Source organism: Mustelus asterias, chromosome 9 (genome assembly GCF_964213995.1).
Source record: "Mustelus asterias chromosome 9, sMusAst1.hap1.1, whole genome shotgun sequence".
NCBI classification, from domain to species: Eukaryota; Metazoa; Chordata; class Chondrichthyes; order Carcharhiniformes; family Triakidae; genus Mustelus; species Mustelus asterias.
Window position 1 is genome coordinate 118,197,695 of NC_135809.1, and position 144,179 is coordinate 118,341,873.

General features: G+C 43.0%; 1 protein-coding gene across 4 annotated transcripts; it reads right to left on the reverse strand.

Moving 5' to 3' along the window:
- Positions 1 to 4,232: 4,232 nt before the first annotated feature.
- LOC144498956 (Wilms tumor protein homolog) lies at positions 4,233 to 84,239 on the reverse strand. Of its 4 annotated transcripts, none has more exons than XM_078220937.1 (8): positions 83,766 to 84,239; positions 66,551 to 66,673; positions 62,737 to 62,839; positions 40,371 to 40,473; positions 32,624 to 32,774; positions 15,632 to 15,721; positions 13,419 to 13,511; positions 4,233 to 5,886 (listed from the first exon to the last, which is right to left on the reverse strand). In XM_078220937.1, exons 1-8 carry the CDS (start codon positions 84,160 to 84,162, stop codon positions 5,765 to 5,767), a joined length of 1,182 nt encoding a protein of 393 aa, XP_078077063.1. In that variant the 5' UTR covers positions 84,163 to 84,239; the 3' UTR covers positions 4,233 to 5,764. The 4 variants fall into 4 exon arrangements, with proteins under 4 accessions (XP_078077063.1, XP_078077064.1, XP_078077066.1 ...); XM_078220938.1 differs by having other exon boundaries at positions 4,363 to 5,886; positions 13,428 to 13,511; XM_078220940.1 differs by lacking the exon at positions 4,233 to 5,886 and adding an exon at positions 12,968 to 13,202 and having other exon boundaries at positions 13,428 to 13,511.
- Positions 84,240 to 144,179: the final 59,940 nt, after the last annotated feature.

The following is a 144,179-nucleotide window of genomic DNA, read 5'->3' on the forward strand; positions in this document are numbered from 1 at the left end:
GCTCCTGGTGGAATCTGAATTCAATGAATAAATCTGAAAGATGAAGCTAACCTCAGAAATGGAGATTATGAAACTGTCTTCGATTGTTGCAAAAGTTCATTTGATTTAGGGATGGAAATCTGCCATCCAGACCACACAGCAATGTGGTGGACTACCTGAATTTCCCTCTGAAATTGCCTAACAATCCACTGAGTTCAAGGGCAATTAGTTAAAGTTAAAGTTTATTTATTAGTCACAAGGCTTATATCAACACTGCAATGAAGTTACTGTGAAATTCCCCTAGTTGCCACATTCTGGCGCCTGCTCGAGTTAATGTACCTAACCAGCACACCCTTTGGACTGTGGCAGGAAACCGGAGCACCCGGAGGAAACCCACGCAGACACGAGAAGAATATGCAAATTCCGCACAGACAGTGACCCAAGCCAGGAATCGAACCCAGGTCCCTGGCGCTCTGAAGTAGCAGTGCTAACCACTGTGCCACCTTGCCACCCCATTAGGGATGGGCAAGAAATGCTGGCCTTGCTAGCAACACCCACAGCTCATGAAAATATGTATTAATTTATTCACACCAGTTGCCGTGGTGGGATATATATATATATATATATATATATAATATATACACATATATAAACACATTCTGGTTCAGTGGCATAGAACAGACAATTAGCATTTTCTTTTGTAAGTCCCTATGATTTGCATTGTTCCTAATTGTTGCTTCTGAGATTCCCCGTGTGCCGTTAGCATGAGGTACCTCGGATTCAGAGCACCTTTCCTTGTTCCGCATTCTTTTCACATTTTCAGGAAATATCTTCTGATATAATCTGAGTGGGATGACATTACTCTGTGCTCCAGTACTAAGCTTCAGCTTCAGATTTTGGGTTTATTTCCTACCCTCTTCCTGATCTGAATGGTTGTGTGAATCTACGTTCCCTGGGGATTGTCGCAATCAAGCCACTTCACGCTGATGTATGGTTCCTATGTCTATCGTGACCTCAAACTCATCATCATCTTCCAGGTCATGGATGTTTTGGCTCTTTCTACTTCTCATTTGCACTGTTGCTTTGCCTCTGATAACTCATTTGCTATCTTCTTTCTTTGTTCTGCATTTGTTTTCCCAGTGGTTTGGCTTCCCATGAGCTCTACACTGATCCATATGCGGAACATTTCCTTCTCTCTGTGGTCGTCCACAGCTCTTGTGTATCTTTCTCTGTGTGCATTCTCTTTTTGCTGTTGCACTGCATCAATCCTGCTGCCTTTGTCTTGACTTAATTGAAAGCTAAACACTTGGGAAGTCAGCATCTCATCCGTCTACCTGTAGTTCCATGTGCTCTGACAGTGTCGACAACTGCTTGTGAGTTTGTCTTTTCCAATTAAATCATTTTTTTGTACTTTGGGGTGTACAGAGACTCGAAGGAACTGATCTAACATCCTTTCATCTGTGTCCATAAATTTACATTTTCTGGTTGCATCTTTCAATCTTAAGAAATTGTCAACAGGATCACCTGATTCCTGGCTCAGGCCTTGAAATATGTATTGCTCGATCTGATGAATTGACTTTGGCTGGAGATGTGAGCTGACTTTTTCAAAAGTTGCATCTGAGAAATTTGCTGTCATCTTCACCCAGCTACTAAACAAGTTTAACCCTTTCTCTCCTGCTCGTAAAAGAATGTAGCAGACTCTTCACTCGTGCCTTTTGTAAAGCTACTGAATGCGGTGTGTAACTTGTTTGGATTTCCCAAATGGTGGCACAGTGGTTAGCACTGCTGCCTCACAGCGCCAGGGACCCGTGTTCAATTCCGGCCTTGGGTGACTGTGTGGAGTTTGCACATTCTCCCCGTGTCTGCGTGCGTTTCCTCTGGATGCTGCGGTTTCCTCCCACAGTCCACATGGTTAGGTGGATTGGCCATGGTAAATTGCCCCTCAGGTTGAGGGGGATTAGCAGGGTAAAGACGTGGGGTTATTGGGTTAGGGTCTGGGTGAGATTGTTGGCGGTGCAGGCTCGATGGGCCGAATGGCCTCTTCCTGCACTGTAGGGATTCTATGATTCTATAAAATGCCTCTGTGACATCTGCAGCCTCCCAATTTATCATGGACTGGAGCTGTGCTCATTTTGCCATCTGCAGCAGAATGCATTCATTGGAATCACAGCTGGATATTAAAAATTCTAAAGAGGTATCAGCATCAGCCTCTAATTAACAAAACTAACTCCTGCCACCGACCTGAAGTATGGCAGGAACAGTGGCAGCACAAATCAACACAGCCTCAACAAAAAGTATCAATCAATGCTTTAACTTAAGGAGATTGTAATTTAAGCAGATTGCATTGGGACACATTGGCATTTATATCCATCTCAAAGTGCCGACTGTGGATCAGTTGGTAGCATTCCTGCCTCTGAGTTGGAAGTTTGTGCTTTCTAGTTCCACTACTGAAGAAGTGCTACACTGTCAGAGGTGCCATGCTTTGGATAAAGCACTAAACCAAGGCCCTGACTACCCCCCTCAGATGAATGTGAATGATCCAACCAATCTGCTTTGAAGATAAGCAGGGGTGACCTAACCAATATTTTCTTTCCTCAACCAGCACAACTAAAACAGATGATCTGGACATTTAACAGGATGTGGGCTGGGCCAACATTTATTGCACATCCCTAACTGCCCTCCATTTCAGTGGGTATTTGAGAGTCAACCACATTGCTATGGATATGGAATCACATGTAGGCCAGACCAGGTAAGGATGGGAGATTTCCTTCTCTAAGGAACATTATTAAACCAGTTGGGTTTTTAATGACAATCAACAAAGGTTCCATGGCCATCATTACACTTTTAATTCCAGATTTTAATTGAATTCAAATTTCACCATTTCCTGTGATGGGATTTGAACCCAGGTCCCCAGACCTTGTCCTGGATCTTTGGATATTAGTCCAGTGGCAATAGCACTAAGTCACTGCCTCCCCAATGGATCAGTGCTGTTGGTGGGATCTTGTTGTATACAAATTGATTTTCTGTTTCCTGTGTCGTACAGTGACTTCTCTGTAAAAGTCCTCACCGGCTGTCCATTGATCTGATGATGACGTTTACTTACAGTCAAGAGCTTCTACTATGCATCTTCATGTGACTGAGAAAGCTGTAAGGCACTTTGGGATGGACTGAGGTTGTGAAAGTCACTATATAAATGCAAGTGTTTCTTTTTTAAAGAATGCCTGTATCCCAATTTCAAACACTTAATTATGAGTAGCGTTTTAGAACAAGGCCTGCAGTAATATGTACAGCAGTACTGGTTCACTACTGAAAGAGTCAAATTGATTATGTAAGTTCAGTGTCACCAGCAATCCATGAACATTGTTCAAACTTCCCACCAGATAAAGGATGGAATCTTGTGCCTTCCCCCGTGGCAGGTTTGGTCATGGGGAGGCATTTAACCAGATGGGTTAGTGGTGAGTGGGGTCCTCACCATACTCCCATCTCCACCCTATTAAGCCATGGCAGGAAGGCCCATGGATCATTGCCAATTGAAACCTTTAAGTGGCAATTAATGCTTACTTAAGAGTCTCATCTCACTGCCACTGATGTTAACCCAATGGTGGGTGGGGGTCTCACCATTCATGCAGCATAACAAGTAAACACAGTTGGGGTTGCTCTTGGGCTCACGGGGGAGCTCGTCATTCAATGACACTCAGTGCTTGATCAGGAAGGAGGATGGATCCCTCTGGGAATCACACCCCCTACCCTGGCGACTGACCCCCCCGCAACAACCTTCCGCCAACACTCACTTCTGGCCTGGGATACAGCAGCAAACATTAAGGGTGTCATACTGGCAGTAGCTCTCCTCAATGGCACTCTTGGCCTCAATGGATGGGACTTTGACCCTTGAGGGCAAGGCCCCCAGGGGAAGGCCCACCGCTGGCCTGTCAAGTGCCTGAATGGAAAAAGATGCAGCGGGCCTTCCCAGGGAAAGGCAATTCGGGCTCTCACTGGCTCTCCAGTTGGCGGCCGGGACCCCATTGCCTCCACAAGGTTCCACCCAAGATCTTTCTACAGCGACACATTTTCATGCCAGTAGTATCAATTTGATTTGTGTGAAGTGAGCAGATCGCTGGTGAAACCAGGAGAGAGAGAGGGTTCCAGTATTGACCAGAGCTGGAAGTAGTTCACAAGACAGAGTGGCATTCAAACAACGAGGGACTGAAATTGGACGCTAACCATTAAAATAAAACAGCTGTGGGCTTTCTATCGCCTTCATGGTCATCTTTAATTAAGAACGCAGCGGGGGTGTGGGTAGGGTGGGGTGGGGTGGGGAGAGAGAATGCTCCTTACATTTTCAGTGTTATCATTGCACAGTAAAAGCAAACAAGTCAGATCTGTGAAGTACCTATTTCTTCTGTTTATTCTCTACTTTTAATAACCCTCCTATTTTTGGGAACAGCAATACATTATCAGATATATACATAATAATTTCCAGCTGGTAGCAGTATATAGATGAACAAAGAAACATTGGGTACAGTACAATCCATTACACTAAAAAGATTTCTTCACACATTATACTTGAAGATTTCGGAAAGTCATTAAGTTACTTATTTTTCAAGAGGAATGGTTAATGGTAGTTGTGGACCAGCCTTCTTTCTTTTAACTAAGTCTGTTAACATTACAACTAATCAGCCACATAACCAGCATGGCTTTTCGGTACATCGTGTACAATTTTGGAACAGAGTGAAGTGTTGCTGGTTAACCTCACCTATCTCTTAAAATAATCTGGTTAAAGTACACTTCAAATGGATGAACAACATCATTATCCCATCTAATCGTTCCTCTGTGAATCTACTGTAGGGTCTAAAATAAAAGTTAACCTGATAGATTAAATGCCCACCTGCCATTTTTTATTTGTTTTCACTGGCTGCATGTTACTTGGTTATACATTTGGATTTCCATTTTTGTTTTGAAATAAAAACCCAATGAAATACAGTAGTATTCAATTTCAACAGGTCCCTATATATACAATATTTACAAAGGAGTTGAGTGGCGTATTGCTGTACTGTCACACGATACAAGCATAATCGCTGGAATTTTACCGTCCCACCTGCCACGGGAATCGGAGCAGGCGAGGGGCAGACAATGGGAAGGTCTGCTGAACTTGGGCGGGATTTTACCGTTTTGGGATGATCGAGGCCCTAAATTCCCACCCAGTGACTCAGTGAGCACCACCACGACCCTATGGGCAGTGCCCTGCCACTGATTTCCATAAACAATGGCCACATGCTTTGAATCCACCTCTTCTTACACACTCAGACCAAGGTTGCCAACCCTCCAAGATTGTCCTGGTATTCTCAGGACCCTGCTCTCAGGAGCCCAGGAGTTAAGTCATACAGAGACACTACAGAAAGTGTGTGCTTTGATTACCTTCAACACTTTTCTTTCTTTTTAAGTTGGAAGAAGTATTGGAGGTGGAAGAGGGAAATAAGGAGGCTGTACGGCCGGATGGTTGATTGAGGTTTGCAATTGGAAGGTGAGAGGCGACGAGACCTCCGGGAATGCATCCCAGCAGAGTTGGCAACCCTGACTTGGACAACTAGTGGGAAGAAGAGGTGTAATGCAACCGCATTGGTGGTGCATGCATCAGGTAGGCATAGAAACGTGGGCATTGACTCTGTCCCGTTAACCTGTGAGCTGCTGAACATTTAGAATAGGGGTGGATAGAAGAAAGCAGACTTCTCCAGCAGTGTGTGTGTCGTCATCTTTTCTTTGAGCTCGTTGCGGTCCTGTTCACCTTTCACAGAGTGAGCTGAAGCTTGGTCAGGTTTCTCTGGTGCATGTTATGATGACGAACCAGTTCATCGGACCTGGCAAACTTCTTCTGACAGTTTGGCCACCTACAGCTAAAGGGCTTTTCACCTGTTAAAACAGCAGCCCTAATGAACTTTTATTTTTTTGTACAATAAAGGTACCGTCGCTGATATTACTTAAACATGATTTATTAAGGATTAGATCTATTAGCATTTCGATCCACTTTTGATATATTTTTCTTCTTCGATTAGGTTGTGCAGGACTTTTTATTAGTGGTCTAATTCATGGGGGCCCCCATCACAGTTTGATTTTTTTATTCATGGACATGGACAGCTTATCTCAAAATTGCTTTTTCACTGAAGTCTCATATTTGTGTGGCCGGTGTCATTATTCATTATCTTGCAAGAAGAGGAGATAAGAGGAGGGAGGATCAATGTCATCATGAGTTGGACAAGTGTTCAGACTGGATGCATTCTCTTTTGTTGTTACTGTTATGCTATTTTCATGGAATGTCAAGATTTTTAGAAGTGAATGCTTATATAGAAAAGGAGGGAAATGAGAAAAAGACCTTTCTGGCCATCAAGCCCGTTCTTGCCCCAGTCCATTTATAATTTTCCCCCATCATGGATTACACACTATCCATTCAATCAAAGCGATGATAAAAGGTCCATGGTTTATTATATAAAACCCCATAATGTACTGAAACATTACTGCAAATTTCATAATATATTCAACAACCAGACATGATTACTGTTCAATCTGACCCTCTGCTTCCCAAAGAGGTTCTGTCCTATATCCCAACCTCAGCATCTTAAATCCTATCATGTACCACAGGTGATCTTGGTCCATATCTATCTCTGTAAATCACAGAATGGGCAGCACAGAAGGAGACCATTCGTCCCATCCTGACTGCACCAACTCACCAAAGGAGCAATTTACCTAGTGCCACTCCCTGCTTTCTCCCTGGGTAAACTCCAATTCATTCTCAACCAGATAGTTATCAAGTTCTTTTTTGATTATATTAATTAATTCAACTAGTTTCTGCTGGAGAATGGTGTTTGAGATGGGGAACTATAATTAGAAGGGATACATACTGTGACTATTTCCACGTGAGCAGGAGAAGGCTGAGTGCATGTTATTAAATGACTAAGGACTATTCCTTCTGGATAGGGAATCAGTGACACAGTTGTAGTGTGGGGGAGGCGTTCATTGATTTAAACATGTCATTGGGACAGAGTTTGGAATCTATTTCTTTTGGCAGAAAGTTATGAGAGTGTGAATGTTTTGCCATTGAGAATAGCAAAGGCCACTGCACTGTTTGAGAAAATTAGACAAAAACTTGAAGCAGAAAAAATGTACATGGCTACAGACAACATTCAGGGCAATGAATTCCTCTTGTAAAGAACCAGCAGGGATGGACCGAATGGCCTCCTTCTACAGCTCTTAGGGCCTTAAATATGAGGGCAGGTTGAATAAACGTGCATCGTATTCCCTCGAATACAGGAGATTGAGGGGTGATCTGATTGAGGTGGTTAAAATATGAAAGGGATATAAGAGAGCACAAACTAAGAAACTATTCCTTCTGACAAGGGGATCAAGCACAATGGGGCATAATCTTGAAATTAGAGCTAAAACATTCAAGAGCAAAATCAAGAAGCATTTTTTCACACAAATGCTTGTAAAAGTCTGGAACTCTCTTCTCACAAAAAATTATAGATAGTAAGAAAATTGGAGCCTTTATGATTGCGATCACTAGATTTTTGTTATGTCAGGCATCGAGGGTTATGGAGCTAAATCAAAGCAGATCAGCCAAGACCTAACTGAATGGGCTGAATGGCCACATTCATTTCTTAATGTTCCTATGTTGTAGGCTTGTTGCACATCTCCACAACTCAATGGGGAATAACTTCTTCTCATTTCTCTTCATTTTTAACCTTCTAAATTCTCTATAGTTTCACAGCCCAAGTTGTATAACCTGGTTACGCCTACACACATCACATCTCTCAGCATTTTAAGAGTCTGAATCACATCGCCCCCTCAATCTGTCTTCCAGACAAACTAAGTTCTTCACTCTGAGCTCGTTCTCATAATTCAGAACCCTAGGTCTATGAATCATTCTTCCTCTTTCTCTGAACTGCCTCCAATGCATTTTTTAAAGGTAGGCTGCCCAGATTCTACACCATCACTCTAGATTCAGCCCCACTAAGGATCTAAATAAGATTAGTAGAGTGTCATTTAATTTGTTGAAATTATGGCAAGGCCTTGGAGAGGACACAGTAGAGATTTACCAGGGTGTTACCAGGGATAATATGAACATAAGAACATAAGAACTAGGAGCAGGAGTAGGCCATCTGGCCCTTCGAGCCTGCTCTACCATTCAATAAGATCATGGCTGATTTTTTCGTGGACTCAGCTCCACTTACCTGCCTGCTCACCATAACCCTTAATTCCTTTACTGTTCAAACATTTATCTATCCTTGTCTTAAAGCCATTCAATGGGGTAGCCTCAACTGCTTCACTGGGCAGGGAATTCCACAGATTCACAACATTTTGGGTGAAGAAGTTCCTCCTCCACTCAGTCCTAAATCTGCTCCCCCTTATTTTGAGACCATGATGAGGGACTTCAGTCATATCAAGTAACGGGAGATTCTAGTTTTGCTCTCCTTAGAGCAGAGAAGTTTAGGGGTAGATTTGATAGAGAAGTTCAAATTCATAAATGGTTTTGATAGAGTAAATAATACCCACAATTGGAAAGGTTGGTAACCAGCGAACAGAGACTTAAGATGACCATCAAAAAAACCAGAGGCGAGATCATAGAATCCCTACAATGCAGAAGGAGGCCATTTGGCCCAGCAAGTCTACCCTGACTCTCTGACAGAACATCTTATCGATGTCCAACCCCCTACTCTGTCCCCCTAACCCCACGTATTTACCTTGTTAATCCCCCTAACCTATACATCCTGAGACATTAAGGGGCAATTTAGCCTGGCCAATCCACCCAGCTTGTACATCTTTGGACACTCGGAGGAAACTGGCGCACCCGGAGGAAACCCACACACACACAGGGGGAGCGTGCAAACTCCGCACAGATAGTCACCCAAGGCTGGAATTGAACCTGGGCTCCTGATGCTGTGAGGCAGCAGTGCTAACCACTGTGTCATGTGCCACCCATGAGGGCGATGAGGAAGAGATGAGGGAGATCAAATTTGTGCAACAAGTTGTTACAATCTGGAATTCACTGCTTAAAAGGGTGATGGAAGTAAATTCAGTCGTAACATTCAAAAGGGATTTGGATAAATACTTGATGGGTAAAATTTGCAGAGTTAAAAGGGAAGAGCAGGGAGGGAGACTAATTGGATAGCTCTAGCATAGAGACAACACACCACCATGGACTGCAGTTGTTCAAGGAGGCAACTCACCGCCAGCTTCTCAAGGGCAATTAGTGATGGGCAATAAAAATAAAAATAAAATACTGCAGATGCTGGAAATTTGAAATAAAAGCAGAAAATGCTGGATAAAATCAGCAGGTTTGGCAGCATCTGTAGAGAGAGAAACACAGAGTTAATATTGAGAGTCTGCATGACTCTTCTACAGAACTGGGGTGCAGCAAGTTCAGAAGGAGACAAGTTGGAATGGATAAGAGCAGCAGAGAAGTTGAGATGGCTGAGGTCGCACTACAGTTCTCACTGAAAAGTTCAAGAACAGCTAGGAGGCCAGAGGGCGAGGTCCAGGTAGAGCGAGAAGGGAGGAGACGGGTGAATGGATCCATTGAACAGGGGAAGACTTCTTCCCAAAGAAATGAGCACAGAGACGAAGACAATGGAAGCAGAGTTCAGCATCTTGCCAAGCCCAAAATTCATAGAGGTGAGGGCAGCAAGGGATGATTCTCCAGTTCTGTAGAAGGAGTCATACAAACTCAAAATGTTAACTCTGTTTCTCTCTCCATTGGTACTGCCAAGCCTGCTGAGTTTATCCAACATTTTCTGCTTTTATCATGGACAATAAAAATGCTGGCCAACTCAGTGACACTCATGTCCTGTGAAAGGTATTTTTTTAAATAGGCACGATTGGCAGAAGAGCCTCCTTCTGTGTTGTAGAATTCTTTGAATCTATATCACCGCAGTCAGACTTCGTGACCTAATGCCCCCTATGGGTGTGGCTCTCACTGAGAGCATCTTGGAAGATCATTAGTGCTCTCCTGCCCTGGGCGTCTGGTTTTCGATCCCTTAATATAAGTCTCCAGAAAGTCCTGAGATGCATGCCAACCATTCCCAGAGACTAGCCTACTGCAAACATCCTGGGATGGCAGGACCGACGTATGAGGAGAGATTGAGTCGGTTAGGATTATGTTCACTGGAGTTCAGAAGAATGAGGCAGAATCTCATAGAAGCCTATAAAATTCTAAGAGGACTAGACAGGGTAGATTCAGGAAGGATGTTCCTGATGGTGGGGGAATCCAGAACCAGGGGTCATGGTTTAAGGATAAGAGATAAACCTTTTAGGGCTGAGGTGAGGAGAAATTTCTTCACCTGGAGAGTGGTAAGCCTGTAGAATTGAAAGCAGGTGAGGCCAAAACATTGTACATTTTCAAGAAGGAGTTTGATGAAGCTCTTGGGGAAAATGGGATCAAAGGATATGGGGGAGAAGACTGGATCAGGCTATTGAGTTGGATGATCAGCCACGATCATAATGAATGGCGCAGACAAGGTTCGAAGGGTCGAATGGCCTCTCCTGCTCCTATTTTCTATGTTGCTATGTGTCATTTTTACATGGGAGTTGGGGGCTAGGAACAGCAGTTGGAGGCTAGGGGGCTAGCAGTTTGGATCAGGAATTGGCTAGCTGTAAGAATGATGTGGAGATGCCGGCGTTGGACTGGGGTAAGCACAGTAAGCTGTAGCTGTAAGAAGACAGAAGGTGGTGGTTGATGAGAAGTGTTCATCCTGGAGTTCACTTACTAGTGGTGTACCACAAGGATCTGTTTTGAGGCCACTGCTGTTTGTCATTTTTATAAATGACCTGGATGAGGGCGTAGAAGGATGGGTTAGTAAATTTGTGGATGACACTAAAGTCAGTGGAGTTGTGGACAGTGCAGAAGGTTGTTGCAGGCTACAGAGGGACATAGATAAGCTGCAGAGCTGGGCTGAGAGGTGGCAAATGGAGTTCAATGCGAAAAGGTGTGAGGTGATTCACTTTGGAAGGAGTAACAGGATTACAGGGTACTGGGCTAATGATAAGATGTTTGGTAGTGTGGATGAACAAAGAGATCTCAGTGTCCATGTGCATAGATCCCTGAAAGTTGGCACCCAGGTTGATAGGGTTGTTAAGAAGGCGTACGGAGTGTTAGCTTTTATTGGTAGAGGGATTGAGTTTCAGAGCTAGGAGGTCATGTTGCAGCTGTGCAAAACTCTGGTGCGGCCGCACTTGGAGTATTGCGTACAGTTCTGGCCGCCGTATTATAGGAAGGATGTGGAAGCATTGGAAAGGGTGCAGAGGAGATTTACCAGGATGTTGCCTGGTATGGTGGGAAGGTCTTATGAGGAAAGGCTGAGGGACTTGAGGTTGTTTTCGTTAGAGAGAAGAATGTTAAGAGGTGACTTAATAGAGGCATACAAGATGATCAGAGGATTAGATAGGGTGGATAGTGAGAGCCTTTTTCCTCGGATGGTGATAGCTAGCACGAGGGGACATAGCTTTAAATTGAGGGGTGATAGATATAGGACAGATGTCAGAGGTAGATTCTTCACTCAGAGAGTAGTAAGGGCGTGGAATGCCCTGCCTCCAGCAGTAGTGGACTCACCAACATTAAGGGCATTTAAATGGTAATTGGATAAACATATGGATGATATTGGAATAGTGCAGGTTAGATGGGCTTTAGATTGGTTTCACTGGTCGGTGCAACATCGAGGGCCGAAGGGCCTGTACTGCGTTGTAATGTTCTATGTTCTAACAGGGAGGTGGTGGGGGATTAGGTAACAATGAACATTTTTACTTTGTATGTTGGATGATAAATGTTAGTCCAAAGATGTGCGGGTTAGGTGCATTGGCCATGCTAAATTGTTCCTTAGTGTCCCAAGATGTGTAGGTTAGAGGGATTAGCTGTGTAAATATGTGGGGTTACGGGGATAAGGCCTGGGTAGGATTGTGTTCGGTGCAGACTCGATGGGCCGAATGGCCTCCTTCTGAACTGTAGGGATTCTATGGTTTCTATAGTCGAACTGCCCATGAACCACGTAACTTTTAAAGTCCTGCCATACCTTGATAGTAAGTTTTACATATTAGACAGAAGCTAAACATTATACATGTGTTAAGATTAAAATGCTGTCAAGAAAAGGGCAAGTGCAATGTTTCAAATTAAAAACATTTGATATTTCACAAATCATTGATGCAGTTAAAGATTGCAGCAGAATTTAACCCTTTGAGGACTATGTTAATTTAATATCAAGGTAGCCAAAGATACAACTTACGCAGAAAATATTTAAATTTATGAAACAAGAACAAAATTGTGAAAAATATCTTTTGGTTCCTCAGATGAATTCTTATCCCACTTGGAGGGGGGGGAGTGGGGGTGAGAGGGGGACAGCAGAAGGTAACCTAGGTCTCTTTGTAGCCAAGGTGACTTGACAATACATGGAAAGTTCATAAGCAAGTCAATTGCCTGCGGTAGACCCAAACATTCAACAACCCAAACTAGGTAGGCCCGTTGCACTCTGAAGAATTGCTAATGATTGACCAACCAATTGGCTGTCTTTATGGAATCTGAAGAAGTGGCTTTACCTTCAGGACCTGGGATTCTTGTAACTCAGATAATCCTGCAAATCGTCGCCCAAGGGAAATTGGTGAGATAGGATAGAGTGCTCCCACCAGGAGGAAACTTGTTCACTGTTAACTGGTTGAACTCCAACACTATCTAGGACATACATAAGGAGTCCTTAAGCCTTGGATCTTGTCAACCTCTCCCAAAATGCTCTGATCTTAGGCAAACAGGTCCTTGTCGAGCAAATAGAACTTCTACGTGTCTAAGTAACTTTGTCTGAAGACAGGAGGACCTGATAAATTCTACTTAATCCTAAAAATTATTATTGTGGAAAAACTGATATCTTAAGATTTTGATGATTAGAGTCGGGCTGCCGATGAATCCCGCCAGCCTCTACTGGAGGCAGTTTTGTTTTAATATTTGTTTGGTTTTCAAACAGAGTGTCAAAGTTTATGACAAGATCCTCTGCTGTGTGAAAGATAAGGGATGGGGAGGGCGGGTTGGATGTTGAAATAAACCAAAGACTGGCAAATCCCTCTCTCCCCTTGCTACAAGCACACTTCTCTGTTGGCCCTTCATGGAGTGGCATTGATGGTGGTCATGGAGAAGTCCGCAGGCCCAACCATCCTGCCCTCCCAGTTCAAGGAGGCTGCGTTTCGGCCAGCAGCTCCTGTGGGGAGAATAAAGGGAATCAATTGGTGATAAAATCCGAAAGAAACCTCACTTAAGAATTATCCTTTTTTTTAAGGTTAAGCAAAAAGTTCCAAAAAGAACAATCAGTGCTCAAAGGGTTCATGTATTACAAACAGTGGCAGTGAATATTAGCTGTTAAGATATTAAAATCCGCGTCTAAGAAAGTAAAATGTCAAAAAAAAAGTTTACGCACTTGTTTTACCTGTATGAGTTCGAGTGTGGGTCTTTAAATGGTCGGAGCGGGAGAATTTACGCTGACATGTTTTACACTGGAATGGCTTTACCCCTATAGAAGTGAAAAGAAAATTCTAATCAGATTGTCCAACCTAATTTGCACAAATGTACAGTACAAAGTAAAGGCGATAAAGGGCTGGACAGCCAAGCAAAAAAATGATCATAATGTGCCACCTTAAGCATTGACTCCCTATCCATCAATGCACAGAAACAGCAGCACCATCTACAAGATGCACTGCAGCAACTCAACAAGGCACCTTCGACAACATCTCCCAAACCTGTGACCTCAATCACCAAGAAGAACAAGGGCAGCAGGCACATGGGAACATCACCACCTGAAAGTTCCTCTTTCCGTGACATATCATCCTGACTTGAAAATATATATATCACTATTCTTTTCCTATCGCTGCGTCAAAATCCTGAGATTCCCTTGCTAATACCAATGGTGGTGTGCCTCCACCATACAGGCTACAGGCAATCAAGGCAGCGGCTCGCCACCACTTTCTCAAGAACAGAGATGGATATTAAATGTTGGCTTTACCAGCGACGCTCCAATCCCATGAGTACATTAAAAAACACCTGTTGGCAGGATAACATTCTCACAGTGGTTAGCATTCTGCATACAAGCATGCACTGGGATTGACTTGGACACTTGATGCGCTTTCAAACTTGTACTGTCTGTGCATCACGCCCCAGTGGAAATGACCATGAGCAAACAGTAGTGAGCCTCTGGAATCCATTGTCACCTGATGTGGTGAAGGTTGACTCTCTGCTCACCTGTAAGAGGGAGCTGAATCTGTTCCTGACTTGTATAGAAAATAAGTGTTTTTATAACACATGTTCCCATGTGGTCTCCTGGAGTGGCCTCAATTGCCTGAGGAGGTCAGGGAGGAATTTTACAGGGTTTTTTTCCTACTTGGTCCAGAATGCTTTCTCATGTTTTTGTCTCTCCCAGGAGGAAAGATGGGTGGGGTTGGAGATGATGGTGAGTGTTAGAGGAATTTAGTCATAATATTTCAGCCATAATGCTGTGTGGAGGAGGCCTGATAGACCAGCTGGTCTTATCGTGCCCATCATGGTAAATAATCATGCTGAGTTCAGTCAGTTCAGTAACATAAGAACAAGTTCAGCCCCTCTATCCTGCTCCACCATTTAATAAGATCATGGTTGATCTGATAATAACCTCAAATCTGCACTCTGCCTACTCCCAATAACCTATCACCCCTTGTTTACCAAGAATCTATCCGCCTCTGGACTAAAAATAATCAAAGAATCTGCTTCCACAACCTTTTCAGGAAGAATTCTCAAGACCCATGACCCTCTGACATAGAACATAGAACATAGAACATAGAACAGTACAGCACAGAACAGGCCCTTCGGCCCACGATGTTGTGCCGACCTTCATCTGAAACCAAGATCAAGCTATCCCACTCCCTACCATCCTGGTGTGCTCCATGTGCCTATCCAATAACCGCTTAAATGTTCCTAAAGTGTCTGACTCCACTATCACTGCAGGCAGTCCATTCCACACCCCAACCACTCTCTGCGTGAAGAACCTACCTCTGATATCCTTCCTGTATCTCCCACCATGAACCCTATAGTTATGCCCCCTCGTAATAGCTCCATCCACCCGAGGAAATAGTCTTTGAACGTTCACTCGATCTATCCCCTTCATCATTTTATAAACCTCTATTAAGTCTCCCCTCAATCTCCTCCGCTCCAGAGAGAACAGCCCCAGCTCCCTCAACCTTTCTGAGCGAAAACATTTCTCCTCATCTGTTTTAAATCAGTGACCCCTTATTTTTAAATAGTGATCCCCCCAATACCCATCCCCCTGCACGCACCACCCTCCCTTATCCTCTCAACACCCCCTCCCAACACCCCCCCCCACCCCCGCCTCCTCCACCCGCCTCCCACCCCCTGCCAACCAGGTCTATATTCTCCCACAAGAGGAAACATCCTCTCCACATCCACCCTGCCAGGACCCCCCCAGATCTTATATGTTTCAATCAAGTCACCTCTTACTCTTCTAAACTTCAGCAGATACAAGCCTAACCTGTCTAACCTTCCCATCATAAGACAACCCACCCATTCCACATATTAGTATGGTAAACCTTCTCTGAATATGTTTGCATCCTTGTTAAAACATTATTGATGGCAATTCATTCTTACCAGTGTGTCTTCTCTGGTGTCGCTTGAGTTGATCTGAACGGGAAAATCGACGACCACAGTCCTTAAAATCACATTGATAAGGCTTCTCACCTTATCGGATAAGAAAATAAAATGTTTGAGCATCAGGTTTGTCATTCAGATAAAATATCATAACCGAAAGCCAAGTTCTGGTGCGTAAAGTGTCACTTTAATGTTGCCTTTAATATCTTAGCATTTATAAACACCAGGAACTTACAATATAAAGTGTCTTTAACATAGGAAGTTGTAACATAGGAAGAGAGATTTGGATAGGCTAAGTGAGTGGGCGAGGATCTGGCAGATGGAGTATAACGTTGGTAAGTGTGAGGTTATCCACTTTGGAAGGAATAATAGTAAAATGGACTATTATTTAAACGGTGAAAAATTACAACATGCTACAGTGCAGAGGGACCTGGGGGTCCTTGTGCATGAATCACAAAAACTCAGTTTGCAGGTGCAGCAGGTAATCAAGAAGGCAAATGGAATGTTGGCCTTTATTGTGAGAGGGATGGAGTATAAAAGCAGGGAGGTCATGCTGCAACTGTACAGGGTACTGGTGAGGCCGCACCTAGAGTACTGTGTACAATTTTGGTCCCCTTATTTAAGAAAGGATATATTAGCTTTGGAGGGGGTACAGAGGTTTACCAGGTTGATTCCAGAGATGAGGGGGTTAGCTTATGAGGAGAGATTGAGTAGACTGGGCCTGTACTAATTGGAGTTTAGAAGGTTGAGGGGAGATTTTATAGAGACATATAAGATAATGAAGGGGCTAGATAGGGTAGAAGCAGCGAGGTTATTTCCACTTACAATGGAAACAAGAACTAGGGGGCATAGCCTCAAAATACAGGGGAGTCAATTTAGAACTGAGTTGAGGAGGAACTTCTTCTCCCAGAGGGTAGTGAATCTTTGGAATTCTCTGCCCAATGAAGCAGTAGAGGCTACCTCGTTAAATGTGTTTAAGTCACAGATAGATAGATTTTTAACCATTAAGGGAATTAAGGGTTATGGGGAGCGGGCGGGTAAGTGGAACTGAACCCACTATCAGATCAGCCATGATCTTATTGAATGGCGGAGCAGGCTTGAGGGGCTAGATGGCCTACTCCTGCTCCTATTTCTTATGTTCTTATGTTCTTATGTAATGAGATGCTTCACAGGAGTGTTATCAGAAACTGGCCTAAAACTTGGTTGTAACAATAGGCTTTAAGCAGCATCTTAAAGGAGGAGATGGATGGAGAGGAAGGAGATTTGGCAGGGGGTGTAGAATCCCAGGGAATAGGCAGCAAAGGCTGGATCACCAATGATGGGGCAAAGAAACTGGGCAATGGACAAACAGCCAGAGTTGGAAAATGTGTTCTCAGAGGGTTGTAGGTCAATGGAAGTTACAAAGATAGAGAGGGGTTATAAAATTGGCATCAGTAAAATAGCACCTCTGTTATAGAAAAGGCCCGAGTTGCATTGAGATCATTAGAAATGAAAATTGAGCAGTTTTAATAACAAACCATAATGTTTGATTTGTGGACAGTAAGTTCAAAATTTGCTTCAGGACCTTTGGGCAGATTAACCCTATGCATTACCACACCCTCTTTTAAACATCTTATCAGTACTAAGGTCAGAAAGTATAAGCAGCTTGGGATGTTAAGGGGAATCCTCACAACATTTAAGAAGCATTTAGATGAGCACTTGAAATGCCATAGCATACAAGGCTACAGGCTAAGTGGAAAGTGGGATTAGACTAGGCTTGATAGCCGGCACAAACAAAATGGGCCAAAGGGCCTCTTTTTGTGCTGTAAAACTCCATGATTCTGTGATATATGAAAACTCAGGTGGGAAAATTCATTTCAATGCTCAATCCTTTGTGGTAGATACATCCATGTGTTTATAAGATTACTAGGTAAAGATAATTGCCTAAAAAGAATCTGCTCTTGCTATTGCATTTTAGCTGGGTGACAGGTAATGCTCAGTTGGTAGGACACTTGCTTCTTAACCAGGGGTCAAAGCCCGCTGCAGATACTTGAGCACATGATCTGGGCTAACACTTCAATGCAGAACCAGGGGAGTGCTGCACTACTGAGATATATCACTTTTTGGATGAAAGACTAAACCAAGGCCCATCTCACCTGTCAAGTGGATGTAAAAGATCCCACAGAAATATTTTTGAAGAGGAGGGGCAATCTCCCTGGTGGCCTGGCCAACATTTATCCCTTAGCCAACAGGACAAAACAGATTATCTGGTAATTTATTTCTGTATTATTTATGGGACTTTGATGTGCTTCAACATTGGCTGACATGTTTCCCAGATTGCAAGAGGAACACTTAATTAGTTATAAGGCACTTTGGGATCATGTTGTGGTCACAAAAGGCTTTGTATAAATGCAAATCTTTCTCGTACAGATTCATACAGAGAATCACGTCAAGTCTAAAGCACAGAAACAGGCCGTTCAACCAAACGGTCTATTCCAATGTTCATGCACCTCCTGAGCCCCCTGCCACCCTATTTTATAGAGTCCCTACAATGCAGAAGGAGGCCATTCAGCCCATCAAGCCTGCACTGTCAGCAATCCCATTGAGGCCCTATCCCCATAACCCCACGCACTTACCCTATTTAATCTAACTCGATTGGCCTAATCCTCTATTCCTTTTCTCCATCACGTACCTACCTAGCTTCTTTTTAAAGCCATCCATGCTTTACACCTCAACCAGGAAATAAACTTTACTTTAACTAACCCTTGTGGTGGTTCCTTAAGAGTTAAGAGTTTGGCTGCATCTGTTAGATTGTAAAAACATGCAAAATGGTAGCCGCATGTTTAGGTGACTGGGGAAAATAGTTAGCAGAACTGACTACATATGAATTACCCAAGGGTTTGGGGTCATGTAACATTTCAGTGTCGATTCAGCTTAATTGATTTCATGTAGTCTGTGGCATCTGCCACTGGTACTGAAAATGGTCAATTAAACCCTGACCACAGAAGCTCCCCCAGGAGTTGCAGTTCTTTACAGGAAATAATCTCTGGGGCAAGAGTTAGTCTTTGACATATTAAAACAAATCCCCTCGCAGTAGAATGCAGCAACAAATGCAAGATTTTTGTTTGAATAGAAAACTATTGTTCAAAAATGTTTCTGCATTTAAAGCTTAATGTACCGTTAATATTCCAGCATAATGCCAGATGTTTTAGATATTAGAATGAAGCAAAGGGGTATCGGGTTGAATTAAAATTTGGAAGATAATATATGTTCTTCCTTAAAAGAATTATTTAAGTAGTCATGTTTTAAAACATCTGGCTCAGGCTGTGTCAGACGTTATGCTTGGCTATCGTGAGCTATATCTCAAGTCAACCTGACATCTGCTCACTGCGGTCTTATTCCTTGAACAACTCTCCCTTCAAGCTTCAGTCTCTTCTGATGAGCTTTTGCAGCAATGAGATGTCAATTGCAGGTCAATTTCATACAAGCGACATCAACGAGAGCATGGCTTTCCAAATCCCCGGGCAGACTCAACAGGAACATGGGGATCGGGTGTTACTTCTTAAATGTTTTAGTTGAAGAAAAAATGAACCATGAGATATTTCTTAGGTGTGCTGTATTAAGCTGGGATGGCACGGTGGCACAGTGGTTAGCACTGCTGCCTCACAGCGGCCAGGGACCCGGGTTCGATCCTGGCTTGGGTCATTGTCTGTGTGGAGTTTGCACATTCTCCCCGTGTCTGCGTGGGTTTCCTCCGGATGCTCCAGTTTCCTCCCACGGTCCAAAGATGTGTGGGTTAGGTGGATTGGCCATGCTAAATTACCCTTAGTGTAAGGGGGACTAGCTAGGGTAAGTGCATGGGGTTCTGGGGATAGGTTGGTGTAGACTTGATGGGTTGAATGGCCTCCTTTTGCACTGTAGGGATTCTATGATTCTAAGGGATAAGACGCTAAACTAGGTAAATGGACTTGCTGTTGGGATTAAGCCCGTGATTTGACTGAATGATGGAGCAGACTGGAGGGGCTGAATGGCCTACTCCTGATTCTATATTCCTATTTTCCTATAGGTACTATAAATTCTGATACTGACTCAATTCAAAATGTGTATGAAAAAGAAGGACATCAAACTTTTCGTAACCAGATGGTGTATTGGCCAAATCCAAAATAGGAAGCCAAAGCATCCAAACTAGGATAATTCCTAAATGCTGCCATCATCTTCAAACACATTAATTCATGACAGCTACTTCAAACCAAATGACTGAGGGGATCATTCCAAAATATTTACTTCTATTTTATTTGGGCTCACTGCATTTCTAAAGACATCTGAAAATCCCATGTATTTTAACCAAATCGAGGTCCCAAGACACTTCCCTCCCATCCACGTCCACAATCATACAAAGGAATGTTACTTGAAAAGACAAATTACCCGCTTAGTGACTCTGTCTGTGCCTGATTCGAAGCGTGCTTCCCTACCTGCAGCGGAGGGGCTTGGGAGGAGGGCAATTGCAGGCTGCATCTTCTGTGGGGATTGGAGTCAATGTGGAGAGGAACAGTCATGTGCAATGCCTAGATCCTTTAACACCAGGACAGGAGCAATGATGGGATTCTTTAATGCAAGGTCATGGCAAATGTTTTCTCTGAGCTGCATTGGTGCAACAGACTGCACACAGGCATCATTTCCTGTAAGGTGCACAGGCGTACAACCAGGCAGCATTCTTGAAGGGGCCACATAGCGTAACAAACAGGTTGCACAAATAGGAAAATAGTCCTCTAACAATGTTCCCTCGAGGCTACATGGGTGCACGGCTGCACAGTAATCCAAAAGATACTGCACAGTGCATAAACGATGTTCCCCTACCAACCAAGAAGACATGGAACTGTTTTAAGATTAAAGTTTTTAAGTTTATTTATTAATGTCACAAGTAACTGCAATGAAGTTACTATGAAAATCCCCCAGTCGCCACACTCCTGTTTGGGAGAATTTAGCAAGACCAATGCAGCTAAGCAGCACATCTTTCGGATTGTGAGAGGAAACCAGAGCACCTGGAAGAAACCCACACAGACATGGGGAGAATGTGCAAACTCCACACAGATAGTGACCCAGGCCGGGAATTGAACCCAGGTCGCTGTGATGCAGCACTGCTAACCACTGTGCACTCTGTGCGTAGCCTGGGATGACACTGGATGCCTTCAGACTCTTTTAACCAAAGTTGCTATATCATAGAAACCCTACAGCACAGAAAGAGGCCATTCGGCCCATTGAGTCTGCACCGACCACAATCCCACCCAGGCCCTACCCCCAAATATTTTACCCACTAATCCCTTTAACCTACGCATCTCAGGACACTAAGGGCAATTTTAGCATGGCCAATCAACCTAACCCGCACATCTTTGGACTGTGGGAGGAAACCGGAGCACCCGGAGGAAACCCACGCAGACACGAAGAGAATGTGCAAACTCCACACAGACAGTGACCCAAGCCGGGAATCGAACCCAGGTCCCTGGAGCTGTGAAGCAGCAGTGCTAACCACTGTGCTACCGTGCCGCCCTATATATAAATGTTGTTGTTGAAAGCCATTGTTGGAGCAGGGAATCTCAAGCAGACATTTGGCACCTTATTTGAATCAGGCATGGGTAAAGAACATCTCCTGTTTATGTTTACCCTATTTTTATTCTTTCGCAGGATGTGGGCATCACTAGCTAGGCTAGCATTTGTTTCCCATTCCTAATTGCCCTAGAGAAGGTAGCGGCAAACTGCCTTCTGGAACTGCACTCCTGTTTTAGTTACACCCACAGTGCTGTTAGGAAGGGATTTCCAGCATTTTGGCCCAGAGACAGTGAAGGAACGGCTATATGGTTCCAAGTCAGGATAATGTGTGGCTTTGAGGGGAATCTGCAGGTTGTGCTGTTCTTACGCATCCGCTGTCCTTGTCCTTCTAGGTGGTAGAGATCATGGATTTGGAGGCTTGACAAGTTGCTGCAGTATATCTTGTGTATGGACATTGTTGCCACTGCATATTGATAATGGAGGAAATGAATGTTCAAGGTGGTGCCAATCAAATGGGATGCATTTTCCTGGCTGATGTTGAGCTTCTTGAGTGCCATTGGAGACAAGTGGAAAATATTCCAGCTAGAAACCCTACAGTGCAGAAAGAGGCCATTTGGCCCATCGAGTCTGCACCGACCACAATCCCACCCAGGCCCTACCTCCATATCCCTACATATTTACCCGCTAACCCCTCTAACCTATGTATCTCAGGACTCTAAGGGGCAATTTTTTTTTAGTATGGCCAATCAACCTAACCCGCACATCTTTGGACTGCTCTCCTGACTTGTAGATGATGGACAGGTTTTTGGGAGTCAGGAGCTGAATTACTAACCATAGAATTCCCAGCTTCTAACCTCTTCTTTTAGCCACAGTATTTATATGGCTGGTCCAGTTCAGTTTCTGATCAATGGTAACCCCCAAGATGTTGGTAGTGGGGGATTCTGTGATGGTAATGCCACTGAATGTCATGGGGAGATAATTGGATTCCCTCTTGTTGGAGATGTAATTGACTTATACTTGTGTGGTGTGAATGTTACTTGCCACTTATTAGCCCAAGCCTAAATGCTGGCCATGTCTTATTGCATATGGACACAGACTACTTTCAGTATCTGAGGAGTCATGAATGGTGGGCAATCATCAGCGAACATCCTCGCTTCTGACCTTATGATGGAGGGAAGGTCATTGATGGAGCAGCTTTAGATGGTTGGCCAAAAACATTACGCTGAGGAAATCCTGCAGTGATGACCTGGGATTGAGATGATTGACCTCCAACAACCCCAGGTATGAATCCAACCAATAGAGAGTTTTCCTCCAATTCCCATTGACTTCAGCTTTGCGAGGGCTCCTTGATGCCACATTTGAACAAATGTTACCTTAATGTTAAGGGCAGTCACTCTCACCTCTCCTACTCTTGAGTTCAGCTCTTTTGTCCATATTTAGATCAAGGCTTTAATAAGGTCAGGAGTTGACTAGCGCTGGCGAAACCCAAACTGAGCATCAGTGAACAGCTTTTTGCTTTCCAAGTGCTACTCGATAGCAATATCATGACACCTTCATTAATTTTGCTGATGATTGAGAGAAGACTGATGGAGTGGCAACTGGCTGGGTTGGATTTGTCCTGCTTGTGTACAGGCTTTTCCACATTGCTGGGTAGACGACAGTGTTGCAGTTGTAGAAATCATAGAAATCATAGAAACCCTACAGTGCAGAAGGAGGCCATTCGGCCCATCGAGTCTGCACCGACCACAATCCCACCCAGGCCCTACCCCCACACATTTTACCCACTAATCCCTCTAACCTACACATCTCAGGACACTAAGGGACAATTTTTAACCTGGCCAATCAACCTAACCCGCACATCTTTGGACTGTGGGAGGAAACCGGAGCACCCGGAGGAAACCCACGCAGACACGAGGAGAATGTGCAAACTCCACACAGACAGTGACCCGAGCCGGGAATCGAACCCGGGACCCTGGAGCTGTGAAGCAGCAGTGCTAACCACTGTGCTACCTACCAAGAACTAGCCAAGCTGTTCCGTACTGGAACAGCTTGGCTAGTTCTTGGTTAGCAGCAAGTTTTGGAGCAAAGGTCTGCAGTATAATTTCCAGAATATTGCCAGAGCCATAGCCTTTGGAGTATTCAACACCTTCAGCCGTTTCTTGATATCACGTTGGCTGAAGACTGAAATTTATAATGCTGAGGACCTCAGGAGGAGGCCAAGATGAATCATCCACTTAACATTTCTGGCTGAAGATGATTGCAAATGATTCAGACTTATCTTTGGTACTGTCATGCTGCACCCAACCACCACTACCCCCCCCCCCCCCCCCCCCACCACCCCGATTAATGAGGATGGGACTATTTATGGAGCCTTATTCTTTGGTTAGTTGTTTAATTGTCCACCACCACCAATCACAACTGGATGTGGCAGGATCTTCCACTGTTCGGCATGCCAATAATCCTAGGTTGTGGCTTAACCAGGTAGGCTTGTTTCTGGCTGCACAGAACAGAGAGATCTGTCACTGCTTCCCCCGCTGAATATCGCTGACCTCTGTGGCCAATTGCCACCCCCTCCCCCAATAGCTGGTCTCCGCAGCTAATCCCCCCCCCCCTCTCTTGGACCGGCTAATCGCCCCACTCTATCCGAAGGAATGACCGATCCACCCCACCCCCAAATCCACCCCCTCCACCACCACCACTCACTCCCCACAGGGATCGGTGCATTGCTGATTGCAAGGCTGATCTCACCGGATATCCAGTGCCGGTAAAATCGCGAGGGAGATCTCCTCTCTCATGATTTTACCAGCTCGCCCTGCCCATCGATCTGCGGGGTGAAAAGGTAAAATTGCCCCCCAAAGTCTGTACAATGCAATCTTTACTGGAAAGTGAATGTCTTCAATCTACAAGAAGATTGTCTCAATGGATCAGATATCGTGACAATTCACGACGAGTGGTGCAGACCCAAGGCAGGGGGAGTGGGAGCGCTTATCAAGTTAGGTGTTTAAGTTGTCCCAGACCTACACACCCACATGTTTTCCTTTTCATATATTGAATGTATTTTCATTTGTGTTCAGGAATGTGGCCGGACTAGACTCAATTTATGCTTATTTCTTTCATTGTAGTCTAGGGAGAGAACGTGTGTTTGAGCAGAGGCACGGAGAACAAGACCAAGAGCTCAACGCACAAGAAGAAAACTTAATGGACAATGCAAGTGCAACTGGGTCCAGTTGGGGTGTTGATGTCACTAATATAGTGAAATGATTTTATTCCACAGTCAATGTGAAGAATACCAAATTCCCCTGGAACTGCCAAGGTGCATATTTGTCCTCGATTTGAATCATGAACTACGACCTAATAGTTAGATTTTACTGGATTTCCTGACAGCATAGGTGATATGATGGCACAATGGTTAGCATTGCTGCCTCAAAGCACCAGGGACCCAGGTTTGATGCCCGGCTTGGGTCACTGTCTGTGCAGAGTCTGAACGTTCTCCCCGTGCCTGCGTGGGTTTCCTCCGGGTGCTCCGGATTCCTCCCACAGTCTGAAAGAGGAGCTGGTTAGGTGCATTGGCCATGCTAAATTCACCCTCAGTGTACCCGAACAGGTGCTGGAGTGCAGTGACTAGGGGATATTCACATTAACTTCATTGCAGTGTTAATGTAAGCCTACTTGTGACATTAATAAGTAAATTTTAAAAAGCAAATGGTGGTATCAATGATTTTTACAGCACAGAAAGGAGGCCATCTCAGCCCATCGTGCCTATGCTAGCTCTGTGAATAAGCTTTCCACTAAGTTCCATTCTTCCCTCTTTTCCCATCTTCCTTTTTCAATTATTAATCCATTTCATTCTTAAGAGGCGTGATTGATCCTATTTCCATCCCCATTGCTGATAAAACATTTCAATTGCTAAAGGATCTTTACTTAAAAAAGTATTCCTAAACACTCCTTTATTTCGATAGTGATGATGTGAAATGAATGTCCTTTACTTACTGATCCACTGACCATTGGAAATCTATTTTTCTCAATTTACTCTATCATAGGTTTTCCATAAAGTTTTAAGGTTTAAAGTTTATTTCTTAATGTCACAAGTAGTCACATTAACACTGCAATGAAGTTACTATGAACATTCCCTGGTCACCACACTCCAGCACCTGGAGTACATCAAGAATTTAGCATGGTCAATGCACCTAACCGGCACATCTTTCAGACTGCAGGAGGGAACCGCAGCACCCAGAGGAAACCCCTGCAGACACGGGGAGAACGTGCAGACTCCACACAGACAGTGACCCAAGCCGGGAATCGATCCCGGGTCCCTGGCACTGTGAGGCAGCAGTGCTAACCACCGTGCCACCATACTGCCCACAGTATAAAGTATCAACCAAGGCATTCATTTTGCATCATCTGTGAACAAAGGCTTTTCTGTGTTATCTTTTCTAGTTTGTAGTGGTACTCATTATAGCAATTCCAATTACAATATAGTGCTGCTGAATCCAGAGTACTGGTACGGTAAAATGTGCAGATGCCTCAAAGTGGAATCTTCATAAACAGTACGGACAAGCCTGAAGCCAGCAGAATATCATGTTGCAACTGCCATTCTATTAGTAAGATCAGTTTGTAAAAGAAAAATGAAAACAACTTGTGCAAAAAGGAGGACTAATCGTCCCTTGCAGTTAAAATTAAAAATAAACATTGGCTTGAGAATGGTCAAAAGTCACAAATAACTCATTGTGGAATGTTGTTCTGACAGCTTCAAGAGGAAATGCCAGTAGCGTGTGGAAAAACATTCCCATAAACTCATCACTTTCTGGAACTGGTCAAATCCAAATCTTCCGGGTGCATGGCGAAACACTTCACTGACTACACCCACAACAGCAGATATACTAGGGAAGGACCAGGGGCACAGCAAGATCACACAGCAGCTAAATTCTAAGACTCAGTGGACTAATCACTCTCTAGATGCTGCCATTTGTTTGTTTTAATCTATACCAAAATTGTTTTCAAATTTAAAGTTTATTTATCAGTGTCACAAGTAGGCTTACATTAACACTGTAATGAATTTATTGTGAAAATCCCCTAGTCACCACACTCCAGTCAGTGCCTGTTCGGGTACACTGAGGGAGAATTTAGCATGGGCCAATGCACCTAACCAGCATGTCTTTCGGACTGTGGGAGGAAACCGGAGCACCCAGAGGAAACCCACGCAGACACAGGGAGAACGTGCAGACTCTGTAAAGACAGTGACCCAAGCCGGGAATCAACCCAGGTCCCTGGCGCTGTGAGGCAGCAGTGCTAACCACTGTGCCACCGTGCTGCCCATTTCTGGTAGAGTACTCATGTTCAAACAATCCTCTGCTTAAAAAAACGAAATCTCCTAACCCCTACCCTCTCTTTCCATTTTTTGCTGGGTGATTTTAAATTTATGCTTGCTGGTTGGCAACTCACTGACCAATGGAAATAATAATTTCTCTATTGAATTTAACAGAATGCTTCATAATGCTGACCCTCTCTATAACATTTGCTCTTAATAATCTCTATTCCAGTGAAAGAACTTCTAACTTTTCCAGCTCTTCTTCATGGCCAAATTTTCGCATCTCTGGTATCATCATAATGAGACTCTTTTGTACCCATCTATGGCCATGACATTATTGGACAGGCCCTCAGAACTAGATACAAGCACAGCCTGACTGCAGATCTGTAATTTGTTAATAATAAGGCCTTTCAAACTGTTGACCTATCTGAAGCGTGCTGCTAGGTGGAATGGGCAGGAAGCTACATTTTCAACCAATGTCAGCTTTAGGATTTGCCAGCTTTATACATACAATGGCAGCTGTCTCAACGGATGTACCACAGACGGTTAAGAATAAAGCAGGCAGCATTACCAAGAGGGAATGATCACCTGCTGTAGCATCATAATTGCAGAATAATAGCGGTTCACAATGATTTATAGGAGAGTGTAATCACATTTTAATTTGCAATAGATTGCATGCAAACTTACATTTGTATCTTTCCCATGCATGTAATATAGACAGAAAAAAATAATGTCTGCAAGTGCTTTACAAGGCTGGAATGGACTTGAGCCATTTAGATGACATCATAAATCACATGTTTAACTGTGCACTGTGCATGGTGAAATTGTAACTGCGTTTATAAATGTGTTTATGATTTCACAACACATGGTCAGTAGAAGAAACTCCCTTTATAAAAATGAGGGTTTATGAATAGAGTCACATGCCAGAATTTTACAGCCTCTCCGCCCCGGAATCAGGGCGGGCGTGGGTTGCAGAACAGAATTCTCCATTGGCCTCGAGCGGGACTTTAGAAGCCTCACCCGAGCGAGATTGTAAAATTCCAGCAATAGAGTCACAGGAGTTTACAGCATGGAAACAGGCCCTTCGGTCCAACTTGTCCATGCTGCCCAGTTTTTACCAATAAGCTAGTCCCAATTGCCTGCATTTGGCCCATATCCCTCTGTACCCATCTTACCCATGTAACTGTCTAAATGCTTTTTAAAAGACAAAATTGTACCCGCCTCTACTACTACCTCTGGCAGCTTGTTCCAGACACTCACCACCCTCTGTGTGAAAAAATTGCCCCTCTGGACACTTTTGTATCTCTCCCCTCTCACCTTAAACCTATGCCCTCTAGTTTTATACTCCCCTACCTTTGGGAAATGATGTTGACTATCTATCTTATCTATGCCCCTGATTATTTTATAGACTTCTATAAGATCACCCCTAAGCCTCTTACGCTCCAGGGAAGTCCCAGTCTATCCAGCCTCTCCTTATAACTCAAACCATCAAGTCCCAGTAGCATCCAAGTAAATCTTTTCTGCACTCTTTCTAGTTTAATAATATCCTTTCTATAATAGGTGACCAGAACTGTACACAGTATTCCAAGTGTGGCCTTGCCAATGTCTTGTACAACTTCAACAAGACATTCCAACTCCTGTATTCAATGTTCTGACCAATGAAACCAAGCATGCCTTCTTCACCTTCTGTGACTCTACTTTCAAGGAGCTATAAACCTGTACCCCTAGATCTCTTTGTTCTATACTCTCCCCAACGCCTTACCATTAACTGAGTAAGTCCTGCCTTAGTTCGATTTACCAAAATGCATCACCTCGCATTTATATAAATTAAATTCCATCTGCCATTCATCAGCCCACTGGCACAATTGATCAAGATCCTATTGCAATCCTAGATAACTTTCTTCATTGTTCACTTTGCCATCAATCTTGGTGTCATCTGCAAACTTACTAACTATGTCTCCTAAATTCTCATCCAAATCATTAATATAAATCACAAATAACAGTGGACCCAGCACCAATCCCTAGGGCACACCGCTGGTCACAGGCCTCTCTACAATCATCCTCTGTCTTCTTCATCAAGCCAATTTTGTATCCAATTGGTTATCTCATCCTGGATCCCGTGAGATTTAACCTTATGCAACAACCTACCATGCGGTACCTAGTGAACAGCCTTGCTAAAGTCCATGTAGAGAATGTCAACTGCACTGTCCTCATCTACCTTCTTGGTTACCCCTTCAAAAAACTCAATCAAATTCGTGAGACATGATTTTCCACTCACAAAGCCATGTTGACTGTCCCTAATCAGTTCTTGCCTCTCTAAATGCCTGTAGATCCTGTCTCTCAGAATACTTTCTAATAACTTACCCACTAGAGACGTTAGACTCACTGGCCTGTAGGTCCCAGGCTTTTCCCTGCAGCCCTTCTTCACCCTCACATGAATGTGGGTGACACACCCTCTCACCCCCAGATATTTTTATTTTAAATCAATAAATATAGTATTTTTAGCTTGTTTTTTTTTATTCAGTCGTGGGACATGGGCATCGCTGGCTGGCCAGCATTTATTGCCCTCCCTAGTTGCCCGAGGGCTGTTAAGAGTCAATCACTGCTGTGGCTCTGGAGTCACATGTAGGCCCGACCAGGTAGGGACGGCAGATTTCCTTCCCTACAGGACATTAGTGAACTAGATGAATTTTTCCGACAGTCAACAATGGTTTCATGGTCATCAATAGACTCTTTATTCTACATTATTTTTATTGAATTCAAATTCCACCACCTGCCATGGCGGGATTTGAACCCAGGTTCCCCAGAACATTAGCTGAGTCTCAGGATTAATAGTTTAGCGATAATACCATGAGGCCATCGCCTCCCCAAATGGAATAAACTTGTTAGCAAGGATATTCCATTTGTGTTTCCCACGTGGGTTCTTATTCCAGTTACAGACAGTGTTCTCTTAGTCTTCCCAGTGTTTATCATCATTGCAGCCAATGATTCACATCAAGAAAATGGCGCTCATTATGACAGAAAATCATGTGATTCTCCTCGGTATGATTGCGATTTTAGGTTTAAGTTAAGTTTAGATTTAAGAGAGTGCTTTACCAATCAAAAAAAGTCATTATATTTGTTTACGATCCTCCTGTATCAAGTACATAAAGGACAGCTCTTGGCCAGTCATATAATACGATAAATAAGGCTTCCTTTGGGGTTAGGAGTTTGGGATTTTATAATTGCCAGGCATTTAAACCATTAATGGCCATAAGTTTTTTTAGACACTTGGCGAAATTTCAAGAAGGAAATTTGGATTTCAAGGTAATAAGTCCCAAATCTCCCATACACTGGAAACACTCCTGGATAAATATCTCCATTCATAAGGCAATCATAACTCACTTCTACCTTTGTCACTCATGAATTACTTGTGGAGATATTTATCGTATTACCATAACATATTCTACTTAGAACACTAGGGTAGATTTACAACCCAAGTGTTGCAGCCCAGGAATATAACCTGAAGTTGTTTTTGATGTCACCTTGTCCTTGAAATGGAGTATTTATGGAAATATGATTTTTATTTTTATTGGTGATCCCCCAAACAAGTGTAATAAATTACAACAAATGTTTTTTGTGGAGTGCCAGGAATTGTTTTTTTGTGATTCCTACTGTTTCCAATTTTGAAATGACATAAACTGGTGGTAAAATTCATGGATCATTCTGGATTAGGAAGCAGCCAGGAAACTTCTAAATTGGTTGTACAATATAAGTAAATGGACTAGTGCTTATAAAGAAATGAATGAGCAGTACAAGCACTTTATAAATGTTATTGAAATAGTTAAGGGTAAAATTGAGGGGTAGCACTGCTGTCTAACAGCACCAGGGACTTGCGTTCGATTCCCTTTGGGTGATTGTCTGTGTGGAGTTTGCACATTCTCCTGTGTCTGCATGGGTTTTCTTCGGGTGCTCCGGTTTCCTCCCACAGTCCGAAAGACGTGCTGGTTAGGTGCATTGGCCATGCTAAATTCTCCCTCAGTGTACCCGAACAGGCGCCAGGGTGTGTCGATCAGGGGATTTTCACAGTAACTTTACTGCAGTGTTAATGTAAACCTACTTGTGACACTAATAAATAAACTTTAAACTTTAAACTGAATGAGATATTGGAATTTTTGAAGGGCTGATGTTTAACATCTCCAATCAATGTAGAAGAGTAATCAGCAAAACAAGTAATGTTCAAAACTGTGATAAAAGCAAAACACTGCGGATGCTGGAATCTGAAACAAAAACAGAAAATGCTGGAAAATCTCAGCAGCTCTGACAGCATCTGTGGGGAGAGAATAGAGCCAACGTTTCAAGTCTGGATAACCCTTCATCAGAGCATGCTCAAACTTTAATCAAAACAGAAAATGCTGGAAAAACTCAGCGGGTCTGACAGCATCCGTGGAGGGAGAAGAAACACAGTTAATGTTCGAACAGAGGTAACATCTGAAGAAGAGTCAGGGACTTGAAACATCTCTCCACAGATGCTGCCCAACCTGCTGAGTTTTTCTGTTTTTATTTCAGATTTCCAACACCTGCAGTATTTTGCTTTTAATTTCATGTTCAGTCTGTGCTGAGTCTTGGTCAGAACACATCTTGAGTACTAAATAAAGGCTTGCATTTATACAGTGCCTTACACAACCTCAGAATGTCCCAAAGCACTTTACAGCCATGAAGTAGTTTTGAAGTTGTATTGCAGGCATACGCTGCAGTCACTTTGATAGCTCTGGCAAAACAGAAATGTGCTAATGGCTAGATAATCTGTTTTATTTGAGTGGTGCTCATTGGCCAGGATTCTGGGGACAATTCCTTTGAGCTGGTTTAAAATAACGCCATGGGATCTTTCACATCTACTTCAGAGAACAGAGAGGGTGGGATTTTCCAGCCACGCTCGCCCCAAAACCAGAAATTCCTGCTTGAGGTCAACAGACCTTTGCATGGTCTGCCCCCCTCCCCCCCCCCCACCCCCCACCCCCCTCCCCCCCAACCACCCACTACGATTCCCTTGGCGGGTGGGACAGGAATATTCCCCCCAGGGTGTTTCCGCTTAACTTCTTATTCAACAATGTAGGATTTCCTGTGGTGTCGGCCTAGATTTTTTGGTTGCTTTCAAATAACTGGAGTTGGCCTTGAAGCCACAGCGTTCTGACTCAGAAGTTGGGGTGCCATCACTTGAGCCACGGCTGAGACTGAGCCCACTTCCAGCTCTTGAGAGGCAGAGGAGTCATCGAATTCAGGCAACCATGAGTCACCGGACAGATCACCAGCACTCAAGGACTGGATTACAGCGAAGAGATTGGAGTAAACTAGGCTGAAGCCTCTAAGGGAGGCAGTGCGATAGAATGACATTTAATGACATCAAAAGATAGATGAAAAACATTTCCTTAATCTATACCTGCAGGGGTAAAAGTTCCAAGCAAACGAAGAGAGGATTGAAGGGAGTCAATGCTGACATTTGGGTTTCCAACCCATGGACTATGCAGACAATGGCACTTACATTTCAGTGAAGAGGTGACCATGACAGTCAGGCGCTGGCCTGATTCATATATGGTCATCAAGCATTCACTAAGTCCTTTAGTGTAAAGAGCCAGTCCCACTGTCCCACTGTCCAAATGGAATGTGACCAAATTCCACCCCAAACTACCATAAGACCATAAGCCCACAAGACATAGGAGCAGAATTAAGCCACTCGGCCCATTGAGTCTGCTCCGTCATTCAATCATGGCTGATATTTTTCTCATTCCCATTCTCCTGCCTTTTCCCCATTACTCTTGGTCTCCTTATTAATCAAGAACCTATCTATCTCTGTCTCAAAGACACACAATGACCTGGCCTCCACAGCCTTCTAATGCAAAGAGTTCTACAGATTCACCACCCTCTGGCTGAAGAAATTCCTCCTCATCTCTGTTTTAAAGGGTCATCCCTTCAGCCTGACGTTGTGCCCTCTGGTTCCAGCCCCATCTTGCTCGAGATTGTCTGTTCTCTCCAGGATTCCATCCCCAATTTTGGGGGGAGAGGTTCCAATAGATTTTGGTGTATTTTCCACACATATCTATACAACTTTATTCAATATGTTTTCGATGCTGGGTAAATTTCGGAACCAGCTTATTATGCTAACATTATGCTGCCAATACCTGTGTGTTTTCTGCTATGCATCTGCAGGTGGGAGAGCTTGAAGTAGCGTTTGTTACACCCAGGGTAGGGACACATGAATGGACGCTTTTCATTGGCTTCTGTATTTGCTCTGACAATGGTGGGTGCCACCCCCGGGACCCTCCGAACATCCTGAAACAATAAGCACACACACCAAGATTAGATCAGCATTGGTGAAGCTAGCAAATTTTCACCTCGCCTTTACATTCAAAATAAAATCAATAATGGTATAATTCTACATATCACAGGATTCCAAACCACTGAGCTAACTTCTATTTCTATTTGAAGCAAAGATTCAGTCGGGGCATGACTGTCTTTTCTCATAGATTCAGAGAATATTACAGCACACAGGGAGGCCGTTCAGCCCACCATGCCTGTGCTATCTCATAGGATTATAGAATCATAGAATCTACAGCACGGAGACAGGCCCTTCAGCCCAAACTGGTCCAAGATGCCCATCTAAGCTACCCGCATTTGCCTGCATTTGGCCCACATCCCTCTAAACCTTTCCTCTCCATGTATCTGTCCAAATGCCTTTTAAATGTTGTCAATGTTCCTGCCTCAACCACTTCCTCCGTCAGCTCATTCCACATACGTATAACCCTCTGTGTAAAAAAGTTGCTCCTCAGGTTCCCATTCATTCTTTCCCTTCTTAACTTAAACCTATGCCCTCTAGTTCTCGATTCTCCAACCCTGGGAAAAAGACTGAGTGCATTCACCCTATCCATGCCATCTCCTTGAAAAAGGTATCCGATGAGTCCTGTTCCCCTTGCTCTTTCTCCGGTGATCTGCATACTTTTTCCCTTTCAAGTATTTATCAAATTCTAATTTGGATTCAGGTAAATTTATTTTCAACCCTTCATTCAGGCTGTGTGTTCCAGACACAAGTTGCTGTGTAAAAGGTTTTAGTCTTCATTTCCCCTCTTGGTGACCATAATCATGAATCTCTCTGTCCTCTGGTGATTGGACCTCCTATAAGTGGAAATAGTTTCTTGTAGTTACTCCATCAAAACCCCTCGTCATTTTGAATAGCTCTATCAAATCTCCCTTTAACCTCCTCTGCCGTGAAGATAATGATCATAACTTCACATAAGAGAAATCTATTTCTGCAGGTTTATGGATAACCACATTATACTTGAGTTCTTGAGACATCTGGTTTTAATTCTTATCATCTTCCACTAGGGGATTTAACCAAGAGGTGCAATCAATTATTTATTTTTATTCCTTCAAGGTATATGGGCATCACTGCCTAGGCCAGCATCTATTGCCCATCCCTAATTGCCCGTGAGAAGGTGGTGGTGGTGTGCTGCTTCTTGAACCGCTGCAGCCCCTGTGATGTAGGTACACCCACACTGCTGTTAGGGAGGGAATTCCAGAATTTTGACCCAGTGATAGTGAAGGAAAAGTGATATAGTTTCAAGTTAGGATGGTGTGTAGCTTGGACAAGAAGTTGCAGGTGGTAATATTCCTATGTATTTGCTTTCCCTGTCCTTCTAGTTGGTAGAAGTCGCAGATTTAGAAGGTGCGATTGAAGGAGTCTTGATGAGTTGCTTTAGTGCGTTTTGAAGATGGTACACATTGCTCCATAGTGGTGGGGGGAATGAATGTTGAAGATGGTGGATGGGGTACCAGTCAAGCTGGCTGCTTTGTCTGGGTGGTGTCAAGCTTCTTAATTTTGTTGGAGCAACGCTCATCCATCTATTCCATCAATTGTGAGTCTATAAGTTGCGCCTTGCAGATGGTGGACAGGTTTTGGAGAGTCAGGAGGTGACCTGTTCTTGTAACAACAGTGCCTACATTTATTTTATTAATTCACGGATTGAGGATGTTGCTGGCAAAGCCAGCATTTGTTGCCCATCCTTAATTGCCTTTTAACTGCATGGCTTGCTCAACTATTTTAGAGAACGTTTAAGAGTCAACTGTGGGACTGGAGCCACAAGCAGACCAGGTTAGGATGACAAATTTCCCTCCTTAATGGACAGGTAGGTCTTTATAACAATCAACATTGGTTTTGTAGTCATGCTTCGACTTTTAATTCCAGATTTTCACTGTACTCAAATTTCACCATCCCAGAGTACTGCTCAAGTCTTTGAATAACTAGTCCAGTGACAATACCACTATGCCATCACCTCCCCTACATGGCTGGTCCAGTTTAGTTTCTAGTCAATGGTAATTTCCAAGATGTCGATAGTGGGGGATTCAGCATGGTAATGCCATTGAATGCCAAGGGGAGATAGTTCTCTCTTGTTGGCGATAATCATTGCCTGGTACTTGTGTGGCCCAAATATTACTTGGTATTTGTTTTTAATGCAAGGATAGATACATTTTTGAACAGTAAAGGAATTAAGGGTTATGGTGAGCGGGCGGGTAAGTGGAGCTGAGTCCACGAAAAGATCAGCCATGATCTTATTGAATGACGGAGCAGGCTCGAAGGGCCAGATGGCCTACTCCTGCTCCTAGTTCTTATGTTCTTATGTTCTTATGCTACATATCAGCCCAAGCCTGAATATTGTCCATGTTTTGCTGCATATGGACATGGACTGGTTTGGTATCTGAGAAATTGCAAATGGTGCTGAACATTGTGCAGTCATCAGCGAACATCCCCAATTCTGACCTTATGATGGAGGGAAGGTCATTGATGAAACAGCTGAAGATGGTTGGGCTGGAGCAATGTCTTGGGACTGAGATGATTGACCTCCAACAACTACAACCATCTTCCTTTGTGCCAGGTATGACTCCATCCAGTGCAGAGATTCCCCAGATTCCCATTGACTTCAGTTTTGCTATGGTTCCTTGATGCCAGACTTGGTCAGATGCTGTCTTGGTGTCAAAGACAGTCACTCTCCCCCACCTTTTGAGTATAGCTATTTGGCCCATGTTTGGATTAAGGCTAATGAAGTCAGGAGTTGAGTGGCCTTGGTGGAACTCAAACTGAGTGCCAGTGAACGGGTTATTGCTGAATAAGTGTTGCTTGATAGCGCTGTTGACAACATATTCCATCACATTGCTGGTGATCAAGAGTAGATTGATGGGCAGTAATTGGCCAGGTTGGATTTGTCCTGCTTTTTGTAGACAGGACATACCTGGGCAATTTTATGCCCAATAGATGCCAGGATTTTAGCTGTAGTGGAATAGCTTAAGAACAAAGAACAAAGAACAGCACAGCACAGGAACAGGCCCTTCGGCTCACCATGCCTGCATCAATCACGTTATCCTATCTAGACCAACCGCCTGAATCCCCCTATACCCCATCTGTTCATGTGTCTATCCAGATAAGTCTTAAATGTCGCTAATGTGTCTGCCTCAACCACCTCACTTGCAGTGCATTCCAGGCCCCCACCACCCTCTGTGTAAAAAACTTTCCCTGCACATCTCTACTGAACCTTCCCCCCTTACCTTGAACTTGTGGCTCCTTGCAATTGTCATTTCTGCCCTAGGAAAAAGTTTCCAACTGTTCACCTTATCTATGCCCCTCATAATTATATAAACTTCTATCAAGTCGCCCCTCAGCCTCCGTCTTTCCAGGGAGGACAATCCCAGTTTATTCAATCTCTCCTCATAGCTAATACCCTCCATACCAGGCAACATCCTGGTCAATTCTTCTGTACTCCTTCCAAAGCCTCCATGTCCTTCTGGTGGTGTGGCGACCAGAATTGGACACAGTATACCAAATGTGGCCTAACTAACATTTTATATAACTGTAACACAATTTGCCAACTCCTATAGTCTGAGCTCACTGGCCTATAATTACCTGGATTATTCTTGCAACCCTTCTTAAATAACGGGGCAACATTGGCTATCCTCCAATCCTCTGGGATCCTCTCAGTTAGGGACACGGCTAGTTCTGGAGCACAGTTCTTCAGCATATTAGCATTCACATTAATTTAAAAAGTTCAACAGATTTTCCATAAATTACTTCCTTGGGGGCTTAGTGATTAAGGTTTGTGAAGTTTGTTCAAAGATGCCCCAGCTGATGAAGGCAAGCATGCCATATGCTTTCTTCATCACCTGTGCTGCCACTTTTAAGGATCTGTGGACCTGTACTCCCAGATCTCTCTGTGTGTCTCTGCTCCTGATGGTTCTGCCATTTATTTTTTAGCTCCCATCTGAATTGAATCTACCAAAATGCATCACCTCGCATTTGTCCGGATGAAATTCCATCTGCCATTTCTCCACCCAATTTTCCAGCCTATCTGTATCCTGCTGTATCCTCTGTCAATCTTCATCACTATCCGCAACTCCAGCAATCTTAGTATCATCCGCAAACTTGCTAATCAGACCAGCTACAGTTTCTTCCAAGTCATTTATATATATTACAAATAACAGAGGTCTCAGCATTGATCCCTGTGGAACACCACTAGTTACAGATCTCCATTTAGAAAACCACCCTTCCACCGCTACCCTCTGTCTTCTATGGCTAAACACAGTAAGAAGTTTAACAACACCAGGTTAAAGTCCAACAGGTTTATTTGGTAGCAAAAGCCACACAAGCTTTCGGAGCCCCAAGTCCCTTCTTCAGGTGAGTGGGAATTCTGTTCACAAACAGGGCATATAAAGACACAAACTCAATTTACATGAATAATGGTTGGAATGCGAATACTTACAGCTAATCAAGTCTTTAAGGTACAAACAATGTGAGTGGAGAGAGCATCAAGACAGGCTAAAGAGATGTGTAGTCTCCAGACCGGACAGCCAGTGAAACTCTGCACGTCCAGGCAGACAGTGGGGGTTACAGATAGTGTGACATGAACCCAATATCCCGGTTGAGGCCGTCCTCATGTGTGCGGAACTTGGCTATCAGTTTCTGCTCAGCGATTCTGCGCCGTCATGTGTCGTGAAGGCCGCCTTGGAGAACGCTTACCCGAATATCAGAGGCCGAATGCCCAAACTGCTGAAGTGCTCCCCAACAGGAAGAGAACAGTCTTGCCCAATCACCAGTCCACTGCAACTCTCACCAACTTTTACAGATGCACCATTGAAAGAATCCTTTCTGGATGTAATCACAGCTTGGAATGTCTCCTGCTCTGTCCAACACCTCAAGAAACTACAAAGGGTTGTGAACGAAGCCCAGTCCATCACGCAAACCAGCCTTCCATCCATTGACTCTTCCCACTGACTCAGAAAAGCAGTCAACATAATCAAGGACCCCAAGCACCCCGGACATACCCTCTTCCCCCTTCTTTCATCGAGAACATGATACAAAAGTCTGAGGTCACGAACCAACCAACTCAAGAACAGCATCTTCCCTGCTGCCATCAGACTTTCAAATGGACATACCTTATACTAAGTTGATCTTTCTCTACACCCTAGCTATGACTGTAACACTACATTCTGCATTCTCTCCTTTCCTTCTCTATGTACGGTATGCTTTGTCTGTATTGTGCACAAGAAACAATACTTTTCGCTGTTTACCAATAAATATGACAATAATAAATCAAATCAAAATACTTGCAATCTAATCAATGTCTGCTATTGCAATTTCTTTACTGTTGAAGAGTGATGGAAGTTCCATTTCACGAACCCAAGCCTTTTGGATGGCTGGGTAGACTTTGTACATTCCACTATAAATTAATTTGGATGTGCATTCCGAGGTAATAACATTCTTTAGTAACTTCAAGATGTGTGTGTGTGTTTGTATGTGCGTGTGTGTGTGTGTTGAGGGTGGGAGTGGAGTGGGGGAACCATGCACTGTGCAGTTGCATACTGATGGACATCAAGTATTTCTGATTCGCATGGTATTACATTTCTCGACATTGAATTTCATTCCCCTTCTTTTGTGTTGTTCTAATGTAGTAATACTTCTGTGCCAGTTGCAACAACTAGAGATAAAATCTAAAGTGCATCAGTGTTTCTGATCATTTAAATAGGTAACACCTGCCATACAGTGCCCCTGCCTCCTATCACTAACGATTGTGACATAACATGCCCAGATCTGTCTAACATTTGGGCTTGTGATAATAAACAAAAGCCACTTCTAACTGAGCAAAGCCTGAAGAAATTCACTGGTTTGTTGATCAATTGAGAGTGATAATACGAGGGCTTTACTACATATAAACTCAAATACAAGTGTGTTGGATTACCTGATGAGTGTGGGATAAAGTAGTAGGCTCAAGCCTACAGTTCTCTGCACAATGAGGTGCTAACCTTAGCCAAGGGAAGGGAAATTGGAAGACCTGTCAACTTTCTGAGACCAAAACATCTGTCTTCATCTGTGGTTGGAAAGTGGCACATTCCACGGGAGGCCATAAAGAGGGGATGAGAAATAACTAAGCTGAATGTTGATGAGGACAGAAGAAGGGGCCTTTTGCTTTTTGTTTGCAACACTATGTAAAAACAGAAGGAGACCTTTTTTATTGTTTATTAGTGTCACAAGTAGGCTTACGTTAACACTGCAATGAGTTTACTGTGAAAATTCCCTAGTTGCCATACTTCGGCGCTTGTTCGGGTACACTGAGGGAGAATTTAGCATGGCCAATGCACCTAACCAGCACGTCTTTTGGACTGTGGGAGGAAACCGGAGTACCTGGAGGAAACCCATGCAGACACGGGGAAAATGTGCAGACTCCGCACAGACAGTGACCCAGGCCGACAATCGAACCCGAGTCCGTGGCGCTGTGAGGCAGCAGTGCTAACCACTGTGCCACCATGCCACCCATAATCTCACCTTCCAGCTCTTTGAGTTGTGGCCCTGTAAGTTGCAGCACCTCAAGTGCATATCTAGGTATTTTTAAATAGGATGGGAATTTCTGCCTCTGTGACCCTTTCAGGCAATGACTTCTCTGGGTGAAAATGAAATCACTCCTCAACTCCCCTCTAATCCTTCTACCAATTACTTTAAATTTCTGCCTCGCTGGTTATGGACCTCACTGCTAATGGAAATAGATTCTTCCTATCCACTCTAACTAGGTCCCATATAATTTTATGCACCTCAATTAAATCTCCTCTTTGCCCCAAAGAAAACAGTGTCTGTCTTAAAGAAGAACATAACTTTAAAGAAACAAATGATTACCTTGCAGTACCTAACCTGGATGATTCTAATTTATGAAGTGTTGTTGAAATATTCATATTCATGGAGCTCGTCTGTGGGGCCCTATACACTATCTGTTTGGGAAAGTGTAGAAGGAAATTCTACAGTGTCAGTAGGGTCAAACTGTTTGTACTTTCAGTTTCTTTTGAAAGAAATGGTACACAGATAGTGGCAGGTTATAAAATGAGGGCATTTATCATGATCTCCCTGTGAGAGAGGAAACCATAAATAACACGTTTTATCAGTTGGTGTGATATATCAGAGAGCAAGGTTTCACTGATAAGATATTATAATGATTAATATCGAGTACTACAAATGCAGATAAAATCAAGACAGATTGAAATTATTCTGCCAATTCCTCGAAAATATGCAGCAGGCAGGGCTGAAGGCAAACCTTCTCATTGCTGCCACCTTGACTGGTTCTCAGTCTGTCTTAAGCAAATGATAGAACGAGTGTCGAATCGACATTTTTTTCAAATCTGTTGATACGAAACAGAATCTCCTTCCCTCGGCTCCCAAAGTGTTGTGAAAGTCCCAAATTAGAAACATCTGGAAACATAAGTGGCCCTTGTAATCAGGACTACTTCCAGACCGCACACAATCAGCTTTCCCAGGGTCAGGTGCAAGGGTTTTAAAAGGTTTCTTTAAAGACCGTAACAGACACACGGGCTGTTAAGAAAAGGAACATTGGCATTACTCACCTGAAGCCCTCTGAACATCCCGTGTGTATGTATTCTGTACTGCGTGCTGCAGCTGTACAACATTGGGGCATTGTGATTGTCAGTCTCATATCCTGTCGCATGGCTGTAAGGGCAATAAGAATAGAATAATTGTCAATAGTCACATTTTCCACTTGCTCGGTTTTGTGTTTCAAAGCTCATTTATTACCTTAACAACTGAATATACAAAATAAAAGAATAAAATACTTCTATTTGTACCTCAGGACACCCCAAAGTATTATTTGACCAATAATACTTTTTTTTTCAAGGCGTAGTCACTATTGTTCTGTCAGGAAATGTGACAGCCAATTGGCACACAGCACACTCCCTCAAACTGTAATGTGATAATTGACCAGATAATCTGTTTTCGAGATATTGGTTGCAGGGTAATTATTGGCTAGGACACCCAGGGAGAACTCTCTAACTCTTCGTTGAATAGTACCATGGGATCTATTGCGTCAATGCAGCACAAGATGTTATAAAAATTCCAAAAGTTATTCCAGTGCCAGTCCATAAAATATTACATTTATTAGATTTGATTTCATCACTTGCATACTGTCAGTTCTGAACTCCCAGTACTTTGGATTACTATTTCTAGTACTATATAGCCACTAAACTACCATACCCAAGTCAATACTGTTGCTTTTAATTTGGGAAATATGCAGGATTACTTGTGTTGTGCACACAACCTTACTAAATATCCTTTCAGAGGTTTCAATAACTTAGATGCCACCTATGCCTCAGTGGGTAGTAATCTGTGCGAGAGAGTTATTTCCTCAAAAGGTCTTCAACAACTTATGCACAAAATCTGGGTTGGCATTCCGATGCTGCCTTTTGAATTAGATATTGAACCAACTCCCCATTCACCATCTCAGGTGGATGTAAAATATACCATAGTACCATTTCAAGGAAGAGCAGAGTTCTTGAGAGCTAATATTTATCCCTCAACCAACACCAGTAAATAGATTACCTGGTCAATGTCATACTGCCCTTTTGTGGGACCTTGTTGTGTACAAATTGGCTGCCGCGTTTCCTGCAACACCAATTAAACATTCACCTTGTGCATCAGTGGTGGTAAAGAGTATAATGATGTCCTGAGGAACAATATAAAAGACTTTTTCACCCATCAATTTCTGGAGAGTATCTTTTTTCTTTACCATTGCGTTGTGAACCTGTCCCATTTGTGGTGGCCATATTTGCACCATTATTTAGCAGAACGAATAGGTGAAGAAGAGGAGAGGGGCTGCTGTAATATGAAAACACCTTAGTCATGCATTCTTCAACAGTTCTTTCTTGTTAGATGTGCTCTCCAAGTCCAGGAATTGGGAGGTGAAGTGGGGGAGTGGGTGTAGGACGATGGGGGAAGGTAGGTGAGGGGAGGTCTTGCAGTGAAAGTCTACCAGGTCAGGCATAGCCTGACTGGACGCAACATGAAATCCTGCCACCATAATGGGTTAGATTTCCTCTGGGTGCTTTTTGTAAAGAACAGGTTAAGAATGTTATACAAATAAGAGAGAGGAAACTCTTTGGACTGCCAGTGTTCCAAAGACGGGAAGCTCAGTACTTATACCACAATTCAGTCCTCTTTCAGCACCACAGACCTGACCATCTGTCCTATTGGCGAAGGTACATAATTCACAATGGATTAACCCGTCACACCTAACGAATCACAGCAGTGATCAAAACTGCTGAAAACAACCATTTTGCATTGCGTAGCAAATTGACAGCAAACAGTTTGAAAAGTCAGAGGAACTGAAAATGTTAATAGTAAGTAGCAATTTTTATTTTATGGAAAGGGAAAATCTGACATATGAAAACAGCTGTTCTCTAGCCAGCAATCACGGTATAGGCTCAGGCATTTCTCATTTAAGCAGTAACATTCACAGACATGCAGTTTGCATCACCCTCTAAATCTATCGCTGTCAGAATCATTCCAGGCTCTGCATCATGCATTAAAATTGAACGTGAGTTATAATCAGCTATTGATTCTAATCCCCAAGGATTTTTAAATATGAATTAAATGATGGGCTGTCACAGAGCTTCATCCGTCAATTTATGCATGTAATATAATCTGTCTGGACTAATTTTCTTTCTTTGAAAGCAGTAACCTTACCATGACATGAGTATATTACTCACTGCTTTGTCCATTTACATGTGTACAGCCAAAGTAAGGTTTTCTGGGCCTGGGTAGATTCCCAAACTAGATAATAGAATCATACAGCACAACAGGAGGCCACTTGGCCCATTGGGCCTGTGCTGACCCTTTGAAAGAGTTCTCCAATTAGTCTCCCACCCCCACTCTTTCCTTGGTAGCCCTGCAATTTTATTGCTTCAAGCACCGTAGAATGCGGCGTATGAGACAAGCTGGTATACGAGACAGTCCCATTTTTCCGGCTCCAAAAACCATGGCCAGAATCTTATCACCGTTCATGCCGGCGGGATTTTCCCATTCCGCTGTAGTGAATGGAGATTTGTCTGACCGCCAAATTCTCCAACCTCGCTTCAGCGGGAGCATGGCGTGAGCAGCCGGTAAGATCACACCCCAAGTTTTTGCATATACTTGACACATTAATTGACCCCTTTTTCAGCCATGACATGCTATACTCACATTAGTAGTCAGCCTCAAATGGAGGTTTTACATGCTAGTCCCTTATAGCTGGGTGCAAGGGGTCAAGAAGGTGATATGGTCTGTGTTGCAAAGATGCACAGGTGTTTAAGACATGCCCACAGAGGGCAAACCCCACATAATGAGCAACAAGGATGGCAACCACAGCTGGAATACTGTGTGCAGTATTGGTCCCCTTATATGAGGAAGGATATATTGGCATTGGAGGGAGTGAAGAGAAGGTTCACCAGGATGATACCGGAGATGAGGGGTTTGGATTATGAGGAGAGGCTGAGGAGATTGGGTTTGTACTCGTTGGAGTTTAGAAGGATGAGGGGGGATCTTATGGAGACTTATAAGATAATGCGGGGGCTGGATAGGGTGGAGGCGGAGAGATTCTTTCCACTTAGTAAGGAAGTTAAAACTAGAGGACACAGCCTCAAAATAAAGGGGGGTCGGTTTAAGACAGAGTTGAGGAGGAACTTCTTCTCCCAGAGGGTGGTGAATCTCTGGAATTCTCTGCCCACTGAGGTGGTGGAGGCTACCTCGCTGAATATGTTTAAAGCGCGGATGGATGGATTCCTGATCGGCAAGGGAATTAAGGGTTATGGGGATCAGGCGGGTAAGTGGTACTGATCCACGTCAGATCAGCCATGATCTTATTGAATGGCGGGGCAGGCTCGAGGGGCTAGATGGCCTACTTCTGCTCCTATTTCTTATGTTCTTATGTTCTAACAGTTCATTTTTCCACTTGGCGTATGAGTCACGCCCACATTTTTGAAGGGATATTCCAAGGTTTCAAAGGTCAATTTGTACATCAACATCCATGGCGTATCTCCAATTCAAGCTCCTCTAGTTTGCTACACAAAATAAATTCTCCTCACCCACCCTAACTTCTTTTGTCTAATATCTGAGGCCTGCATCCTCTGGTTACTGAATCAAAGCCTATCAGCTGAACCTCTATTCCTTTCTCTTTCATGTTTATCCAGCTTCCTCTTAAACGTTATTCATCTTAACTACTCCACGGGGCAGCATGGAGTAATTTCTAACCACTTTCTAGGTAAAGGGGTTCCTGCTGAATTTCTTTTGGAGTTGTAAGATACTTAATTAAAAATCTTACTTAGCATATATAATTTCTCTTCACACACCTTACTTCCTATTGTCACAAATCCTGGTTACACTTTTGCATCAATATTTACCACTGTAAATTGCAATGTCAACATTGCCCAGCCAATTTAGCCATGTCAATGGTGATGACTTAGGCTTTGGCCACAAGTTATGGTATTCCCTCTTGGGATTTTGTTGCTGCTTTGCAAGTAATAAAAAACTTGATATTCACTATGGACAATACCACATGCAATATATTAGTATTTATTATTTGTATCAGATATACAATCACTGTACTGAGAACCAATTTTGTCTGGTGTTTAATAGTATAAAATCAAATTGTTATAATGACAATACAAAACCCAATCATATACCATTTTTCAATGGTCTCATCAGCAAATCTCATAGTGGCATGCCATTACAACAAGTCTACTGTAGGCCCACTCATACTAACAGATACCGGAACTATCAATCCTTCCACCAAACATTCACCATCCAGTCGATTTCAAACACTCTCATTAAAAAGGCCTACAGTGACAAAACATTTTACAATATTAAATCTACACTTCAATTCTATGGATTCCCTTCCCACAAGATTAACACATGCCCACCAATTATTCACTCTATAATAGCTACTTCCACTAAGACAAGAAGCAGCTTCTGTATATTGGTTCCACCTCACACAGATCACAATGTATGCTCAAGTTAACAGACGCAGAAGTCCAACACACATCTAAAATACTCCACTCCAATTTTCATACCCACAAAGACAAGAAAGCATCTTACAATACACCAGGGATTTACAGCATACTATACAATTGTGGGCTTGCCGACATTGGAGAAGCAAGTCGCAGGCGAAATGCGAGATTCAAAGAACATCAAACCTACTTCAAATATAGTGAATGGAACATGTAAAGTATTGTCAAATATGCTCAACTTTATAACTACTACATCCAATACAAGCCCAACTCTAAACTGATTTCACCCATCACATATTGGCATAAAAGATATGTTCAGGGGCTTATGGAGATCTACCAATGCCACACTGTTCCTCTAAGACTGAAGGCTTCTCATTAATGGCTACTCTGTCTCAAGAAACATGTTAGCATCCATTCTACACAGTTGACCAATCAGCAGCAAGAATGTTAAAATATATACTGATCAATCAGTAGCAAGAACATTAACATGAACTGACCTATTGCACACAGGACAGTCTGCTAAATCAGCAGTACGACCCAGGGACTTATTAGGGAGAGTCAACATGGCTTTGTGCGTGGTAGGTCATGTTTGACCAATCTATTAGAGTTTTTCGAGGAGGTTACCAGGAAAGTGGATGAAGGGAAGGCGGTGGATGTTGTCTACCTGGATTTCAGCAAGGCCTTTGACAAGGTCCCTCATGGGAGGTTAGTTAGGAAGGTTCAGTCGCTAGGTATACATGGGGAGGTAGTAAATTGGATAAGACACTGGCTCAATGGAAGAAGCCAGAGAATGGTTGTGGAGGATTGCTTCTCTGAGTGGAGGCCTGTGACTAGTGGTGTGCCGCAGGGATCGGTGTTGGGTCCATTGTTGTTTGTCATCTATATCAATGATCTGGATGATAATGTGGTCAATTGGATCAGCAAGTTTGCTGATGATACAAAGATTGGAGGTGTAGTGGACAGTGAGGAAGGTTTTCAAAGCTTGCAGAGGGATTTGGACCAACTAGAAAAATGGGCTGAAAAATGGCAAATGGAATTTAACGCAGACAAGTGTGAGATATTGCACTTTGGAAGGACAAACCAAAGAAGAACGTACAGGGTAAATGGTAGGACTCTGAAGAGTGCAGTTGAACAGAGGGATCTGGGAATACAGGTACAGAATTCCCTAAAAGTGACGTCACAGGTGGATAGGGTCGTAAAGAGTGCCTTTGGTACATTGGCCTTTATAAATCGGAGTATCGAGTATAAAAGTTGGAGTGTTATGGTAAGGTTATATAAGGCATTGGTGAGGCCGAATTTGGAGTATTGTGTACAGTTTTGGTCACCTAGTTACAGGAAGGATGTAAATAAGATTGAAAGAGTGCAGAGAAGGTTCACAAGGATGTTGCCGGGACTTGAGAAGCTGAGTTACAGAGAGAGATTGAATAGGTTGGGACTTTATTCCCTGGAGCGTAGAAGATTGAGGGGAGATTTGATAGAGGTGTATAAGATTTTGATGGGTATAGATAGAGTGAATGCAAGCAGGCTTTTTCCGCTGAGGCTAGGGGAGAAAAAAACCAGAGGGCATGGGTTAAGGGTGAAAGGAGAAAAGTTTAAAGGGAATATTAGGGGGGGCTTCTTCACGCAGAGAGTTGTGGGAGTGTGGAATGAGCTGCCGGATAAAGTGGTAAATGCGGGGTCACTTTTAACATTTAAGAAAAGATTGGACGGGTTCATGGATGAGAGGGGTGTGGAGGGATATGGTCCAAGTGCAGGTCAGTGGGACTAGGCATAAAATGGTTCGGCACAGACAAGAAGGGCCAAAAGGCCTGTTTCTGAGCTGTAATTTTCTATGGTTCTATGGTTCACCCATACTCCACTATATACAATTACCTCTTTGACCCGTTTCAGGCACTCCTTCAGGTGATGACCATAGTGTGTGACCTGAAATGTTGAGGCCTGTGAGTTCAGCTAAAGAATTCTTTTAAGACAATAACTGCCCTTTACAGAGAAAGAATTTACATAGTGTAACTGTAAATTTCTTCCTCAAATCTATTTAAATGATAATCTCCCATCTGCTCTCTTGACAAAAAGAGAATCAAATGGTCTTCAACATGAAGTGCCAAAATACAGTCACTGAACATCAGAGGTGGGGGTCATTGAGTTATCTGCAGTTCAGATCACTGTTACAGCTTGTTGGCTGCCCTCCTGCGCTTTCTCTGTTAAGGATACGGGCCTCAGTCTGCCTGCTTTCCAACTGAAAGGTTTTTAACACAAACTATGTTGTGCAGTTGGTACCTCTGTGCACACAATAGTGTAATGTGGTGCAGTAAAGTAAGCCAAATGACTATGAATAGTCCCCAGTTTGCCTTTGTGCAAAGTCTTAATATCAGTGGCGTATGAATTAGTATTGAAATAGTAGCGTAACCATCCCCCAACAAAAGTCCCAACTAATATTCTTTGGAGTCCAAGAAGTGATCCAGGCTAGTTTGAACAAGCTTGGAAAAGAGATACAGACAATCATGATTCAGACATTTCATTGGTACAGATTGTTTGTTTTCATGCAGACCGATAGCCAAATTAGGTCACAACCTTTGCTACTGCCATGAATGGACTTGCAGATTGGAGGAACTATCCCACCCAAGAAAGCAGCAGTTCTGCAAAACTGAGTGATGGTCTATGCACCTCCTAAAAAGAGGAACAAGACTATAGTATCACTGGTAAAGAAGCATCCTGAATTGATGCAGAGAAGTTAAGATTAGCCCCAGATATAGACTGTCTAATTCGCAAGGAGGCCTGCAGCCCACTGTTTCTCCCCACCCAAATCCATAACATACATGTCAACAACATAAGTTGCACCTCCCAGAGCAGCCTAAGCATCTGAAGATTTGCCCCAGCACCGATTTATCTGCTCAATGATGGCCTTGTTATCTACTGGAGTATTAGCAATGCACAGGTATGGAACTCCAAAGAAAATCTGGAATTAAGAGTTGACTGATGACTATGGAACCATTGCCGATTGTCGGAAAAACCCATCTGGTTCACTAGTGTCCTTTAGGGAAGGAAAGCTGCTGTCCTTGCCTGGTCTGGCCTACATGTGACAGCAGAGCCACAATAATGTGGTTGACTCTCAACTGCCTTCTGAAATGGCCTAGCAAGCCATTCAGTTTCAGGGCAACTAGGGATAGGCAATTAATGCTCGCCAGCCAGCGATGCCCATGTCTCATGAAATAATTTTTTTTTAATGTTATTAGCCATGTTCGTTCCATGTTGGCCATTGGGTCAATTTTATGAATGAACTCTTCTGGCAAGGAGCCACACCCAGTGGAAGTATGTTACAGTATCTGGTGAAGTTCAAAGAAGGCAGGGCTAATTTTACAATCACACATTCCTGCCAGAAACCCAGGACATTGGCAGATGTTCTGCACAATTTCAATCCATATAATTTCCTGAATATAATGTTCTCAGCTGGGAGCACATATATGAAAGTTCAGCTCTGTGATGTAAAGCTAGCTTTCGATTTAGCACAGCTTACTTAGGCCACATCACGTTACACTCTTAAAACTGAACATCCTTGTTCTATCTACACAAACCGGCAAAAGGACATCCAAATAAAGAAGCAAATGCACAATTTTCAGTGAATAATTTGCATTTACATAGCACTTTAAGGGATCAAAGGCTTTTCAAACCATTATTTGATTAAATTGACAGTGGTCCATATTAGGTGATATTGGGACATATTAGGACAGATGACCACAAACTTGGTCAAAGAGGTATGGTGTAACGAGCGACTCAAAAGAGGAGAGAGGTAGAGAGACGGAGAGACTTTGGGAGGAAATTTCAGAGCTCAGGAGCAATTAAATTCATGGATGCACTGATAGATAGAATTGGAGGAGTGCAGCGATCTCAGAGGGTTGTGGGGCTGGAAGAGATTGTGGAGCTTGGAGGGGATAAGGCCATAGTAGGATTTTAACTCAATAATGAGAATTTTAAGATTGAGGCATTGCCGCACTGGTACCAATGAAAGCCAGTAACATAGGAACATAGAAATTAGGAGCAGAAGTAGGCAGTTCAGCCCTTCGAGTCTGCTCCGCCATTCAATCAGACCAGGGCTGATCTCTTCCTGGTCTCAAATCCCACTCCCTACCTGTTCTCCATAACTCTTTAACCTGTTTTTTTAAAATCAGAAATGCATCTATCTCCTTTTTGAAACCATTTAATAATTCTGACTCTACCACACTATGGGGCATTGAGTTCCACAAATTCACCACCCTTTGCGAAAAGTAGTTCCTCCTCATCTTGGTTTTAAATCTACCGCCTCTCAACCTATACATGTGACCCATTGTTCTAGATTGTCCTATACGGAAAACATTTGGTCTACGTTTACTTTATCAATCCCTTTTAGTATTTTATGTACCTCGATTAAATCCTCTCTCATCCTTTTAAACTGCAGCAAGTATGACCCCAAACTGTTTAACTTCGCCTCATAAACACAGGGGTGCTGGTTGATTGAGATTTGGTAAGAGTTAGGAAAAGAGCAGCAATATTAATGAGTAGTATTTCCTGCAATAACCCTTCTAGTGCATTTTTGTTTCATTAATTCATGCGATGTGTGCATCGCTGGAAAGAGCAGCATTCATTGTCCATCCCCATAGAACATAGAGTGGCTTGCTAAGCGGGTTCAGTCAGATCAGAGGGTTGCTGTGAGTCTGAAGTCACATTTATGCCTGATCAGGTAAGGAAGGCAGATTTCCTTCCCTGAAGAACATTAGTGAACCAAATGCGTCTTTTGACAACCTGGTACATTCATGGTCACCATTACTAACACTATTGTGTTATCATTTAGACACTTAACTGCTGTGGTGAGATTTGAATCCATGGGTAGAATTTTACCAGTTCGATGGGTGGAGCGAGAACCAAAAAATCAAGATCACGCCCGATTTCTCGGCTCTCGCAATCTTATCAAAGCCAGATTTCCGGCGAGGTCAGCCTCTCACCCAAATCCAGTGAGAGGTTGAATAATGTATTTAAATTTATTTAACTCACCATTTCCATCTGTTTAACGAGCCTGGTGCTCAATCATTCGGGCTCGTTTGCCTTTGCGGCCTTGCTGGGAGAGATTCTCTCCGGCGAGGAAAACATCTGCTCCCCATGAACAGGGAAAACTCGTGTTGGCCTCGCCGGTAGAACTGGAAGCCATTGAGGTCCCCTGGGGAGGCCAAGGGCAATAGAGGGTACCCTTTTGACAGTGCCTGCCTGGCAATGTCAGCCTGGCACCTTGGCAATGCCCACTGAGCTCCTTGGCACTGCCCATTGGCAGTGCCGGGACAGGGCCCATGGGATGTGGGGCCTGAAGGGATGGGGCTTATGGTGTGGGACCTAAAGGGGCGGGGCTTATGGGGCAGGGCCTTAGGGGTAGGGCTTGAAGGGGGTGGGGTCGTAATAGGTGGCCCAATCGGGGAGGGGGGTGCTTGCTGACACTCTGCATTGCGATCGGTATGGGGGGAGGAGCCCCGCTGCACTGCCTGCGATCAGTGGGGAGGGAGGGGGCGCAATCGGTTTGGGTGGCGGTGGCTATATTTTTGGGCGGTGTGGGGCTTGGAATCTCCCGCGGGCCCCCACAATTTCGGTGGGGGGGGGGAGTTGGTTGCAATGGCAGAGGCCGAACAGCTCTCTCTCTCTCTGTCAGGCCTCTGCTGTTGATATTGCGCAAATGTAGCGTCAGAGGTCTGCAACCTCTGATGTTACAAATGCGCAATAACAATGGCAGAGGGAGCTATTGTGCATGCGTAGACACAGAGGTCTGCACATGTGCAATAGCTACCTTTACTGCTGGCTGGTGAATTAAGCCCAACCACTGCTTGTAGCAGTTAGAAATGATCTAGTCGGCTTTTTCATGCACAATGTGCACAAGATTGGGCGTAAAAACGTGCCCAAGAACAGATCTGCAATTCTCCATTTTCACACTAGCTGGACACTTAGAATCATTCTTGTGAAATTCTGCCCCATGTCGCTGTATCATTAGTCCAGGACTCTGCTTTATTGACCTGGTTACATAACAATTATGCCACTATAGCCCCTAAATCTTTATGCTTGCTCAATAATTCTTTAAGTAGAATCAGATTATCTTCATGTTAACAACAGATTATGAGCTGGAATTTGTTGGAACCTGCCCAGTTAGTTTGACATTTTCCTGCATCCTTCAGCCCAATTTTTTTTTGGACTGTAAGCATGATTGCATTCTGCAGCGATGGCCATAGGGCTTCTGAAACCCTGGCGAATGATTATAACAGGATATCTGCTTAACCAATGAAATTAAAGGAAGGACTGGAAATGCATTGATTTTAAAATGCTCGTTCATGCATTCGAATCCCTCCTTGTCCTCATTCTGTGATATCCTCCCCTTCTAGAATGCTCAAACTCAATTTAACAACATTAATCAATATAATTTAACATAATCTCGGATGAAGTCTTAGCGAACCATTGAAGGAATGATTCATTGTCAGAAGTCCTATAAATCAGATGAGATGTTAAAACTGAGACCCTGTTTTCCTGTACCTGTGGTATATGTGAGTGATATTCGAAAAAGAGAGGGATTTCGCCTGGTGTCTAGGCCAACATTCCTCCCTCAACCACTGATGTCTTGCTATGGGGAAAATGGTTGCTAAATTACCAACCGAATGTTGTATAAACTGCACAATGTAATTTATTGTAAGAGAAGCACTTTGGCATAGAAATGATGAGGCAAAATCTTTCTTTATCATTCCCAAATAGGTCAATATATTAAAATGAAGAAGCAAATGAACAATTTAATCAGTGCATTGCCAGAGGAAATTAAACCCTCCCTATTTTTGAAAAGATATTCCAGATTATAAGGCTTCTGGATTAAATTCTGAGTGAAAGAAAATCAAGAAATGATCCAATTTGGAATAGTGAGAAATAAAAACTTGCATTTATATAGTGCCTTTCATGACCTCTGAATGATCCAAAGTGCTTCACAGCCAACAAGATTCATGTGAAGTGTAGTACTGTTGTATGGGGGAAATGCAACAAGCAATCTGCACACAACAAGCTCCCACACAGCGTACTGTAATAATGGCAAGCATTTTTTTTTGTAGATGGTGGATGACATACATATATTTGCCTAGAAAACCAAGACATATTCCCTTTTCATCAAAATACTGCAAGGGGTGTTTTAAAACCCTGAGGGCAATGAGGATCATCTGAAAGACGGCACCTCTGATATTGCAGCATCCCCTCAGCTTAGATTTCGTTCTCATGTCTCTGGAGTGACATTTGAACCCACCATTCAGAAATAGAGTGTGCTACTGATACCGTAGTAATAGTGTAGATAAACAGAACTAATTCAAGTGACTTTCCTGAACGCTAACAATGTTTGTTAGTCAGCATATGTAGGCTGAAGTGACTAATCTTCCTGGTGAGGTTGTAAGCCCACCAACAGAAGTCCATTGTGTACCCGTCAACCCGGGATGATGTCCTCCAGATGGACTAAAATACAAAACTTGTTGACATCTGGTGGACATGCTCCTGCACTCGGCAGAAAGGGAATTGCATTTTTCCTGCAGGTCTGCCAAATACGATAGGATACATTGCTCATAAAATGCAATTACAGTCATTCTGCTTTTGAAACACTTTCCCTCTGGGTTGGGAGATTGCCTTCAGCGATGGTTCTCTGATTAACACGCCAAAGAAAACCTTTAATAAACACATCATCACTCCTTCAGATAGAATGACCCTGGTAACGAGCGGCGGTGGCGGCGCACCGTACATTTTAACCACCGGTTTAAGAAGCCAACTAAATACCTTGGCTTCACTTCTCGGTGATGAGGATATGTCTAGAACTAATTTTCCACTGGATCCTTGTTATTGGCCTGAAGAAACTGTGGAATTATATTTGCCGCAGATTGCTCAGCTTATTTTCAACTCTTCTGTCACAATGTAACTCGCAAAAGATTAAATTCTTTAAAAGGGGCGGGGGGGGGGGGGTAGGGAGGGAGTAAAACGCTGTTTGGGAATGTTTGTAGATTCTTGGAGCACATTTAGTCTTGTGTTGCGAAATGTTAATACTGTATCATGTCCAATTTTCTCACAGTTCCCCAGAGATGACCTCTTCCTTTATTTTATATCTTGGAACTGTGTCAAGGTTGATGTACTTCTTTCTTACAGAACAGACATAACAGTGTCTAACATTACATTAAGAACTCTTGGGTACGAACCCAGTAGTTTTGAAAAATAGAGCTTTTTTCTTTGGCTGACATGTTTTTAAAAGGCAACTGGAGTTAATGCAGTCACGCTGTCAATGCGTGCGAGTGTGTGTGTGTGCACGCGTGTGTCGTCTGTCTGCCTCTTTGTCTGCTTATGAAGAAGATATATTTTGGGGGAAGAGCTTCAGTGTGGAGCATAGTAGCCTACCAAAACCACTACTGATCAAAGTCTTCTGATGTGTCATAAAGTCATGGATAAAGTTTCACAGTAAAAACATGGTGCAATGATTTGCTCATGCCTTAAAGAAAGAATTAGTATTATGACTTTCATGACCCCAGGATGTCCCAAACTGCTTGTCAGCCAATGAAGTACATTTGAAGTGTAGTCACTGTTGCAATGTAGGAAATTCAGCAGCCAATTTTTGCATAGCAAGTTCCCACAAACAGCAATACAACAAATGACTGGGTCATGTTTTCAGTGATGTTAGCTGAGGGATAGATGTTGGACACATGCAACAACTCCCTTGCTCTTTGTTAAAATAGTGCTGTGGAATCTTTCATGTCCATCTGAGAGGGCAGACAGGGGTTTCGGCTTCACAAATTAGTCAAAAGACAGCACCTCTGACAATGTAGCCCTTCTTCAGTACTACACTCGGAGTGTCAGCTAGCTTTAAAGTTTGAAGTTTATGCATTAGTGTCACAAGTAGGCTTACATTAACACTGCAATGAAGTTACTGTGAAAATCCCCTAGTCGCCACATTCCGGTGCCTGTTCGGGTACACTGAGGGAGAATTTTGCAGGCTAATGCACCTAACTAGCATTTTCGAACTGTGGGAGGAAACCGCAGCACTCGAAGGAAACCCACGCAGACACGGGGAGAATGTGCAGACTCCGCACAGACAGTGACCCAAGCCGGGAATCAAACCTGGGTCCCTGGCACTGTGAGGCAGCAATGCCAACCACTGTGCCACTGTGCCACCCCGGTGCCATCGTGCCTAGTTTGCGTCAGATGTAGAGCTTCAACCCATCATGTACCTTCTGACTGGAAGTGAAGAGTGCTACCTATTTAGCTAAGGTACCACATTGTCGAAGCAAATGAGCCTGACATGTATTGTTGATTTGTGCAAGAAAAGAACATGGGGTTACATATGGGTGTAAAGAAAACAAGTAGTGGGAATGTGCAGTAAATAGTAATGTAGACTGTTGACTAGAATCGAAATGGGAAAAGAATGTCGAGGCCAACCAGCAGCTGGTTAATCAAGTTTATATCACCTTTAGCAACGTGATATGAGAAAACATTGTGAATTCAGTCAGTTTCAACATTGTTCTTTCAGCTTTGCATTCAAAACTAAAGGGATAACATTTTTCTCTCTCTCTCTCTTAGAGTCAGATGAATTTTTTGCCTGTCTGTACCCAATTCCTCGTGGGTACGGACCCATGGCACAAAATCTCATCATTCAACAGAATTGGTTGCTGAACTGTCAACTTTGCTGAGAAAACACACAGTGGGGGGATAGTGTCGAGGAGAAAAATGAGACCAGGAGTTGTGAGTCTGAGGCTTGGTCAGAATACTAGGAGTTTAACTTTGCATCCGGGGGGATGATGCGGGGGGGGGGGGGGGGGGGGAATGGGGGACGGAGTGGGGGTTGAGGGGAGAGGGGGGCTTCACTATTGCAAATTGTGTTCAAACCACAAGACTATTCCATTCTCCTGGACCCATTTTGAAGTCGCAAAATAAAGAAGGACGACTATAAATTCCTCTGATTTAACCCTGCAACCGCAAGGTATTTTGTGCAAATCCCCAGTGTGTTACTATTGGAAGACTGCGGGTTCAAGACCAACGCTGAAAACTTGAGCTCAAAAATAAAGCTGAGATTTCAGTGCGGTACTGAGAGAGAGAGAACTGCATTGTTAGAGTTGCTGCTTTTCAGATTAGATGAGATGCTGAACTGAGATGTTGTCTGCCCCCCTCAAGATCCCACTGCAATGTTTTGAAGAGCAAGGCTCTTCAGTGTCTCCAGTGTCCTGGTCAATATTTATCCCTCAATCAACATCAGAAAAAAATCCAATTTTCTGGGCAACATCATATGAAAAAGAAAATATTGCAGGATGCTGAAAATCTGAAAAAGAAACAGAAAATGCTGAATAAACGCAGCAGGTCTGGCAGCATCTGTGGAGAGAGAAACCAAGTTAAATTTTGGGGTATAAACGGCCCCATTTGCTGTTTGTGGGAGTTTGCTGTGTGCAAATGGGTTACCACATTTCCTAAATTACAATAGTGATGATGCTTCAGAATTATTTTTTTTTAATGTATTTATTAGTGTCACAGGTAGACGTACACTGCAATAAAGTTACTGTGAAAATCCCCTAGTTGCCACACTCTGGCGCCTGTTTGGCTACACTGAGGAGGAATTTAGCATGGCCAATGCACCTAATCAGCACGACCTTTGGAGGAAACCGGAGCACCCAGAGGAAACCCCCGTAGGGAGAACGTGCAGACTCTACACAGACAGCGACCCAAGCAGGGAATCGAACCCCTGTCCTTAGCCCTGTAATGATGTGGAGATGCCAGCGTTGGACTGGGATGAACACAGTAAGAAGTCTCACGACACCAGGTTAAAGCCCAACAGGTTTATTTGGTAGCACAAGTGAGGCAGCAATGCACTGTGAGGCAGCTATGCTAACCACTGTGCCACGCTGCCGCCTTATCAGCTGTAAGAGGGAAGCTGAAAGGGGCTCTTTAACTCTTATTTTTATGGGCTAGTTTAATTCGCCCTGTTGGGAGGCCCAAGGGACAGCCACGGCACACAACACTGCAGCTTGTCGACAGACCCACTTTCACTTTTTAAAAATAAATATTTCCCCCCGCCCAGGATTGATGACTGGTGCTTAACAGAGAGAGGGAGAGGAAAAATGTGATCTGTGAGAGGAATCCACCGTTGAGGAGGGACGGGGGCTGACATAAAAATGGTGGAGTGTGGAAGGGGCAGGACAAATGAACTAACCCATGAGAAATGTGAGTGGGGAAAGAGAAAAAAAAAAGTGCTGATAGTTTTCAACTCGTGAACTGAAAACTCCAAGGTGGCTGGTGATGGATGATGGAGCGCTCTGTGTGGCTTGACAAAGGAAGAGAAATGCGACAGAGGTGTGATGAATGAAAACAGTACCTGCTATTTTCATAGCCGCGGACTCTACCCATTCCATCATTAGTTAAAAAGAAGTCTCAGTCCTAAACTCCAGCAGAACATACTCCTCGAAGTGAACACATGAGATCAGCTGGAACTCGGTGCGTGTCTCTCTCTGCTGTAGTTCACCTTTAATGATCTGACGCTAACAAAAAAAGGACTCCACCTCGCATATATATCAGTATCTTTTGGACAGCGTTATCCATTATCCTGACCACATTTCTTTTATGCTGCCTTCATATCTGTTTTGAGAATTATTAAACTCTCCTGCAGTTTTTTCCCCCATTAGCAGCTGCCTCCTCGTGCTGGTCTGTGCCACATGCTTCGCAATTCCACAAATTCTTCTTGTAATGCTCTTGTAATTAATTCCTTCAGTACTCCGATTCTCATTGGGAGGTGCCAGGCCGATACATTTGCTGCAGGAGATTTTTCTTCACTCTCTCCCTTTTTTGACACTTCATTTATACAGGTCTCCCCACAGTCTCAACCGGGGTGTTTTTTTTTTGTTCTCGCTCTCTAACCTTTTCTCATCAACCTGCTGCATTTACTCATCATTTATTTATGCCCTGATCATAGACCTGCTTTTTCGGGGTTTTTTTTTAAAACACCGCAGTAATTCACGAGTCAGCATCGCAGATGGAATGATCTGACCAGGGAGTTCTAACCCGGGCTACTGCACACCCTTCACTTCTTGTCATAGAAATAAAAACATGTTGAGCAGTACACGATAGGAGTTTGTGCCAGCTTTAATGCATTGCATTGCTCACTGCTCACTCTCATTTAAGAATAGGAGGAGGCCATTCAGCCCCTCAAGCCTCTTAGAATCATAGAATCTCTACAGTGCAGAAGGAGGCCATTCGGCCCATCTAGTCTGCACTGACTCTCCAAAAGAGCATCTTACCCAGGCTCTATCCCCATAACACTGCACATTTACCATGGCCAATCCATCCAATCTAGATATCTTTGGACACTAAGGCCCGAATTTTACCACCTCACAGAATTGCATTCTCCGTTGACCTCGGGTGGGATCTGAGAGCCTCGGGCGGGCGAGGCGGTAAAATTCCAGCATAAGGGGCAATTTGGCATGGCCAATTCACCTAACCTACATATCTTCGGACTGTGGGAGGAAACCGGAGCACCCAGGGGGAACCTACTCTGACACAGGGAGAATGTGCAAACTCCACCCGGTCACCCAAGGCCATAATCAAACCCGGGTCCCTGATGCTCTGAGTGCTAACCACTGTATCACCATGCAATCCCAAATACCAAATTCCAAATGCCACCCCAGAATCTGGTCCATCTGCTTTCCACAGAAAGATATTCCTACTCTTCCTATGTCCAAATGTGATATTTTGAGTTTCAAACCAAATTCATTTTTATTTTCAGCACCTGGAGTCAAATCATGATTTGTTCCATAAGACCATAAGGAATAGGAACAGGGGTAGGCCATTCGGTCCCTCAGGCCTCCACCATTTAATAGGATCGTGGCTGATCCAAAATTCCTCGTGTCCACTTTCCAACACCGTTTAGAATGGCAGAGACTTCCTGAGTGTGACATATTGCATATACCTTAGTTGAGCCCAGCCAAGCAACAAAGTGGTAATGCATCAAACACAAGTCATCTAAGTTTGTGTTTGATGGGTGAGAGGAGGTGTGAGATGTCTATATATTACAGAAACATAGAAAATGCAATTGAATCCACCAGGTTAAGTTAATTAGAATCATCCATACTATCGCACATGTGAACTCAGCACTTAAGGAGACTATTCAGCCCATTATGCCTATGCCAGCACTTTGGAAAAGCTATCCAATTATTCTCACTCCCGTTTTTTTCCATAGCCCAGCAATGTTTTTGCTCCTTCGAATAGTTATCCAATTCCCCAGTAGTATGCAATCCAAGATTCAATGGGGCACCCCTTTCCATGGCAGAATGTACTTTTTTCAGTCAAAACAATCAAGTCCAGTAAAGGGTTCTGATCGTGACCATTACTTTACACAGAGAGGTAATGGAATGTACCAACTTTAAAAACTGGCTTCGAATCTGATTGTAAAACAAATCTCTAATCCCCAAATGCAACCCGAGCTCTAATGATATTGTTACCTGACAATAGCATATCTCTAACCCTGATCCTAATCCTGTAACAGTTCATTAAAAAAAAACTGAAGAGAAATGCAGCAAAACTCCTCAAAGTAATGGTTCAGTGGAGGGGGGTTGTTAACAGTACAGAATATCTATGAAACTTTGGTTATGAATAAATAGTGGAGACATGATTAACCCAGCGAGCTGTTATGATCTTGATTCACCGCCTCAGGCAAACACACTCCTATTTTTCCTGAGTGTGAACTTTTCTACTAGGTCAACAATACATTACCACTTTTTCTTTTTTTTTAAAAAAAAGCAAGTGACATAAATTCTTATTTTAATTCCCCATTGTGATTTCCAGCATCACTTCTCCCTTGGCCAGAATCCACAGCAAGCATAACAAAAACGCATTTTCCCTTGCTGCCCAGGTATTACTGTCTGTATCCTGTGTGGAAGGTCACCCTCACTGGCGCTTAGATGAGATGCTATGTTCAAGACTGCATCGCAAATCATATTTATAGATTCTGTGCACTCTCAACCAATGCTGGCTTCAAGATTTCTTTGGTCAATAAAGTACCACACATCATCCATCCTGATAAGCTCCTTTCCTTCCTATATTACATCATTACCTCCTTCCCTTGACGCAAACTGGAGCATGTATTCAAAGTATTTTTGGATGTATGTGTGTTTTATTAACCTTTCCCATTTCTAATTCATTTTGCTGAATTTAGCATTGTGGAGAACATTCATTGTTCATTATATATTCGCATATTCTTCACACATTCACTGTGAATTGTCAGATTCTGCTGAGACGATGCATGTGCCGAGTTAGTTAGACATGTTGCTCTCATATTTCAACACAAAAACATTTTATGGCATAACTTGCTCGATGATCACTGGACACCTGGGGGTCTCAGCAGCCCATCTTCTTCAGCAATGAGATTTAAGGATTCAGAAAGAAGCAGCGCATCAGGTGGAAATGTTGTGAATGAGAGTCAAATGCAGAAAGTAAAATACAGAGAGTGAAAGAAAGATTAGTTTAGGAAAGAGAGAGAAAAGAGACAGAAGACAAAGTAGGTCAGAATTTAAAATGTATTAAATCTCTATTGTCAATCAACTTACTACCTGTAGGAAGGAGACTACACAGTTTAAATTGTACCATTCCTGGCCAGAGAGGTTGATTGTCATTGCATAAATATAAATCTTGCTATTAAGTTAAATTCCAACCCTAATTTTCTGTGGTACGTTTTCTGGGCAATTAATGTGCAAATACAAAAGTTTCTTGAAACCCATGGGGAGGAGGTTGAGGACAAGCCCTCGTTCTCACAAGGGTAATGATGGAGCAGCATAAATCAGTCATCAACTTGTGGCAATTGACCATTCATGGGCTATAACTTTCTCTCTACATACTGGGCAATTTACACATCACTAGCTGTGAGTGCCCTTAAGTTTGCCATCATTTTGGCTGCAAAATCTGGGGAAATGTTTTCATGATCAGCAAGCAACAATTCCAAGCATTGGCGGAAGTTGCAATCATGTCCTTTCAGAAAAAAAGTCTAGAACAGCAGATCGAAGAGGAAATCACAAATATAGTCAAGAGGTTCAGACTACATCAACTATGAAAGGGAATCTTGAGCGGAGTGTGCAGGGGTCATCCAGTCCCTGAGATTATGGTATAGCCTTGAGCTGCTTGTTGCTTTACAAGATAGCATGTACTTTTTTTTGCGTGTGAAATCTTGCCTAGCTGTTGAGTCAACAGGAAAAAATGCATAAATTAATTAGAATGGGACAAAAAAATCACAGTGATAAAGGCAAAATACTGCAGATTCTGGAATCTGAAACAAAAACAGAAAATGCTAGAAAATCTCAGCAGGTCTGACAGCATCTGTGGAGTGAGAATAAAGTCAAAGTTTTGAGTCTGAATGACCCTTCGGCTCTGATGAAGGGTCATCCAGACTCAAAACATTGACTTTATTCTCTCTCTGCAGATACTGTCAGACCTGCTGAGATTTTCTAGCATTTTCTGTTTTGTTGCGTAAAATCATAGAGGTTGCTACCAAACTAGTGTGACCGGAATGCAAGTTTTCGGACCCATGTATGTGACTGGTACAAAAGGTTGAGAAGGTTTATGCTGGTGCTTTCTCAGTGAACAAACCAACTACTTATTACAATTGAATGGCAAGATAATTCCCTGGACCCCATTGGCTGAGTCTCGGTGAAGAGCAATCTCGCCTATTAGTTGGATGGTCGTGAGTTCAAGTCCCACTCAAGGAGTTTGGAAGTAAAATCGAGGCTGTCATTTTGGTGCTGTACATGAGTTCAGTGCTGCACAGTCAAAAGTGCTATTCCTCAGATGAGATGTTACACCCTGCCTGCCCTTAAAAGATTCCAAAGGGTTATTTTGAAGAGTAGCAAGGAAATTCTTCCCATTGTCCTGTGTCAATATTTATCTATCAATCAACATTTGCAAAACAGACAGTTTGGTCATTCTCATACTGCAGTTTGTGGCAGCTTGCTGCGTGGAAATTTGTTGCTGCGGTTCCAACATTACATTACAAAACTACTTTATTAGCTCTGAAGTTCTATGGAACATCCTAAGACCCTGAAAGGGGGTATAAAATGCAAGGTGCTATAAATGTTAATTTTCTTGCAAATGTGAGCATAAGAGTCCGTGCTAGAGTGAAATGTCATCCTAGATTTTGTGCTTAAGTCTTTGAACTGAAGTGATGAATTATAGAGAAAAATATCAATGAGTCATATTGAACTACACCAACTCAACAACACCATCAGCACAAAGGAGCTTCTTTTCTCTTAATCCATCAGCTCTCCACCATTTACTCCATGACTGTAACATTCTGTTACAGTTCTGCAAGTTATTTTGTCAGTGTCTATTGATGGCTATTTTGACAATGTTCCAACGGCAAAATTCTGGGCACAGTTGAAAGGAGTGGGAGTTCAAATGCCAGTCTCAGTTGGCAGTAGAAATCATTCTGCAACCCTTAAGAGGTTAATAAATTGACTTTTCTGATTAGCCTAGAAAAAGCCAACAAGGTTCCTGCTCACTGCATAATTGCTAACACCCAGCTGGGAGGACATGTGATTAACACTAGTGTTAGAATGGCTAGGCAATTGCACTCTGACAACTAATGGGGAAGGTAAGGGAACATTGGGTTAAATGGAGGAAATGGGTTAACATCAGCGTTTATTTGTCTTTATTAAATATCGAGTGGAACTTTCAACTTTGGAAGGAAAATATTACAAAGGGAAATAAATGGGCTGGCCACTATACCCCCATACAAGATAGGAATGAAAGTGAAGGGGGTTTTAAAGTTTTAAAGTTTATGTGTCACAAGTAGGCTTACATCAACACTGCAATGAAATTACTATGAAAATCCCCTTTCACCACACTCCAGTGCCTTTTCAGATACACTGAGGGTGAATTTAGCATGGCCAATGCACCTAACCAGCACATCGTTTGGACTGTGGGAGGAAACCAGAGCACCCGGAGGAAACTAATGCAGACATGGGGGGAGCATGCGGACTTCGTACAGCCAGTGACCTAAGCCGGGAAACAAACCCAGGTCCATGGCACCGTGAGGCAGCAGTGCTAACCGCTGTGTCACTGTGCCGCCCTGTGGATGGATCAGCTTTTATCTGTCATCAATGAAGCTGTGTCACAAGGTGATGGTTCACAACAATAACTTGTATTTATACAGAGCCATAAGCATTCCAAAGCAGTTCACAGTTCATGCAAAATTTGGTACAGGCCACAAACAAGTGAAGCACTGAGTGCCAACATCTCTCCCAGTGCCAGACTAGAGACCTGTAATTTCATCCAACTGCCCACTCAATCTTGGCACAGATACATTTCACTAAGGTTTCAGTTACCAAATCGGAATTTGTTGAAAGAGGCAGATTTTAAGGAATGCCTTCAAGGAAAAGAGAGAGGTGGAGAGGTTTTATGGAGTTAGTTCAAAACATTTGGTCCAGGCAGCTGAAGGAAAAGCCAACAAGGGTGGAGTGATCAAAATTGGGGATGTGCGAGAGACCAGAATTGGAGAAGTGTGGAGATCTCAGAAGGTTAAAGACCTGGAGCATGTTATAGAAAAGTGGGTGCTGGGGGGGAGGGTGTGATGGATATAAGGTCCATGGAGGGATTTGAACAGAATGATGAGAATTTTAAAATCAAGGCATTGTCCAACTGGGAGCCAATGTAGGTCAGTGAGCACAGTGGTGATGGGTGAACAGCATCTGACACAATACGACACAGTTGGCCAATTTACTTTCCCACTGATCAAATGATGGTAATCAGCTGACTACTTTCTGCCACATCATGGAGCCCCACAGCAAATTGTAAGGCCCCTAACAGAGGTGTGCCCCCTCCCAACAATATACAGCATTAATAATAAAACCACCAATATTTCTCATCAATGCCAGCTAATTATTGTGCAGTGCAGAGATGTTACCTGTTGTATGGGGATCTTAGCAGCAGGGCCTGACTCCCAGCACAACTATCTGTAGAGTTGTGGCAGCCATACACTGGTGGAGGGACTGTGTACTGTTGCTCTCCTGTGAAATAAATGACAGGTCAAAAATTATTTATGAACTTGTTAAGCCATTGTAAAGCATGAGCTGTTAGCGAAATGATATAAAGTCAGTGCTAAAATAGTATAGATGTGTCCAGATACCTCAGGACACTGGGATTGATTCTACTGGGCACAAGTGGGACTTAACACACACACAACATTTTTGTTCTTTATTGTCATTACAATCATTAAAGCAAACTTTGCTAAGTTTAATCAATATGCTGTATTTTACCTGTGTACGTGTTCAGTTAACATAGATGCACTTTTATATACTCTTACAAAGGCAAAGAACTAAAACAGTCACTGACTATCAAGTGATTAATGATAGTTGTGAATATGAGTAACCTTACACGTCTTGGCATAGACGGCTAGGTGTGGAGAATAAAGGTTTGAGAAACCTCCTTTACTTAGATTCTATCCAGCTCTTCAACTGTGTAATTTTTCAAAACTCTTACTAAATTATGAAAATCTCTGAACTTGTACAAGGGAGTCGAGGGTTATGGGGGACAGGCAGGAAAGTAGAGTTAAGGCCACAGTCAGATCACCTCTGATCCTACTGAATGGTGGAACAGGCTCGATGGTCTCCTCTTATGATCTTATGAACTAATGTTGACATTTTAATATTAACACAGTCAACTGCTAATGATCTGACATGTCAATGTGATACATATATCATGTTCAAACATTGTAAAACAAATGACAACTTATTAACGATGAGCTTGTTAAATTACTGTCCTGCTTTCAGATCAGTCTAGGTGACTTTCTGAAATTAGTTGACACGTGTTTATTTATATTCCTGAGGTGGGGATGCCGTTGGACTGGTGTGGGCACAGTAAGAAGTCTCACAACAAGGATGAAGGAGCAGCGCTGGGAAAGCTGGTGATTCCAAATAAACCTGTTGGACTTTAACCCGGTGTTGTGAGACTTCTTACTATGAATATTCCGTTCACTAATTTTGCTTCCCATAGTTCCAACATTGCACGGAGAATTAGCACATGCTAGGGAATTACATTTCTTTAAATGATGTATTTCACATACATACATGATTTTAACTCTGTTAAGCGAATGGGTTTTGAATGAGTTCAGATCGGACACATGTTCACTTAACTGTGGAGATGGAATTGAACAGCATTGCAACTGATTAGTTTCTAAGATAGCATTTGCTTAGATTGTTGCGCAAAAGTTTTGAATGCAAGCTGCGCATTTGTCCATCGACAAACTTTAATTAAAATCTAAAATTATACACGGAAGGGAATGCTGATGGGGTGAGATGAAGTTGGGGCGAAGAAGGTTCGTGTGGAGTGTAAACACCGACATGGATCAACTAAACTGAATGATCAATTCCTGTGCTGTACGGGCTATGTAATTTTACCGAAAAGTCACCATTCACGTCCATTAAACCATTTAATAAGCCTTTAAGAAATTAGATCTGTTTTTGCAGCTTCGCCTACGAGAGACCTTGCCAACTTTCCTCTTTATTAAATTAATTGTGACTTAAGATTAAAGTGTTGCATGTTTGAGAGACACTGTAATGAAGGCCCTGCTGTATTGTTTAATAGACAGGCTGGAAGACTGACTATGTGGTTGTAGTGCGTCCACATTTTCAGAACAAACAAACGTGCTTAGCAACCTCATCACAGAGTTTCCATTACATTGATCGAGGGAATCACTGATCCAGCCCAAATATGTGGCTTTAGTTTTTTTAACTATCTAGAAGGGAGAAGTTTAAGATATCGAATAATATTTGTGGTAATATGTAACGTACGTTTTGAATCTGTTACGTCTCTGAAATCTAGTCAAACCTATACGGTGATTTACTGTTGCGACTCGTTTACTCCAGTATAAGCTCGCGTGGCTACACAATGTTGTACAGAGCCTGGAACGCACACACTGTTGCACATGCCTTTCACGTGTATAGTAGGCGCTGTTGTTTGCAGTCTTATCCTTGCTGGGACTAAATAGAAACTCTCACGGGCGAAAGCGAAAACATACTGCAGCTGCAGTGATAGTTGTGTTGGTTTGAGACTGTTAGAACAGGTGTAAAATAAAAGATTATTTTTTTTAATTCAGCGGGTGGCAAACGGGTTGCCGGTTATTATCATCCTGGCCCCTGGCTATTTCTCTACCTCTTGACTTTTCAGGAGTCACCCGCTTTACACCCCCGTCAATATTGTAAAGTCCCGCCCCCGGGGTAACATTGCAGTTTATGTCAAATCATTTGGGGGAGAGGCCGGTTAATTGACCTCGCTAACACGATGTATAACATTCACGTTCGCTACTGCAGTTTTGTAAAAACGGCGGTTCAATGAAAATGACTGAAGGATTAAGGAGTGTTTCTTTTTTAATGTGACTAATTCCACGAAAAATTGAAATGATAAAAGATTAAACGCGTTCCGTCGTGAAATCGTGTAATTCCAGCTTCTCACTCAGATCGTCCAACACGGCAAAGCTGACCTTGTCTGGGCTGTTCGAAAATCAACAAATCTCTCCTGAACACTTAAGCAGCTAATTGCAGAGATGGTTCAATAACTTATTGCAGCCTTAACATCAACTACACTCTCTATTTACCCGATAGTTTTCAAACCAACATGAAAAAATATTGAATCTACAGGATAGTAAATCGGGTCCCGCTGCTGGTTCAATTGATCAGGCTCTCGCTGTTTAATTACTCACAATAAATGTTTTTGTTTTCTCTAACATTCAATCAACCTTTTAAGTTGGGTTGTCCCTGTGTTTATTAATAGAGTCAATAAACAATAAACAGGGATTCTTTAAGTGTTGCTATAAGTTTTGTTTAAAAATGGATTATTACCGTTAAATCTGTGACAGGTCCAGGTAGTTAATTGCACTCGTGTCTAAATGCATGTCCTGCAATTACACAGTGGGATATTGGAATATGAATGGCGAAGAAACCCACCTGATATTCCTCTCTCTCAGCTCTATTAACACGGCCATTCATCTACTTAAATAACATCCCCACTAAGGTACAGTACAGAGACATGTCAGGCAAGTTCAGTGAGCTTCTGGCCGCCAGTACCCCACGGGGTAATTGGAGAAGTGTAAACTTTCCGACATAAACTAAAATACATACATGCCGCTCTGTAGTTAGATCCCACAAGGACTGCTATTGCAATAGACCAAATGTGGATGTTCAGCAATATTAGGCAGTTTTAGCACACATGTTTATGTCTGGCCCATCAAACTGCATGGCCGGAAATTTACCGCCACGCCCGCCCCTGCTCCGTTGGACTCCGACGGGATCTTACGAGCCTCGCCCGAGCGGGGTCGTAAAATACCGGTCAAAATGTCTGGTGGTGCTGTCCTCCAATGTCACAATACTAAAGATGTTGAAAAGGCGTAATATATAAGTGGTGCGTTTAATCGCGTTGGAGTCCATTTGATCAGTATTTTGTACCACTTTTGGAAGTGTTTTGTTATTCTGGCTAATAGCTGTATCGTGTCTCAGAAACATGTCTGCATATGTTGACCAACATTCAGCAGCACTTAAAAATTGCGATGCTATTTCCCGGACCAAACTGCACTAAGGATAGGTTTTCAAACGGTATCTGGTTATTTTTCGCGAAATAGTAATTGGTATTTCGCTGGTTTGAACTGTTAGGCTAGAGGAACACTTGACCCGGTGTTATCTTTAAAGGTAAATCTTGCTTTGACATCTGGAGTACTGAAGTGTTACCTATACTGTTCTGCTGGTTGATGGGGTCTTCATGTTTGAAGGCGTGGTTCGAGAACTGAGGTGTGTGATGGCTGGGAGTGTGACCATAACCCGGAGTCCCGTCGAAAGCCACAGCGCTGTAACCTGAAACCAAAACACAAAAGTCGCATCAGATAGTACCGAGAGAAGCTCATAAGAAGATAAGAGTGATTGACTTAAATGCTAATAAATAAACCGCTAGCATTTATGTAGTGCCTTCCGCATCCTCGGGAAGACCATTTTCCATGCCAATGAGCCCTTTTACCGTGCAGTCATTGTTAATGTTTAGTAAAACCTCTTTTCACGCAGCAAGATTCCACCAACAGCGAATGAGACACATGTCCCAACAACCTATGTCTTTATGGGTTTAGTGGAGGGAGTAAAGTTGACCGAAACATCGAGACATCTCCCTGGATTTAGAATCATAGAATCCCTATAATGCAAAAAGAGGCCATTCACCCCATCGAGTCTGCACCGACTCTCCAACAGAGAATTTATTCCTGTAACGTCCGTAATTATCCCACTAATTCCCCTAGCCCACTCATCTTGGGACACTATGGAGCAATTTTGCATGGTCAATCCACCTAATCCATAAATCGTTGGATTGTGGGAGGAAACCGGATCACCCGGAGGAAACCCACGCAGACACGGGGAGCTACGTGCACACTCCACACAGACAGTGTGGATTGAAGGAATTCTATAATTCACTGTTTATATTTAACCAACAGAAAACTGATCTTTATATATTTGACTGGTACTGCACGCTGTGTGCTAACTAGCTCGACTGAAATATAATGGTAAGGACGGAACAATCCTCCCTCCAATATAGAAATAACAAGGAGATCCAGAAAGGGGGAAGTCGGGAAGGTGAGGAGAGCGATGGCCAACGTGCATTTTGGTCTTGGGGCCAAAGTGGTTGAAGCAGATAGTGGGACAAGCTAGAATCGGACCCTGGTGCTGTGGGGCAGGACTGCTAACCACTGTGCCAACAGAACCATTGGATCGTTAATGCCCAAGGGGCCAGTGAATGGAAACAGGAATTCAAATTCAACTTTGACAAAACTGCAAAATGGCTGAAGTGTGGGTTGGTGACTGGTTTAAATATCCCCTCAGCTAGATCCAGACTCGGTAAGATGAGGGATAGCGATTGGGCATTTCCCTCCCTCCCATTAAAGTCAATGGGAATAGTGAGAGCTGTGAAACAGAATGCTGAATCTCTCTATCAGTCATTTTACACGAAACTACAGAATCTATCTCACTCCACGCAAGACTAAAATCGGCAGTTTTTAGTTCCATCCGCATGTTTGTGTGGAGTTTGCACGTCCTCCCCGTGTTTGCGTGGGTTTCCTCCGGGTGCTCCGGTTTCCTCCCACAATCCAAAGATGTGCAGGTTAGGCTGATTGGCAATGGTAAATTGCTCTTTAGTGTCAGGGGGACTAGCAGGGTGCATGGGGGTTACGGGATAGGCCTGGGTGGAACAAAAACAGAAAAATGCTGGAAAATCTCAGCAGGTCTGACAGCATCTGTGGAGAGAAATAGAGCCAACGTTTGGAGTCTAGATGACCCTTTGTCACAGCTGAGAGCCCTGGGTGAGATTGATGTCGGTGCAGGCTGGATGGGCTGAATGGCCTCCTTCTATACTTTATGGATTCTATAATTCTAATTAAAGGCTTATTTCACTCCTACTCAGATTTTCAGGGGAGGTCTTTGTCAAAAGATTCAATGTAAATGTAAAATATTTCTAAATGTCAAAATACTAAACCCAGAAGAGCGGCCATGAATATTGAAGCCCGAATATTAAATTCGCCGCCACAACATAATTCTCACTACCAGTCAAAGCAATACAGTGCAGAGAAGGATGTTTCCCCTGAGGCGTTACAAAAGTACATATATTTGGTTACATAAAGTATGTTGCGGGAGTCATGTTCAAAGATGTGCGGGTTGGGTGGATTGCCCCTCAGTGTCAGGGGAACTAGCTAGGGGTTACAGGGCTAGCGAGGTGGGGGATTGTGTTCGGTGCAGACTCGATGGGCCGAATGGCCTCCTTCTGCACTGTAGGAATTCTATAATTCACCCATACCAACAGAAAATTGATCATTATATATTAGACTGGTACTGCACGCTGCATGTTAACAAGCTCGACTGCAATATAATGGTAAGGACGGAACCATCCTCCCTCCAATATAGAAATAGTCAAGGAGATCCAGATAGAGGGAGGTCGGGAAAGTGAGGAGAGCGATGGCCAACGTGGATTTTGCTCTTGGGGCCAAAGTGGTTAAGGCAGATGGTGGGACAATGCTAAAAGCGGGAGGTATGAGTCACTGGAAGGAAACCATGAAACGGCAAAAAGGCGGAAGGAAGTCGAAGCAAAACGGAACAGCACTTGAACGAGGTGCAAGAAAAGGACAGTGGATAAAATTCTCTGGAAATGTAAATGGAAGTGTTTCTATTCAGTTTCACAATGAATGCTCCAAACGAAGCTTAAATATAAGGAAAGAATCGTAATTATGGAGAACGAAAGAATGCCCAGAATGAGATAACTAAACGTTAGCTGAAATGAAAAGGGCTTAGATCAAGATTTCCAAGCAGTCAGGCTCGTTGTTCGAGGACTGTGATGGTCTTGATTATTAATCAGTAATCGCCGCCCCTTAATGCAAATGTATGTCAGAAATGATTCAGGGTTCGCTAAAAAAAAAGCCTGTTAACTGGACTGGTAAAGTTTACCGGGGGAAGGTGAGACTGGTTTGAGGAAATGTGAAGAGAAGGCAATGCAAAGTTGCCAGTTCGTCAGAAAGAAGTGACACTTGGAGAAATCAGTGCGGAGCCCAAAGCAACACACAATTTGTGAAGGGTGCGACCCGCAGAGGAGTAGGTTTTAGTTTTGGGGGCATTGGAATTTTTATTTTCTCCAAATAGTCGCAAAATAGGAGATGCAGATTGGCGAGCAAAGAACACGAAACGGTTAAAGCACCAAAACTCAGTAAAAGTGAAAACGAGAGAAGGATTTGGCGGGATTGCTGACGGATGTAACAATGTAACTGCGAGATGACATAGCGTTTTAACCGTACCACAAGATAAATGTAAGATACAAATCCAACTGGTCACATGGGTAACTAAATATTAGTGTACGGGTAAATAATCATTTTTTTTCCATTTTCATTGTCAGTAAAAAGGCACAAAGTTTCCCCTTTCCACCACAGTACATGTTCCATTGCTACTGGCAATACCGTAGCTTTTGGGTTGCAAGAACATACCATCTCGCGTGAAGAAAGCAGGAGATTTAGTTGAATGACTGGCTGTTTTCTGATATAGGAAGCAATTGTTATGGCACGTTGGGTACAATGAAGAATTCAATTGGGAAACTTGACCCCGCTGTTGGTAGAAATCGGAGGAAGGGGGAAATCACAGGTGCAATTCATAGAATCATAGAAGCCTACAGTGCAGAAAGAGGCCATTCGGCCCATCGAGCCTGCACCGAATTCCCACCGAGACCCTATCCCCGTAACCCCACGTATTTATTCGGCTATGCCCCCTGACATTAAGGGGCAAATTAGCATGGCCAATCAACCTAACCCGCATATCTTTGGACTGGAAGACAAAACATTTGAGGAACTGAGAGTAACAATTCCGGGAGATTTCATTTTTAGCTTGGGGGAAGTGTTGATTGGAGACATGAAAATGTTATAGCAGAACTGCCATCACCTGATGAAATAACCTACAATGATACCGTGAGAGTAAATGAACTATTTTGCAGATTTTTAAAAAGTTTTATTTATTTGTGACACAAGTAGGCTTACATTAACATTGCAATGAAGTTACTGTGAAAATCCCCTAATCGCCACACTCCGGCACCTGTTCAGGTACATTGAGGGAGAATTTACCATGGCCAATGCATATGAATAGCATGTCTTTCAGACTGTGGGATGAAACCAGAGCACCCGAAGGAAACCCATGTAAACAGGGTGTAAACCTGCAGACTCTGCACAGACAGTGACCCAAGCTGGGAATCGAACCTGCGTCCCCGGTGCTGTAAGGCAGCAGTGTTAAGCACTGTACCGCCCCATTTGATGGAGTCAGTGAGGGGCGAAGGCAGGAATAAAAGCAAAATAATTAATTTGCATTTACACAGCACCTTCACAACTTTAGCACATCCCAGAGTACTTGGTATAATTACTATTATAATGTAGAATAAGATCATTTGGAAACAACCAAAGAGAAAATTAGAGGCCCAAATATAGGCCAAAATGATTGGAAAATATGTACTGCTGTTAATGTATTCACTAAACCATCAAGTGCTGGATGACGGACAGACTGATTTCTTTGTAGATCTCTGGATGGCCAACAGTTTAAATGTAGTTTTTTTCATTTTAATTACAGAATTAAAAACCACATCTCAGGTTTTCCGATGAGGTCTTTGTCACAAGATGCAATCCAAGTTTAAAATCTTTCTAAATATCAAAGCACTAAACCCAGTAAAACATGCATGCATATTGAAGAAATTGAAAGCAACAGATGGCAAGGGCAAATTTAGATCAAGATTTCTCATTAAAAACAGAATAGTCATCAAAGGGTTAGAATATAACCCAGTAAAGTCTGCCCTGGGACATGACACCAAGAAAGATTAGACCACAAAAGGTCATTGTCCTGAAATATTAATGCTGGCCCTCCCTCCACAGATACTGTCTGATCTGTTGAGTATTTCCAACATTTTGAGGTTTTTGTTAAGCAACATATCTAAAATAATTATTTGGCCTCCCTGGGGGCCCATTGGATAAATTACCATTCCTTTGTGACCAGGAATGTTCCATGATCAATCAGCAGCCCATTTAATTAGTTGGTCTAATCTGGATCATAAGTATTGCACTGCAAGAGCCTTAGTATCACCACTAAGGAACAAAATCTGTACAGGTCTTGTTCCTAATCCCAGTCCAGTGAGCACAAAATGTGCATTTGGATTGGGATTGAATATGGACTGGAATGGACTGGAATGAATTAAACAGTAATGTCCTGTGGTGGAACAGTCTACTGAAATCTATCAAAGCATACTGATGAAAAATCCTACTTGGTTGTTGTATTGGAATACTTCCATGTACTTTCAAAAGGTAAAAAGGGAGCTGAATATAAAGGATAACATGTGAGCAAACGTTGTAAGAAAAATCCATGCCTTGCAATCATATTCATTTTGTGGTTGTAAAAGTATCACTAATGTTGGGACTCTTATACATCCTAATATTATTAATATTGTGTGGCATAGTGGCACAGTAGTTAGCATTGCTCCCTCACAGTGTAAGGGACCCGGGTTCGATTCCCAGTTTGGGTCACTGTCTGTACGGAGTCTGCATATTCTCCCCGTGTCTGTGTGAGTTTCCTCTGGGTGCTCCAGTTTCCTCTCACAGTCCGAAAGGCGTATTGGTTAGGCGGATTGGTCATGCTAAATTCTCCCTCAGTGTACCCAAACAGATGTTGGAGTGTGACGACTGGAGGATTTTCACAGTAACTTCATTGCAGTGTTAATGTCAGCCTACTTGTGACATTAATAAATAAACTTAAACTTATTACTTTAATTATACACCTGATAAGTTCCCCCAGAAGAGAATTGTGTTAAGCCTCAGTGTAAACATATCTAGTCAATCTATTGGACTGCTTGGGAACTTTATAAATGTGTCTTTGACTTTTGTCAATGGAATGAAAAATGAGATGTTCCCACTTGCTCCTTTGTATCATTAAACAAATAGGGAAAGGAACTTTGTACGTCTGCCTAACATTTAAGTGCAGAATTCCCTTCTGGATGAGCTCAGTGCAAGTTTCAGAGGATAATATAGCAACAATTTGTTATCTGAGGATTGAACACTGCAGATACAGCTCTGAGATTCGTCACTGTAGTAAACTGCAACTTTAGAGAAGGTGAAAACTTGTGAAAACATGTGCAGATCTGAAAATTGGATAGAAAAGTGCTCGATGACAAGAAAATAGAAAACAAAGTGTAGTTTACATATATAATATAAATAATTATGGGTTTAAAATTTCAAGCTTCGAAGTGTTTGCCTTACAGTCACAGAGCATAGAATTCAGTATTTTCACACAAGAAACATGTTGTTTTAAGAGTTCCACAGAGATTGGTATTCCACCATTTCCCTTTCCCACTCCCAAAATTACCCCACATTTGTACTAGCTGGATATTTATATTTTTAAAACTAAATTTGCAGACAACCAAATTATATGTTGCATAAATTGATATTAGAAAGTTTATTTATTAGTGTAGCAAATAGGGGATTTTCACAGTAACTTCATTGCAGTGTTAATGTCAGCCTACTTGTGACACTAATAAATAAACTTAAACTTATTACTTTAATTATATACCTGATAAGTTCCACCAGAAGAGAATTAAGTGTTAACACTGCATTAGTGTAAGGGACCCGGGTTCGATTCCCAGCTTGGGTCGCTGTCCGTACGGATTTAGAGAATCTTGACACTTTAGTGATGAGAAATAATCTTTCATATTCAGGTTCATGTTCTATACATCCATGGCAAACATGGGAAGCAGAATTATATATGTACACACTTGACAAAGTATAAATACAAGCAGCATCTAGGAAGGCATTTAAAATAGTTGGCAAAAGAACCAGAAGGGAAATTAGGAGATTTTGTTTGTTCAGAAAGTTGTCATGATCTGAAAGGTTTGCCTGAAATGCTGCAGGAAGCACATTCAATAGAATAATTTAAAGGGGAATTGGATATATACCTGATGGAGAAAATGCAAGGCTTTTTGGAAAAAGCAGGGACATGGATTAATTGCAACACACTTTCAAAGATCCAATACTGGCATGATGGGTTGAATGGCCCAGGGATTTTCGGTGGCGGGACAGTGATGTAGTGATATTGTCATTGGACTAGTAATCCAGAGACCCAGGGAAATGTTCTGAGGACCGGGGTTCAAATCCCACCATGGCAGATGGTGAAATTCGAATTCAATAAAAATCTGGAATTAGAAGTCCACGAAACCATTGTCAATTCTTGTAAAACCCATCTGGTCTCCTAATGCCCTTCAAGGAAAGAAATTTGTCATGCTTGCCTGGACTGTCTATCCCAGACCCACAGCAATGTGGTCGATTCTTAAATGCCCTACCAAGTCATTCAGTTCAATTGGGCAATAAATGCTGGCCCAGCCAGTGACACCCATATCCCCTGAATGTATAATAAAAAGGAGTATTGTTTTGTTTCAATGAATGTAACCTTGTAATGTGCCTACATCTTCAGATGGGTGGCACGGTGGCACAGTGGTTAGCACTACTGCCTCACAGCGCCAGGGACTAGGTTCAATTCTTGGCTTGGGTCACTGTCTGTGTGGAGTCTGCACATTCTCCCCATGTCTCTGCGGGTTTCCTCCGGGTGCTCTGATTTCCTCCCACAGTCCAAACGTTAGGTGCATTGGCCATGCTAAATTTCTTTCTTGGTGTACCCGAGCAGGCGCTGGAGTGTGGCAACTAGGGGATTTTCACAGTAACTTCATTGCAGTCATAGAAAGAAAGAAAGAAACCCTACAGTACAGAAAGAGGCCATTTGGCCCATCGAGTCTGCACTGACCACAATCCCACCCAGGCCCTTCCCCCATATCCCTACATATTTTACCCACTAATCCACGCATTGCAGGACACTAAGGGGCAACTTTAGCATGGCCAATCAACCTCACCCGCACATCTTTGGACTGTGGGAGGAAACCGGAGCACCCGGAGGAAACCCATGCAGACACGAGGAGAATGTGCAAACTCCACACAGACAGTGACCCAAGCTGGGAATCGAACCCAGGTCCCTGGAGCTGTGAAGCAGCAGTGCTAACCACTGTGCTACTGTGCTGCCCGTGCCCCCAGTGTTAATGTAACCCTATTTGCGACACTAATAAATAAACTTTAATGTTATTTCATGTATCCTTTGCATTGGTTTACATCACATTCCATGTTCACATTGCTGTTCTGCATTATATTGTCTCTTCCCTTTGATTATCTGTGTTTCAATCTTGTTCTTGTTTCAATCTCTCATCAACTTAAAAAATTCTTGAAAGCAAAGTGCAAGAATCCATCTGCTGACAATGAGTAGAAATGAGAACCCAATCAGCAAACTTGGTTGAAGTTTATCAAGAACTCAAAATGATAAAATCTGATGGCAGCATTTTGAACCAAAAAAAGATACAAGAAAGCTCAATTGGAGTAACATGGATTGTGTTAACCTGGAAGACTGAACTATGTAAAGCCCATAGATAATTGCAATTGTAAAATTGGGGAAAAAATTATATTATAAATCAGAAATTTAATCAGTGAATAAAGGGACTCTGCTTCTGGTCATTGGTTACTTATTAATACTGCATAAAATTAATTTAAGTGGAAGGCTATCTAGACATGACAGGTCCACATAACAAGAATACTATTTGAAACAAAGTAATCTAGTGATGATTTATAGAATGTACATAGACAGTCCAGGCACCAGTTAGTTTGTGTATTGTGTACGTGAATATTTCTGCTCAGTTAGTTCTTGTGCCAAAAGAACCGTTTGTCCTATAACCTTCTGTTCCTGTTCTACAATAACTCTTCATATGTCTGCACTCCAGGAGATTTGTACCTATGCTACCTGTAAATACATAAAACAATGGCCGCCTGGGAGTATGCTATGAGATGTAATACAATCTTTAGATTTTGATGAATTTATAAACCATAGTTAGTTGGGGTGAACTCATGTCTTTACTGATGTTGTCAGAGGCATTCAGTTGTGTTATAGCTTTCAGCTCCACTCCCAGGGCACTCTGTTATTCTTTACTTAGTCAAAACCTAATGGCTCATTAGGTAATATATAAATCACTTTCCTTCACACAATAAAATCCATTTGTCTCTAAGTATTTGGTGAGAAAAGGAAAAACTGATAAGATCACACGCTGGTTTAGATCAGAACATGGACTTGCCCCATTGGTGCAATCTATGAAAGAGTTACATTGGGCATGAGGCAAACCTTTGCAAAATGCGCAAAAGGAAGATAATTTAGGAATGGTAGCTGACCCCTTCACTGAAACCTTTCCCACAGTGCAGCAAGGCAATTAATAATACAAATAGAATGATGCAGTGTTTGGCTAGAAACATTGATTATTATTCCAAGGTAATAATGTTAGCTTCCTTTAATAGTCTTCAGAAGCACATTTGTGTCGAAATTGGTAGAGAGGAAAGTAACTGGTCATTCATAATCCTGAAACGGTATGTTATGAAAGCGGGTTGAGGGAGTTCAAGTTATTATCTTGATGTAAAAACAAACATGGGACTCTCTGAAAATATCTAAGCTAGTCAAGGATTCGGGTAAAATTGAAATGAGTTAGATGTTATATCAATTCTGGGTAACCCCCAACACGGAGACCGTCTCCAAATTTGGAAAGAAAGGCAAGAGCTACCGCAAAGACTGCCGTCTTTTGCAGTAAAAGCACATCACCGCCCCCCCGCCCCCCTCCCCCGCCACCCAAAAAAACTGGATCCATATAAAAAAGATAGATTTTGACAAGGAGGAACCCAGGAATGTAAGCCCCAATCTGATATTAAGCAATGAGTCAGGTGTTAAAATGATATCGTTAGTACCTCAGACGTGAAGGCAACTGGATATAAATGGCTTGACATGATTGTACTGCCTGGTACCCTGGTCAGCCGGAAGACTGGAATGAGATTATGGGTCAACCCACAGCAGCGATTCAAAAAGGCAGCTCACCACCACCTTCCCAAGGGCAACTAGGGATAGGCAATAAATGTAGGCCAGCCAGTGACACCCATGTCCCACGAATGAATAAAAAAAAGATTCTGAAGAATGAAACAATAAATAGGTTCGCGAGGATAACCTTTGCTTTTTCTCTGTTTTTTTAAATTAACGAATTACAATCAAACTGTTTTAAATGATCGATACCCAAAATAATTTCTGCAATTATAAACTTGACAGTCTCCGTTATTAAGTAAACCGACCTTAATACCAGAGAATTATTTTCCCTCTTTAGCATTCTCGAGGTTTCATTTTAAATGGGTTTCAGAATTCGTTGAATAACCCCCCTCCAAAGTAAACATCTGTTAGGTATCTTCCCTAGTTTTATTCTGGGAGAGAAACATCAGTCGACATGTTTAGCCCTCAGCTTTTTTTACGCAGTAATCAATCTGTCTGTCCTTCGCTTCGTTTCTGATGCTCATGTCGGCTGTTTTATTTAATCCCAGAATTTCGGCGAGATTTGCTTGGAACTCCACAGAACAGACCGAATCTGTCCCACCACCCCCCCCCCCCCCCCACAACATTGCGTTTCATGGGTCAAAAATGTTCTTAACATAGGCGGTTTTACAATTGATCCAAGTGTTGCGTCTAGTGATTTGTCCCTCCATTTCTTGCTTCAGGTTCTCTCTTCCAAATAGGGGGGTGGGTGACGCATCCTTTTTACAGAACTTGTGTTTATTATTGACATAAACTTATCATTCCAGGGACAGAGTCCGACCATTACAAATCTTTTACATTTTTTGAGTTTGGAATTGGCTGAGGATTTTATTTGAAATCGACAACAAGAAACAAAAAAATAACGGCCCGATTAAATTCACTGCCTATAATCGAAAAGGAAGCGCGCTTGAATTCATGCGAGGTTTTGAAAAGAACTGAGATCCAAGATTCGTCCTGAATAACCGCGACAAAACACACACACTGAAAGTTCACAAACAGGATCGGGCCGTTAAAATACAAAAAAAGTTATAAATAGTTGTGTCTGTTGTAAACAGGCGGGTATTCCTGGTGTTTGATCGCCTGGAAACAAACTCCATGCGCTATTTCTACACTGCTGGCGAAAGTCCTGATATTGTCCACGAGAACCTACTTTCCACCGAGCTGATGGACTGAGTCCCATCGGATTGTGAACTTGTCCACAAATGTGCTACCACAAGACGTTAATAAATCTTGAGTTGCCGTCCTATGTTAAACAACAGAAAGTCCAGCAGCAATAGACACAAGACTACTAATAGGGCGCAGTAAACTATTTTAAATAAGAAATGCCCCGTGATTTTGCAATGAATTTACGATTGCAGTATTTCGAGACTGGATTTCAATCCTCCCAATGCACAATAATGTAGCGCCGCAATCATGTAACAGTACTTTGGCTATTTCAGTTTACTGAACCATTAATCTATCCTACACATGTTCTCGTCAGTAATAAAGATTGCATAAAAAAAAGACCTGTAACTGATTTTAGGAATCTGTGTAAATGGTGGAAAGTTAGAAAATGCCGAGTGTTGAATCTGCATTGTTTTAAAATTAACACTTAAAAGTTCTATTTATTACTGGGTGAAATTGAAGAAAGTTGCCAAGTCTGGGAATACGCTATGTCGTTTCACGAAACTTGAATTTAAAAAGCTGTGGAATTGTTTGATGCGGCTTTCCTCTTCCAGGAAAAAAAAAGCAGTTTATTCGAAAATATTCGAAAGGAAACCAGAATTGCAAATTCGTAAATTTGTAAAGCGTTTGTTTTTCGGGCTCTGTTTTCTGTAACGCTTAACATTATGTAACAATGGGCGATGCTCCGAAAATCGCGAGCAAAGAAAAACTGGACTTTATTGCACAGAAAGCTGTCAGGGGAATGTTCCTGAGAGGTGGGATTATTGCGGCGGGGAAGCATCCTTTCCGCCTCCTGTTTTCTGGCAGTCAGTTTATCTCCCAATTTTTAACCTCTTGAGTAAAAAATCTCCACATTCAGCGCTCACGGGACGCTAGCTACTGTCTTTCTAATCTTACGGTGTGGGGATGGATCGGCGAGTTGATATACAACCATTGGATATTATGGCCTGTGTTTGGGAGAACATGTTACATTTTATAATTCTTCAAATCGGTGGTGCTAACCTCCTCATGTGTGGAACGCGGTGAGCATTGATAAAACGCTGTTGCAATATTGAAACCTTTCCCAGAACACTGCCGCATGGTTTAGTTTGAAGGGGAGGTATATTATAAGCTAAAACAAAATCAATTATACTCCCCAAAACACCGCGGCATTTTACCAGTGATTTCAACCAAAACTCCAAAGGGCATGGATTCTTAACCGAATAAATGGGTAATTTATAACAGGAAGGCTTGACTTATATTGCTTTGATAGTGCTGTGAATAGAGTTTGTTATTCTAATAATATTTATCCCGTGAAAGACAATCTCCATCTGTCCAGTGGATAATATTTTCGGCTCCCGTTATCCATGGCCCGATTAATTAACATCCAGTCTGGAATGGGCCTCGCAAGTTCCACTTTCCGCATCAAATTAAATGGCCTCCCACCACAGAAAAACCAATTGCCTCTGTCAATAAATAAATAAACAAACACGACTCAGGGCGAAACCCCAAATGACAAGAGAGAGAAAAAATTCCGTGCCTGCATTTGACCCCTCCAGAATAACCGCCCCCCGCAGTAAATCAACCTTCCCAGCGCCGACTTTCAATTATCTGGACTATTTTGTTTTAAAACACGCACCGGATTCCTGATCTAATTAAAAAGTCATAATTTGTTAAGAAAGGAGTGTCCCTTTCGTTAGTGAGATCGGCTGGCGTGCAACCTGCGTCCAGCCAAGGCTCCATTTTCGCATGTTGGACACTGACTTCGATTGTCTGGGGGCTCTTGATCGAGTCTTTCAGACACATCCCAAAGATTTCACATACATGTTTTAAATTCAATGTTACCCCTGCAGAGTTAAATGGGGCATTTAAAAAAAAAGGTCCATTCGATAGAATCAGTGCTTAGGACCCACATTCTGAATGCCTTGAATCTGCTGTGGGTCCATGTTACAATTCCGGATTCCCAAATGGTTATTTTCAAATCTCGATCCCAAATATCTCTAACCCGGGTCAACGCAGAGCGCAAACTTTAACCGAGAAAGCGGTGCAGCGGCCTACAGGACTCCTGCTCTTAGCGAATATCGCCCGGTAGCTTCGTGACCTATATTTATATTTCGAAATATTTTTGAAGCTTATTTATTTAGTCACACGTAAGGCTTACATTAGCACTGCAATGAAGTTACTGTGAAATTCCTGACAGTCCATTTCCTTGTGATATGCTCGCAGTTTGCTGAGCGGGGTTCATCCCGTCTCTCAGCGCAACCTGCAAACGCTAATTCATTGCGACGCAAACTGTCCATGCCACCCGGGACAGTAACTCGGAATTAATTTGCAACTGTAACTGCAATACGTTTAAAACTAAACCCAGCATCGGCCACAGGATAACCTCGTTTCCCAAAAGATGCACGACCATAGTCTTGTAAATGAATGTCAAAGAAGATTGTAAACAAGGATTGTCGATTTGCAGCACTGTGAGCGAGGGGAAGTGGGGGGGCCATGTGCATTTTTCAAATACAGGTGGGCAAAGCTCCCGCTCCATCTAACTGCAGAGGAAAGATAAAGCAGCTGTATACATAATAACTGATCGGTAATCCTCCCGCGCTGCTGGTTAAGGTGGTGTGTGAGTTTTTTTCTTTTAACGAGAATATAAGGGAATGAGAAACATCTACAGCAACAGTAAAGTTCACTAATACATTTCTGAACAACATCTGAGAATATCGGCGTCACAGCACTAAAATCGATCAACGTGTTTTTGGGTTGTAAAGGACAAACATGGACACATCCACAGGGAGCGGTTCGAGAACACATTGTATGGCTTTTATTTCCTTGAATGTCCTGTGAAAATCTTTTACAGGACATCAATAATTGGCTGCTTTATATACATTTAAAACATCAAGTCGTGCTAATTCAAGGTGTAACTGCACTATTTCTCAAAAGTAACCAGTGAGTGGGATCCAGGGCACGTCCTGGTTTTTTTAACCTCATTTGGAAATTTCAGGTGGAACATTATCCCAACACTGCAAATCAGGGAGGTTGGAATCATATTTGGCAAAAAAAATCCTCAGTATTTCTCCATCATTTCGCTCAACAACAACGGGAAATTGGACTGTTTGGAGATTTTTTCCCCCTAAAGTTATTTCAGGATTTAATAACGCAATTTTAAATGAGGTAACGGCTCGAATGGATTTACAAAGAGTTTTTGAATCTCCCTGTGCAATGGATCATTCAACAAGTAACACGGTGTAATAGACAACATGGCTTTGTTTAGTGGCTGTATGTGTGTGTGTGTGTGTGTGTTTTCTTTCAACGATTGCTTTATCTAGTCTACAGTTTGGGGGAATAATTGTAGCGCTTTTTTTCTCAGCCTTGTATTGGAAACTGCAGCATAAAATACACAGAGCCTATTCACTTAGCGGCGATAGCGAATCAGCCCATGACCTTCACATTTGTTGAAAGCAAAAGCCTTTTTTTAATTTTAGGCTGCGGATCATCCGGTATTAGCGAGACCCACGGTTTTGGAATGTGATAACGCCCCTTAGCAAACACCGCCCCCCCCCACCCCCCCCCCGCACTTCCCTCTCGGTTCTGAACCAAAGATTTGATAGTTAAGATCCTTTACAATTAAGGGTCTTATCGGGAAGTCAGAAACAAAATCCAACATGAATTGATAAGTATGCGCTGAAATTTAATTGGACACCCTTCTCTCTCCATCCCCGTGCCCATTTAGGAGATTCTCCTTGAGCTGGTGCTTGCAATGCCCCCTTTTCAACATCTCTCTGCCTAGACTTGGCAGAAATTAATCTTCTGCGCCCAAGGCAGCTCCTTTCCCACGATCTGAAATCTAGTCTGACTGCTAAACTTGCAGCCTTGAGATAATTTACGCCAAAGGTCCCCTCCTCCGTTCAACACGCTGCATCTTTACTCCTGTACCTGACAAACAATCCTGGAGTCTACTGTACAGAAGTACGCCATTCGGCCCAACTAGTCTATGCCGGCGATAATACTCCACGCGAGCCTCCTCCTGTCTCTTGCCACTCGCCAACACGTAGGTCACTAAATGTATATCAACGATTCAGATCATAATCCCAAATAATGTATATGCCCTTGGAGGGGGTGGGGCTCCCCAATTTCTCAATAAGCCCTGTAATAGGGATAACCCCCGGGGGGGGGCGGGGGTCACAAATTTTGGGCAGGTGAATTGTTACACCTTGCTGTGCCGACTCCAGAAACAGGCAATCTGGGCGCTCTTTCGTTCCGAGTTCGTTCATGCAAGTCAGATGCTTATGGTCTTGTTATTTATTCCAGCGTCCCTCCCTCCCTGATCGATTCAACAACGATATTCACGGGAAGGGAAACATCATTAATTCTGGACATTCCCCCACTCCCGTGAAAGCTGTGAACGGAGGCCGCTGGCCCTGTTGTAATATATATATTTTAAAAACAAAGCCATTTTCTGTTGATTTGAAAAGAAAATGGAAGATTAATTTGCAAGGGATATCAGCTTTAAAAAGAAATCAAGCAACATTTCGACAGAGATCCTCTATCGACCCAGAACCCTGACACTAGACATGGCAGTGAAACTGTCTACGAGATTTCAGAAACAATATGTACAGTTTTATTGGGACAGACTCTCTTTAATCGCCTCGGTGCGCCCCTCTCCGTGGAAAGTTTTTCAGTGTAGTATTGGTCACATAGTAAAGCACTCACTACTGCCCAATGATTCTGTGCAAACAGGGAATGAGATACTTGCGTTAAAGCTTGTGCTCTGAGCTACTGTTTTTAACATTCCAACTCATCTCCTATTCAGTTGCTTGCACTTTTCAACCACGGGCCCATTTCACCCAAACTGCTATATATACTTAATAAAATTTTAATATGTTGCACCTTAAAAGCAACATAGGAATTAGGAGCAGAAGGAGGCAAATTCAACCCATCGAGCCTGCTCTGCCATTCAATCAGATCATGGTTGGTCACTCCCTGGTCTCAAATCCACCTCCCCACCTCTTCCCCATATACCTTTTTTAATTATAAATATATCTATCTCAACAATGGCGCCCAACGAAGGGCAAAGCAAGATTGTGCGTCTATTTTAAATTAGCTCAATCCCATTACAGCGTCGCCGCTGTTTGTGGTAGGTTATTAGAGAATCCAAGTACATCAGATATTGCAGTTCCATCTCAATACAACCCACATGTTTTGACACAAGGAGAACTTGGTTTCTTTTCACGCCGGGCACCCCAGTATTCCAGCTCATGCCATTTCGCCCACCTGCCTCTTTAGCGTCGGAAACGAGATTCCGCCCGAACAAGGCGTGAAACGCGGGCGGACGATTAAATACGACATAATTGGCAACGCGGGAACCAGAAAGGAGACGACAATTCACTCCATTCCTCTAATCTCCTCTGACACTTCAGTCTACAGAAAACACACACAGTTTACTTCTCTACATGTACAGAGGAAGCAAAACTTTAGATAGGGATTCATATTTTGCCCATTTCCGCGTTGATTATCAAACGCCTAGACACCTCTGTGGACATTTCATTGAAGTTTAGAATCACATACAAGGACATTGATCTTACTGGCAATTAACTTCAACAACTCCCCACCCCACCCCCACCCCCTCACCCCCAGCTCCCGTCCTCCTCCCCACTTCCAATCTAAATGCCCTCTTGTCAATTGGAAAATCCCTTTACACATTCTTCAAACAAGGGATGACGCTGGGCTCCGAGTGTGATTAATAAAGGGTCCGGCCGAGTTAAGGCGATATCTGTCCGATCCGTCAGAATCTTGCCCGAGAAAATGATTTTGCTTTTAGTAATATATCCAGACCTGAATTTTTTTTAAAGTGTCTTTTTTCAAAGCGCCTGTCCAGTTTTAAGGGTCGCGCCGCTTCAGAAAGTAAACTGCGTGGAGGGACGTGGAGTGGAGCTGCAAAGATAACGGTGTTCTTTAACATCACGTTTCCAATCGCTTTTGCATCTCCACTCTAAACACACTTTGTTACCGGTTTCATAGTGCTGATCTCAACTTTTCAGAATGCACGTCTCTGCCATACACACCATTAATTAACCACTAACACTGCTGGAGCTAAACCCCACCACACTGCAACACACAATCTCTGAATAAATCCTCCCTGGTTTAATGTGTAAATGTCATATTCCTGGTGGAGATAGGGAGACCAATTTAACAATTGAAATCCCCCCCCAGAACACATTTTGAAGGGTTCTTTGTTGGCAGACCTTACTTTCACCGAGTTTTGCTTCTGACTTAATTTGAAAGTTTGTGGGAGGAGGCAATAGTGATCTCTCTCTCTCTCTTTGTTTTCTGGTTCTCTTACCCTGGTTCCTGGCTGCTGGTTGTGTGTCCATGCAATGGTTGAGGTAGCCGCCGTTGGTGAACATTCTCGCCTGGCTCGGAGGCGCCTGAGTGGGCGGAGGAGCCCCGAATGCTCCGTAGCGACAAGCTCCAGCCGTGCCGGTGAACTGGCCGGAGAAGTGGACGGTGAAGGCGCTGAGGCAGTGGTCGTCGTGCGGCTCGCTGGCGCTCCAGCTCGGCTCCTGCTTGATGAAAGACGGGTGGCCGATGGGAGCGCTGTAAGAAGCCCCCGGGTGGAAATCCAGCACCGGAGCCCATTGGGGAGCGCTGCTCACCGGCATGGTGCAGCTGCTGTTGCCCGGGGTCAGCGTGGAGACGGCCGGCAGCAGGGCGTTCAGGTCCCGCACGTCGGAACCCATGGTGTCCGCACACTCTTTCAACCACAACGAATCAATCGTTTAATTTGTGTCTCGCCTGTCTCAGTGAATCGGTTCCAAACCCGTCCACCCCCTCCTCCTCCTCCTCCTCCAGCACAATATTCTCCCCCCCCCCCCAAAAAAAAAGAGGGCTGGAATCTCGAGTTTCCTTGATGGTCAAACTTGCAGACTCCTCACAATGGGAGAGAGATCTCGGAAGGGTTATTGTTTTGGAGGTTGTCAAGTGATGGGGTGGCGAAATGTGCGTGTGTGGTTGCATCTGCAACACTATGGCACATGTGTCGAATTGGACTGGTGACTCTTCGCTTCAAATACGGCGAAGAGGTGGAGTCTGGAAACTCTGTTTGAGATCCGTCCTCCCTCCCATTACAAGAACAAAACTCCTGCTCCTCGCTTCTCTCTCTCCCCCCCCCCCCCCCCTCCCCCATTGTGCTTTTAGCCGCCGATTAGTTGGCGAGAGAGAAGCAAACTGGGGGAGGGAGTGGAATGGGGTGGAGTGGCAATGAGGAGGTGGAGGTGGTGGGGGGGGGGGGGGGTGGTGGAGGTGGGGATCATTGATCCCTAATTCCGTATGTAGCTATCAGTCGACTCAAACCAAAAGGCCGGTGCGAATCTAAGCAGAGTTTCCCTTTTTTTTCTGAAGAGGTTGCAATATTGAAGGCTGCGGATCCCATCAGTAAGTCGAAATGAAATATAGAATGACCCGCAACCTACATTTTTAATATATATATATATATATATATGGGATGGGAATTAAATTGACTTAATTAGCTGTTATACATTGAGGCGAAACATGGGGAGGGCTGGTGGTTGCTTTTTTATCATTAGCAGAAACAATTGTTTTATTATCTGAGTTTTATTGTCAGAGATTAAACTTTCAGGCAAATGAATCTAAATCTTGCTTGATTTTGAAAAAATATATATATATACAAACATGACATCCCTGGTTTTATTTCGACCATCAATCACTGCATTTACTGTAACAGTAATAATTCAAGTGACAGAGGGCGAGCGGGGAAATATACTGGCATGAATTTTTAAAAAGCGGGGGCTTTAAAAAGAATCGGTTGCTATTCTAAATGTTCGGACACAGTTTGATGTCTGTTGGGTGTTGATTGGAACGCGGGTTGGTGTGGAATAGCTAAGCTAAAGTGTTCGATATTCGGCAAGCAATCTAACGCAATTGTAAGCCATCAAATTATTGCTTCAGCTTATTTGAGAACACACGCTTATTGATGGATGATTCGAGCCCAGCAAACATATTCTCACAAGATGAAATTATTAGCTTTGCAAACAGATATAAAACACGAAGGGAACAGGAGAGAAACATCAGGTCAGAAGTGACAGAGCGCGCAATCCATTAAAGAAGCGAGCGGCGTATAAACGGCCATTTAAAACGTAAATGAACTTTCCCCTCGCAGGCGATTACTTTTTGCCTGACATGTTTTCCTTTTAATTTTCACACGGTCCAGGAATCCGACGGTCAATTGAGCAGCGGTCTCGTTAATTTGCTTAATTCAAATAAAACAAAAATGTCTGAAGGCCGAGATCTGCTTCCATTCAAACAGGTGAAAGCTGGAGCCAATATCCTGGGGAGGGGAGGGGGGGCAACATTCTGGCAAAAGCTGCAAGCTAACAATTGCTGTGAAACTCGAGGTTGTACTTACTTGCATTTCATCTCAAAAGCTTTCAATTTGCTCGAGGCGACTAATGGCCAACTAAATGATGGAGGCGATGACTTTCTAAAAGCCAAAAGAGGAAATGCTGGAAAATCTCAGCAGGTCTGGCAGCATCTGTAAGGAGAGAAAGCAGAGCTGGAGTTTCGAGTCCAGGTGACCCTTGGTCAAAGCTAAAAGGCATAGAAAGTGGGAGATATTTATACTGCATATATGGAGATATTTATACTTGACTTTCTAAGTGGCGGAAGACAATGACTACACTGCAGATGTATCAGTAATGTATTGAACACGTTTTGCCGTTGATGTGATGTGAAAAGTGAAGTATATTGGGCTGTAAATGACACTCGACCATAATATATTGCCGCAGTTCCATCCGCAAACACAAAGTCCCAACATTAGAAAACTAAAACCCCGTGGTTACAGTGAACGAAATAATTCCATTAATTATTTACGCCGAGGCTACTTCATGAGAAGTATAGATATTTATTTATCCCCCCCCCCCCCGCCCCTTAATAATAATCTCAGCGCGGCAAATTGTATTTTCGAATACAATTGGGGTGGGATTGTGGACGAGTAAATTTTCGCCCTGTCTAATTACATCCTTATGATTTAAGACCATAAGACCATAAGACATAGGAGCGGAAGTAAGGCCATTCGGCCCATCGAGTCCACTCCACCATTCAATCATGGTTGATTTCAACTCCATTTACCGGCTCTCTCCCCATAGCCCTTAATTCCTCGAGAAATCAAGAATTTATCAATTTCTGTCTTGAAGACGCTCAACGTGTGTACGTGGAAATATAGTAATCCTCCCCCCCAACTCCCATCCCACTATCAACACCTCCATAGCACTTGGCAAATTTAGCAAGAACTAACTCAAGAAAGGTAACCAATAACATGACGCGCCATTCCTTTCCCTCCCTTAAGTCCTGGAACTTTATAGCAATGTCTGACACGCGACCATAATATATTGCCGTAGTTCCATCCGCAAACATCTTTCTTCCAAAGTTCTAATATTAGAAAACATCAGGACTTAACGGGAATGACGCGTCATGTTATTGGTTACCTTTCCTAGGTCAGTGCTAATTTTGCCAAGTGCTATGGAGGTGTTAATAATGGGATGGGAGTTGGGGAAGGGGGGAACTTTCGCTCAAAAAAATACCATTACCCTATTTCCGCGTACATACTGATACTTAGGAAATCATAAGGATTCAATTAGACATACAAATTGTCACATGAAGAGTTTGGAAAAAGTCAATTGACCAGGGAAGGTGAAGAATATTTACAATCATTTGACACAACATCATTTATTTTGTTATATTATGCATTATATATATATCAAATGTGCTTTTCACAATGGTTTTATACATATATAGATCACACGGACGCATTATATAGTATATAGTTTTATATTGTTCGAAAGACGATCATCTTTTAAGAAAAACTGGTTTCTTTCTGGTCATTATCTGCTCTGTCCTGGTAGTTACTCTGAATTCTAAACCCAGTCAGACATTATCAATATGGAAGGAAATACATGCGTTTTTGTTTTAATTAATATCACTGATTCCCCTCCCGCCCCCAGCCAGTTACATTGCACGTTTCTTCACCAAATTCCTCCGAGGTGTGATAGGAGGGTCACTTTTATAAGGAGTCGGAAATCAATAGGGGGAAACAGTGAATGAGAGGAAGGAGTTAGTTGGCCAGGTGTTGGAGGTATTACATTATAAATGATACCGAATATGTGCAGGTCGGGGTTTCATTGTTTTTGGAAATTACAATTTCCCCTGGGTAGAAACACTTGCCGCGAAAAGCTGACCATTCCGAAAATGTTTCAGATGAAGTTAATCAGTTGAACCTTTTGAATTAAAAAAAAGTTCAGGCTCTGAAAGGGGAATAGTTATTTAAAAATAAGCAAATTGGAAAGTAACATTTAGAAACTTTAAAATAATTTCTAAATCATTTTGAGGACATTTGTTTTATTTAAAGGGAATAAAACTGAAGATTAAGACGGGGACTTACAGGAAGAGGGAAATGATGGCGCTGTGATGAGGTTTATTTGAAGGATAGATGAAGGAACAGAAACAAAAAACTTGACCTGACAAGGGTGCCCATTTAAAAGTAATTATATTTTAAAAAATACCTGAGTGAAATGAACGGTGCCGGTAGGGAGAAAGAATTAGTGAATAGTAATTAGTGATTTAGTAATAGTAATTAATAAATTAGCAATTAAAATTAGTTTGTCTTTGTACTTTGCACATAGTGGACTTTGGGGGAATGCTATAAAGACTGGGGTTTGGGGCGTATTTGCTGTAAGTAACAGCTATGAAGGTAGAGTTCAGCATGTTTGTCTTGTGGAGAATTACCCTCTTTATGTGGCTTTCTGCACTGGTTAATCGTCAGAATTTGCGAATTTGGCTTAAGGGTGGGAAGAAGATGCGAAGTTATTGGAAGGGACGATCCCCAGTTTGAATCCCCCCCCCCCCCCCCCCCCCACACACACACACACGCCCGTCACCCCTCGCGTCTCTACTGCCAAGTCTGGAAGCTTTAGTTTAAATGTTGCTGATTACTTTCAGGATCTTAAATGAATCAGCGCAAGCATTGAACGAAATTTGCCATTTCAATTCTGTCCTTAAACAACAATCCCTCGTTTCGTTTCGTGTCGGGGATTTGGGAGGACTGACCACTTTCCATCACCTTTATGTAGTCAACTCCCTGCCCTGTGTCATTCTCTACCACTGCAGCTCGATGTCCTGTGACTGCGGACACCTTCCTTGGCGAGATAGAAGGACAATAGACTAGCTTTCCTTTTAAGCTGGAAAATGTCCAATTAACCATCTCATTTGACACACTTAACCGTCCCCATTCCCTATGCTAACTTTCCATGTTTATAACGAGTTGATTTTGAAGTCCCAAACTTCACTAGAATGAGAAATAAATACATTTTTAAACGAAAAAGTAAACTCGTGCAACCGGATAATTATTTGACACATTAATCGTGAAGAATTGAATCTCCTCTGTACAGGTTGGCACGCCCTCTCTTTTTAATTGGGAGAATCCGCGAATCACTTCTTAGCCTTTTGGAACTGAAGGTTATTTCGTTTCGGAATGGAGAAATATATTGGTTTCGGGTTGTGGTTGGGTTACGCGGTGGGACCTGTCCGGGCTATTTAGCCGAGGGGGGCGCGCCGGGGTGGGGGGGGGGGGGCTGGTGGAATAAGTGTTTTCAAGTCTGGCTTCACTTCTCCATCTCGGATCAGCAGCCTGGTCATTTGCGCAGCTCCCAGAGCCGATCAGTAACAGCATCAGCCCGGCAAACGCTTAGGGCAAACACTGCTAAAAATGATTATTTGACACACTGTCCGTGGCCACTGATTATCCCCCTTCTCCCGTTATTATTCAGCAAAACAAGGCGGAAAGTTTGACCGTTGTGTTGCAATGCTGTACTGGCCTGTATCTGGGATGGTGGGAATATAACCAGAGATCACACTGGCTTGGTTATCCTGACCAATGGACATGGTTCACTATATAGATGGACATAGACCGAGTAAGGACAGAAGGGTTTTTAAAAATAGTTTAGTTAGGGCATCATGATCGGCACTGGCTTGGAGGGCTGAAGGACCCATTCCTGTGCTCTACTTTTCACCCAACGGCTGAAGGAGCAACTCCAAAAACCCGCGCTACCAAATAAACCTGTTAGACTTTAACCTGGTGTTGTGAGACTTCTTACTGTACTTTTCTTGATATGCTTTTTGATCAATAGGCAAGTTGTTCAGTTTACCAAGTTGCAATCTTTCACGCCACGTTGTCAAAGTTCTGGGGCAAAAGTCACGCTCCGTCAATGCGCAATGATGCGGAGTTGATAGTTTCAGTGCTGAGTGGCACCACTTCAACCATTTCTGTCTGAAATTGCCCAGGTCCATCTTCACTGCAGTTGTACTGCCCTCACTCAAACAAGCCCGCCCTTAATGTTCGGTCCGTTTTAACGCATAGAGAATCATGCAGGAAATCTTCCTGTAAAGGGTACATTGTACGCCAACTGCATTGTCAGGGCTTCCACCAACACTACAAAATACCACCTCAGTCCAGAGTTAGGGGTACTGGAGTGAGACTTCCCTCAGAGTCTGTTCCTCTCCAGAGGCAAGTTGAGCTTTAACATTTATATTACTGAGCTTAAGTTTATTTCTTAGTGTCACAAGTAGGCTTACATTAACACTGCAATGAAGTTACTGTGAAAATCCCCTAGTCGCCACAACGGCACCTGTTCAGGTATATAGGTGCGGGTCAGGGGAGGCGATGGCCGAGAGCTATTATCGCTAGACTATTAATCCCAGAAACTCAGCTAATGTTCTGGAGATCTGGGTTCGAATCCCGCCACAGCAAATGGTGGAATTTGAATTTTAAAAATATATCTGGAATTAATAATCTACTGATGACCATGAAACCATTGTCGATTGTTGGAAAACCCCATCTGGGTCACTAATGTCCTTTAGGGAAGGAAATCTGCCGTCCCTACCTGGTCTGGCCTACATGTGACTCCAGAGCCACAGCAATGTGTTTGACTCTCAATTGCTCTCAAAGGGAAACTAGGGGTGGGTAATAAATGCTGGCCAACCAGCGGCACCCCTGTCCCAGGAATGAATAAAAAAACACTGAGGGAGAATTTAGCATGGCCAATGCACCTAACCAGCACATCTTTTGGACTGTGGGAGGAAACCAGAGCACCCGGAGGGAACCCACGCAGACCTGGGGAGAACGTGCAAACTCCACACAGACAGTGACCCAAGCCAGGAATTGAACCTGGGTCCCTGGCGCTGTGAGGCAGCAGCGTTAACCACTGTGCTACTGAAGCTCAACATCAGTGTGAAAGCAAAGCTGCTAGACACAGACAGCAAGCAAACCTATACAGGAATGGAAATAGGCCATTCAGCCCCACCAGCCTTTACCACCATTCAGTTAGACCATGGTTGATCTGTATCTTAACTCCAGGTATCCACTTTGATTCCAAACCATTAATGCCCATGTTTAATTAAAAGAGACAGTGTAATTCTAGCACTGCAGCAGAAGATTTAGAACTCTGGGGCTAAATAAGGGACGGTAAGAATTTTTTTTTTTTTTTAAAGTCCAACAGGTTTATTTGGTAGCAAATACCATAAGCTTTCGGAGCAATGCTAAGTCAGAGGCTGCAAAAAATGTAAACAATGCTCTGTTAGATCTGCACTTTACTTCCAAATCAATTTAAATCCCAGTTTCTGTGTGATGATAAGTATTTGGATGTGTATGAACAAAGTTGCACTTGATTCTTAAGCCACCATTTCACATTTCGCCAAAAGCTGCCACTTCATATTGGCACTGATTTAGGACTGGTCTGTTTGAAAACCACTTTACAGGTGGATTCTTTCTCAGTGCACTGTTTATGAAGATATTCAGACACAAGATAATGCAAGTAAGATTGAGTTTCACTGAGATAAGTGCAATAAATCAACTAAGAGGGTTGAGAGGGAAGAGGCATCAGAAAGCAGCACATTGTCATAGTCTGAGAAATGTTTGAGCCCAAATGCGAGAGGTAAAAGGATATACCCCACCACCCCAGGCCTCCTGATTAAAAAGTTCTTCATTTCCACACAGTCTTCTTCACCTATCACACAAGTAAGCAAATATGCAATTCATAGCTATAGTCCTCACAATTGTTCCTGGGCATATTAGTACTCAGTAGAATCATAGAATCCTACAGTGCAGACGGAGGCCATTTGGCCCATCGAGTCTGCACTGACTACAATCCCACCCAGGCCCTATCCCCATAACCCTATGCATTTATCCTAGCTAGTTCCCCTGATACTAGGGTCAATTTAGCATGGGCAATTCACCTAATCCACACATCTTTGGACTGTGGGAGGAAAACCGGAGCACCCAGAGAAAACCCACGCAGACATGGGGAGAACGTGCAAATTACACACAGACGGTGATCCAAGCCAGGAATTGAACCCGGGTCCTTGGCGCTGTGAGGCAGCAGTGCTAACCACTGTGCCACTGTGCGCCCAAACAATAAAAAAAAGGACTTGCATCTATATAGCATTTGTCACGCTGCCAAGAAATGCCAAAGTGCTTTGCAGCCAATTCAGTGTTTTTGATGTGCCACTGCTGTTAATATCAGAAATGCAACAACAACTTGTGCATAGCGAGGTCTCATAATGATCACATAATCTGTTTTTTCACTGGTAGTGGGCAAAGGATAAATATTGGCAGCTGCACATCCGGTCTTCTTCAAAGTAGGGATCTAAGATTCTTTTTACACCACTGCAAGAACAGAGTCTTGGTTAAACTCCCCCATTCAAAGGATTGCATCTCCAACACCGCAGGACTTCCCCTGTACTGCACTGGTGTGTCCACCTCGATTTTTATACTCATGCACCTAGAATGGGAATGTACAAACGTCTGACTCAACTGAGAATGTTATCATTGGAATATAGGAACATAGGAAGTAGGAGCAGGAGTATGCCATTCGGCCTGTCGAGACTGCTCCACCATTCAAACAGATCATGGCTGATCATCCACTTTTACGCCATTTTCCCCCACTATCCCCATATCCCTTGATGCCATTAGTATTCAGAAATCTATCAATTTCTGTCTTGAACATGTTCAATGATTGAGCTTCCACAGCCTTCTGGGGTAGGCAACTCCAAAGATTCATTACATTCTGAGTGAAGAAATCTTTCCAATAAGGACACTTTTTTGGACATCAACACTTCCCAACATCTCACCATTAAAGAAATATTCTGCCTTTCTGTTTTTCTATCAAAGTTGACAAGTTCACACTTACCCATATTCTATTCCATCTGCCAAATTCCTGCCCACTCACTTAGCCTGTCCAAATCCTTCTTTCATCGTCCTCACAACGCACATTCTGACCTAGTTTTATGCCATCAGCAAATTTGGAAATATCACACTCGTTCTCCACAACCAAATCATTTATGGGATTGTGAACAGCTGTGCCTCAACTGCTGATCATTGCTGTATCCACTACCACCATGAGAATGACCCATTTGTTCCTTTTTGTTTTCCATCCATCAACCAATTATCAATCCAAAGCAGTATATTCTCCTCAATCCCACGTGCTCTAATTTTGTTTACCAACCTCCTGTGTGGGACCTGATCGAAAACCTTCTGAAAATCCAAATATACTACATCCACTGGCTCTCCTTTATCTGTGATACAAGTAAGATCACCAAAACTCCAAAAGATTAGTCAAACATGATTTCCTTTTCCACTATTCCATGTTCCATGACTCTGCCCAATCATATCATTATTTTGTTGGTGTCCAGTTATCATGCCCTTTATCATTGATTCTAACATTTTCCCTACTACTGACATCAAATTAACATGTCTGTAGTTCTTTGTTTTCTCTCTGAGCTTACACTGAGCCATCATTGAGACATGTAAGAAGCATTTCAGATGTTATTAAGAACATTACAATTTAAAATCAATTTACTTTTGAACAATTCAGAGCTTGTGTTGTATTGAATTTGAAGTATTCCTTAGCTGAATCTAGTCTGATACTTATTGAAGATTGTATCACATTATGTCAGTGTTTGTCATATCCACCATCCATTTGTTTTTTAAATGTGTACAGATTGTATATTTCGCTTTCTTGAATGGTCTATGGAATTAATTGAAGTATGATGGAAGATTTGTTTTTGATAAATAAATACAAAAGATCATTTTTAAATTAAAAAAACAATTTTATTAAAATATTTAAGTTATGACATTGTTACACAACAATTTCTTTTAAAAATGAATTACTGTTTATAGGTCTGGCAATTTTAAGTGATGGATGGATACATCTAACTACACATGAACCTGGAGATGAGCTTTTGACCTCATGTCTGCACCATCAGCTTTCATCTACCTCTGTAACATCACCCATATACCCTTCCCTCCCACACCCCCGATAAAAGTTTCAGTTATGCACTTGTTAAGTTTAGATTTGACTATTCCATTACATTCTTGGATGAACTCCCATTTTCTACCCTGCATAAACTTGAGTTTGTCTAAAACTTTGCTGCCTGGATCCTAACTCGCACCAATTCCCATTCACCCATCATCTCTGATCTCACTGACATACGTTGGCTCCTTGTTGAATAATGTCTTGATTTTAAAACTCTCAACCTTGTTTTCAAATTTGTCCATGGCCTTGCCCTTACCTTTCTATCAAACCTCCTGCAGTTCTACAATAATCATCAATGTCTATGCTCCTCAATTCTGGCCACTTGTGCATTTCTGATTTTAATTGCTCCGCCATTGGCAGCCAGACTTTCAGATGCCAAGTACCTAAGTTCTGGAATTCCCTTGCTAAACCTTTCTGTCCTTCTGTAAAATGCTCCTTACTCTTTGACCAGGCTTTTTGTCATCTTCCTGAATACCTCCTATGTGACTCAGTGTCAAGTTTTGTTGGGTAACACTCCAGTGAAGCGCTTGGGATATTTTACTTTGTTCACAATACTGTAGAAATACAAGTTACGGTTGCTGCTGTATCTAAAATAATGGATTGGGCCCTTAAGCCTTGCTAGGAGTACAGAAACAGGGGTAAATTATTCAGGCTCTCGAACCTGTTCTGCTATTCAATTATCATAGATCATAGAATCCTACAGTGCAGAAGGAGGCCATTTGGCCCATCAAGTCTGCACTGACCACAATCCCACCCAGGACCTTACCATAATCCCATGCATTTATCCTAGCTAGTCCCCTTGACACTAAGGGGCAATTTAGCATGGCCAATCCACCCATATATTTTTGGAATGTGGGAGGAAACCGGAGCACCCAGAGAAAACCCACACAAACATGGGGAGAATGTGTAAACTCCACACAGCCAGTCACCCAAGCCAGGAATCGAACCAGTGTCCCTGGCGCTGTGAGGCAGCAGTGCTAACCACTGTGCCACCATGCCATCCATCAATTACATTATGGCTCAGCTGTCCCTTACCCACCTTGTTCCGTAATATTTAATACTCTTGCCTATCAAAAATCTACCAGTCTCAGTTTTGTAATATTCAGCTTTTTGAAGAAAAGGTTACAGTCTTCCACTACCCTTTTTGTGAAAAAGTGTCTCCTCATGTTGCCCCTGAACAGCCTAGCTCTAATTTTAAGATTATGGCAATTTGTTCTGGACCCTTCCACCAGGGAAAATAATTTATCTCGATCTATCCCAGTGAACCCATTAGTAATCTTAAACACCTCAACTAGATCACACCTTAATAGCTTTGCCTTCATTTTAAATGAATGCAGCAAATCCGCTATGTTACTTTTAAAAAACTGCCTACAGTAGTACAAGAAATCAACGTAAGAATTGGTGATTGAAATTTAATGATGATACAATGCAGACAGAAGCATAATTTGCACTTAGTTTGCATCCTATTTTAGACATGGTAATTTTACTTAATTCAGTTTATCAGAAAATGTCCACAAAGATGGTTTTCTCAATTTTGGAGGTATGAGTCTAAACACTTGACTTTGCTTTCACACCAATAGAAGCAGCATCAATGCCTGAAGCAATAACAGTGGCAATGACAAAAGTGGACATGGTGCCTCTGAATGAATGGCGTTCTTTCTATCCCAGCCCAACTCCTAATAGTAACTCTCATTGCCAGAAATGTAGGTCAATGTCAGTCATTATGGGTAGCAAGGACTAAAACTATTTCTGCCACTCCTGTTTGGTAAAATTAATAACCTCTAAAAAAACCTCCACAACGGTGAGGGTAAACCTTTGAAAGGTTGACTGTCAGGTCTATTCACAGACATTTTCTGACAATGTCTCTCCATTTGTCAAAGAAACTAACTGGTAATTATACAGAACCTTTCACAACTTCAGGGCATCTCAAAAAGCTTTACAACAAATTAAGCACTTTTGAAGCATGGTCACTGCTGTAATGTAGAAATGTAGCAACCAATAGACTCATCAATAGACTCAGTCAATAGACTCATCTCCAATCTTCGTGGCCTGGGGCTCGGCTCCTCCCTTTGCAAATGGATCCTAGACTTCCTAACCCCAGACTGCAGTCAGTAAGGATAGGCAACAACACCTCCCCCGTGATCATCCTCAACACCGGTGCTCCGCAAGGCTGTGTCCTCAGCCCCTTACTATACTCCTTATACACCTCTGACTGCATGGCCAAATTCCCCTCCAACTCGATTTTGAAGTTTGCTGATGACACCACCGTTGTGGGTCGGATCTCAAATAATGATGAGACATAGCACAGGAAAGAGGGAGAATCTGGTGAACTAGTGCGACGACAATAATCTCTCCCTCAATGTCAACAAAACGAAGGAAACATAGAAACATAGAAACCCTACAGTGCAGAAGGAGGCCATTCGGCCCATCGAGTCTGCACCGACCACAATCCCACCCAGGCCCTCCCCCTACATATTTTACCCACTAATCCCTCTAACCTACGCATCCCAGGACTCTAAGGGACAATTTTTAACCTGGCCAATCAACCTAACCCGCACATTTTTGGACTGTGGGAGGAAACCGGAGCACCCGGAGGAAACCCACGCAGACACGAGGAGAATGTGCAAACTCCACACAGACAGTGACCCGAGCCGGGAATCGAACCCGGGACCCTGGAGCTGTGAAGCAGCAGTGCTAACCACTGTGCTACCGTGCCGGATAGTCATCAACTTCAGGAAGTGTAGTGGAGGACATGGCCCTGTCTACATCAATGGGGATGAAGTAGAAATGGTCGAGAGCTTCAAGTTTTTAGGTGTCCAGATCACCAACAACCTGCCTTGGTCCCTCCATGCAAACGCTATAGTTAAGAAAGCCCATCAATGCCTCTACTTTCTCAGAGACTAAAATAATTTGGCATGTCCACTACAATGCTCACCAACTTCTACAGATGTACCATAGAAAGCATTCTTTCCAGTTATATCACAGCTTGGTATGGCTCCTACTCTGTCTAAGACCGCAATAAACTACAAAGGGTCATGAACTAAGCCCAGTCCATCACTCAAACCAACCTCCCATCCATTGACAGTGTCTACATTTCCTGCTGCCTCGGAAAAGATACAAAAGATACAAAAGTAACAAACGACTCAAGAACAGCTTCTTCCCTGCTGCCATCAGACTTTTGAATAGACCTACCTCGCATTAAGTTGATCTTTCTCTACACCCCAGCTATTACTGTAACACTACATTCTGCACTGTCTCTCCTTTCCTTCCCTATGAATGGTATGCTTTGTCTGTTTAGCACGCAAGAAACAATATTTTTCACTGTATACTAATACATGTGACAATAATAATCAAATCAAATCAAATCAATTTGCACACAGCAAGCTCACACAAACAGCAATAAATGACCAGGTAAATTGCTTTAATGATATTGGTTGAGAATTAAATGTTGGTCAGGATACAGGGAGAACTTCTCTGCTCTTCTTCAAACATTGCCATGAAATTTTAAGTCTCCCTGAGACAAAAGAGAGTGTTTAGGATCTCGTGCAAAAGATGACATCTTCAAAAGCGCAGAACTTCTCAGTGCTCAAGCGAAATTGTTATCTTTTATTATGTGGTCAAATCTCTGGAGTAAGGCACAGACCTGCGACCTGTTGATTCAAATGGGAGTGTGCTACCCACCAAGCCATGGCTAACACCTTTAACATAGAACCCAACACTTATTTACTTGCAGTCATCAACAGGTAAAAACCATGGTTGTGTACTTCTGCATTAAACAGGACACTAATTTCCAAACTGTTTGTTAAAATAAATTGAAATCTAGTTTTCAAATTAGTCTAATTTGTGCGGGAACCAATATTTAAAATAAAAGATTGTTACGAGACATAAAGCTAGAGATTCAGATGATATCAGAATTTATTGTAGTTGAACTGTTATTCAGAGCATCAATCAAATCCACAAACTAATTATTAAACTATCTCCAACTTCTCCATTCTCCTTGGTTGCCCTGTGCAAAACATTAAATCATCTTTTGACCAAAGCATTGGCAGGCTATCCAGCTTTGGGTTTAACATAACGACTGAAATCTATCAGTAACATGAGCTGATCTTAGTCCATTTAGAATTCTCTGCACTGGATTGCACGTCAGTAAAACAATGCCTTCTTTTAACAAATCAACTTAGTCCAAGAAAGTTTAATGATGTTTTCTTCTTTATTAGAAGTGTTACTAACTACTCTCTGCATTATTGCTGTTGAGTATTTAAAGTGGTTTAGCAATAATATTTTCAAGTAGAGTTAATAAAGTTACCACAGGATAATCTACATATTATATATGTATCTTGTGAAATTCAAGTAAGGTGATAACTAAAGTTCCCTATATACTTTGATTCTGAAGAACAGAGTGAATATCCTCACCTAAAGAAAAAATACTTGCATTTATATAGCACCTTTCACAACCCCAGGACATCCCAAAGTGCTTTGCAGCCAATCAATTACCTTTCACTTTAAATAAAACATTGTCACTGCTGAATTCTATGAAATGCAATAGCCAAGTTGCACTCAGCAAGCTCTGAAAAACTGCAATGAGATAAATGACCAGATCAAATATTATTTCAGATTTGGGTGTGGGATAAATATTGTCCAGCATGCTGAGGATATCTCCCTGGCTTATTTGAATAGTGTGATAGGATATTTGACATCCATCTGAGCAGAAGAGGAGAAGCTCAGTTAACATCTCATCAGTAAAACAGCAACTGAGGCAGCCCAACACTCCCTGATACTGCGCTGAAGTGCTAGACTAGATTCTGTGCTCAACCCTCTGAAGTGGGGCTTGAACAAAGCCCTTCTAACTTAGAGACATTATTGCTATCGCTGATCCAAGGGTGATACCTGCTACTATTATTAAACTTTCAACTCTCCCCTTACTGATGTTTTTTATTATGAAGAACATGTCAAGGAGAAAAAGGACCCCACACACCCTGGACATTCTCTCTTCCACCTTCTTCTGTCGGAAAAAAGATACAAAAGTCTGAGGTCACATACCAACAGACTCAAGAGCAGCTTGTTCCCTGCTGCCATCAGACTTTTGAATGGACCTACCTTGCATTAAGTTGATCTTTCTCTACACCCTAGCTATAACTGTAACACTACATTCTGCACTCTCTCGTTTCCTTCTCTATGAACGATATGCTTTGTCTGTATAGCGTGCAAGAAACAATAATTTTTGCTGTATAGTAATACATGTGACAATAATAAATCAAATCAAATCAAGGTAGGATTGGTCAAAACTGGGGACTCTAGGACTACGATGTATAATTCCAAAATTAGAGCCATACCTTTCAGGAGTGAAATTAGGAAACACTTTGTCACGCAGAAGGTGATAAAAATGTGGAACTCTCATCTGCAAACAGCAATTGATGCTGTCCGTTTCAAACCTGAGATTGATGGTTGTTTGCTGTTCAAAGATATTAAACGTTGGGGGGGGGGGGGGGGGGGGTGGTGGAGGGGGGTAACAGTAGCTTTATGGAGTTAAGTCACAGGTCAGACATGATCTCATTGAAAGGCAGAAAAGGCCTGTGAGGTAAAATGGTCTATTCCTGTGTACCTGAAGTGTACCTAAACACCATCAAAATAAAAACCAATAGGATAGGGAATTAGCCGATTCAATTACCTGCACCTTGGGGTTCGAAGGCTTCCTGAAATAAAAGAAAGTGCAGTCCGAGGGGGAATTCATTAGCTCAGTTAACTAGATGGCTAAAGTATGGCACCAAATTAAACCAACAACACGGGTTCAACTCCTGTCCTGACTGAGATAGTTCTTGGGCCCTGCCTCTGTGTCTTGCCCCATTGGCACAATCAAGATTAGTAACCCTGGATGCGACATCAAGAGAAGTCTGAGAAGGTAAGGAAGATCCTTCAGGAAATAACAGGTTAAAACAGAGTGAAGTGTGACTGCGTCCTAATGTTAACGTAGTAAACAAGATGGATTGGCTTTATTCATACTTTCTCATATCTGTTAATACATACACACACCAAAAGTTCAACTAATATTTATTCACAGTGTGATTTCCATTTTAAATACGCAGTGTATGGATTTTATTACCCATTTTAGCACTCTGCATTAGCAGCTGCTGTAACTTCTTCCAGGTAACATTGTGGATATCACTCATTATCTGAGATTAAAGTTCACAGTTAGTTTCTCATATGAAATGTGAAACATGGTAAAGCAAAACAAAACGCCCACAGTGAAGTCTTCCTCCAGTGAATTTATGTAAAGCTTTTTAACTGTTCTTTTTCCAACCTGTACTTAGACAGCTTTGCACTCACAGAGTTTCAGACTTGTTCAATGGGTTGTACTTTTGGATCGGAGTCCAAACTCCACTCCAGAACTGGAGCATTTGGTGTAAGCTGACACTTCAGTAAGGGAATGATGTACTGATGTACTGAGGTACTAACCTTCAGATGAGATGTTAAGCAGACACTCCATCTGCTTGTTTAGGTGTACACATAAGACCTTGTGGCACTGTTTTGAAGAGCAGTATCCTGGACCCATGCCAAAAAGATTAACTCGTCATTTATCTCTTTTGCTGCTTGTGGGATCTTGCTTTGCACAAATTGGCTGCTATGTTGCCTATATTACAACAGTTGGTACACTTCAAAAAGTAATTGATGGCAAAACACTTTTTGACATCAGGAGGACGTAAAAGCAAAACAACTCACTGCTGTCATTCATCAAGTACAATGAGTACGAGTACACCCCAGACTTAGAGCTCCTGTGTAAAGCCTAGTTGCAAGTAAATAATACTCCTTTGTTGTAAGCTGATGTTATAAAGATGAGTTTCACAATGAAAATGCCAGTTCAAAGCCACCCGATTTTGCTATCATTCTTCGCAAACAAACGCGACAGTGGCATCTCATGTCAATTTAAATAGGTGAGTACAGAACTCGTGAAGAATGAAGAAGCAGCTGAAACACATTTCACAGTGAGTAGACTCACAGGAATGAGTAATGAAATGAATTACCCACCAATAGTCTTTAATTCCACTCTCAGGTTGTAATTCAATCAAAAGACTCCACTGGCATTCATGGACCACTTGAATGATGCGCTCACAGTTTATGATATCATCAGGATCTCAAATGAATTACAACCTTGTAACTTACTCCTGGTATCCATTATTCTGTATCTATACTTTATTGTTTAAAAAAAGCTTTAAATCTCTGCACCTGCTTGAGCTGGACATTTCAAACCAATTTACTAAATTCTCTCCAGGTGTGGCAGAAGTTTGATGGGCCAAGGGTTGGAGAGGGGGTGCTGCGATGATTGATGTAGACTTGTCTGGCAGCAGGAATGAGTTTTTTGCCCTCCTTTAATTGAGACAGAGATCTTGCAAACAGATAGCAGAAGGATTTAAATACAGTCTTAGCTATTTGGCATCTATGGTCAATTTCATTTGGAAACAAGAGCATGCCATTTCAAATTTTGTCGCCCATTCTGCTGTGGAAGAGGCTGCATTGACAAGCCTAGAGGAAAGATAAGAAAGTAAAGTTGCCATCAGGGCAAATACTTACACAGGTCATACAGCATCGACCCCACAGCACACACCCCTGCCCAACCATCCACCCACCCCTGCCCAATAAATCGAATTGTACACTGCTAATCTCCAATCTGCAAACATCTCTAGCCCGATTGCTCCAGGTCATAATGGGATTTTGTTAGCTGAGTCCTTGATCCAACTCTCTCTCATCCACATTTCTATGAAGCGTTAGATCAAGCCCGGAAGGGGGCGCAATGCCTCATCCTGTCAGCTTGGATCTTGTTTGATCGAGCCCAAGATGGGATGCATAATCTTGTTAGCTTGGATCTTGTTTGTCCCTCATGGTGGGGACCATGACTGGACTTAATTTGAATTTTTTTTTTGATTAGCAATAAAGTACCAAAAGAAAAAAAACTCACCCCATCTCTCTCTTGCTCCCACTCTGCAAGAGAAAATATACAAGTGTTCTCTATAACTTTTAGAGAAACCCCCAATTACTCTGCAGCAGCAGTGAAATCCAAAGATGAACATCCTGCTAGGAGGAGACTAGCAGGTCTGACAGTCAGTCCAGGATGTGAAAAACCCATGCGTCATTCTGAGTCCAGAAAGGATTTAACTAAGGACTCCTCTGTGCCCCCGTCGCAGTTGGGCAGTAAATTTTATATGTACGGCTAAGAACCTTCTTAGGTGCATCGGAAGTGAGGCTTCCAACAGGTCACAAATCTGAACTAAAGCTTTTATGAATTGCCCAAGAATTTATATCTCTTTTTGAACCAGGAAGTTAGTGACAGTTTGATTGTGCATTATCCTGTGGATGACATGCCATAATCACCAAACAATGTTTACATAAAATCCAATTTTTTTCCAAGCAGTCCCATAATCCTTTTTTTAAAAAAAAGTCATATGACAAGATTCAAGTTTTTCCACATCATGGAACATTTTAACTAGGCAAATTCTAGCTTCTTTAAGAATAACTGTTGCTTGTTGCGATCACTGGAATGAGGATTAAGAGGATTAATATTAATTAACAAAAATATTTTATTTGGAGTTTATGAAATGATTTAATACAGAAAAACATTTATCAATAATATCAAGGAGCTAAATAGAAGGAGCTTCTTTTTCAGCACTGGGATTTCTCTGTAGGGTAGTTTATTTCAGAAAAATGGGAACAGGAGGAGACCATTCAGTCTCTCTATTCTATTCCACCATTCACTTATGATGTGGAGATGCCAGAGTTGGACTGGGGTGAGCACAGAAAGAAGTCTCAAAACACGTTGTTTTGGTAGCATGAGCTTTTGGAGCACTGCTCCTTCCTCAGGTGAGTCACCTAATGAAGGAGTAGTGATCCCAAAGCTTGTGCTACCAAATAAACCTGTTGGACTTTAACTTTGTGTTGTGAGATTTATTACTGTACCATTCATTTAGATCATGGTTGATCTGAATCTTAACTCTATTTATCAGCCTTGGTTCTAAAACCCATAATATCGTAGTCTAACTGACCCCCCACAGCCCCAATAGCACTTTAGAGGAGAGGGTTCCAGATTTCTACTAAACTTTGTGTGAAGAAATGTTTGCAGACATCACCTTAAACCATCTTGTTCTAATTTGAAGGTTATGCCCACTTTTCCTGGACTCCCCCACCAACCAAAATAGTTTCTCTCTTTCCACCCAATCTGTTTTTCTAATCATACCAACATACAAATTAGGAGCAGGAGTTGGCCACTTGGCCTCTCAAGCCTGCCTCATCATTCAATAAGATCATGGCTGATCTGATTGTAACCTCAACCCCACATTCCCGATAAACTTGTTATTCAAGAATCTATCTAGCTCTGTCTCAAGAATATTCAAAGACTCTGCTGCCACTGCCTTTCGAGGATTTTGCTTTCTATTTAAAAGTCCAATTTTGTCCAAGGCTGTAGTGAGGTCAGGGTCTGAGTGGTCATGGCAAAACCCAAATTGAGTGTCTGTGAGCAGGGTATTGTTGTGCAAGCTGTTTGATAGCACTGTCAGTGACAGTTTCCATCACTTTGCTGATAATCGAGAGACGACTAATGGGGCAGTAATTGGCGGGTTAAATTTGTCTTGCTTCCTGTGGACCAACGCAATTACCCACCTTGTTGGGAAGATGCCAGTGTTGTAGCTGTTCAGGAGCAGCTTGGCTAGGGGTGCAGCTAGTTCTGGAACACAAGTCTTCAGTGCTACTGCTGGAACATTGTCAGAGCCTACAGCCTTTGAAGTGTTGAGTGCCTTCAGTTGTTGCTTGACATCATGTGGAGTGAATCGAATTGTCTGAATACTGACATCTGTGATCCGAGGGACCTCGTGAAGAGTTTAAAATGGGAAGAGATTAACCTCGGGAAGAGGTTATATCCACTTGGCACTTCTGGCTGTAGATGGTTGAAAATGCTTCAGCCTTGTCTTTTGCACAGATGTGCTGGGCTCCCCCATTATTGAGGATGGGGATATGTGTGGAGCCTCCTCCTCCAATGGGTTGTTTAATTGTTCACCGCCATTCATGACTCGGAAGTGTAGCCAGAGTCAATGGATGGGAGGCTGGTTTGCGTGATGGATTGGGCTACATTCACGACCTTTTGTAGTTCCTTGCGGTCTTGGGCAGAGCAGGAGCCATACCAAGCTGTGATACAACCAGAAAGAATGCTTTCTATGGTGCATCTGTAAAAGTTGGTGAGAGTCGAAGCTAACATTTGTCATTTATATTAATGATTTGGATGAGAATATAGGGGGCATGGTTCGTCAGTTTGCAGATGACACCAAGATTGGTGGCATAGTGGACAGTAAAGAAAGTTATCTCCAATTGCAACAGGATCTTGATCAATTGGGCCAGTGGGCTGACGAATGGCAGATGGAGTTTAATTTAGACAAATGCAAGGTGATGCATTTTGGTAGATTGAACCAGGGCAGGACTTACTCAGTTAATGGTAGGGCGTTGGGGAGAGTTACAGAACAAAGAGATCTAGGGGTACATGTGCATAGCTCCTTGAAAGTGGAGTCACAGGTGGACAGAGTGGTGAAGAGGGCATTCAGCATGCTTGGTTTCATCGTCAGAACGTTGAATACAGGAGTTGGGATGTCTTGTTGAAGTTGTACAAGACATTGATAAGGCCACACGTGGAATACTGTGTTCAATTCTGGTCATCCTATTATAGAAAGGATATTATTAAACGAGAAATAGTGCACAAAAGATTTACTAGAATGCTACCGGGACTCGATGGATTGAGTTATAAGGAGAGGCTGAGTAGACTGGGACTTTTTTCTCTGGTGTATAGGAGGCTGAGGGGTGACCTTATAGAGGTCTATAAAATAATGAGGGGCATAGACAAGGTAGATAGTCAATATCTTTTCCCAAAGGTAGGGGAGTCTAAAACTAGAGGGCATAAGTTTAAGGTGAGAGGGGAGAGATACAAAAGTGTCCAGAGGGGCAATTTTTTCACACAGAGGGTGGTGAGTGTCTGGAACAAGCTGCCAGAGGTAGTAGTAGAGGCGGGTACAATTTTATCTTTTAAAAAGCATTTAGATAGTTACATGGGCACTATGGGTATAGAGGGATAGAGGCCAAATGCGGGCAATTGGGATTAGCTTAGGGATTTTTTTTTAAAAAGGGCGGCATGGACAAGTTGAGCCGAAGGGCCTGTTTCCATGCTGTAAATCTCTATGACTCTATGACTCTATGACATGCCAAATTCCCTTAGTCTTCTTCGAAATTAAAGGCATTGGTGGGCTTTCTTAACTATAGTGTCGACCTAGGGGGACCAGGGCAGGTTGTTGATGATCTGGACACCTAAAAACTTGAAGCTCTCGACCCTTTCTACTTCGTCCCCATTGATGTAAACAGGAGCATGTTCTCCTTTACACTTCCTGAAGTTGAAAACAATCTCCTTCATTTTGTTGACATTGAGGGAGAGATTATTGTTGCCGCACCTGTTCACCCGATTCTCTATCTCATTCCTGTACTCTGCCTCGTCATTGTTTGGGATCCGACCCACTACGGTGGTGTCATCAGCAAACTTGAAAATCGAATTGCAGGAGAATTTGGCCACACAGTCATAGGTGTATACGGAGTATAGTAGAGGGCTGAGAACGCAGCCTTGTGGGGCACCGGTGTTGAGAATGATCGTGGAGGAGGTATTGTTGTCTATCCTTACTGATTGTGGTCTGTGGGTTAGGAAGTTCAGGATCCAGTTGCCAAGGCCCTCCCTTGGAGATGGGTTTGGAGATGAGTTTCATGGGAATTATAGTGTTGAAGGCTGAGCTGTAGTCAATAAATAGAAGTCTGGCATAGGTATCCTTGTTATCTATGTGTTCCAGGATTGAGTGCAGGGACAGGGAAATGGCATCTGCTCTGGATCTGTTGCAGCAGGAGGCAAACTGTAGTGGATCCAGGTCGCGGGCATCATGCATAATGTGTGAAAGATGCCCAGACAAATCAGAAGTTTAAGAAGTGATGTAATTGTCGTCAACGTGTAATATTGTTGAAGTATTGTATTAGAATGATGAAGTGAATGAAAACGAAGTACATTTTTGCAGTTTTATCCCTACTCCAAAGTTCAATAAGCTGGGACAAAAACACTTTGGCAGGCTGTCTAGAAAAGACTGCATTACATCCCTAAGAAAAGTCCTAAATTCCTTCACATGAATTTCTTTTTATCATAACGCAGTCACGAATGTAATGTAGAGAAACATGGCAGCTAGGTTCTCAGCAAGATCCTATGAATAATGATTAAATGTATAACAGGGGTTAATTAGTTTTGTGTTCTGGCCGATTGAAGAATGTTGGGCAGGACACTGGGAGAACACCCTCCTCTTCTTCAAGAGGAGCCTTGAGATCTTCAACATGGGGTTTCAGTTGAATACCTAAACCAAAGGATATCTCTAGTTGGAGTGTCAGACAGATGAGTTAAATCTCAAAGGGGGCACGAACTCACAACCTTCTGCCTCAGAGGCAATTGTGGGGTCAAACTAGTCTATAAGCACAATATTGCAGAGACTGTGGTTTATTAGAACAAAACAAAGAACAAAGAACAGTACAGCACAGGAAACAGGCCCTTCGGCCCTCCAAGCCTGTGCCGCTCCTAGACCAACTAGACCAATCGTTTGTATCCCTCCATTCCCAGGCTGCTCATGTGACTATCCAGGTAAGTCTTAAACGATGTCAGCGTGCCTGCCTCCACCACCCTACTTGGCAGCGCATTCCAGGCCCCCACCACCCTCTGCGTAAAAAACGTCCCTCTGATGTCTGAGTTATACTTCGCCCCTCTCAGCTTGAGCCCGTGACCCCTCGTGATCGTCACCTCCGACCTGGGAAAAAGCTTCCCACTGTTCACCCTATCTATACCCTTCATAATCTTGTATACCTCTATTAGATCTCCCCTCATTCTCCGTCTTTCCAAGGAGAACAACCCCAGTCTACCCAATCTCTCCTCATAGCTAAGACCCTCCATACCAGGCAACATCTTGGTAAACCTTCTCTGCACTCTCTCCAATGCCTCCACATCCTTCTGGTAGTGCGGCGACCAGAACTGGACGCAGTACTCCAAATGTGGCCTAACCAGCGTTCTATACAGCTGCATCATCAGACTCCAGCTTTTATACTCTATATCCCGTCCTATAAAGGCAAGCATACCATATGCCTTCTTCACCACCTTCTCCACCTGTGTTGCCACCTTCAAGGATTTGTGGACTTGCACACCTAGGTCCCTCTGTGTTTCTATACTCCTGATGACTCTGCCATTTATTGTATAACTCCTCCCTACATTATTTCTTCCAAAATGCATCACTTCGCATTTATCCGGATTAAACTCCATCTGCCACCTCTCCACCCAATTTTCCAGCCTATCTATATCCTGCTGTATTGCCCGACAATGCTCTTCGCTATCCGCAATTCCAGCCATCTTCGTGTCATCCGCAAACTTGCTGATTACACCAGTTACACCTTCTTCCAAATCATTTATATATATCACAAATAGCAGAGGTCCCAGTACAGAGCCCTGCGGAACACCACTGGTCACAGACCTCCAGCCGGAAAAAGACCCTTCGACCACTACCCTCTGTCTCCTATGGCCAAGCCAGTTCTCCACCCATCTCGCCACTTCTCCTAGTATCCCATGAGCCTTAACCTTCTTAACCAACCTGCCATGTGGGACTTTGTCAAATGCCTTACTGAAATCCATATAGACGACATCCACGGCCCTTCCTTCATCAACCGTTTTTGTCACTTCCACGGCCCTTCCTTCATCAACCGTTTTTGTCACTTTTGTCACTTCAACCGTTATTGTTCCAGACCAGTGTGATGTTCCAGACTATAAACATTTTAAAAATTAAATCTTCTACTGCATTTTCCTACAGAGAGTATGTTGTACCCTCACTATTAACATAACTGCTTCAAAGATCACATAACTGATTTAGTAGGACAGATTGTACCTAATGCTGGACAGTCGTAAAAGAACTTTTGTAACATTTAGTCATGCAACGATAAAAAGCTATAATTATAACAATGAACCCACCCACACTAGCCTGTTTTACATGATCTAGCAGCATAAAAGCATTTCCAATGAGTTTACTGATATTACATAAAAGAACCAAGCGGCAATTGTAAAAGTACTTTGATAGATTTAAAACAATGGTTTTGGCCAGTACATGCTGAAATTTGTTTTACTAACACAGCACATTTTAATTAATAAGCGTGTGAAAATTCATATTAAAAAGTGATTTATATTTTTATAGCACTTTGCACTTTACACCCAAGAAGTACAACAATGTAGTCAGTATTGTAATGTAGGGGATGCAGCAACCAATTTTCACACAGCAAGCTCCCGCAAACAGCGGAGGGACAATGACAAGAATAACTGCTTTTGTGATGTTGATTGAGGGATAGACATTGCCTGGATGCTGGGTTTAGCCCTCCCTTCTCTTCAAAATAATGCCATGGCATCTTCTACGTCACACAAGAAGGAAAATGGGGATCTTAGTTTAACATCGCATCCAAAGGAAGCACATGTACTGTATATAGTTTTGGTCTCCTTACTTAAGAAAGAATGTAATTGCATTAGAAGCCATTCAGAGAAGGTTCACATGACTGATTCATGTGATGGTGGGATTATCTTATGATAAAAGGTTGAGTAGGGGTCTATACCCATTGGTTGGTAGGAAAAAAGAGAGGTGATCTTACTGAAACTTATAAGATCCTGACTGAAGTTGACAGGATGAATACTGAATGAATATTTTCCTTGGAATTGGAACAAGAACGAGGGACACAGTTTAGAATTTAGGTGTCTCCCATTTAAGACTGTGATAAGGAGCTTTTTTTCTCTTGGACAGTAAATATTCTGTGGAATTCGCTTCCCCAGAGAGCAGTGGGGGCTGGGTCATAGAATATATTTAAGACTGAGTTAGACTTTTGATCGACAAGGGAGTCAAAGGGAGGATGATGAGGGATGGATAAGAAAGTGGAGATGAGGCCACAATCAGATCAGCCAGGATTTTATCAAATGGTGGAGCAGGTTTGAGGGGCCGAATGGCCCACTACTGCTTCTAATTCTTGTGACTTCCAAAAGTCCAGCATTCCTTTGGTTCTGAAGCAGAGTGTCAGATCTTGATTTCTCCACTAAACTAATGGAGTGGGACTTGAACCTAGAACATTATGAGTGTGCCACCAACCGAGCCCGACACAAATAGCAACACATACACATGTAGTGCTTCGACTGGTCTCAACCACAGAAATATCAATATGAAGCAACCAAAGGTTTCTGCATTGCGATGTGGGTAGAACAAGAAAAATGTTCACATGACCTTTCATGTATTAACCATGATTCCACCACACTTGCTGAGTTGGTCAGACTCTCTTGTCTATGATTAGTTTTGAGATTCAAACCCTACCTCAGAGCTTCTGTACTTAGGCCAGGGTTTTTAGATTGGTGGACATTCCCTTCCCACCATTCCAGGAGTTGGCAGCAGACACATCCCCGCCCATACCCACCACCTTGCAGCCATTTCATGCACCAATGAATATTAACCGGCTGGAGATGGGACATCTGCCCCTCACTCAGGAGGAAGTCCTGCCTCGATCTGATTGGCCAGCACCAGACACAGCAGTGGACATGACTGGGACTGCATGCAACCCCCAAGCCAAAGTCCCTGGAATCCAGGACCAGGTAAATTTTAGGCGTCTCAGGGCGGGGAGGGCAGGCGAGGCCCATGGGGGTAGGCAAGATCCCCCTAGTCAAACATCATCATGACTTTGAAATATATCACCATTCCTTCAGGGGAAGGCGATGGCCTAGTGGTATTATCGTTAGACTATTAATCCAGAAACTCAGCTAATGTTCTGGGGACCCAGGTTCGAATCCTACCATGAGAGATGGTGGAATTTGAATTCAATAACAATTATTTGGTATTAAGCATCTACTGATGACCATGAAACTATTGTCAGAAAAACCCATCTGGTTCACTAATGTCTTTTAGGGAAGGAAATCTGCCGTCCTTACCTGGTTTGGCCTACATGTGGCTCCAGAGCCACAGCAGCGTGGTTGACTCTCAACTGCCCTCTGAAATGGGCTAGCAAGCCACTCAGTTCAAGGGCAATTAGGGATGGCCAATAAATAGCCAGCCAGCAAGGCCCAGGTCCCACAAATGAATTTTTAAAAATTACTGCTGAATCAAGATCCTGGAACTCCTTTCCTAACAGCACTGTGGGTGTACCTACAAAAGGCTTCTCACCACTGCCTTCTCAGGGGCAGTTAGGGATGGTCAACAATGCTCACATTTCATGAATGATTAAAAAAAAATAACCTTTACAACGTGTAATGATTTTATATTTTATACAATAACATCAACAAAGCAGTTAAATTATTCAGATCAGCCATGAGCTAATTGAATGGGTGGAATAGGATTGAGGGACGAATTGACTTACATATGTTCCAATGAAACAGGCATAATCACAGTATGTGTTATTGGAAAAATCCAGGCTGACTTCCAGTATTAAGTGAAGCAGAGTAAATATTTTATAGTCATATCTTGAAGCCAGTAATTCAACTCTGCTTTAAGTTGGCACATTGATGAAGGTGATCATGGCAGTTCCTTAAGATTTCACATCTCAATGAACCCAAGTCACCCTACAAGGGAGGTTGAAATGCCTGAAATGTCTTTCAAGTCCACAAGATGCAAAAGAGCATCAATTCTTCCTGACACAATGTCGCAATCCATCATTGGAGAACTCTCAAGTGGATGGAGTATTATTTGGGATCTGTAGAGTGTGGTAAAGGGATAAGCAGCAGATTGCAGTTCAGACACAAGGAGGAGCATCTGGAACAGCTACATTTTTCAACAGCAGTTTAAACCGAGACATGGCTTTTCTATTTTAATCAAGGACTCTTGAAGATGAGGCATCAGTGATGCATCAGCTCTCTCTACCTTCAACAAATCACAAAGCCAATTTTATCAAACTAACCATGTTGTTATATTCAGACAACAGCCAGGTTAAGTAGTCTACAAACCTTGTGAGATTGATAGACCACACATTGAAAGGTGTCTTTGTGCATGTGCACAGAACAGCTTTACTAGTCATTCTGGTCATCTGAGGAATTTATGGAGAATGGATTTATGATTTCTGTGCACATATTGTACAGAGGAAATCCTCCCTTTAGTAACAACTGGTCGTTCATCTCAGTCATGCTTCTGGGACATTACTGTGAAACACGACTGCCCTGTTTATCCCTATAAACACTGTACTAGTCCTCAGTGTGTGAAGCACATTGGGGTGTTTCAGAGCAATGTGATTATTTAAATGTTGACCCATTCTTCCTGTATCCAAAGTTAATAATGCAAAATCAGTGTGTACCGTGAACGCCCCAGGATGTTCAAATGCAGGGCTATATGAAAAGAGCAAGGGAGTTGGACTAATTGGACAGATCTTTCAGGGCAGGATAGGGGCGATGGGATGAATGGCCTCCTTCGCTGCTGTATCTTTCTACGATTCTAAATGTTTCACGCCGTTTATTTTTCAATAATATCTGGAAAACCTCTGCCTCAGCTGTGTTCTCAGAAATGGCCATTAGCCAAATATGCAAAGCACCTCTATGACTTTGAATGTTAGAACAATGCAAGTAGTGTGTCTTAACATTTGTGTACAGTGTTGATGTGCCTTTACGTATCTGTTATCTGTTTGTCTGTCAGCTTAGAATCATACATTTATATGGTATCCTGTTAAATTTTTTCTAATAATACAGCAAATTTGTATAACCTTGATCTACATCCCCCACATTCACTTCCAAAGGAAGTTTTATCTCAACCATAATACCAGAACTTTTCAAATCCTTTGTGTCAAGGATCCATGTTGTTATTGTATTTATGGCCGACTAATAGGTTACTTCCTGTGCTTCTGTAGCATAACTAACATTTTCCTTCTTTTATTTTCTTCTAACAATTGATAATCTTCAGGATAGCTGATACCTGTCTGATTCAGCAACAATATGCTATTTTTTAAAAATGCATTTAGATGCCAGCGTAATTATCATCAAGAACGTAATAATCTTCTTGAACATAATTGAATGGCTTGCTAGGTCATTACTCAGGACGGTTAAAAGTCTGCTGTTTTGCTGTGGGACTGAGTCATTTGTAGACCAGGTAAGGATGGCAGATTTCCTTCCCTGTGAGGGAATTAGTGAATCAGATGGGCCTTTACCATTGAGGATATGAGCTTTATGCTTCCAGGTTTACTTAATAAATAAATTGAATTTAAATTCTCTGGCTGCCATGATTTAAATTCATGACTCCAGGTCATCAATCCAGGCCTCTGGATGACTAAATCAGTAACACATCTGGCATGCTAGAATATATGAGTTTATAGCTGTAACATGGTAAAATTTCCTAAGGCCCTTCACAGGAGCATTGCCAAACCAAAGTTGACACTGAACTACATAAGGCAATATTAAGACTGGCGATCAAAAGCCTGGTCGAAGACATAGGGCAGGGTCTTCTGGCCTCGCTCGTTCCAAAACCGGAAAATCCAGCCTGAGGTCAACGGACCTTTCCATGGTCCGTCCCGTGTCCTCTCCAATTCCCTGTGGAGGGCGGGACAGTGAAATTCCAGCCATAGGTTTTAAGGAACATCTTAAAGGGGAGAGAGATGCAGAGAGGCTTGGGAAGGAATTCCAGAGCTTGGGGCCTAGGCAGCTGAAAACATAGCCAACAATGAGTGGAGTGATTAACATTGGGAATGCAAAAGAAACCAGAAGTGAGTAGCTACAGTATATTGTAGAGATTCAATTGATGCTTCCAACCTAGGTCCTATCTATCTGTTCAACTGGTTCATTTCTTTTTTATTTATTCATTAGTGTCACAAGTAGGCTTACATTAACACTGCAATGAAATTAATGTGAAAATTCCCTAGTCGCTACAATCCTGCACCTGTTCGGGTACACTGAGGGAGAATTTAGCATGGCCAATGCACCTAACCAGCACGTCTTTCAGACTGTGGAAGGAAACCAGAGCACCCGGAGGAAAAACTCATGCAGACACGGGGAGAACGTGCAGACTCTGCACAGGCAGTGACCCAAGCCGGCAATCGATCCCGGGTCTCTGGCACTGTGAGGCAGCAGTGCTAACCACTGCGCCACCGTGCCGTCAGGTGGAAGTGAGAGATTTCATTCAAGGAAAAGTAGAGTTCTCCCAGTGTGCAGGTTAGCATTCAAACAAAGAACAACAAAAAGCAAAGAAAATTACAACACAGGAAGAGGCCCTTCGGCCCTCCAAGCCTGCTCCGACCATGCTGCCCGACAGAACTAAAACCCCCTACCCTTCTGGGGACCATATCCCTCTATTCCCATCCTATTCATGTATTTGTCAAGACGCCCTTTAAAACTCACTATCGTATCTGCTTCCACTACCTCCCCCGGCAGGGACCACCACCCTCTGAGTACAAAACTTGCCTCATACATCTCCTTTAAACCTTTCCCCTCACACCTTAAACCTGTGTCCCCTAGTAATTGACTCTTCCACCCTGGGAAAAAGCTTCTGACTATCCATTCTGTCCATGCCCCTCATAATCTTGTAGACTTCTATCAGGTTGCTCCTCAACCTCCATCGCTCCAGTGAGAACAAACCAAGTTTCTCCAACCTCTTCTCATAGCTAATGCCCTCCATGCCAGGCAACATCCTGGTAAATCTTTTCTTAACCTCTCCAGAGCCTCCACATCTTTCTGGTAGTGTGGCAACCAGAATTGAACACTATATTCGAAGTGCGGCCTAACGAAGGTTCTATAAAGCTGCAACATGACTTGCCAATTTTTAAACTCAATCCCCCGGCTGATGAAGGCAAGCATGCCGTATGCCTTCTTGACTACCTTCTCCACCTGCGTTGCCACTTTCAGTGACCTGTGTACCTGTACACCCAAATCCCTTTGCCTATCGATACTCTTAAGGGTTCTGCCATTTACTGTATATTTCCCAGCTGTATTAGACCTTCCAAAATGCATTACCTCATATTTGTCCGGATTAAACTCCATCTGCCATCTCTCCGCCCAAGTCTCCAACCGATCTATGTCCTGCAGTGTCCTCTGATGGTCCTCATCGCTATCCGCAAATCCACCAACCTTTGTGTCGTCCGCAAACTTACTAATCAAACCAGTTACATTTTCCTCCAAATCATTTATATATTTTACAAGCAACAAAGGTCCCAGCACTGACCCCTGAGGAATACCACTTGTCACAGCCCTCCATTCAGAAACACACTCTTCCACTGCTACCCTCTGTCTTCTTTGACCAAGTAAGAAGTCTCACAACACCAGGTTAAAGTCCAACAGGTTTATTTGGTAGCACAAGCCAATGATTTAAGTTCATGACTCTAGGTTATCAATCCAGGCCTCTGGATTACTAAATCAGTAACACATCTAGCATGACTTGTGATGGCTTGTGGCTGGTGCTACCAAATAAACCTGTTGGACTTTAACTTGGTGTTGTGAGACTTCTTACTGTGCTTACCCCAGTCCAACGCCGGCATCTCCACTTCTTTGACCAAGCCAGTTTTGTATCCACTTTGCCAGCTCACTTCTGATCCCATGCGACTTCATCTTCTGCACTAGTCTGCCATGAGGGACCTTGTCAAACGCCTTACTGAAGTCCATGTAGACAACATCCACTGCCCTACCCTCATCAATCACAGGGGGAAAAAAAATTACCCGATCTATTGGCTCATTTCCTACTGGTTGGATCTTTCTGAAGGAGGGAATAAATTGGATACCTTATTGAAAAGAATAGGGAAGATAAAACAAAAGGGCAAAATTATACAATACCTAAGCAAAGCGTTAAATTAGATTGTAGGAAGTTTTTATTTTCAAGGAGGGTCATTGACATCAGGAACAGATTACCAAAGTGTGCATTGGTATGGATTCCTGAAAGTTCTTCGCAAAGGAACTGAACAAATTGCTGAGAGATGAGGACAGGTCAGGTTTTAAAAGGTAGGTAATGGTTACCTAGAGAGGACACAGTAGAAGTACTTCACTGACTGTAAAATGTTTCAGAGTGCAGAAAAGATTTACTAGAATGCTACTGGGACTTCATGGTTTGAGTTATAAGGAGAGGCTGGATACTCTGGGACTTTTTTTCCCTGAAGCTTAGGGTTGATCTTATAGAGGTCTATAAAATAATGAGGGGCATTGATCAGCTAGATAGTCAACATCTCTTCCCAAAGCTCGGGGAGTCTAAAACTAGAGGGCATAGGTTTAAGGTGAGAGGGGAGAGATATAATAGGGTCGAGAGGGGCAATTTTTCCACTCAAAGGGTGGTGAGTGTCTGGAATGAGCTGGCAGAGGCAGTAGTAGAGGTGGGTATAATTTTGTCTTTTAAAAAGCATTTAGACAGTTACATGGATAAGATGGGTATAGAGGGATATGAGGGGATGTGGGCAATTGGGACTAGCTTAGTGGTTTAAAAAAAAGGGCAGCATGGGCAAGTTGGGATGAAGGGCCTGATTCCATGCTGTAAACCTCTATGACTCTATGACTTTATGTCCCTATGTTACGAGTGAAGTATTTTTGAAGTGTATTCACTGTTGTATTGGACGAACACAAGCACCCACAAACAGCAACATGATAATGACTAGAAAATCTGTTTCTTTTTAGTGATGTTGTTGGAGGGATAAATATTGGCCAGGACACCCTTGCTCATCTTCAAAGAGTGCCACGGGATCATTTTCATTCACATGAGAGGGCAGATGGGACTTCAGTTGAATGTCTCATCAGAAAGGGAGGACCACAGACAATGCAGCACTCCCTCCGTACTGCACTGGAGAATCAGCTCGGATTTTGTGCAGAGCTAGGAGTGGAAGCTCCAGTTTACTGATTCAAAGCCAGGAGTATTACCTGCTGAGCCACAGTTAATAACTTATCAAAACGGAAAACAAATTCAGATGATCATATAATGCTATTTCCCATGTCAGTAAGATTATTAAGAGATGAGGGGAACGAGTTGTGTATTTGCCACCCGTGTAATTTTCTTTAGGCCCTCATGGCTCCAGACATCACCTCTCACGCTTCCGAAGTCACTGAGCTCTCCACAGCGCCTCTTGCATTTCATTTTTTCTGGCTCTTGAATTAAGTCATGTCTAAGCACAAGTAATAACTAATGGGCCTTATGTGAATACATGTCAACATGAAGGTCACTTGATGCATGTTATATTACTATTACAACAATCAAACATCCAACAAATGTATGATCTGTGTAGGATGGAACTGTGTGAGTCCAATAATAGCATCAACAAACTCTTTGCAAATATTGGTTTCGTAATTCAAGTTACATTAATAAAGCATTGCGAAGGTAAATGGGAACATTATATATTGTTCTTTCATCGTTAGGGATGAGTCAAATGGGAAGAGGTATTTCCCTTTATCCCTTGACTCTTCCTTTGAACTCTGACCTCTTCTCAGCAGCTAAGTTAGTCATTCCCTAAAGGGAATTCCCTAAAGCATGTATTTCTCAACAGGCCCTTTGCTGTTTCCTTTGTGACTTCAGAGTACAACTGTAAAAACAGGCAAAAAAACAGATATCTGTCAAAACTTACATTCTCCTTATAGATTTTCTTTTACCCAATAGCCTGAGAGAGCAGTGTGGCTACAGACAGTAGACGGATAGTGAATATGACCCTACTTTGGCCTTAGAAGAAATAACGGCAGCCAGCAATTTCTTCTATGAATGAATACAACTTAATCCATTGGGAGCCATGTCAAGTTGCTGCTTCCTTTATTTAGACAACATATTTTTAAAGAAAAACCTGAATGTATGCTGAAACTGTCAAAGGGTAAAAGAGAGTCTTTTAAGCTACTTTCATGCAAGATAAAATTGACTTTTCTAGAAGCACTCTCAATGGATGCTACTGTGCTTAGCTCAAAGAACAGCTAATACATAGATGATTTCTTTCCTCTTGAGCTGTGATAATCTTCCAGTGACTTCGTGAAGAGTTGATACGGTTGGCACAGTAGCACAGTGGTTGGGCAGCACGGTAGCACAGTGGTTAGCACTGCTGCTTCACAGCTCCAGGGACCTGGGTTCGATTCCTGGCTTGGGTCAATGTCTGTGTGGAGTTTGCACATTCTCCTCGTGTCTGCGTGGGTTTCCTCCGGGTGCTCCGGTTTCCTCCCACAGTCCAAAGATGTGCGGGTGAGGTTGATTGGCCATGCTAAAATTGCCCCATAGTGTCCTGAGATGTGTAGGTTAGAGGGATTAGTGGGTAGATATGGGGGTAGGGCCTGGGTGGGATTGTGGTCGGTGCAGACTCGATGGGCCGAATGGCCTCTTTCTGCACTGTAGGGTTTCTATGATTTCTATGATAATAATGATAAGTACGGTAAATGTAGTGGAGGGATAGAAGAAGCTGGGGCTGTTCTCCTTCAAACAGAAAAGGTTAAGGGAGATTTGATAAAGTTATGCAAAATCACGAGTGTTTTGTTAGCGTGAATGAGGAGAAACCATTTCAAATGGTGAAAGGGCCGGTGACCAGGGGACATAGATTTAATATAGGGCGGGATTTTCCAGCCGTGCTCACCCCAAGACCAGAAAATCCCACCCGAGGTCAACAGACCTTTGCCTGGGACTGTCCCTCCCGTGGCAGGCAGGATGGAAAAATTCTACCCATAGTTAGCAAAAGACCAAGGGGTGGGAGGGAGAGGATTTTTTTTAAATCAATGAAGTGTTGCAGAATTGATTGCCTAAAAAAGTAGTGGAAGTATATTCAATAGCTTTTAAAATGGAATTGAATATAGAACATGGCAAAACTTTCAGGGCTATTTGAAAGGTGCAGTGCAGTGCAGTGGGACTAATTGAATAGTTCCTTTAAAGAGCTGGTACAGGCGCAATGGGCAGAATGGTCTCCTTCTATGCAGTAAAACTCTATGGGTGGGATTTTCCAGCCACGCTCGCCTCAAGGCCGGAAGATCCCATCCAAGATTAATAAATATTTGCATGGTCCGTGTCCCATCCGTTACGATTCCTGTGGAGGGCAGGACGGGAGAATTCCGCCCTACGGTTCGATAATTCTGAAGCAAACATTCCAGCCTGGAAATGTGTTTCGGCAGGCCAGCAAGTATATAATGCAGGGAATGATTTCAACAGGGAAATAATAAAGCCTGAGGATGGCGTGAAATTGGTCCTCAGGCATCATGATCACAGTGAACTTTTGACACCTGTCATACCTCCATAGGCAGCTCACCCAACCAGGTGGTCAAGTTTTTGTCCTCCTGCCTCCTCCTGCCTCCACAGCAGTGGCCCTAAGATAAGCCCTCAGAGGTGGCGGACTGCAAGGTGGGGAAGGCATGGTTTCTGATTTGATTTGATTTATTATTGTCCCATGTATTAGCATACAGTGAAAAGTATTGTTTCTTGTGCGCTAAACAGACAAAGCATACCATTCATAGAGAAGGAAACGAGACAGTGCAGAATATAGTGTTACAATCATAGCTAGGGTGTAGAGAAAGGTCAACTTAGTGCTAGATAGGCCCATTCAAAAGTCTGATGGTAGCAGGGAAGAAGCTGTTCTTGAGTCGGTTTGTACCTGACCTCAGACTTTTGTATGTTTTTCCCAACAGGAGAAGGTGGAGGAGAGTGTGTCCGGTCTGCGTGGAGTCCTTAATTGTGCTGGCTGCTTTTCCAAGGCAGCCGGAAGAGTAGACAGAGTCAATGGATGGGAGGCTGGTTTGCATGATGGATTGGACTATTCTACATACTACATCAGCTGGTTTATTCTTATGCATTCTAAAACCCACGCGGACACGGGGAGAACGTGCAAACTCCACACAGACAGTGATCCAAGCCAGGAATCTGACCCAGCTGTGAGGCAGCAGTGCTTACCACTAAGCCACCGTGCGCAGTGTAGCCAGGAACATGAAATTCCAAATTTACTGATTTGCTTTGACATTGGAATTATCCTAAATTCAATGGGATGAGAGGGAATTGAGCCAGGATAAAATGGCGTCAAAGATCGACGGAAAAATCTGTAATGGAACAATGGGTGATCTTTAAGGAAGAGATGTTTCAGGTACAAGCTAGGTACAATTCAACAAGGGCAAGAGGCAGAGTAAACAAAGCCAGAGCTCCTTGACTAACAAGGGAGATAGAGAATATGAAGAAATCAACAAAGAAGCTATGTGATGCATCTCGGGTGAATTCTTCAAGCGAGAGCCAGATCAAAGACAATACATTGAGAGGGGAAGTGAAGAGCAAAATTGGACTGCAGAGAGGGAATATAAGAAGAGATGGCAGTTAACGTAAAGGGGAACATAAAAATCTTCTATCGGCATGTAAATAGTGAACAGGTAGTAGGAGGTGGAGTGAGTCTTATTAGGTACAATGAAGGTGGTATATGCTTAGAGGCACAGGGCAGGACTCAAATACTTAATAGCCAGAATGTTACGCTCCCCTCCTGCAGGTTTTTAGGCTGGGGGTAGGGGGAGGTGTGTGTGGGGACATGAAATTACAGGGATGGGATTCCTTTTCGGTTCCCACTGAACCCAACCTCATAGTGACTGTACGCTGGGGTGGGAAAGGCCTCAGATGGGAACTTTGCCCCTGCCCTGATTGAGGCTCTTAAGTGGTTAATTAACACTCATTTAAGGGTCACTTGCCACCCACCCTCAATTTTTAGGTTGGCAGGCGGATTAAAGCTCTGTGGGGGAAACACGAAAATAAAGTTGGATCTCTGGGGAGAAGGGGGGAAATTGACGCCTCCATCAAAAGCCCCCTCCCCTTAAGGCTCAGTCACCTCCAGAGCTCCCTCCCCACCTATATCCCCAAGAACCCAATTACTCCCCACCTACTGTGACCACCAACACCTCCGGCCTTCCCTACCCTCCTGCCCTCTACACTGAGCTGAGTCTCTGATTCCTGGATCTTTGTCTCAGGCAGTTCTTCTTCGAGCCACTGTTCCACTGTTCCATTTCTTCCAGCTGTTGCTGCAGGAACTGGACAGCTGCTGGTCAATCTCTGATGCAGGATTTCCTCCTAAGTGAAGGGCAGAAGCCCCGTCTACTGCCAATCAATGCTCATTTGAATGTAAATTATTTGCGGAGAACTAGAGTCGGGCAAGTCAAGTCCCTGCCATCCTAAAAATTGAGGCTGAGGGAGTTCTTCCACAAACCCCAAGAGGACAACAACGAACACAATGAGACAGCCAATGAACCGGAACAGCCGACAGAGAGATCCGCAGTGCATCCGAAGAGGAAAGAGTAGAATTGGACTCCTCCGGAAGGCCGTCAGGAGGTGCGTCAACACCAAATTCATCAGCCGCACTCACAAGACAGCCCCGAACATCACCCAAGCACAACGTAATGCCATCCACGCTCTCAAGACCAACCGCAACATTGGCATCAAACCAGCAGACAAAGGAGGGGCCATCGTCATACTGAACAGAACGGATTACTGCAAAGAAGTGTACCGACAACTCAACAACGAGGAACACTACAGACAGTTACCTGCAGATCCGACCAAAGAACACACCCGTCAACTCAACACTCTGATCAAGACCTTTGATCCGGACCTTCAGAACACCCTCCGTGCTCTCATCCCACGTACTCCCCGCGTTGGAGATCTCTACTGCCTCCCGAAGATACACAAGGCAAACACACCCGGCCGTCCCATCGTATCGGGCAATGGGACCCTGTGCGAGAACCTCTCCGGCTATGTCGAGGGCATCCTGAAACCCATTGTACAAAGAACCCCCAGCTTTTGTCGCGACACGACGGACTTCCTACAGAAACTCGGCACACATGGAGCAGTTGAACCAGGAGCGCTCCTCGTCACAATGGATGTCTCGGCACTCTACACCAGCATCCCCCATGACGATGGCATTGCTGCAACGGCCTCAGTGCTCAGCGCCAACAACTGCCAGTTTCCAGATGCAATTTTACATCTCATCCGCTTCATCCTGGACCACAATATCTTCACCTTCAACAACCAGTTCTTCATCCAGACACACGGAACAGCCATGGGGACCAAATTCACACCTCAATATGCCAACATCTTCATGCACAGGTTCGAACAAGACTTCTTCACCGCACGGGACCTTCAACCGATGCTATACACTAGATACATCGATGACATTTTCTTCCTTTGGACTCATGGTGAACAATCACTGAAACAACTCTATGATGACATCAACAAGTTCCATCCCACCATCAGACTCACCATAGACTACTCTCCGGAATCGGTTGCATTCTTGGACACACGCATCTCCATTAAGGACGGTCACCTCAGCACCTCACTGTACCGCAAGCCCACGGATAAACTCATGATGCTCCACTTCTCCAGCTTCCACCCTAAACACATTAAAGAAGCCATCCCCTACGGACAAGCCCTCCGTATACACAGGATCTGCTCGGATGAGGGGATCGCAACAGACACCTCCAGACGCTGAAAGATGCCCTCATAAGAACAGGATATGGCGCTCGACTCATTGATCAACAGTTCCAACGCGCCACAGCGAAAAACCGTACCGACCTCCTCAGAAGACAAACACGGGACACAGTGGACAGAGTACCCTTCGTTGTCCAGTACTTCCCCGGAGCGGAGAAGCTACGGCATCTCCTCCGGAGCCTTCAACATGTCATTGATGAAGACGAACATCTCGCCAAGGCCATCCCCACACCCCCACTTCTTGCCTTCAAACAACCGCACAACCTCAAACAGACCATTGTCCGCAGCAAACTACCCAGCCTTCAGGAGAACAGTGACCATGACACCACACAACCCTGCCACAGCAACCTCTGCAAGACGTGCTGGATCATCGACACAGATGCCATCATCTCACGTGAGAACACCATCCACCAGGTACACGGTACATACTCTTGCAATTCGGCCAACGTTGTCTACCTGATACGCTGCAAGAAAGGATGTCCCGAGGCATGGTACATTGGGGAAACTATGCAGACGCTGCGACAACGGATGAATGAATACCGCTCGACAATCACCAGGCAAGACTGTTCTCTTCCTGTTGGGGAGCACTTCAGCGGTCACGGGCATTCGGCCTCTGATATTCGGGTAAGCGTTCTCCAAGGCGGCCTTCACGACACACGACAGCGCAGAGTCGCTGAGCAGAAACTGATAGCCAAGTTCCGCACACACGAGGACGGCCTTAACCGGGATATTGGGTTCATGTCACACTATTTGTAACTCCCACAGTTGCCTAGACCTGCAGAGTTTCACTGGCTGTCTTGTCTGGAGACAATACACATCTTTTTAGCCTGTCTTGATGCTCTCTCCACTCACATTGTTTTGTTTCTTAAAGAGTTGATTAGTCGTAAGTATTCGCATTCCAACCATTATTCATGTAAATTGAGTTTGTGTCTTTATAAGCTCTGTTTGTGAACAGAATTCCCACTCACCTGAAGAAGGGGCTTAGAGCTCCGAAAGCTTGTGTGGCTTTTGCTACCAAATAAACCTGTTGGACTTTAACCTGGTGTTGTTAAACTTCTTACTGTGTTTACCCCAGTCCAACGCCGGCATCTCCACATCATCCTAAAAATTCACATTGATGAGTACGTTGTATGAGTTTCTAACAAGGAAGAGGATGCTGACAATAAATTGGTAGAAGCCACTATGATAGGGGTGAGGTGGGTGGGGTCAAAACTGAGAGGTAGGGTGCATGAGAAAGGCCGGCTACACTTAGATTGGATAAGTCTCCTGGTTTTAATGGCTTAATGTTCTTAATTGCATTGCATGTTGCTATAAGATGTGGGAGTGGAGATAGAGGAAGGATTTGCCATAATCTTCCAGTTTTTCCTAGATATGGGGGAGATGCCAGAGGATTGGAGAGTGGAAAATGCGATGCCCTTATTCAAGAAAGTATACGAGGATATTCCTAGTAACTGCAGACCAGTCAGTTTAACATCAGTGATGAGTAAAGTTTCAGAAACAATAATCAAGGAAAAAAATTAAACAGACACTTGGAGAGGTTTCAGTTATTTAAGGAGAACCAGCACAGATTTGTAATAGACAGATGATACTTGACTAATCTCATTGAAATTTTTAATGAAGTAACAGAGAAGGCTGATGGAGGGAAATGTTGCCTATGTGGGTTTTAAGAAAATCTTTGAAAAAATACCACAGAAAATTGGCTGGTTAACAAAATTGTGGCTCATGGAACGGAAGGGTTAGTGTCAGCTTGGATAAAAAAATAATTGGCTTAAGGATAGAAAATGGTGAGTCATGATAAATGCTTCTTTTTCAGACGGGAGGCCGTAGACAATGATATTCATCAAGGGTCAGTACTGGGCCCACAGCTTTTTAAAATATATATAAATATATCAAAATTGTGTTGTTTGGCACTACCACCATGCTAAATGAGGTCGTTTTTGAACAAGTCTAGCAACTCAAAACTAGCATCCTTGAAGTGCAGAGGGTGATCAGCAGCAGCAGAGTTGTATACAACCATAACCTGAAACCTCATTGCCTGGCATATCCCCCACTCTATCATAACCATCAAGCTGTGGGAGCAATCCTGGTTCAATGGAGAGTGCAGGGAGGGCCATAGCAGGAGGGGAACCAAGCATACTGTGTCAAACTGGTGAAGTTACAAGGGAGGATGACATGCATGCTAAACAGCAAAAGCTGCATGCGCTAAACGCAGCTAAGTGCTCCCACAACCAAATGGATCATATCTCAGTCCTGCAACATCCCATTGTGAATGGCGATGGACAATTGGACAACAAATGGGAACATAGAAACATAGAAGATAGGAGCAGGCGGAGGCCATTTGGTCCTTCGAGCCTGCTCCGCCATTCATTATGATCATGGCTGATTGTCCAACTCAATAGCCTAATCCTGCATTCTCCCCATTGTGAGGCCCCAAATATAGCCCCATTCTCAATGATGGAGGAGTCCTGTACGTCAGCACAAAATAGAAAGTTGAAGCATTTGCAACCATCTTAAACCAGAATTTCTATTAAAGGAATCAAGGGATGTGGGGGGATCAGGAATGCGATGATCAGCCATGGTCAAAACTAATGGTGGAGCAGGCCTGAAGGACCGAATGGCCTCCTCCTACTTCTAGTTTCTATGTTTCTATGAAGTGCTGAGTGGATGATCCATCTCAGCCTCTCCCTGAGACTCCCAGCATCACAAATGTCAGTTTTCAGCCAATCCAATTCACTCTTCATAATACAAAGGTAGCTGAAGGCACTGGATTCTGCAATGGCTATGGGCCTGACAATAATCTAGCAATTGTACTGAAGATTTGTCCTCCAGAATTTGTCACACACCCCTAGCCAAGCTGTTCCAGCAGAGCTGTAACATTGGCATCTATCCAGCAATGTAGAGGTATGTCCTGTACACAAAAAGTAGAACAATTCAAACCCAGCCATCAGTCTACTCTCAATCATCAGCAAAGTGATGGAAGGGATCATCGACAGTCCTATCAAGTGGCTCTTACTCAGAAATAAACTGCTCACTGACGGTCAGCATGAATTCCACCAAGGATATTCTGTTCCTGACTTCAATACAGCCTTGGTTCAAACAAGCTGATCTCAAGAAGCGAGGTGACAGTGACCGCCCTTGGTATCAAGCCAACATTTGACTTATAAGATTATGAAGGGAATAGATAAGATAGAAGCAGGGAAGTGGTTTCCACTGGCGGGTGAAACTAGAACTAGGGGGCATATCCTCAAAATAAGGGGAAGCAGATTTAGGACTGAGTGGAGGAGGAACTTCTTCACACAAAGGGTTGTGAATCTGTGGAATTCCCTGCCCAGTGAAGCAGTTGAGGCTATCTCATTGAATGTTTTTAAGGCAAGGATAGATACATTTTTGAACAGTAAAGGAATTAAGGGTTATGGTGAACAGGCGGGTAAGTGGAGCTGAGTCCATGAAAAGATCAGCCATGATCTTATTGAATGGCGGAGCAGGCTCGAGGGGCCAGATGGCCTACTCCTGCTCCTTGTTCTTATGTTCTTATTATTCAAGATAAGATTCAGTCTGCATTCCCTAATATAGAAAGAACATTGCTGCTCTCTCTGAACCTAATGGTAACAAACTGCAGCTGGGGAAAAATCACTTTCCCCACTGAAAAACATCAAGAATGAACTGCGGATAACGATGTTGAATGTAAACCTGTCTGCACTCAGCATTACGTGCTATGAAAGTGATAATCTTCACAGCAAATCACTTGAGCACATCAATGACCTTCCTATCCAAAAATCACAAAAGAAAATATTTTAAACTGTTACCTTCATGTGATATGCAAACAGTCAGACTGCAGGTTGTATTACTGCTTCCATTTAGTAAGCTGCTGATTTGTGTAGCTGTTTTACTGTTGGTGCTGATAAAACATTTTCAAACGTAGTAATTAAGAAATCATAAATGTATTTTAATGTGAAATTATTACATAATGCAAACAGGTATATTGCTAAGACGTGATTTAATTAGATGACAATTTTTCTTTGTGCCTTTGTCTTTATATGCAAAAGTAAAGCTTTCATATTTGCATTTTCAGTGCCCTTTCTGTGAGAATAATTATTTTTATTATATGGAGCCCCCAAAGTTTGACATAGCTTAGGGTCTCAGCATGTCATAATCCAGCCCTCCGCCGGACACCCCAAAACCTGTCCACCATCTACAAGGTACAAGTCAGATGTGTGATGTAATATTCTCCACTTGCCTGGATGAGTGCAGCTTCAACAACACTAAAGAAACACTTGATAATATCCAGGACAAAGCAGCCCTGCTTGATTGCCACCCCATCCACCACCTTCTCGAGGAATTAAGGGCTATGGGGAGAGAGCGGGTAAATGGAGTTGAAATCAACCATGATTGAATGGTGGAGTGGACTCGATGGGCCGAATGGCCTTACTTCCGCTCCTATGTCTTATGGTCTTATGGTCTTCAACATTCATTCCTTCTACCACCGACACAGTGGCAACAGTTACTGTACCATCCATGAGATGCACTGCAGAAACTCACCAAAGCTCCTTCGACAGCGCCTTCCAAACCCATGCCCTCTACTACCTAGAAGGACAAGGCAGCAGATGCATAGGAACACCACCACCACCTGCAAGTTCCCCTTCAAGTCACTCACTATCCTGACTTGGAAATATGTCACTGGGTCAAAATCCTGGAACTCCTTTCCTAACAGCACTATGGGTGTATCTACACTACAGCATTTCCAAAAGGCGGCTCACCATCCCCTTTTCAAGGGCAATTAGGGATGGGCAATAAATGCTGGCCTAGGCAGCAATGCCCACATTGCATTAAATATTTTTTTTAAATAATCAGATATTCGAATACAAAGTAAAATTTCAAATTTTACCAATGATTCCAACTTGGAGGTTTGGCAAACAGTGAGTATAATGTTAATGGATTGCAACACAGCATAGATAGGTGAGAATAGGTAGACAATGGAATTTAATACTGAGAAATATGAGGTGATGCACTTTGGCAGAAGGGATAGGGAGAGACTAATGGCACAGTTCTAAAACATCTACAGGGATAGGGAGACCTAGGGCTTCAAGCACACAAATCTTTAAGAGAGCAGTCAGCAAAGCATATGGGATTTGGGCTCCATCAATAGAGGTATTGATTACAAAAGCAAGGAAGGTATGCTAAACCTTTATGAAGCTTGGTTAGGCCATAGCTAGAGTATTACATCCAGTTCTCATTACCACACTTTACGAAGGATGTGAGGGCCCTTGAGAGGATGAAGGGGTGATTTACCAGAATTATTCCAGGGATGAGGGATTTTAACCACAAGGTTAGGCTGGATCATCTGAAATTACTCTCCCTGGAGTAAAAGTGATCGCGGGAAGATAAAATAGAGATGTACAAGTTCATGACAGGTTTAATTAAGGTGGACAAAGAAAAGTTTCATAAGTTGCTCCATAGTTCTTTTTTTAAATTCATTCATGGGATGTGGGTGAAACTTGCAAGGCAGGCACTTATTGCCCATACTTAATTGCCCTTGAACTGAGTTACTTGCTAGACCACCTCAGAGGGCATTTAAGTATCCACTACATTGAGCACTAGCCTTGTAAATCTCACTAGGTGGGGGAGAGCAGTCAGGAAGGAGGTGTTGAGACCACAACCAGATCTTATCAAATGGTAGAACAGGCTTGAATGGCCTAATCCTATTCCTATGTAAAAGCTGTTCCAATTAGCTGATGCTACAAGGACTAGGGGACACAGATTAAAGGTTTTGGGCAAGAGATGTGAGGAAGAGCTTTTTTATGCAACAAGTGGTAATGATCTGGCCTACAAGGGTGGTGGAAGCAGCATTGATGAATGATTTCAAAAGGAATTTGAATGATCCCTTTTTGCCCATGATTTTTCAAGACCCCTGGAGTCAGTCCAGGGAGGGCCTGTTTCTGTCCACTTGATGCTTAATATGGTGAGTCTTCCTACAAAGACTTGACATTGGGTCTCATTGGATCTTGAACCAACAAATGGGAATCCTGTTGCCTGCATTAAATACTGCCCTTATTGTCAATACAAAAACCCTCAAAAAGGTATACCTTTTTGAATGAGGTGCGACTGGGTTTTAACAGCATACTAAGTTCATAACAGCTGTTAAATATCTGCAGTGGCTCTGACAAAGGAATTTTATATTATTTGATTTGGTTTACTGTAAAATGGCCAAGCAAGATGTTCACTTCCCGTTTTGCTATCTGTGAGGATACTTCAATGTGATTGCCTGCTTCCTGGAGATCCATGTGACTTGGTGCCAGGTGGTTGGTAAAGGAAAACTCCACTCTAGAGGGATCATTACCTCTTTGTGGACTGCATTCTTTGACTGTTGACTGCAAAATCTGGCCCAATGTATCTACTGAATGTAGTAAAGCCATAGAGTGCAGTGTGTTATCTTAATTTGCTGCATTAAATAGTGCAGTACATCTATCCAGGAGTGATAATTAATGTAGCTGCCTGTTTGCTAGACTGCGAAAGGCTGTAATTTAATTTTCATTATTTAGGAGATGTACGAGGCAGATTTTTCACACAGAGGGTGGTGGGTGCCTGGAACTCGTTGCCGGGGGAGGTAGTGGAAGCGGATACGGTAGTGACTTTTAAAGGACGTCTTGACAAATACATGAATAGGATGGGAATAGAGGGATATGGTCCCCGGAAGGGTAGGGGGTTTTAGTTAAGGGCAGCATGGTCGGTGCAGGCTTGGAGGACCGAAGGGCCTGTTCCTGTGCTGCAATTTTCTTTGTTCTTTGTTCTTCTTTGTTCGAGGGTGGGATTTTCCGGCCCTGTCTGCTGTCGGGATCATCCGGTTCCACTGAAAGTCAATGGAACTTTGGCTGGATCGCCATATCTCCCACAGCGGTGGACCCCACCCCGACGGGGCTGGAAGACCCTAGCCATCTTTAGATTGCTGTAAAGCACTAGCTGAATTTTCCCAATAGGAACTTCAATAGCTAAATAGAAAAAAGAGATCTGGTTGTCTTTTCAGATAAGAACGAATAGCAAGTGTATGACGATGTTGAATTAATTAGCTAGGGTACAGAGGGTGTGTCTGATGAAGGAGCAGCGCTCCGAAAGCTCATGATTCCAAATAAACCCCTGTTAGACTTTAACCTGGTTTGTGAGACTTCTTACTGTGCCCACCCCAGTCCAACGTCGGCATCTCCACATCATGTCCACCTGAGAAAGCGGATGAAGCCTCGGTTTAACATCTCATCCAAAAGACAGCATCTCTGACAGCGCGGCACTCCCTCAGTAATGTACTGGAGGACAGCCTAAATAAAAGCTCTCGAGTATAGAGCGTACATAGGCACATGCCATTAAGGGTGCCATTACCATTTCACCAGAAATAAAAGTCACAGGAAACCTTTCCAATGTGTTTACAGGGAATTCTCTGTGCGAAGGGTAACATATTTAAGGTACACAATGAGGGAAGTAACTCAGGAGTAGTAAATCATAAGCTTGATAAATTTAGAGTGGTGAAAGAGGCAGCTGGGAATCATCAAAAAGAATCATAAGTTTCAATCAGCCACAGATCACAAGCGCATCCAGCGATCATACATTTCACAACTCAAGGAAAGTATAGAAGATATGAATTCATAAACAAAAAATTATGCATTTATTTGAATTTCTCATGTGGAATATCCACGCAGTACAAAGTGAAATGACTTCTTTTGCGCTAAAAGGCATGATAAACATTTATGTATCGGTTGTTGTTGTTTCATTTTTTAAATTATGGTATTAAGCAGGTTAACCGCTCTTATTTTTGCTGAAGGACATTCAATACTTTCAGACCTATTGAAAACACATTCGAAAAACACTCCTTGTGAGGTGTCATTAAAATCTTACTTTATTGCTGTATGTCTACACATTATCAGCTCTGCCGTATGAAGTTCAGTATTTATAAACACTCAGTTAGTGGACCATGAAACGGTCTTGTATGGTCCACTAAGCACTCCTTCTCGTTAAATCTCCATGATTCTGGAACCAATTATACAGAGGATATGTCTCAATTTGTTCTCCATTAATGCCACATTGGCTTGTGAGGCAGGCCATATACCTAGTGCAGATATCCCAAGCTCATGAAATTGATGAACTGAGACTTACTACTAGTCCTGACTTTAGCGTCTGGAATTCCAGTCTAAGGTTACAGAGAGTGGCTTTTGACCCAAGATTCAACTTTCACAAGCACAAAAGACCCCTTTGCAGGTTACACTCCTTGGTTAAAAAAAAGCACACACAACCCAAAACGCTATACAATAGGTAAGACTTCACTATCATGCTGTTCACCCATGTTGTGAAGCCACATGATTTATCTTTCGATTGCTTCCGATTGATTTATTGAAGGTCATTGCAATCAAATACAAAGACCACATTGGACAAGTTTACAAGGTTATGTGTTGGCGTATATGTCACGTTGTTTAAATGGTATAGAGTGCAGGGCTTCACAATGGCACGGTGGTTAGCACTGCTGCCTCACAGCGCCAGGGACAGGTTCAATTCTGACCTTGGGTGACTGTCTGTGTGGAGTTTGCACATTCTCCGTGTTTGCATGGGTTTCCTCCGGGTGCTCCGGTTTCCTCCCACACTCCAAAGTTGTGTAGGTTAGTTTGATTGGCCATGCTAAATTGCCCCTTAGTGTCACAGGGATTAGGAGGGTAAATATGTGGAGTTATGGGGATAGGGCCTGGGTGGGATCATTGTTGGTTCAGACTTGATGGGCCAAATGGCCTCCTTCTGCACTATAGATTCTATGATTAAAAGTGAGTTTGGGATATCAGAAACAAAGTTTAACCTATTATGTTCTGAGAATTCGATTGGACCTTATAGTGTCATTCAACATACATATGAGACGGAATTTTATACTCCCTCCCACTAGTGGGATCTTCCGCCAAATTCAATGGAGTTTTGGATGACACGCTGTATTTTGCAGCCCCACACCCACCGCAACAGGAGCGTAAAATTCTGCTCAAAGCATATATGTAAAAATTGTGATATAGATTATAAACTACGTACATTGATAACTGAGTATACCATTTCAGCACATCACATTTTATTACTGATATTCATTAAATTCCCACTAAATGATCAATATTTATCCCTCAATCAGCATCACAAAGGTAGATTATCTGGTCATGGTCACATTATCTTTGTGGGAACTTCAGGTGCGCTAATTGGCTGCTGCATTTCCTAAATTACAGCAAAGACTAGTGGCCAGGATTTTCCAGCCGCGCTCGCCCCAAGACCGGAAAATCACGCCTGAGGTCAGCGGGCCTTTGCGTGGTCCTGTCCCGCCCACTGCCATTCCCGTGGCGGGCAGGATGGGAAAATTCCACCCTATACCTCAAAACGTTATCAGCTGTTAAAGCACTTTAGGATGTCCTGAGATTGTGAAAGGTGCTATATAAATTAAAGTCTTCCTTTTCATTTAACAAGTCTGGGATGTCAGGACAATTGGAACTATAGGCAAACATAATTTCTCATTTAAATGGATAATGAGATGCAATAATGCCACTTTGTCATGCCTATGGCACAATCCTGTCGATCTTTACACTTCCAGGCTCGATTGACTGGAAGGTATGCCCTTGAAAGCCAACTAGAGGGTTATCACTTTGAATGAGTGTCCTGAATCCAAAACTGGCAACTGGGGTGGCACGGTGGTTAGCACTGCTGCCTCACAGCACCAGGGACCCGGGTTCAATTCCAGGCTTGGGTCACTGTCTGTGTGGAGTTTGCACATTCTCCCCATGTCTGTGTGGGTTTCCTCCGGATGCTCCGGTTTCCTCCCACAGCCCAAAGATGTGCAGGTTAGGTTGATTGGCCGTGCTAAAAATGACCTTAGTATCAGGGAAACCAGCTGGGTAAATATGTGGGGTTATGGGGATAGGGTGGGATTGTGGTTAGTGCAGACTCGATGAGCCAAATGGCTTCCTTCTGCACTGTAGGGATTCTATGATTCCATGATGGAGTCAAGAGGAAGAGAACAAAATAAATGAAACTGTTAAGAATACTTTTTTTAAAAGAAAGAAAATGTTTTAGAATATGTGCAATAGCATGCATGAATTAAATTAGGAGAGAGAATACAGATAAATGGGGTTGGCAGGGCAAAAGAATAAAGGCATCAGAATAGAAGGCAAGAGAGTGGCTGGCAAGGGAGAGGAGGGCAAATTATTTTAAGGAAAAAGGAATAGATGGGCATGGGATTGGAGGACATGGCAATTCAAGTGTTTACATTTTATACTGAAAATGACTCCTGTGTGTTTACATCAATTGTTTAGATAAATATTTCAGGATCAAATCTATTAATATTAGGATTTATTTCAACATCACAGAGCATGACCTCCGAACATGAGTCAAGAATGGTCAGCCCTGGTACTCCCTGGAGCTGCTATCAGTCTAAGGGTTAAGAGATTAATCTACATATAAATTAAATTCAGGAAGATGAAGGTTAGCTTGAAAGTCAAGTTGATTCATGAAAATACACAGACATATTTTCTCTGTTTGTCTTGCAGTGGTGAAAATAGTCCAAATGTTACAAAAGACAGCATTTTCGCATGAAAGCTATTTGTCTTGCTGACCACAACTCTTAGCTTCCTGATCTCCATTCCTATATAAATAATATAAACTGTTATTTCAATCAATTAAAAGTTATTTTTTAACTTGATATCAATCTGGTAAACATATGTTGGAGCCATAACCCACTGTACTGTGCAAAGAGTTATGTGACGCTATGCAAAAATGTTTTTATTTCTTGATAGCCATCCAAATACTTATGATTTACTTAGTCGCGAGCATTAAAATTGGATAGCCAATATAAGCTTGGTGTCCATTAAGGGCTACATGCTTCATTTCCTTTACACAAACAGCGGTAATATATTGCAGATTTTTTTGCAGCTAATTGTAAGGATTAGAAGTGACTTCTCAAGTCAAACCTCGGCAAGTACCAGATAGTGTTTCGAAAATAAGATTCCAAGAAAGCATTCCAGAAAGCTTCATAGACATTTTGATGGTCTCTTCCTTGCAATGGTTTTGAACAGCTTCATTTGAAGACTAGTTGCTTAATGGGGAAATCTGATTGAGGCCTTTGTAATTAAGAAGGATTTGAATAGGGTAGATGATAGGGAAGGATACCATTTCCGGGTGAGAACAGAACAACGTGGACATCAATATACAGTGGCTACTAGCAGAGAAAATAAAGAATTTAGGGGGATTAGTAGGATAAATATGTGGGGTTACAGGAATAGGGTCTGGGTGGGATTATGGTTAGCACAGACTTGATGGGCCAAATGGCCTCCTTCTGCACAGTAGGGATTCTATGATATTCTATGGAAGAATCCCATTACACAGAGGATGGTGAGAATGTGGAACTTGCAGTCACATTAAATGGCTGGAGCAGAGCAGGTAGCATTGATGTGTTTGAAGGGGAGTACCAACATGAGTAAGATGGGAATGGAGAGATACCAGAGTAGGATAAGAAGAAGGAAGAAGGAATTGGAGTAGGAGGTTTGTGGGATGGTGCTGCAGTTTTGAACACTAGTATTGACAATTGAGTCCAATTCGACTGTTTTTCGGGTCTATTATTGTCAGCCTAACTCAGTGGAACAATTTTGCCCGATGAATCAAAAGATAGTGGATTCAAACCTGAGCATAGTCCTGAGCCAGTGCAGTACTGAGGGAGTGCGGTGTTGTTGGATGTGGGGTCTTTTGGATGCAATTTTAAATTGAGGCACTTGGGCCTGGTAAAGTGGATGTAAAAGATTCCATGATACTAATAAAAGAGCAGAGCCATTCTCTTGATGCTCTGACCACATTCCTCAAACAATACCACCATAAAAGGTTCACCGATTATTCACCTTATTTGTTCTTCATATGGGTGAGAAAACTTTGCACCTGTTTTGTGGGAACTAAGACTGCACATGGAACTACAAAATAGCATCAATGATACATACAAGCTTACAGGTTGAATTGTGCCGGACACCATGCTGGTGCCAGTGTTGGTGTGCGTGCAATGAATGTCAACCAGAAATATGCAGGTCTGGAAGATTATAATGTCAATCAGATGGTGCTTACTTCACATGGTAAGACTGCCAGGTGAATACTGGTGGCCTGCCTGTGGCCTCAGAGTGTTCCTCCTGTTTGAGCTCCCTGCGCTCAACCAAGGCCCTGACCACCCATAATGGCCTCCCAGCTTATCCCTCTATGGCCTGCTGATTGTAGCCATCCAATCCCCATCCTGGGGGACTGTCTCCAGCGAAGCCACTCAGACTTACCCCAGTATCCAGCTTCCTCTTTGGCACCTTCTGGGGGATTGGTTTCAGTCCCAGCTCCCAGTGACTCTGCTGGGACTGGAAGCTGCCAGTCATCTGATATATTTTACCTCATGGGGGCAGAATCCATGACCTCAGGCAGCCAACAGCCTGATGACCATTAAGTCCGGTTGTAGATTCCAGAGCGGCAAAGGCAGGCTTGGCCCTGACTTTCCAGCCATGGGTAGGGCCACCACTTTCGTGAGAAATTCCAGCTAATGTGTGAGATGTCTAGGGTCAATAAGAATGTCCTCACCGAAATCTGCCATCTGCTGTGACTAGAACTGTAAGCTCAGAGCAGTGGGGGGGGGGACCATTTGCCAGTGGTTGTGAATGTGTTAACTATGAAGGTTTATATATCTGGCTTCTTCCAGGCTTAAGCTGAAGATTTTTGCAACAGCATTTTCCATCCACTGTCGAGTAAGGAAGGTCATTAACAACTCCCTATTCAAAGACAGCTGGATACTTTTCATGATCTTTTGACAGAGACAAGCAGGTGGAGTGAATATGTGGCTTTGCGAGGCTTGCGTACTCCCCCATGGTGTGGGGTACCACTGATTGCACACACATCACTCTGTGGACACCACTTGTCAACAATTCCCTATATTGGGATGGAAAGGGAACCCACTTCCTTAAAATCCAGCTTGGGAACAACGGGAGGGTCATATTGGGCTTGTTAACTGTTTCTATCTCCACAGATTCTGTCAGACCTGCTGAGTTTTTCCAGCACTTTCTGTTTTGATTTCAGATCTCCAACATCCACAGTATCTTGCTTTTATCTTCCCTTTTTGACAAGTCAGCCTGTGAAGAACTCCCCGTGAGATGCAAATTCCAGGCATTGGCCCCCAAAGCTATCTCCTCGCATTGCCTTTAATGTGCATCTCCAGGATCTCCTGCCATCGTAATGGAAGGATAAAAGATCAACATATTGAAGGTTCTTTTAAATCCAAGCAACATCCAAGCCTGTTTGATGCATTATTTGGGCATGACTATAAAATTGGAGTACAGCCTGCCACTCCTCTGAAACAGGTTCCTTAAAAAAGTCAATCAGGGTTTTTCATCAGTTGTTAGGGCCCCACTTGCAAAATTCTGGCACAAGTGGTCAGCAGTTCTGAAAGTACAAACTCCCATGGACTGCCAGCCGAGACCTCCTGCTTTATAGTGGGCTTCAACCTAGGACCTTGTCACTCAGAGATGAAAGTTGACATCAGCACTGATGTTGCAAGAAAGACACTGGACGGGATTTTATGGCCTCGCTCGTCCTGTAACCGTAAAATCCCAGCCGACGTCAACAGACCTTCCCATTGTCCGCCTCTCGCCCGCTCCGATTCCCGTGGCGGTAAAATTCCGGCCACTGACTCAAATTACATATAGGACGGTGAATATGAATTCAGCATGGGTGGGAGTGTGGTGGGGTAACCCAAAGCTGTCAGCAGCAAATTGGCAACCTGCTTTGCTCTCTGCTCTATTTCCTTTTATTGACAAACCAAAGCTTTTCCTTTTCAAGTAATTATTCCAATCCCTTTTGAAAAGTGCGATTAAATTTGCTTCCACCATCCTCTGAGGCAATACATTCTACATCATAATGACTTGCTGTGGAATGTATTTTCTTCATCTCTCCTTTGGTTCTTTTGCCAATTATTTTAAGTTTATGCTCTTGCGATATGGACCCTCCATACACTGGAAATAATTTTTCCTTATTTCCTCTATTAAAATCTGCCAATATTGAACATCTCTATTATTTTTTTCTTTTTTAACCATCTTTGCTCTGAAGAGAATAACATTTATTTCTCTAATCTCTCCACATAACCAAAAGTGCCTCATCCCTGGCCCTATATTATCCTCTTTCTAAATCATGATATGGGGATGCCGGCGTTGGACTAGGGTGGGCACAGTAAGATGTCTGATAGCCAACTTCCGCACGTGTGAGGACAGCCTCAACCGGGCTCATGTCACACTACATATTACCCCCACCATTTGGCCTGGGCTTGCAAAATCCTACTAACTGTCCTGGCTTGAGACAATTCACACCTCTTTAACCTGTGATTTTCCCTCTCTGCACCCGCACTGTCTGTACCTGTAAACACTTGATTACCTGTAAAGACTCGCATTCCAACCATTATCTTGCAATTGTGTCTCTGCTAATATATGCCGTGTTTGTGAACCCCCCCCTCTCCACTCACCTGATGAAGGAGCAGCGCTCCGAAAGCTCGTGATTCCAAATAAACCTGTTGGACTTTAAGCTGATGTTGTGAGACTTCTTACTCTTTCTAATTCATTAATATCTTTCCTGAAGAGTGGTATTGCAAATCAAATACAATATTCCAGCTGAGCTCTAACCATTGTTTTATAAAAGTTTTAACATAACAGCCGGAATTCTCTAACCTCACCCGTGGCTGGGATTATCCAGTCCCGCTGCTGTGAATGGAGATTTGGCTGAGTGCCAAATTTTCCGTTCTTGCTGACAGCGATCGCGGGGTGTGCGCAACCAGAGAATTCAAGCCCATTTCTTTGCTTTTGTACTCTGTGCATGTACCATAAAATCAAATATCCCATGTGCTTTTTTAATTGCCTTCTCAGCTTGCCCTGCTGTCTTCAAATATTTATATGCGTACACTCCCAGGTTGCCTAGTCATTTATTGAATTGCTGTTTGTGGGAGCTTGCTGTGCATAAATTGGCTGCCCTGTTTCCTACTTTACAACAGCGACTGCACTTCAAATATTATTTCAATGACTGTATCTCTTTTGGATGCCTGAGGGTCAGGACAGGTGTTCGAGAAATGCGAGTTTTTTTCCTTCATTCTTTCTATCCCTCTCTTTCTTTCCCTTCTGTTGCTTCTCTACTCTTTCACTTTCTTTCTGTCTTTCTCATTCCCTATCTCTGTTCGTTTTTCTTTCTCTCTTGCTCTCTGTCTCTCCCCCTTTTTCTCTCACTTTCTCTCTCACTCTCTCATTTCAACTCCTACTCTTTTTCTCCCAGCGACTTCTCTTTATATAGCATTGGATCAGGAATACAGTCCCACTGTTTTAATCCTTCATATGTTGTACTTCCCTTCAAAAAAAAATCATATCTCACTTGTGAGCGCAAATGAATATTTATTTCTTTTTTTAACAAGTTATTTATTTAAGTCACTTTTAGATAACTCTAGCCTGGCAAGAATGGTACGCATGTCAAAGCTCAGAGGCTCCAACATGATCCCACAAATTTCCCCAAAGAGTAGAAAGGCATTTCTTAATCATCGAAGGAGACATTAACCACAATATAACAGAGAAATAATTGTTCCCCTGGAAATTACAATGAATTTATTTCCAAACATGAAAAAAGCAGAGAATGATTCTCGAAATAGATACTGAGTCTATCTTTCCCCTGAGGTCCACAGCAAAAAAACGTTTCCTGTATTTTCAATGTTTCTTCGAAACAGCCTCAGATTAGCAAGTAGCAGCTACTCGTTCAAGATCCACTATCACAAGCGGCCCAGTTAGGCCCCAGACAGAATGTCTGGGACAGTTTTGTAGCAGAGGTTTGAGTAGAGGTTTGGTCCCAATCTTGGTAACGTTTCACTGTAGCCCCATTTCTGCAACATTTGCCAAATACAAAGGGTGGGAGTTACTAATATTTTGATCTCTGAGCTTTATCTTACTCCATCCTGTGTGTAAAATTTTAATGGATACATTTGCCTGTAAACAGCGATGGGTTTTCTGAGCCGAATGGCTCAGAAAAGATATTGTTTCTTAAAATTTCAATACGCCTGTTAATATTTTTAAGGACATGTTGTCTGTAAAGCCAGTGATACTTGGAAATATAAAATGTCAACGTGTCCTTTATTACAACCTCTGTGCACGCCCAAGGTTTGAGTTAAATTTTAAGATCCTTCCCACCAACGCAAATAAGGTTATAACTTCTTCGCCCATTGCTCAGAATCAGTGGCTCTTCCAAGTGAAATATAAAAAAAGGAAATCTTGCAAACATATCATGGTTTTCACATCGCAAAGTGTTTTACAATTAAGTACTTTTCTAAGGTGTAGGCATTGTTGCAATGTACGAAGCGTGGTTAAAGACTTGCACAGAGATCCTACAAACAACAATGCAATAAATATCCAGTCAGTTGGTTGAGGGATAAATATTGACCAGTGTACTGGCAGAAACATCCTACTCTTTGAAATGATGCTGCAGCATCTTTTAAGTTTACCTGAATGTACAGATGGGACTTCAGTTTAATCTCTCATTTAAATTAAGTTTAAGTTTAAGTTTCTTTATTAGTGTCACAAGTAGGCCTGCATTAACACTGCAATGAAGTTACTGTGAAAATCCCATAGTCGCCACACTCTAGCACCTGTTCGGGTACACTGAGGGAGAATTTAATATGGCCAATGCACCTAACCAGCACATCTTTTGGACTGTGGGAGGAAACCGGAACTCCTGAAGGAAACCCACGCAGACACGGGGAGAACGTGCAGATTCTGCACAGACAGTCCAAGCAGGAATAGAACACAGGTCCCTGGCACTGTGATGCAGCAGTGCTAACCACTGTGCCACTGTGCTGCCCCTGCATCTCCAACAATGCAGTTCCCCCGCCACCATTTGGCACAGCATCCAAGTTGCTTTAGGATAACCCAGCCGAGGGCCATAGAACTGCAGGGGAATGCTCCCCTTTGAGTGTGCAATTCAGCGGCTCCATGGAATTTAGCAGAGGCCCCTCGAAAATAGGCAATTATTCCACTACCCACCCATCCCATTAGTCCCACCACCCACTCCACCATCCCGTCTTTACCCCATAGCCCTGAAAATCTTTCCCTCTCAAGAATTTATCCAATTCTACTTTTGAAAGTTACTCCTGAATCGGCTCCCTCCACCCTTAAAGTCGGCACGTTCCAGATCATAACAACTTGCTGCACGAACCTCCTCAACCCTCACGTTCTTAATCTAAAATCTTAGTATTTAAATTGACCACCATCCTTCCAGTGGAGTCGGTTTCTTCACATTTACTCTGTCAAAACCTACCATATCTTTGGAGAACTCTTTTAAATCTCCTCTTAGCCTTCTCTGCCTTAAGGAGAACTGTTCTGTTCAACTGTTCGGTGTTTAATTGTGTGATTCCTCTGCCCCAGTTTTCAGGGGCAGGAGTGGCAGTGGGTGACGTAACAGGAATCCCAACTTTGAAAGTCCAAGATCCCCATATGAATGGATTGGTCTTTATCAGGCCTTACATCCGATAGTCCCCCTTGCCCCCTTTTGATTGTCCATTCATGTTGGTGTGAGGGCATGCTGACCTCACGAGAGGTTCCCCCAAAATGTGCATCTGTCAAACGGAACCTGCCGGAGGTGAGTACAGTACCCGGGAGTAGAGGGACATGCCCAGGCAGTACCCAGGCAGTGGGTGGTGCCAGAGGGTAGTGCCAGGAGACAGTGCCAGGGGGCAGTGCCCAGGCAGTATCAGAGGAGTGTTCCATGGGGAGCATTTTGTGTCAGATGCCCTGTTTCCATGGGGGCAGCGCTCTGTGGTAGCGTTGGGGGGCAGAGTTCCGAGGGAGAAGTGATGGGATGGAGGGAGAGTACCGCGGTCACGAGAGGAAGTTCCGTGATAGCAGAGCAGCAATTCTGTGGTCACAAATGGGAGGGGAGGGAAAGTTGCATAGCTCCATGTTCGGTGGGAGGAGGTTCAGTGGTCAGGAGGCCACGGGTGGGGGGGGGGGGGGGGGGGGGGGGGGGAAGCAGGGCGATTCCAGAGTTGTGGGGGGGGCAGTTCTGTGGTCATGGAGGGAGGGGAGTTCTCTACTTGTTAGGCAGGGAGAGTTTTGTGGGAAAGGATTGCATGGTGATGGTGTGTTACTATATTCATTTTTTTAAATCGGGGCAGCCTTTAAAAAAGTAAAGTTTATTTATTAGTCACAAGTAGGCTTACATTAACACTGCAATGAAGTTACTGTGAAAATCCCCTAGTCGCCACACTCCAGCGCCTGTTCGGGTACACAGAGGGAGAATTTAGCATGGCCAATGCACCTAATCAGCATGCCGTTCGGACTGTGGGAGGAAACCGGAGCATTCGAAGGAAACACAAGCAGACATGGGGAGAACGTGCAAACTCCACACAGACAGTCACTCAAGCCAAGAATCGAACATGGGTCCCTGGCACAGGTGAGCAGTGGTAACCACGGTGCCACCATGCAAACAGATATTTTGAAAGCATTGAAATAAAACTCCAACTCACAAACAGAACCCAGTGAGAGTCATCCCTGAACATCTCTGAGGTATGAAACACAATAACTGGTGATAAAGTTGGAGAATAGTTAAATTTATCTCCAGCTGCATTCCTTTCTTCATCTGGAGATTCACCCTTGCCATGGAATAGATAGATTTCAAGATTCAAGAACTATTTAGTTGTGAAGTGTATGGACGCAGATGGGGAAATGGTGAGCCCTTAGAACATCATGTGGCAGCATTGTGGAAATTAACTTCCACATGTAAATTTGGCACACTCACCAATTAACTAATCCACAGCCAACTCGTTGAAAGAATTCAATTCCATGAATTAGGGAACACCCCCTTGTGGAGGATGATGATTCAACCTTGGAAGAAGCCACAACTTTGGCAGTTCAAATCGAATCCACCATCCTTTATTCGAAGATGTTGCACTGAAATGCACCCTCTCAGGGCCACAGACACAGCTTACCCAACCAGCTCAAAGCAACGGTAAAGGACAAAGAGACCTCATCAAGCCCTTTGGAGGGTATCTGACCATCATGGCCAGATACCCTCAAAAATGTGCCCAAATTGTGAAAGTATCCATTGATTCACAACATCATATCCAGCACTGCAAAAACATCAACCGAGACAAGTTCATGTTTTACATCAGCGGTCTCCAAACTCTGATCCGGAAGCAGCCCGCTGCGGGCCGGATGTGGCCCGCGGGCCGTAGTTTGGAGACCCCTGTTTTACATAGCCAAAGCCTTTATAGGGTAAACCTGTTTAATCATAGAATCCCTACAGGGCAGAAGGAGGCCATTCAGTCCATTGAGTCTGCACCGACCACAATCCCACCCAGGCCCTATCCCCATAACCCTACTTATTTACCTTATTAACCCCCTGACACTAAGGGGCAATTTAGCATGGCCAATCCACCTAACCCGCACATCTTTGGAGTGTAGGAGGAAACCCACACAGACACAGGGAGAATGTGCAAACTCCACACAGACAGTGATCCAAGCCGGGAATCGAACCCGGGTCCCTGGCGCTGTGAGGCAGCAGTGCTCACCATTGTGCATTTTCGCCCATGGTGAACGTTAGCAGAAAATCCCAGCCACTATCTCTTCATGTGGATCGGTGTCAAATGTTATTTGACGATGCTCCTTGGGACATTTTACTACATTACAGGCGCTACACGAATTCATGCTGTGATTGTTGTTTAATGGAAAAGCCTATTAAAGCACGGATAAAGGCTTGAACTTCCAAGGAATATGAGTATCATAAGAGACTACTTGAACAAGCAAACACCAATGATTAGTTTTGGCCCAATGGATCTGCAGCATCTTGAGATGTAAATATGTTAACCGTGTGCTCGATAAGCTGTTTATTCCAGTCAGAGAAAATTCCCTGGAACTCCAGCTTTCAAAGGTTAATTGTATTGGTTGGACATTTCACTTTAGGTATTTCACTTTGCATCTTACCGGCATTGTATTTTGACCTGGCAATGCTTGACGTGGACATGGCAAAAAATGGAAGAGATTGTTCTATCCTTCTTCACAGATAATCCTCACCTTGATTTGCACAAAATAAATAACTTTGCAATGACAGTTTTTCAATAGTTCAGTAGTTGCATCTTAAACTGCCATTACATTCTAAGGTAAAAATAAAATACTGGAAACCCAAAGTAAAGCAGAAACTGCCGGACATACCCAGCAGGTCTGGCAGCATCTGCGGAGAGGGAAACAAATGCTGCCAGATCATTGAGTATTTCCAACATCCTCTGCACAGGAACAGGCCCTTCACTTCTTAAAGTTTCAAAAGCTATTCCTTGAGGTGCACTGTTTTAGCATTCCGGACACTAGGATCAGAAAAACCTGTTGACGTAAGAACGAATGTCCAAATTTAGAATCCTAGACAACATTTTGCCCAGAAATTACCTGTCCCACCCGCCGTGGGAATTGTAGCTGGCGGAACAGAAAATTCAGTGAACCATTACAAGGTCCATTGACCTCGGGTGGACATTTCCAATCTTCGGGTGAGTATGGCCGGAAAATCCCGCCTGGAATCTCTTCTAGTGCCTGCAATAGATTTTCCTATTCTCTTGAAGAAAATTCCACACTTTACCTTTTCCATTCCGGCAGCGCGCGCCCCAAGACTGGGAGTTCCTGCCTGAGGTCAACAGACCTTTGAATCGTCTGCCTAATTTTCTGTCCTACCCATTACGATTCCCGCAGTGGGCAGGACCAGAAAATCTTGCCCATATCGCATAAGCCTTTCTTTAATGTCGCCTACTTCCAGAATTGACAAAATGAACTGTGCACCTCCTTCCTGATTAACCTAACCTCATCTAATGATGTGTTGAATCATGTCTTAGAAGTGTTGCCCAGTTATATCCACAAACCTCAACCACGGTTAATGGAAGACTAAAAAAATGGTGCTGTTTCAAGTTGCTTTGACTGTCTTAATTGTCCGGGAAATCTCAATGAAGGTAATGTATTTTTTTATTCATGTTTGGAATGTGGGTGTCACTGGAAAGGTTGCTTCGTAGTAACTGAGTATTAATAATAAAGAACAAAGAACAAAGAACAAAGCAAAGTACTGCACAGGAACAGGCCCTTCGGCCCTCCAAGCCTGCGCCGATCATGATGCCTGCCTAAACTAAAACCGAATGCACTTACGGAGTCCGTATCCTTCCATTCCCATCCCATTCATGTATTCGTCTAGTTGCCCCTTAAATTCCGCTACTGTATCTACTCCCACCCCCTCCCCAGGCAGTGCATTCCAGACATTCACCACCCTCTGTGTAAAAAGCTTGCCTCGCACATCTCCTCTAAACTTTTCCCCACGCACCTTAAACCTATGTCCCCTCGTATTTGACTTTTCTCCCCTAGGAAAGGGTAACGATATCTCCTCTACACTTCTGCATCCGATGGGTAAGTACATACATATCCCCAGCAAACAGAATATCAAGCGTGGATCAAGACTCATGTGTTCAATGCAGCAATGTAAAGCCACACATGAATCATTAATCCTACACCACTGCGAGTAAAAAAGAGCACTTCACCCACACTCCAGAAGTTTGGAAAGCACAAGGTATCAAAGAGTTCAGCCAAGACTTCTCATTGAGGAATGTTGATTATATAGAATAAACAGCTACACTGTGCGAGGAATGAAAAAAAAGACTGTAGATGTGTTCAAATTACAGCTTGACATATTTTTGACTCACTAGAGAATAGAGGGATGGAATCAAAGCTCTATGATAAGATAAGAGAAGCCAGATGCAGGGTTGGGAACATGAAGAATTTAGGATAGTGATACCAGAGCTGTTTTAGTTGAAATGTAAGGATGGAATTAAAAATGAGACTTAGAACGCTACTTCAAGGATCTGAATTACAATGGAAGGAACCAGGTGGCCAGAGGCTCTCTGCACAGAAGATAGTGCACGCACAAAGAAAGATTGGCTACTTTTTCTCCCATTAGTAATACCAAATCTTCAAACATAGAAATGAGACAGAATGAGAAACTTACCAAGTAAATTTTTGCTATTCTAACCTCAGAAGAAAAATACAACAATAATAATTGTAATGGCAATATTAATTGGAGAACTCCCTCAAACCCAATGCTTTGGCAAAAAATAAAATGATTTTGAGCTGGGAAGGAACTTCAAATACTCTTCATGCTGCATCAGATGGTTCATTCTTATGCATCATAACAAGTGATTGGACACTTTTCTTCAGTTCACATATATGGCACAGCACAGGTGGGTTCCATTTGGCCCATCAACTCAATGCTGGCTCTTTCAAAGTCCACCTCCTTGGCTCTTTCCCCATATTTGTTTTCTCCTGCAGGCATTTATCTGATTCCCTTCTGAAAGTGATCAACCAGATCACTTTTATACGTTTTATACGATGTATTCCAAATTGTAACATTTTGCCCTGTTTGTGGCACTAGATGTCCAAATGCATAGGAGAGACAAGCTTCTCATCGAGTACAAAGTCAGTCAATCTGTTACATAGTCTTGGCTGATATTCCCATGAGTACAGGAGATTCAAGGGTGAACTAATTAAGGGCGGCATGATGGCACATTTGTTACCACTGCTGCCTCACAGCACCACGGACCTAGGTTCGATTCCCGGCTTGGGTCACTGTTTGTGCGGAGTTTGCACATTCTCCCCGTATCTGCATGAGTTTCTGTTGGGTGCTCTGGTTTCCTCGAACAGTGCAATGATGTTCACATTAGGTGAATTGGCCATGCTAATTTGCCCCATAGTGTCAGGGGGATTAGCCGTGTAATTACATGGGATTGCAGAGATAGGGCCTGTGTGGGATTGTTGTCGGTGCAGGCACAATGGGTTGAATGGCCTCTTTCTGCACTGTAGGAATTCTAGGATTCTATAATTGAGGTGTTGA

Excerpts from the sequence above, each read along its gene's own strand:
- LOC144498956 (XM_078220937.1), bottom strand. The coding sequence starts at position 84,162 with ATGGGTTCCGACGTGCGGGACCTGAACGCCCTGCTGCCGGCCGTCTCC. Across the intron at positions 15,722-32,623 it reads GCATAGCAGAAAACACACAG|GTGAGAAGCCTTATCAATGT; the intron begins GTATTGGCAGCA and ends TTATCCGATAAG. Across the intron at positions 13,512-15,631 it reads ACACCAGAGAAGACACACTG|GGGTAAAGCCATTCCAGTGT; the intron begins GTAAGAATGAAT and ends TCACTTCTATAG.